Here is a 144,179-nt window from a genome sequence, read left to right as displayed (position 1 = left end):
CACAGGTAACACCATCAACAACAACAACAACAACAACAACAACAACAACAACAACAACAACAACAACAACAACAACGACAACAACAACAATAGCAATAACAACAACAACAACAACAACAACAACAACAACAACAACAACAACAACAACAACAACAACCGAAATTAACCTCTCTTCTGGCCTTTCGTTCTGTTTTCTTAATTTTCTTTTGCAAGTCGGAGCAGCGTGTTGCCGGCTTTTTTGTTGCTGTTTCTTTTTTTCTTTTTCTTTTTTACCCTTGACCTCCTTCCCTTGGTGTAAAAACAACAACAACAACAACAACAACAACAACAACAACAACAACAACAACAACAACAACAGCAACAACAACAACAACAACAGCAACAACAGCAGCAGCAACAACAACAACAGCAACAACAACAACAACAACAACAGCAACAACAGCAGCAGCAACAACAACCGAGCCAAACAAAACAAAACACACACTGCCGTCACCCGCACCTCCCAGAGTGTTGCCGCCGGAACTCGCCTCATCGCTCGCCCCGTCCACAACTCGGCAAGCACGTAACTCAGCTTTCCAGGATCGGGAGAAAAGTCTGCCGCTTGATCAAAACTTTTCACGAAAGCCTCTCTCGAGACGGAAGTCGCAGGTATTAATTCATGGTGAGAATATAAGTTTTCATATGTTGGAATTCCTCGGTCCTGCACTTCTTTTTGTTTAGTGAGAGACACGACATGAGCGACTGTCGCCAAGTCGTCAGCAGCATTGCCAACTCTAGCAACAACATTTTTCAGGTTAGTGCGCAGGACAGTTTAAGCAAAGAGTTTCAGTATTTTTTCTTTGTATGTAAAGATAATGACTTATATTCGAGCTAGCTGCTGATGATAATGAGGAGGAGGAGGAAGAGGAAGACAACTGTACATTCTAATCACAGTGCGCCCCAGAGTTACAGTTATCTTACATGTATACGATGACGCTGAATGGACTGGGAAATATATCTTATGCACCGCAGCCCGCATAGTTTTGGCTAGCTTAGTGTAGCGTGCAGTACACAGCCGTGAAGTGAATAACATTTAATGACTTTAAGGACGAGATGACTCAACATTTATTTCTCGGCGCTGTACTGCACGACACATCTCCCTATCCACTCATCATCTCAGTATAGACTTACAGCGCCTTTAACGCAACGGATGCGCAGTAGATGTTTTGGTAATAACTTCTGGTCGTGGGTAACCTGTGATCCGCGTCACAGACTGAGAAAATTACGATGCTCTTTTAACGTCCCTGTTAATTCCAGTTGGCAGCAGCTGTTTTCATATTTCTTGGTAGTCACTGGTTTGCTGTTGTTAGATGTGGGGACGCAAGAAGGTCAGCACGCCAGGCCGAGGCCTTGTCACTTACAGGACGTTGAAGGCGTGTGGCCGCTGCCATGGCGTGGAGGTGCGGGTGACGGCCGTGTTTGTTTTGTTTTGTTTGGCTCAGTTGTTGTTGTTGTTTTTACACAAAGTGAGGCAGCTCAAGGGCAAAAAACAAATAAGGCATCAAGAAAGCGCGCTAGGCTGCTCCGACTAAAGAAACAAGATTGTGCACGGTTTCTCGGGCCTTGCCGAGATGCGTTGCGGTCGAGCGAATGTGCCGGAGCAAATGTGTAATGAATACAGCATAAAATTTTATCTTTACTCTTTCCCATTTTATATCCAATCATCAGCACTGTGATGTGAAGCTCAAATGAAATGTTTTATTGCTACTATCGGATTTCGTTGCCTTGCAGCTTTCCCAATAACACGTCATTATATTTTTCCATTAATGCAAAGCATAAACGTCAACGTAAATGCGAGGTACTTTGATGTATCAAAAAATAAAATGGATTTCCTTTAATCTCAATGTCACCGTGAACTACTTGTCAAAGGAAAAATCGTAAAACAAAAAATAGTTGGGATATTTATGACTGCTTTCAAATACTGTACTGGCCCAGTAGTTCCGTATCGCAGCTCACCTCACAGGCCACCTCTTGTGCAGGCAGTCTGTAACTACGCGGGGCTGGTAGCCGTGTGGGGCCCTCCGTAGCAGAGCAAGGCAGCCTGTTGTTTGTAAGCTTATCGGGTATTTTTGCTGGGCTTGCTGCAGCACATATCCAGCTTACCGATTCTATCTATCCATCTGTCTATCTCCATATCTTACTTTCCCCACCAATGTGTGTGTGTGTGCATATATATATATATATATATATATATATATATATATATATATATATATATATATATATATATATATATATATATATATATATATATATCCGACATTAGTATCGAGCTGCAGTAATGAATAAATGTATTTGCACCTCGCTGCTCCACAGTGATTCATGCATAATATTTGCGTTGGCGAAGATAAGCCTGGAAAGCAGCATGAACAAGCCTCAAATTACAGCCTTTCATCACTGAGGGCTTCGGAAGCGTCATTACCTAATTCGTTGCGGCCAGTGTTTGTGCTGCTGGTGTGGAGAGCCGCCAAGCCTCGAGTTTCAGTAGCAATAAAGTTAAATTAGGTCACACAGGAACATTTCGTTTTCATTTTTAAGGCCTTTAAAGTTTGGGCGTGGGGATGGGCAGCGTAATAACCTTTAATGGGCTGCGTGGAGGCGACACAAGCCGGCCACTCCGTCACGGGGCACGAGCGGCGATCCTCTGGAAAGCCGCGAGGAAACTATATAGACCGAGGAGACCATGTCCATATATCACAACGATTTCCTTGGTGCCGAGGGTGAGCGACGCCCTGACAGATCTGTCTGTAGATGGCTACACCAACAGGGAAGGGTTTTGAATTAACGACTCCAATATGTCAGGGTCAGATGTAATAGGCGCCTCTTTGTTAAGACTAGGATACCAAAGTATGTCAGAATTAGTAAATGACAAGGCAATAGGAAATGATTAATGGCTCTGATCAAAACCCATATGTAAGAGGGAGGACAACTGATTGACAAAAAGTAACAGAACTAACTTGTTTTCATGACCTGAGGGATGCCGCTCACCGGATAAAATTTAGAATCACAATTAACGTGTCCAGTAGAATAATACAGGCTAATATTGATTTTTTTTAGGTAGATATATAGATAGATAGATAGATAGATAAACCTATAAGCATTTTCATAAGTCATCCACTTTCATCTATAGGGCAAGGGGCACACAGGAAGCATCATTTCTCCTGCCTCCGGCTTGAACTTTTTCATTAGGAGAGTATCAAGACACCTCTGTTTCCGAAACTGACCTCTCTTTTGGCCACTCATTTTCTTTTCTTTTATCGGAGCCGCGTCTGGAGGACTTTTTTTGTTGTTGGGTTTTTTTTTTTTTTTTTACCCTTGAGCTGCCTTCCTTGCTGTAAAAAAAATCCTTTAGGTGTCCCGAGGTGGCTGTGTCCTTCGGGCTGAGTGTAAACACGTGCGCCGGAGTGCAGCTTTGTGCGGCTAAAGAACAGAAAGCTACAGTCCAATTGGAAACTCTAAGCCGCCTAAAAGTGAAAAGACAATATTAAGCTGTCAGCGGCTCCCCGTCGTGCGCAACTCAAAAGCGAGCCCCAGCGCTGCCTTTGATAGCCCCGCAAATATGGAAAGTTTTTCCTCGACCCGCCTGAGCGCACGCCGCGCGGCCATCATCAGTCGCCCGCCGCTGGTCCGACTCGTGCGCCTTAATTAAGTTAGAGTTTGTTCAGTCACTCGTCGCGTCCAACACTGTGTGGGAGAGCGCTGTTTGTACACTAAAACAATATGCTGCCGTCACCATGCACCGCCCCCTTAGTCACAGCTCAGCCTCAACCACCTCTCTTCATTTTTAGTCGTCATGGCCATTTTAATTACATTCATCGGTACCAGTAATGAACTAAAGCCAGCGAAGCAGCACTATCATCGCCATCACCGCCACTACCACAACCTCCCTCTCCCTCACCATATTATTCGTCATAACCATTTTTATTACGTTCATCAGTCAGTACTAGTAATGAAACAAAGCCAGCGAAGTAGCACCATTATCGTCACCACCGCCACTACCACGCGCATCATCACGGTCAATATCATAACAGTACCACCACCACAACCATCACCATCACCAACATTAGAGTCACATTTACCACAATCGCCACCACTACCACTGTTACTACCACTACCGCAACCACTACCTCGGAACGTCATCACCAGCAATAGCACCAATATCATCAACACTTTGAGATGTGTATACCAGCCGCAACCCATCACCAAAGGCCCCATCAACTCCACTGTAAACGTCACCACCGACACCCCCAGCAATCCCACTATCACCACCACTACAAGCACCACCACCACCGCCACCATCACCATCAGGGTTTTAACAGAATAGTATAATAACATCATCAGCCTTCACTATCATAATCATTCATGTTCATACCACCAGTTTCAGTATTTCCACCTTCATTATCATCACCAATACCACCATCACAGAAGCAACCTCACCACTCTCGCCACCTCCTGCATATCACCACCAACAACATCATTACTTTAGACTGCCCCACATCACCACAGCCGGCGCTTCTATAACATCCTCCTCCAACATCATCAAGAAAATTAGGTCACTATTCTCAGCCGCATCCGCCTCTCCCATCAACTATATTTCCAAGGCCAAAATGGAGACTAATCGGGTTCTCATGGTTGTGTTTTTACGTTCACGGTGCAGAGCCTTTGTCAAACCACCACCAGGGTCAGAAAACTACCCACGACGGAAATGCCCACAACTCCAATGAAGGCCTTATCAAATGTGTGTGTTTGGACGCCGAAGTGTTTAAGAATATGACCCCTAGTTTCTACATCAAATTTACCGTCACCACATTGTCAATACCGCCATTCCTCATTACCACTCGGACATTACTCTCATCACCCTCATAATCACCTCGAAGTCCATCACTACGACAACCACCATCAGAACTGACACCCCAACTAACCAACACATCAAGACACCCTCCGCTGTAACAGACCTATTGACAACACCATTCATCACCATCGCCGTCATCACCACGACGAAGACGACAAACACCATCACCGACCAACAGACAGACAGACAGACATCATACGTACAAATAAGTAGTTATAGGTTATAGATAAAGAAATTAGAGGCAAACAGAAAACACAGGTCGATATTGAGAGAGAGAGAGAGAGAGAGAGAGAGAGAGAGAGAGAGAGAGAGAGAGAGAGAGAGAGAGAGAGGAATAAATTGATAAACTTAGTTGTGGCGGTATTTGAGTGAATGGCAGTACAGTGTCACAAATGCTGAACGGCTTGCGAAAAAGTTATTGATAAATGCAACCGCAGTAGCCGTCGGTAATTCTGTTTGCGCGCGTTACATGTTTGGCGCCACGTATGCCCGGTGATCGAGTTTAGTTTGCTCTTGTTTTCCACCTGTTTCACCTGATGGACGCTACTGTTGTGTGAGTCTTTATGATTCTTAAAGGAAAGTAAGATATAAAAAAAAATGACTTTGCGGGTTATGCATTCCTTAATGGCTGTACCTTTTTAACAAGCTTACACCAGTCTTTGTTCATTTTCACGAACATATAATATTTTTGGCTATATATCACGTGTTTCCCGTCAGTGCAAAATTCATTATTCCGTAGCGATGCTTTTGGCGGCGGGGACGAAGGTAAACATGATGGCAATGCGGCGGCCCTGTGTCAGTGTGGCGTATTATTGCAAAACAGTGTTATCAGGACTGAATATTAATATATGCAACACTAATGATGCTGCAGGGATGGGTGGCATTTTTTTTTCATCGGGAGTGGACGCGTGAAAGGCTGACGCATCAAAAAAATGAAATAATGTAGTAGCCGTAGTAGTAGTGTGCATAAATAAGTAATCAGTATATCAGGGGCTGTGAATCCCTGTGCCCATGTAGGATTTATAGGAGAACATTTTTGTGTGTGGATTTGGATTTGTAATAGACCGCTCGTTCTTTATGTCCGGTATCATAAGACACATTCGCTTCTCACATCAACTCTTTCTAAAGGTCAAAGAGGGGGTCAGTCGGGTTCTAATGAAGGTTTCTTTAGGTTCATGGTACAGAAGAAGGATCAAACTACCACCAGGGTCATAAAACTACTCCTGGAAATGCCCACAACTCCTACGAAAGTCTGGTCAAATTTGTGTTCTTGGGCGACGAAATGTTTTATAATACGACCTTATGTCACTGAATTTTTAGGATGATGTTCTTTACACGGTGACTCGGGTTTGATTCAGCTATCAGGAAGTGCTTCACCGGAGAGTATGTGTGCGTTGGCGTTCATATACGAGAATGTAAAGTACCCATTTGGCACAAAGCGACTGCGGCTGCTGAAGGCCTACATTTCACCTTCCATCAGTTTTCCATGCAAAGTTGGTTCATATTAATATACCAGCCAGCAAAGGATAACCTATTGTTCGCATCTCCGCCACATGTCGACGTATATCTCACCAATTTAACAGTATGATCCTACAATGTCATAGGTTCACCCCAGCCATGTACCGAATGACATACAGAGGCCCTGAACAACGCACGGATTAACTATCTCTCAGACAAAACACTTTAAGGTATAAACATTTGAATATCTGCCCCAGGACCCTCGCCGGGACCTCCCTCTCCTATTGTGTTATTTCTTCACTCTGCTCACACTCTTTGAACCCTCCCTCTTTCTCTCCACCTTCCCCCAACCATGGCCCGTTGACCTCCCCTCCGCCCACCGCTGCTCCCTCCATGCACTTCAATAGTTGGAAAAGGTAAAACTGAAAATATGAACGTGGGGGTGGTATTTTAAGAGAGAGAGAGAGAGAGAGAGAGAGAGAGAGAGAGAGAGAGAGAGAGAGAGAGAGAGAGAGAGAGAGAGAGAGAGAGAGAGAGAGAGAGAGAGAGAGAGAGAAAGAGAAATATGTTACAGGAATATAAAAGTTTCCGTTCGGTCTCTTTTGAAATCATAGTTTTGTTTTACGAGGCTCGCGGGCCAAGAAATAATTTTAATGCCTTTAGATGATATTCTTTTAACAATTTCGGAAGGACACAAAGAGCGGACAAGTAATACAGAGGAGTAGTGCGCCTGGCTCACGAGAAACACTAAAGTAAGGGAGGAGGAGATGAGAGTGCGTTGTAAAGTTGTACCTAAAGTGTGTTCGCGGTCCATACATCACCGTTACGAGGGAGCGGCGTCGGGAGAAGTTTTCCTGGGGGACGATATTTCGGAAGATGAGTATTGATAATCTTTTTACGAAGTTTACAGGAGATGCTGAGAAGATAAAGGGAAGGAAGAATGAATAAGAAGTAACGTAGAAGGAAAGAAAGAAAGAAAGGAAAGAGAGGAAGAAAGAAAGAGATAATACATAAGAGTTAGCAAATAAAGAAAATAAGTAAGGAAAAGGAAGAGAAGTAGAAAATAAAGAAAATATAGAGTGAAGTAAAATAAGAAGATAACATTAATAAGAAGGAATGTAGGAGCGAAGGAGGGAAGGAAGGAAGGAAGGAGGAGTTGAAGGACAAGTTACTAAGGGTTCTGAATGAGGAGTAGGTTGGCTACATCTCCCATCGACGGCAGGAAGTCTCGTTTCCCGGATATTTCAGTAACTAAGGGTGGTATTCTCAGACGCTCCCTCCTCCCACAACAAAGGTTATCAGAAAGGTTCCATGAGTGTTTTTTTCACGTTCATGGTACAGGAGCATTGTCATATTACCACCAGGGTCATAAATCTACCCATGGAAATACCCATAACTCCTACGAAAGCCTTAACAAATATTTCCAATTGCCACAAAGGTTATCAGATAGGTTCCCATGAGTGTTTTTTTCACGTTCATGGTACAGGAGCATTGTCATATTACCACCAGGGTCATAAATCTGCCCATAGAAATACCCACAACTCCTACGAAAGCCTTGTCAAGTGAGTATTTCTTATGTTCATGGTACAAGAGCATTGTCATATATTACCACCAGGGTCATAAATCTACCCATGGAAATACCCACAACTCCTACGAAAGCCTTGTCATGTGGGTATTTCTTATGTTAGTGGTACAGGAGCATTGTCATATTACCACCAGGGTCATAAATCTGCCCATGGAAATACCCACAACTCCAACGAAAGCCTTGTCAAATGTGGGTGTGTGAGCCCTGAAGCGTTTAAGAATATGGCCCTTAATCATATAGCGACTTCCCCCTCCCCGAAGGAAAAAAATGGTGGTTTGTAAAATTCATGTCAGTTCTGGAAAAAAAAGTTTCCAGTTTATTGAATTCGTGTGACTTAAAAAAAATATTGCATCAAAATTTTTTGCATCAAAATAGCTACTGTAATTTCTGTTGGATCCTAGTGACAGAGATGACATCATAAAGTAACCATGACAATAACCTTTGCTAATGAAAAAGCCATAATTTGAGTTATTTTTCGATACCATAAAAAGTATTACGCCAAAAGTTATGGAGAACGAAGACCTAGTTTGGTAGGTAGGCCAAAGAACAAGATTTTTTTTTTTTTTTTTTTTTTTTTTTTTACGTCTACGCCTGTAGCGCCGGTAGGCTTGCTTGAGGGGCCTGGATGGTGTTCGGCCCCAGCCCGTCATGGCGCAGGCAAGTGTTTATAGTGGCGCCATCTTCTCTTGGCTCATGCTGCCCCCCGGAACTCGTTCTTGATTTACTTTGACGGTTTCCTCTAGAGTCCGGGTTCATGGGTGGTCTTCAGGACAGCATGTGGGTAGTTTTAAGCCACTCGGCGGTGACTGAAAAATCTGAGGTGGTAGCGTGGGGATTCGAACTCGCGTCGTCCATCACGCAGTGAATGTGGGCCCAGCACGCTACCACTCATCCACCGCCTACCCAGATTGATCCGGAAAACAATGCAGACTAGATTGGAAACTGCAAGTGATGTATATATAACATGTTCCTATAGTTCTTATATTGTTTTCTTGCGTGTCACCTCAACGAAGCACCTTTCCTTCTAAATTAAAGGAAAACAAAACGTGGTGGGGTCGGGAGTAGCCTACCTCTGTGACCCTGGGGACAGCGGCTCAAACACATCGATATCACACCGGTACAGTGATCGTGCGTGCGTCTTGCAGCCCCATGAAGGCAATTGGTTTAAAGGCGACCTGTACAAACATTTACTATGACCACGAAAGCTAGATAGAGAGAGAAAGAGAGAGATCAAACGAACAAACACAGAAACACACACACACACACACACACACACACACACACACACACACACACACACACACACACACAGAAACACAGGGATCACTTGAGCAACAAACAACCGCCAAGTCAGGTCTCTCGAGAATAGTTGTCGACAGAGACGAGGGGAAAAAAATATGACGAAAAATGTAGCCCTTTTGAAGAACTTGAGAGAGAGAGAGAGAGAGAGAAAACATCATGAGGGCTAAAAAAAAAAAAAAATGGGTGGTGGAAAAACTTCAGGTTCAGGACAAGAAGGAATGCGTTCGTGGGGGCCTTGAGGGGAGACGTGGAAAGCGTGGAATGAGGAGAGCTTGCACGTCTTCGCCAAGGGAGGTGAAGGCGGTGGTGTGTTCGTGTGTGTGTGTGTGTGTGTGTGTTCGGGTGCTGGACAGACCTGAGAGTAAAGGAATCAGTCGTCTCACCCTGTTGCGTCCTGTGACCTTCGGAAGAGTAAGCGCAAACAAAGGATCAGTACTGTGTGTGTGTGTGTAGAGATAGTTGTAGTATATCTTCAGTTTGTAATAAAAGAAAGTGCACCAGAGACTGTGAGATTCAGCTTGGCCTAACGTATGGAATGGGTCGCGAAAATAAACACGTTTTCTTAAGGGGGGGACGTGGCGAGCCGGGGAATAGCCGTTATATACTCATGGGGCAGGTGTGTGTCGGTGGAGGTGTAGGCGAGTGGGTGGGGGCGAGGGTGGGAGGATGGGGAGTGGGAGATTTGGGGTGAAGTGGGGTATGAGGATGAGGATGAGGATGAGGATGAGGACACGAATGAAAATAAGAATGAAGATAAGGATAAGGATGAGGATCAGAGAGAGAGAGAGAGAGAGAGAGAGAGAGAGAGAGAGAGAGTCATAGTCATTCACTAAACCTTTGTTAGAAAAATAAATATGCCCACATTAAGTGTTGGTAAGTGGTCAAATTAGTTTATTAAGGTAAGTGGTGAATGTACTTAATGTATTTAATGTAAGTGGGGAAATTTATTGTATTATGCGATGGTAAAATAGTTCTACATAAATGCCAAGGATCAGCTTAATAAGATATAGGGAAAAGAATCGGAGGAAACACTAACACCAACGGATGGCGGTAGTTTTGCCGAAATTATTGTCCATTTCCCGATGAAACGGTCGCCAAGTGTTGCCTAAAGTTCTGAGTTGTGTGGCTTGAGGAATTTTTCTTTCCCCGTTAAGACAAAACTTAGCGCCGTGGGGTGAGGCTTCCTTTACGCCAAGCCTTTATACGCATAACTGATGATAGGATACGAAAGGAATATTGTTGAAAATCTCACCTTATTATGGCGAAGTGTGTTAATTCTTATAAACAAGGATACGAAAGGAATATTGTTGAAAATCTCACCTTATTGTGGGAAAATATGTTAATTCTCATAAACAAAGATACGAAAGGAATCTTGTTGAAAATTTCACCTTATTATGGGGAAGTGTGTTAATTCTTATAAACAAGGATACGAAAGGAATATTGTTGAAAATCTCACCTTATTGTGGGAAAATATGTTAATTCTCATAAACATTAGCTAATTTCATATAATCCAATTGGTGACATTTTGTTTTTGCGCAACAGTGGATATAGTGCAACTTTATATTTATTTCACACTTAGTTAATTACACTGATGAGAAAACTAATGTGCATAGCCCCTGGCACTCATGACGGCAGTAATTAGTAAAAGAGTTGCGAAATTATGTTGAAATCGAGTTGCGTGATAGAATGACACAGCGGCCAGGCCAATCTGCATAGCGAATGAAGGCGGAGCAGTCCCGTGATACGCCTGCCAAACAGACTACAATCCACAAATTGATAAAATGTGGCAGTACGCTGATGGGAGCCGAGATTGCTGAGGCGACTGTCGGTACTGGAGGGAGAGGCGGACAGGAAAGTACCGGTGTTGATGCTGCTGGAGGACAGACACACACAAATAAACAGTCAGGCAGGCGAAGTGACGGGAGGCAAAGCGGTAAAAGAAAGGAAGCAGAGGTTGACACTTTGAGAGGAGCGGTGTTCATGTTGCAGGACAGACAGACAGACAGGCAGATGAATTGACGTGAAGGAAACCGCTTAAACGAACACCAAATAATATAAAAAAAAAAAAGTAAACGGTAGGAGAGAAAGTTAGGACCAGCGAGTACCAGATGGAAAGTCGGCTAAGTTAAAAGCTGCCTCAAGTTTCACGGGATCATTAAGAAAACCGGAAAACTTAGCTGGTCACAGAATAAGAGAACGGGAGGAACGGTTAGTGGTCGGTCTCCTCAAATGGCGGAGAGATGGACGAGATGTGAGTCAAAAGAGCAGCTCGCGGGGAGGAAATAAGAGATAATGATGCAGGGAGAATGTGTGGAAGCAGCGATGGAAGATTTTTGAGACCAGTATGGATGCTGCGCCTTTAGTGTGTGTGTGTGTGTGTGTGTGTGTGTGTGTGTGTGTGTGTGTGTGTGTGTGTGTGTGTGTGTGTGTTTCGCTGTGTACAATTTACCGTATACTCCCATGTTTTGTGCACTTTAGGTCTTTGTTATTTCTACGCCAATTACCGGTCTTAAACAACAAGCTAAATGACGCCACATAAACTCCTGGGATGGTTAACAGAATGCACCGTTTTGGCTAATGAACAGGTAACCGCTGCCCAAAACAGTGCCCGTAAACAGACCTCTATAATATCACTTTCCCTTTCCCTTTCCCTCCTTTCACTTTCTTCCTCCTGTTTTCCTCCCTTTTCCTTCCTCCTTTCACTCTCTTCCTGTTACAGCTTTCCATATTTTCACGGCTTTCCTCCTCCCTTTTCCTCCTTACTCCCTCTCTCTGTAACGACTTTCTATATTTTCACTACTTTTTTTTTCCCTGTCTTCTATTCACCTTCCTGTAACAGCTCTATATTTTCACTCCTTTCCTCTCCTTTCCCTTTCTTTCACCCTCTTTCTGTAACAGCCGTCTATACCCTCACCACTTTCCTCCCTTTTCCTCCTTTCACCCTGCATATTTTCACCACTCTCCTCCTCCCTTTCCTTCCTTTCACCTTCTCTTCCTGTAACAGCTTTTCATATTTTCACTCCTTTCCTCTTCTTTTCCCTCCTTTCTCCCCTTTCCTCCCGTTTTCCTCCCTTTCCCTCCTTTCTCCCTTTTCCTCCCGTTTTCCTCCAATTCACGTAATTAACCTACTTCTCTGCGGCGGGGGTCAGGTGCATGGAGATAGGAAGCTGATTTTCGCGCAGTCCAAGCTTTCATGTCCACGCATCCGATAATTAGATCCGCCCCGAAATAAACGAGTTGTCTGGGTGATGCAAGCCGGGGAAAGTTCCTCCTCTCTTTTTTCGCCTCTTAAAACTGCTTGGTTCTTTCTGCAGTCCAATTGCCTTGCCCACTAACGGAATTAAGTCGAGTTAGACCTCTCATCTATTTGTTCTTTTTTTGTTGTTTTTTTATCCTTCCCCATCCCTCGCGTCGCAAAATATTCTTACATAGCATTTTTTCTCATTTACGTGCCTCGGGTGAACTAATCTTGTGTTGTTGTTTTTTAATTGCATGGCCATTTCTCATCTATTTGTTCTTTTTTCGTTGTTCGAAGGTTCTTTTATCCTCTCCCATCCCTCGCGTCGCAAAACATTCTTACATAGCTTTTTTTCTCATTTATGTGCCTTGGGTGAACTAATTTTGTGGGGGGTTTTAATTGCATGGCCATTTCTCATCTATTTATTTTTTTGTTTTTTGGTTCTTTTATCCTCTCCCATTCCTCGCGTCGCTAAATATTCTTACATAGCTTTTTTTTCTCATTTACTTGCTTCGGGTGAACTAATTTTGTGTTTTTTAATTGCATGGCCATTTCGAAGTTTTTACCAACCATGCACTGTACCTCCTCCTCTCACGCCGCTCTCTCTCTCTCTCTCTCTCTCTCTCTCTCTCTCTCTCTCTCTCTCTCTCTCTCTCTCTCTCTCGCCGGGATAATTTTAACACTTAATGATACCCGAAGTTTCAGCGCCGATTCTTGATTGTCTAATAATTGCCCCCCGCGCTGAATAATCCTGTCATAATTAAACCGCAAGATATGAACTCGTTTTGGGTGTTAGGTTTTCGGAGCCTGGCTGTTGATTACGATGGTGTGTGTGTGTGTGTGTGTGTGTGTGTGTGTGTTTAGGGGGGCGGTGTGTGTGGAGGGGTGTATTCGTAGTGGCAAAAAATCCAAGAAAAATATGCTTGTTGTGTGCACGGGATGTGAGTTTAAGCTTATGGAGACATGTGGGTATAGGGCCTGCATGGAGTGCCTAAGTGTTATTACTGGTGCGAATACGTTTTGATTCCGGCGGTTTAGCAGCGGCGGTGGTGGGCAGGGCGAGGCGAGGCGAAGCGAGGCGTTTTCAGTGTTGCGGGCTCATCCACCCACCCACCATAGTGTTTGCGAGGCCATAATGAACTTTGGTTTGGTGCATCAACTCTTGTATAAATGTGTTGGCGTTAAACATTGCTCGCCACACAGTGTACCTGATGTCATACCTGTTTGATGGGAGTGTTTGTTATTATTCCTCACATGATAGTTTGTCGGTTGGATGGTTAAGTTGTGTATCATAGTGTGTTTATGCAGTCTTTCGTTCAACTGACCATCATTTTGTGGATTTTGTGCACCTCATTTACATACTAAACGGGTTTAATGAGTATAATTCCTTCCATTTTACGTGTGTGTGTCGGTGATGCATAGTTAAAACACAATTACGTTTCCAAATAGATCGTTCATGTGTTTTGATTTCACTATTCAAGGTAGTGTTGACGCGCCCATCCACACACGTACAAGACAAGCGTTCTGTTAATCACTCTGTATATTCATTAATCCATCAGTCTATGAATACTCAAGGTAACGTATTTACACCCTAACAACTTGCATCTCCATCTCCACTCTTCATCTTCCTTCCAATTTTGTCTCTTCCTTTGTCCTTTCTATCTCTGTCTATCTTTCTTTTCTCTATATCTTTCCTTCTTTCCTTTCTCTCTCTCTCTTACTTACTTACATCTCTTACATCTCTTACATCAACTTACATCTCCATCTCCACTCTTCATCTTCCTTCCAACTTTGTCTCTTCCTTTGTCCTTTCTATCTCTGTCTATCTTTCTATTTTCTTTCCTTTTTCTCTCTCTTTCTTTCTTTCTTTCACGTTGCATCATTATCTCCTTTCATCCTCCATTTCCTCCACATTTTCTCTCTTCTACCTACTCGCAACCCTTCTTCTTTCTCCACCTAAACCCTCCTTTGCCCTTCTTCTTCCACGGACTTCTTCATGCTTGTTTTTTTTTCTTTTCCCTCTTTCCACCTTCTCTTCTTTTCCCTTCCTTCACTTATCTATTTTTATTGCGGGGCCGTATTCAGATGCTTCTCCCGCCCCGTCGTACTTGGTTGCTTGATCTAATCGCCCCCAAAGTAGCCTCAACTATTGGCCAACCGTTAGGAGAGTAGTTCTTGACTTTATTGGGATCCGGCGGAAGTTTCCAGGATATCTAAAAAGTTTTCCGTCCGACAGCGATGGTGAAGAACCGCGGATGGAAGGCGATTTATTGGGGGCAGTAAGGAGGAAATACGAAGGCGGAGGTGGTGGTGGTGGTGGAGTTACGCGTTCTGTGTAGGGAATAAAGGCGCGGTGTGGTGAGAGAATGCAGGGTGGGGTGTGTGAGGAGGGCGCAGGGGAAAAGAAAGAAAGCGGGAAGGAAATGGCACAGGGAATAATAGAGAAAGAGGCGACCAGGGAAGAGAGCAGGAAAGAAAAACGAAACGAGAGGGATCTGATAGGGGAAAGAATGGGAACGGAGCAGGGTGTGAGGGAAGGAGGTCTGGGACTAGCGGTGAGGAGCCCTGAAAGGACTACGCATGGAAGATAACGATGAGGGGAGGTGTGGGAATGAGGAGGGGGAGGCGGAGGGCGGGAGCAGGGGATGGTGTTGAGAGGCGCCCCGGAGTAAGGGAAGAGGAACGGTAAGGTGGTGTTGGACGCCGTCTGAGCAGATGTGTGTCCATCAGTTCCCACACATTTGTTTGTATCCATATAACGCATTTGTTAGTTTGTTTGTTAGTGTGTGTATGTGCATGTTTTTTTTTTATTTGTTGTTTGTTTTATTTGTTACTGTGTTTACTTCGAAGCTTGTTTAGGTAAGGAAAAGTTACACAATGAAAAGTCAGCCACTGAAACATGCCATATCTTTTTTTTTATTATTACCATAAGTTTGAATCATTTGGCACCAGAACTCATATTCATTCCCGCTGCCACCAACCCACGCCGCCACTCGCTCACGCCGCGGCTCCTCCACGAGTTGTCATCATACTCATCTCCAGCTGCATCCAGTCATCTCACTCTCACTCCGGCGCCGCCGACACAGATCCTCCGCCACTAATCAGACACAGGTGCATGGTGTTAAGGTAGACTCAGACGCTTGCCCGTGGACCACTTTTTGGGTTTGTGAAGTCGCCGTGCTCCTCCTACATATCCAAACATGATCCCATCTCGACGTCGCCACCGATATCTTCGAGGTTTGCTTATTAAACCCACGCCTGAGCATTCGAGGGACCATGACTTAACATGACGATGATATGGGGAGGCCCTTGTAAAGGCTCCTAAAACCTGAGGTTGAATTAGGTTCATCGCGGCGTATGTACGTCACTGGTGATCGAAATGCGCGCATTGCATTCTTCGGTACACTCCGCAGTCTTCAAATACTTGTTGATGACCTGTTTTTAGTTGATTTTGCTTCTGCCACAATGTGTGGTGTTTGTATCTATGGTGTTTTTTTTCATCAGTTCCTTTGCAACCCCCTGCCCGTCATCAGGAATGCAGTACAGCATTGTAGCTGATTCTCCTTTCACTGCACCGCTACAGGAACACCTAACCCTGTTACCTCTACCCTTGCCAGTGCCCCCACCTCCTCCTTTGTTTCGACGCCTTCCCTATTGTCTTGGAGGAGGGTCTTCCCCTCAGCATCTAATCCAATAACCACTCTCATCGGTGCTAATCCATTCTACACAAATTGCTTTCACGTCACAGGAGAGCCGTACACGAGGCGTAAGAGCCCTTGATCCCTGTTTACTCACCTTGGGACTGTAACTTATTTTTTTCAGAAAATCGCGTAGAAACAGACTAAACTATAGATCTTACACACACACACACACACACACACACACACACACACACACACACACACACACACACACACACTGTCTCTCTCATTCTATCCATCTGTCTATCTATCTCTATCTATTCATCTGTCTCTATCTCCAGTAATTAGTAATGCGGGCGTCTTCGTGACAGATGGCCCGTGCGCCGTGAGCGTACTAAACAAATTTCCGCTTAGTATTCAGCTCCATGCGTTGCAAATGATGTCCACATTACCGATGCTCGTTGCAATATTGTGGTGCGGAAGGGGAATATAATCAACTTGATCATGTAGAGTTCAATAATGATAATGACGGCACCTTTGTCAGCGTTACCGAAAACAGATGCATTAACGAGGTGCGTAAGGGTGTGACTCGGAAATTAAGGAATTGTCTTAAGACGTCTTGCTGAAACTGCCCAAGACATATTGAATACACTTAATGGTAAAGGCATTGATGATTATAATAACAATAACAATAATGATAATAGTAATGATAACAATGTAATTTGTGATAATCATAATTGTAGTTGACCCATTGGGCCATATGCGCCTCCGCAGTCGGCACGTGTAGCTACGAATCCGCAGGCCCGGGTTCGATCCCGTCTTGGGCAGTCGGCGCCAACTTACCCAGCTGTTCATCCAACTTTTGGAGATGGTCGATAACTGAGAACCTGGGAAACCTGAGAAAGGTGAACTGTGGTAACCTGGATGTCACACTGTCCCTTTGTCCTGTGAGATGCTCTAGGAGATGAACACCGAGGTCACACGCAGCTTAGCGAATGCCCACATTCTTACTTTACCTTTGGCGTATACAATGCATAATGTGAGCAACAGCCAGTATAGGGGTGTGCGTTATAAACAATATAAGAGGTGTTAAACTGCTTGGGCTAGTCCATCCGTATCACAGCCAGACGGTTTAGGTGAGGGATGTGGTAGACCTTCTAAGTAATCCAAGAAATCTTTCCATTATTCTACCGTGGCACGCCCTATACAGATTCAGTGTGGACACCCGGTGCTGCAGCCACAGTGGGTTTCAGTAGAGGTCGTGGCTTCTGAATATTTTCAACTTCACCTTCCGGCTACAGAAGGAGAATTTCCTCGGGAGGTTTTCCATCACTGCTTTTATATATATATATATATATATATATATATATATATATATATATATATATATATATATATATATATATATATATATATATATATATATATATATATATATATATAAAAGAGGGTTTTTCAGAGTTACAGCTCCTGACACAATAAACAAAGTGTAATTGCCCCGCGTGCCGCGTGTGATGTCCGCCACTGGCCTGAATGCTGGCTAAGCAGCAGAAAATATATTGCCGCCATTACTTGATCTGCCTCTTTATGAGCACCGATCAGTAGTTCGCTCTTAATGAAACGCTGATAACAGTAATTAACAGTAATGGTGTTAGCGAAGGTTTGACTAAATGATTATACTTATCAAGAATGTTATAATGGGAAAGACAGTCCTTGCAAATCAAGATAAGCAGTTATCGCCCAAACATACGTAAAATATCAGTGGTCATGATTTTTTTTTACAACAAAAGAGTCGGCACAAGGGCAACAAAAAGTATAGAAAAAAAGCCCGCTATTTGCCGCTCCCATAACAGAAGAGAGCGTAGAGTAGCCAAAAGAGAGTTCAGTTTCGGGTGGAGAGGTATCTTGATACACTACTTGAAAGAGGTCAAGTTATAGGCAGGAGAAAATACAGACGAAGGAAGGCTGTCCCAGAGTTTACCAGTGTAAGGGATGAAAGAGTGAAGATGCTGGTTAACTTTTGCATCAGGGGTTTGGACAGTATAGGGATGAGCAAGAGCGGACAGTCGAGTGCAGCGGGGCCGCGGGAGGGGGGAAGGCATGCAGTTAGCAAGTTCAGAAGAGCAGTCAGCGTGAAAATATCGATAGAAGATAGAAAGAGAGGCAACATGGCGGCGGAATTTAAGAGGTAGAAGACTATCAGTAAGAGGAGGAAAGCTGATGAGACGAAGAGCCTTAGACTCCACTCTGTCCAGGAGAGCTGTGTGAGTGGATTACTATAATTAATTTGAATTAACAAATAAATTGATGAGTTATATGTATATTCCTGATTAATGTATTGAGCCTCGAAGAGCTTACGACCCCCTCCCTCTCTCTCTCTCTCTCTCTCTCTCTCTCTCTCTCTCTCTCTCTCTCTCTCTCTCTCTCTCTCTCTCTCTCTCTCTCTCTCTCATCTCTCTTGTTCGTCGATTGCCGGATGAAAGAAAGGCCTTGTTTTGTCCTTCGTCTGGCAAATGCCCTGATCGCGTGTGCTTTGTCCTTGTTAAGAAAGTCGTGCAGACAAACCCGTCTATTACGTACCTGCTCACTAGCCATTACCTCCATTCTCTCTTCCTCTCCCTCTGTCTATATCTATCTGTCTCCCTACTTATATCTCTATCTATCGCTTCCGGCCTTTTAATCTATCTATATATCTAAATCTCCCCTTACATCTCTATCTATCTCTCCTCCAGCCTCTCTCTCTCTCTCTCTCAGTCTATCTATCTGTATCTCCCCTTATATCTTTATCTATCTCTTCCGGCCACGTGTTCGTTTATTAATGAAGTACATCGTATCGACTCAATAGCTAAACATTTTCTTGCAGTAAATGTCGGGGAAGCAATTTTATGGAGGACGTCCCAAGGCAGCGTCCGCGTACTCACACCCTCAACGAAGACTAAAGATCAGGCGAGCCGAACCAGGCGGTGGCTTTTCCCTCCCGAAGGACTAACGGGAGAGATTCCGCGAGATTGCTGAGGCGACCTTTCCCCCACGAGGCGACCATTAGGTGATGAGCGCCGCTGCCACCATTTGATGCTTCCCTCAAAAATACACCAGCTGTAGTCCATCGTTATAACATTCACGTCACTGGGAGATTCTGTGTACTGGAAACTTTTAAGCAATGAATTTAGGACAGTCATTTGAAAGGGAAACTAAAAGGATTGTATCGAGGAAACTTTAGTTACAATGTCAGACGTTACTAGTTATTAATATTACGTTTCTGCTTCATAATACTGTCTATAAATTGTTCAGGTGAGGTGGAAAAGTCATATATGTTCTTTTTTTTGTCTTGTTTCCCTACTATCCACGTTTATATGGATGGAAGTCGGTTTTCTCTCTCTCTCTCTCTCTCTCTCTCTCTCTCTCTCTCTCTCTCTCTCTCTCTCTCTCTCTCTCTCTCTCTCTCTCTCTCTCTCTCTCTCTCTCTCTCTCTCTCTCTCTCTCTCTCTCTCTCTCAATATTAATATCTACAGAACCTTTCTATTTACAATTATCTCTCGATCGTTATTCATTATACCAAATAAATTTCCGATAAGTGATTCCTGATTTCATGGTACGGTTACCCGGAATTCGAATCAGCTTATGGCGATATTGCATACAATTTTCCCCGTCCCTGATACTCGGCGCTCGGATTCTTAGTGATATCTGTAATCCTTTATATCAGAGTGTAATGATAGATTATCGGCGCAGCGTTCATTCAAACATTGGGAATCGATGCTACTCCTTTTTATTTGAAAGTTTTGCTGTTCTCTATTGCTCGTCACTGAGACCGATGGATTGATAGATAAACAGATGCATTGATACATACATACATACATACACACATCTATATATATAATGTCAGTCAGCAGGACATTGTGGTTAGTAGGATAGAGTGATAGAGAGATTGTTAAGTAGGTACCATAGACACACACGCACACAAACAGACAGAGAGACAGACAGACAGACAGGCAACACACACACACACACACACACACACACACACACACACACACACACACACACACACACACACACACACACACACACAGGACAAACACGGACACACATTTAATTCAAGGCAACATGTAAACACTGGCCGGCAATGACGTGCAGGCATTAGGAAGAAATCCCCATTCATCAGGAAGCAGATTATTTCCCATGATGTTGAACCAATATGAAACATGCATACAGCTCCGCTCACTGATGCGTAATATCTGTTAGGAGAGTATGCCGTTCACTGTATATGTGTATGAATTCACGAGGCGTTCTTTGTCTCCGTATTATCTGATGTAATGAATTTTCCAGTATTACATGTGAATAGAATACTGGAAAAGGCCATTAGGACTTCACATGACAGCCACTGGTAACGAATCCTTCACCCTTCACATGACGGCCACTGGTAACGAATCCTTCACCCTTTACATGACGGCCACTGGTAACGAATCCTTCACCCTTTACATGACGGCCACTGGTAACGAATCCTTCACCCTTTACATGACGGCCACTGGTAACGAATCCTTCACCCTTTACATGACGGCCACTGGTAACGAATCCTTCACCCTTTACATGACGGCCACTGGTAACGAATCCTTCACCCCCCGTCTACTAAGTCCATAAACGTATCAAACCTCTGACTGGAACATTTAATCGTGTCTTCACCTGCTTCATGACTGTTTAACTTGGCCTTATACATCCATTCTCCTTCTTATTTCGTAGAATCGTGTTTACCTAACTTGTATCCATTGCTGGGGGCCCAAACTTCTTTTTTTCTTCGTTATTTTATCATTTTTTTTCTTTATTGACTCCTTTCTCCCTTTAAATGTTTCAGTCATGTCACCCATACCCTTCTCCTCTCCAACGAATGATAACTAAGTTGCTTTACTCTCGCCCCGTGTGGTAAGATTCTGAGGCTGTGGATGATCTTTTGTTCCTTTCCTGCACAATTTCTGTAAACTGTATAATCATTCTGGAGCAAGAGAGCTGAATAAATGTAGTTATAAAGTAAATAAACTGGAGAAACAGAGGAAAGAAGTTGACAGAAAACTGCACACGACGTCCAGAACAATATGATCAATTATCTTTTGTCCGCCGAACATTCTCGCATTCTAAATCATCGTTTGGTCCTAAAAGGAAAAAAAAAAAAGCCGTGCTCCAATGTCCGGGTCGAGGCCAGAATTGAATGTGCACCATCATATTAAGAGACGTGAACGCCATCATTAGCTGACTTTGTTTTCCTGCAGTAAAAAAAAAAAAGAAAAAAAAACTTCAGTCAGTCGCGCATTGTAATCGCACGGGAAAGCCACTCGATGCTAACGTTCTCGTGGAGGAGAACATCACAGGCCACAGCACACCAACCAGATCACTATCGTGGATAACGCAACTCAGATTTTTTAAAACTTTTCTTATACCGTCCCCACCCGCCATACAAGGGGCGCGGCACCCCCCTCCTCTCACCCTTGATGTGGCAAGTCAATTTATCCTGGGGGTTTCGTGGTGCAGTGGTTAGCACACTCGGCTCTCAATCGAGAGAGCCCGGGTTCGATTCTCGGGCGGAGTGGAAAAATTTGGGCGGCTTTTCCGATACCCTACGCCCCTGTCCACCCAGCAGTGAATGGGTACCAGGTATTAATCGGGGGTTGTATCCCGTCTCCTGGGGTCTGTTCCCTTCTCCTATAATACCTTCCCCCTCCTGTCTCTCTCCGGCATATGACCACAGATGTTGCGCCGACTTAGCGAAACTTTCCAACTTTTCAATTTATCCTTCTTGCCAGCATAAGAGAAATAAACCCTCGTCGTATTCATCCTTACCTTGCCACAGAAAGGCCAAGGCACCGAATATGTCATCAACAGTCAAACCTTAAGGCAGGGATCTCGCATATGCCCTGTTGCCATTTCACCGATACAGTCACCATATCACCGAAAACACATTCCTGTTATGGAGTGGAGCCACTTATTTATTGACGAATCTTTTGCGTTAAACATTCTTATATCATGTTATAGGATGCCAACCTATATACACTCATACGGACCAGAGTTCAGTGTCAAGGGATCGATGGGGGGGTGAGGATGGTGTGTGTGTGTGTGTGTGTGTGTGTGTGTGTGTGTGTGTGTGTGTGTGTGTGTGGTGTTGTCTGTTGATGGACGGAACAATTATCAAGAACTGGCAGCCTTATTAGCCGGCAAGGACCTCGTTGCCTCCAGCGAGCTCGTGAACTCTTCAAGCGCATGCATTTAGTCCCGTGGCGCCGTTTAAAATTCCCCGCCAGCGGCCGTGTTTGGGCGCTAATGCTTTGTGCAGTGTTTATGCATATGGGTTTTGAAAAAAAAAAAATTCTCTCTCTCTCTCTCTCTCTCTCTCTCTCTCTCTCTCTCTCTCTCTCTCTCTCTCTCTCTCTCTCTCTCTCTCTCTCTCTCTCTCTCTCTCTCTCTCTCTCTCTCTCTCTCAACACACACACACACACACACACACACACACACACACACACACACACACACACACACACGTGCATGGATGCATACAGCAAACAAACTGACAAACATAGACACTTTCAAGGCGACAGAGCTAAGCAAACACAGGCATGCATGATGCATGAGAGTGAGCGACAGTGTGTGTGTGTGTGTGTGTGTGTGTGTGTCTGTCTGCCTGTCTGTCTGTGTGCCTGCCAATCTGCGTGCATGTGTGTGACCGTTGCTCTTTGAAGCCGCGAGGAGGAAATAATAAACCTTTAGCAATGCGCGTCACTTCCGACGAGGTGATTCACACTTCGATTATTGGCTGTGTCAGGTGTCAAGAACGAGGGGGTTGTTTTCACAATGTTCATTCAAGTTAAATATTACTCGAAAATATAACGTTTGTTGGTATTTTTACCGTGACTACAGAAGTGATTGCAGCGAATACGACTCATGGCAGGCAAAATGCGCAGCATGCCTCAGTGTGACGGGCCAGCCTGCGTCTCCACGACAGTGTGATTTAACGCTGGATCTCTGTGACCTACAAACGCTCGCATTGCCATGGCAGTTTCTGATTGTTTGAGATCAATGAACTGTCACAGGTGGGAAGCTTGGAAGACGCTGCCAAAAGCGGTGCGTCGTCACCTCCGTACGCGAACGACCATCATACTATCGCTAAGACTCGCGTGGCAGGCATATTAGACAATGAGTACAAGATATATATGAGGCAATTGTTTGTGACGAATATGCCAGTGAAGAACAGAACACAACGACAAAGACTGCCTGGACTGTAAGGAGTGTTCATTTTTACTGGATAATATATCATAAAAACGAAGCAAAAATTCATCTATTAAACATAAAACTCCGAACGAATCAAAAATTACCTTCAGGCAGTAAAAACATTGGAACCTGACACTGTTACACTCATATCCTCACAAATTGATATTTCACAAATTCAATCAGAAATACTTGTCAGCAAATTTTAAAACATGTTACTCTAGTCTTTGAAATATATTACTTACACACATGAATTTTATCCATGCAATAGTGTGTGAGATATATTGGTTTAGGAAAACAAATACACGCTGTCCCTCAAAAACTGTTTAGAGAGCAAAGTTTGTTTAAACTGTCTAAGGTTTACGTGTTCAGCTGAGAGAGAGAGAGAGAGAGAGAGAGAGAGAGAGAGAGAGGAGTATAGACGGACAGTTCCTTAATGGGGTTTTCTTTTTTTCCTCTCGGTATATCGTTTAACCCTCCAATTGTTTTTTCCTGGCTGGCTGAAGAGCTTGTTAAGGGCCGCGGCTCACCCCTTGAAAAAAGTCTGCTGGTCCCATATTTTCAAACCTCGTATAGCATACACACCCACATTGAATAAAGCCTTCGTAGAGGTTGTGGGTATTTCCATGGGTAGTTTTGTGAGTCCATTGATAGTTTGACAAGGCTTCTACACCATGAACGTTAAAAACACTCAAGAGAACTCGACTCATCTCCTTTATGTCCTTTGAAAACAGTCGTTGTGAGAACCGAAAGCATTTGAGAATATCGTTCTTGACTTGTGGTGACGTGAAGCAGGGAACGACAAGCCCGGAAACGGTGCTGCTTCGATCCTTGTGAACCCGACTCGTACATATGTTTCATCTATCCATGGTTGCGTTTTTAGTGTAATGTCTCATCCTTATTCACATGTGTCCATTACAAGAGAGAGAGAAACAGGGCCATCTCCAAACCTAATGACGGTAATGGGAAATAGAAGGAAACGACGGCACTAGAATGAAGCAGTTTCGAGTCTTGTGAAGCTTGTGACTCGTGCATGTGCTTCATACAGCCGTAATTACTTCCTTTATTGTCTCCTTCATTTAGTGTATGTCTTGTGTAAATTCTGAGAGAGAGAGAGAGAGAGAGAGAGACTGACTGACTGACTACCCGTCCCTCCCATACCACCCGCTCACCCGTCTCCTCTTCCCCCCTCAGCCACGCGTCTGGTGTCGGGCGCGGGCGGGCCTCTGCAGTTCTCTGAGCCTCGTTACTGTGTGCTGCTGGCCGAAGATGCTCCCCCGGCCCTCAAAGTGATCCAGGTGGCAGCCACGCACAAGGAAGGTAAGGACCGGCTCGCTGTGTCTGAATGGGAGGGTAAGAATGGCAAGGGCAACGTCATTGTTTGAGTGGGAGGTGTAAGGGAACAGGAAGAGGTAAGTACAGTAATGAGCGTTGTTTGATATTTGGTTAGTCAGTGTAAAGGAAACAGGAGGTGATCAGGACGGTAATGATCGCTGTTGGGTCTGTTTGAACGGGATGGGTGAGGAGGACAGAATATATTGATCAGTGTTTTGATGAGAGATGACATGCAAGGGAAACGAAGAGATATAGACAGTAATGATCGTTGTTGAGTGTATTAATGGGAAGGTTGAGGAAGACAAAAATAATGGTCATTGTTTTCATGGGAAGTGTGACGGAAACAAGAAGACATAAGGACAGTAATGATCGTGGGAGGATAGACAAAATAATGGCCAATGTTTGGACGGGAAGTGTAAGGGAAACCAGGAAAGATAATGACTAATATTCTCAGTGTTGGGTCTGTCTTGGGTGATAATAAGGAGGCCAAGAGATTAACGGAAGTGCTGAAGGTTGAGTCCGTTTCTGGATGGAGGATGGTGAGAACATGAAGGCCTAGCTACGAGCGTGTATAGTGGGATGTGCAATAAAGACAAGGATGATAAGTGTCAGTACTGAATAGGTGTTTATATGGTAAGGATGATATAAAGAAGACAGAAGCATAAGAACATAAGAACATAAGAACGCAGGAGTCTGCAAGAGGCCGGTAGGCCTGTACGAGGCAGCTCCTTTGACCCTAAGCTCCCATGTATCTAACCCCACCTAATATCGCTGTCCATGATCAGTGAAGAACGCGCAGATGACAAGAATAGGTTCAAGGTTTGGGTGACAGACTGAAGAATGCAAGTGATGGTTAGAAAGTGTACGGAAGACAGGGATTCGATTACTGTTGGGTGGGAAGAGTGCTGAAGACAAGTTAGATATTAGTAATGGGCAGGAAAGTTAAACTGTAGGCACGGAAGGGTGATGAAGATAAGTGTTGGGTGGGAAGGGTGATGAGAAGTGTTGGTGGGAAGGGTGATGAGGAGAAGTGTTGGTTGGGAAGGGTGATTTGGATAAGTGTTGGTTGGAATGGTGATGAGGATAAGTGTTGGTTGGAAGGGTGATGAGGATAAGTGTTGGTTGGAAGGGTGATGAGGATAAGTGTTGGTTGGAAGGGTGATGAGGATAAGTGTCGGTTGGAAAGGGTGATGATTTTAAGTATTGGTTGGAAAGGGTGATGATTATAAGTATTGGTTGGAAGGGTGATGAGGATAAGTGTTGGTTGGTTGTCATTAAAACACTCCGACTCAAGTGGGGATGGACCATTGCTCTATTTTATTTTTTATTTGTCCTAAGAATCCGATATTACGTTCCGTGATGGTGAACAAAACTAAAACAACGTTCCGGTCCGGCCATATAGTCCATTTTAAACCGAGTGACATTGTTTCTGTTGGAGGGCATGTGATGGGTTTTCTTTTCAAGCACTACAAAGGCGAATGTAACTGGAAATATTTCGATGGAAACCTTGAAGTGAAACGATAAATGTTCCTATTGTAAAGACGTCATAGAGAGTAGCTTCGGCATGAACTCCACGCGTGAGGGTACAAACGGATGGAAGCCAAGTTATCTGGGAGTAATTATTTCGTAGGTAGTTATTTCTCGAGGCAACCTCTCCAAGCGGTGGACTTAAGATTGGAGCCAAACTTCGGACTGTAACTCATACACGAACACGCCGGGAAGTTAAGGTTCGAGCCGAGGATGAAAAAACAGTGATGGGCCAGAGTTGGATAACCTCAACACCGGTTAGTTTTAATTGCAGTACCTAGCCAAGCCGTACCATTAAAGTATTTGCATATAAACGAATAGTGCAGTTTCGCTCACTTATGTTATTACAGAAAACCAATAATCAGAGTCCCGGTTTATTGCCGTTTCTGTATGATAGTTTTTGGTGGTTATCGTTACACACACACACACACACACACACACACACACACACACACACACACAAGTGGACGTGTTTTATTATTCACTTAAAAAACAATGAAACTTTAAACATAATGATGATGCGACGCTTTGATGTCCAAAAAGCGTGAGACGACTGACAGTAGTGTCCATTATTTTTAATGTGTATTTTTTATTTCGTCTGTCTTTATGTGATCGCATGATAAAAGGCAGTTGTTTGGTCGCTGCTTCCTTTTGATAACAACGCGGCATCACTAGAAGACTCCACAAGCTCCAAGAATGCTGATTAATGACTTCCGGGAATCGTTATTCAGCGTTACACCACCGTCAGTATTCACAATAAAAATATTCATTCCAGCCTTTTGCGAAATTAATGTTGGAATACGATGTTCACTGTGATGAGCGAGGTGAATGTGATCAAAAGAAAAATCACCAATTGTTACGTCTGTCTCGACATTCATGGCGCTATTGATCGCCTTGAAACGGTAAAACCTAAATGATGATAGTTTTATTTTTCTTTATTTATACATTTATTTATTTATTTATTCTTTTTTCGGTGCTGCCTGTAGCGCGTGTAGGCTCCCTTGAGGGGCCTCTTGGACGGCCCCAGCCCGTTAGTGGCGCAGGCGAATTTTATTTATCGTGGCTGCCGTGATATATGGCTCATGCTTGGCCCATGCTGACCCCCGGTGCTCCTCTTGAACTGAGTCGCTGAAGTTAGGGTTGATTTAAGATCTTGGCAGCAAGTGAGTAATCTTCCGCCACTCGGCAATGGCTTGAAAAATCAGCGTGTTTTGGTGGGACTCTTAAGCTAGGTCCAAGGCCTCGTCCGCATGCTGACCACTCGGCCACCGCCTCAGACATATCCGTTTATTCAGTGTTTACCGATGCCTTTCACATATCAGGTCGTGTTCTTAGGCATGTGGGTTTCGACAGGCACGAGGTACAGAATCAACAGTTATTCAATGCTTTTAGAGTGAAATAAAATCAGAAGCAAAATCTTATCCAACTGAACTTGTTTTCGTAAAGAGGTGTAAGAAGAGTATTTATTCCCTCCCATTAATTAATTACCTATTGGTGCTCACCGTCTAACCCTCAATGGCGCCTAACGTAATCAAATGGTATATACATTAAGAATCTCACTCAAAAACGTACCTCGTGGGAATGTTAGAAGCAAAAGGAAAGAAGAGAGGATACAAGTGATACAAATATGGACGTGAAATAAAAGTAAACACAAAAGGATCGCAGTTATTTTCTGTTCATTTTTCCAATAGCTCGGAAAGGCAATGGAGAGAGAAAAGACGTACATGTGTGTGAGAGAAGAGAAATGGTGAAATAAATCGAGAGAGAGAGAGAGAGAGAGAGAGAGAGAGAGAGAGAGAGAGAGAGAGAGAGAGAGAGAGAGAGAGAGAGAGAGAGAGAGAGAAATTGTCAAATCCATCAACGAAGGGACGCCGGTAAGTTTGTTTGGTTCCTTAAGCTTAACTTCACGACCACTTTGCCGCTGAGGTCTGATTAAGTATTTTCCAAGGTAAGCTTTTTCATTCTGCTTTGGCCTGGTCCGAGTGGCTCCCCCCCCCCCCTCTCTCTCTCTCTCTCTCTCCTTCCCTTCACCATTTTCCTGTGCAGCTTTTTCGTCTATCTCCCTTTCCCCTTGACTTTCAGATTAATCGACTGTTCGAACTTCAGGATATTTTTTGTTCGTGTTTTCTAAAATTTTGTCACCTGTCTTGCTCTTCCTCCTCGTTCTGCTCTTTCTCGTTCTATTCTTCCTCGTTCTCATCTTACTGGTTCTCCTCTTCCTCGTTCTCCTCTTCCTCGTTCTCCTCTTCCTCGTTCTCCTCTTCCTCGTTCTATTCTTCCTCGTTCTCCTCTTCCTCGTTCTCCTCTTTCTTGTTCTCCTCTTCCTCGTTCTCCTCTTTCTTGTTCTCCTCTTTCTTGTTCTCCTCTTCTTCGTTCTCCTCTTTCTTGTTCTCCTCTTTCTTGTTCTCGTCTTCCTCGTTCTCCTCTTCCTCGTTCTCCTCTTTCTTGTTCTCGTCTTCCTCGTTCTCCTCTTCCTCGTTCTCCTCTTTCTTGTTCTCCTCTTTCTTGTTCTCGTCTTCCTCGTTCTCCTCTTCCTCGTTCTCCTCTTTCTTGTTCTCCTCTTTCTTGTTCTCCTCTTTCTCGTTCTCCTCTTCCTCGTTCTCCTCTTCCTCGTTCTCCTCTTTCTCGTTCTCCTCTTCCTCGTTCTCCTCTTCCTCGTTCTATTCTTTCTCGTTCTCATCTTCCTCGTTCTCCTCTTCCTCGTTCTCCACTTTCTTGTTCTCCTCTTTCTTGTTCTCCTCTTTCTTGTTCTCCTCTTCCTCGTTCTCCTCTTTCTTGTTCTCCTCTTCCTCGTTCTCCTCTTCCTCGTTCTCCTCTTTCTTGTTCTCCTCTTTCTTGTTCTCCTCTTCCTCGTTCTCCTCTTTCTTGTTCTCCTCTTTCTTGTTCTCCTCTTTCTCGTTCTCCTCTTCCTCGTTCTCCTCTTTCTCGTTCTCCTCTTCCTCGTTCTCCTCTTTCTCGTTCTCCTCTTTCTCGTTCTCCTCTTTGTTCTCGCCCTGCTTGATCTCCTCCTTTCTCTTCTCTTGTCCTTTCTCCTCCTCCTCCTCCTCCTCCTCCATCTCCTCCTCCTCCATCTCCTCCTCCTCCTCCATCTCCTCCTCCTCCTCCATCTCGCTCTACCTTGCAGCAATCCTCTCAGCCAACGTTGTGGACTTCGAGAGGCAGTGAAAAGCGCCAGTGACTTTCTATTGCTTCTTGGTCCTTCTTGTGCAGTAATCCATTTGTTTCGTCGTCATCTCTCGCGTAGCCTCGCCCTTTGCTCACTCAATAACGGCGGCACGAAATTCTATTCTAATATTTACTTCAGTGTCCTTGGCCTGGCTGTCGTTTTCTTCCCCCTATTCAATTTGGTTAAGCTGTATTTCGTTTCCCGAGTGTGTGAGGCAGCCATCGCCAGGAGTCTTCCCGGCCAATTCCGATATAGCCACTTATAGACATTCTCACTTTGTTATATTTACATTTTCTAAGACCACAAAAAGAGGATATTAATGTATACTTTCTAGGCGCGGTAATGATAGACTGCCATTCGTCAAACCGTAATTTTTGTGTGACACGGAGGCTGGAGATGCATTTTGAAGACTAAAAGTGTCAAGTCTTGCTACCAGATTGTATAAGGATTTTTTTTATTTTTCGTCAAATAGCGTGTTTAGGTTTTAATGCTGATTTTAATGCCCGTAAGACACCATTTATAAGCTTCGTCTTTTTTCATGCCACGTGAATCAGTAAAAAGACGGGAAAGGGTTTTAGAGGACAGGAAGTAAACCAGTAGTGTCCTCTTCCCTGTCCCGTCGGTGTATGGGGATGAGCCTAACGGCGCGGCGTGACGGATGGGCGCCGTATATCCGAGTCTGGTGTAATTCCGTGATGCACGGCGGCGATAACGGCGCAGGGGATTAAATATCGCGCCGCCGGAAAGGTGCAGTATTGCTGTTGTGTATCACGGTGCTGGTCCAATTGAGAAAGCTTGATGATTGAAAAGTAGTGTACAACAATCTGCCTGGAATACATACTGTAGGATTAGAATTTGGAAACAAAACAATTATCCATCTACTCTCATCCAGGTGTTTACGTCTTGCGCCATCACACAAGGAATATCAACACGTACACTTGTAAGTTTTCATCGCTCTCCGCGGAGCACTGACCACCACGCCCAAGGAACACGTGTCGCTTGTGATACGGCTGGGTGATGCACCTCATTATTATAGTGGCGTCCTGCTGGCGGCAGTAACCCAATTGGTTCACTGGAGCGAAAGCGTTCAAAGGGAGAAGCTGCTTCATTATAGGTTGAAATGTTATGAGTATGCAACCACTTCCCTCAATTTGAAATTAATGTGAACCAAAAGTAAGTTAATTTTTTTTCTTTTACTCCATTATTGTAAAAGTTAATTACGTCGTTTTCCCCTTTTCTCCAGAGCCACAACCATGCTTGAAATACACCATGTTTTCCTCTGGTGCGCCATCTTTGTTAGTACGTTTTTAGTTTTGTTTTATTTATTTTTCTTGCATATCTGAACAAGTGTCGTCATTAAACGCCCGGCTTAGAAGGATGAGGAGCCAGGTAAAAACCGTGCCTGTCTTCCGTGTTGCCTTCATCTCCCTCCCGCCACACTTTTAATTCTGCTCGTCTCTCCCTTGATTTTTTTTTCTTTTTTTTTTTTTGCATACCGCTCGCCCTCCTTCCTCTCATTACTTTTTTAGCCTTTTCCTCTTCCTCCCCTCTCTCATCTATTTGCTCAGCTCTGTCTTTTACCATCTCGTTCTTTTCCTCTGACTAAAGTTATTCATAATGTAAAATAGAAAACTGTCTTATAAAATTCCTCCTCTTCCTCCTCTTCCTCCTCCTCCTTCTCCTCCTCCTCCGAGACAATCAACTCCTTCAAGAAACGCATTGATCGCCACTTTGCTGCAACGGGAGTGAACTGAACGTATCCAAGAGTAGGTACACAAGTGCTTTAATCCTTCTCTGCAAGCCACTCCTAGTCCTTGCCCATGTTTCCTCCTCCTCCTCCTCCTCCTCCTCCTCTTCAACATCATCATCGCTCGTGCATGGTGGTAGACTTTTCCTTTCTTTTGTAAGCATGGAGTGTCATTCTAAAGTGAAGTACCTCGTCTTAATGTCAGAGAATTCAGGGGCAGCGGCTATAAGAATATGATTTTTGACCAGATGTTTTCTCTAGATTAATTTAATATATTTTTGTTTTAGGGTCAAAATGTAATCGTATAAATATTCTTTTGTATTAGTAGAAATGTGAAAAAATAAACTAACATCCATTTTATCACAGTTTAATGTAAATATTTCTTTCGGAGTTGTAGGCAGCGTACTACACACGGGCTATACCAGTTGTTGCGGGATTAGGTATAAAACCCCGTGCTGCACCATTTATCTCCATTTCATTGCCCGGGTGTATAATAGCCAGGTTCACTCACAGTACCGTAATTTATCTTGCACCAGTTCCTCGGAGGTCCATTAGTCAACCAACGCTTAATAAACGTTTGTTAATCTCATAAAGGAAGACTCGCGCTGTTACTAAGCTGTCATCGTTTGTATGCCACGGCGAGAACTCGTGAGAGCGCGAATATTCTGCGATTCTGCGATAGATAAAAAACACACAATAGACAAATAAATATCCTGGTTTGGTGTTGATGGCTTGGGTGGACACTAAACACTCTGACAATGAAGGTTATGTAAAAGAACCGAGACCTCTAGTTTTCTCCTTTCCTGTTTTTTCGTGAAGCTGAGTGATTTCATCTTCCACTTCGAGGTCGGTAATCTTCGGCGTTTCCACCTCTCAGATCAACTATTTTCAGAGGCCAAAAAGGAGAGCAATCGGATTTTAATGAGTGTTTCCTTGGGTTCATGGTACAGAAGAAAGGACAAATTATCACCAGGGTCATAAAACTACCCAAGGAAATGACCGAAACTCGTATGAAAACCTTGTCAAATGTGTGTGTGTGTGTGTGTGTTTGTGTGTGTGTGTGTGTGTGTGTGTGTGTGTGTGTGTGTGTGTGTGTGTGTGTGTGTGTGTGTGTGTGTGTGTGTGTGTGTGTGTGTGTGTGTGCTTGGTCACGGAAATGTTTTAAAATATGGCCCTACATAACAACAGACAAATTGACATGTTTTGGTTTTGACGGTTGAGGTGGACACAAGAAACTCTAACTAGGAAGGTTAATTAAGCAAGTGAACCCAGACCTCATTTTTTTCACGTTTTTACTTAAGCAGAGTAATTTAACCTTGCACTAATTAGTATACACGCCAAGGACTGCAGCCTTACCTTTACCACCCACAACAAATGTTAACTTTTAGGCTCAACAAACTTTATCTTTGAGACATTGTAAAAAAAAACCTCTTATGACTCGCTTCATCAACTACAAGAATCCACTGGGTCCTGAATATATTAAATCGAAAATAGGGTCTTCCAGCTAATAAAAAACACATTCGTAGGCGGTTTCCTTAATTTCCACATGTACGTATAAAGATTAAGACCTGCTCTTATTATTTTAGCAAGAGCCATTTACCTATCATTAATTTAACACTTGTCTTTTTATCTTCTTTTTTTTTTTTTTTACAGTAAAGGAAACAGCTCAAAGGCAAAACAAAAAGAAAACAATAATGAAAAAAAGCCCGCAAATTACTGCTCCTATAATCATGTGTCAATATCTATTATAATTTCACCACTTGACTTTTATCTATTATTACTTTAACGCGTATCTTTCATCTATCATCACCTGTATCTTATCTATTATTTTATCACATGTCCTTTATCTGTTATCATTTTTGCACGTATATGATCAATCTTTGTTTATGCGCGGATCTTTTTATCTATTGTTATTCTCGCGCGCCTCTTATCTATTGTTGTTTTGGTACGTAAGAGTAAACAGCAATCCAGTACCTCGCGGTCGTTCTGCTTCCCCGGGGGGCGAGACGTATGCGAGGCGCCGCGGTGATGGGTCTTGTGACGGCCTACGAAGTGTCACCAACGTTGCCAGATTGTCGTACTCTGGCGCTTATGTTTGATGATTTCCGACCCAAAAACTGCTTTCATCACCCAAATAACTTCATTCATATTTGGTTATCCTTAAAATGGTTAATTATTGGCGCTTCTTGGCAATAGTTACGGGGCAGAAACCGGTAAATATGCAGCTCTTGCGTACGATAATCTGGCAACGATGTGCGTCACGGGGGCACACCTTAAATATTGCCCCCTCTCTGTCTCCAGCAAGTCTCTTTCCGCATGACTGTCTATCGCTGTGTGTGTGTGTGTGTGTGTGTGTGTGTGTGTGTGTGTGTGTGTCGGTCCGTTTTTCTGTCTATCGGTCTGTTTGTCTCTTTCTGTCTGTCTGTCTGTCTCAAAAAAAAAAAATAACGGCGTGCGATATACAATTGGTTTCAGTGAATGCATTAAAAAATAAAGCTAGGGTTTGATTAATAGGGGATTAGCGTTGCTTTATTAAACAGCTTTTCCCGGCTGGTATTGGTGTGTCGCGTAATGGATGGCTGTAGGCGGAACAATACATATGCCGATAACACCAATTTCATGCTCAGCACTATAAAATCATTCACCGCCTGTGCCATCTCGCTCCGTTCCCGGCACCATTGGCCTCCGAAACAGTAATTTAGGCCATTAATTAGTAAAATGCTAAATACACTCTAAATGATTCACTGGAGCTTCAAAGTCTGCTCTTCACCGGATGATGAGGTTCATTTCGCATTCACAGGTCTAGAGTTTTGTGCTAATGTATTTTTGTCATTGTAAATATTGATTCCACTTTCATTTTTTGTTTAACTGTTGCTCCCATTATCGACCCCTTCAGCTGCTTCAGGTTGTACTTATAGCATTTACTAGAATGCTCCACCGTGATTTCCTGGTTATATCTGAGACCGCTAGTATAGTAGGTGTTTGTGCACAATAATTGCGGTTTCAAACCAGGGTTGGTTCTGTTCATGCCAACCACTGAATCGGTTAGCAAATTCATTTCAGTAGTGTCGTAGTTTCTCGGTAACTTAACTGTTCCTTGTACCGTGTAGAAACTAACGAGGCTTTCACGGGATCCTCAGAATTGGTTTCAACAACGAATTTATGCATTATATCTGCACTGCGGGCGGTGGGAGTTTGCTATTGATTATTTTAATATATAATGTTCACAAAAAAATATAAATCAATTCCTCAAACTCGACGCCTTCACCGCATGTTAATTATAGGAAACTGAACCTGTCTCCCATCTATTTCCACTGTATAGAGAATCCATAGCCGGTAAATAAATATAGTTATAAGAAAGTTCTAAAAACATTTAAACAATATTCTTATTTTAAAAGGTAATGCAAGTTTTCAATTGTACATGTCACGGGCAAAAAATATGGGGCTCTGGAGCGCTCGGGATGTCCAAACACAATGATAAACTTGGTGACAAAAGAGAAAACTTTAAATTTACTGAGCAGAGAGCAAGCAGAGTAAGAATGACAGCGGCAGTAAAGCTGGGATATATTTTATAAGGAATTAAAGTGTCTACCTCTAATCTATCCACTCTTCCCTTTCTCTCAAACACCGTCTTGTGTCCTCCCCAGATGCTCCCATCCGCTTCAGCATCACGGGGGGGAATCGGGACGGCCTGTTCACCATCGACCAGCGCTCCGGCCTCATCACCCTCGCCGCCCAGCTGGACTACGAGCGCCAGCCCAAGGTGAGGGACCGACAGAGGCGTGCTTTGCTGGGACTGACGCATTTCATTTCAATATTTACTTTTAGATTTTTTCTTCTTTGTCAAAGTGATCGTCTTTTTGTCAAGAACACCTTTCTCTTCGTTCATGATTATGGAAACAACATAATTTCGAGGGTCTTATGTCTTCGCATATTTCCTGTTGCCATAGAGTGACCTTTTTTTTATATAATTCATTCTCTTTAACATTGCTTTTCGGTTTCTTTCAAGTACTTTTTTCTTAAATATTGATTTTAACGATAATCATTGTATGAGAGAGAGAGAGAGAGAGAGAGATATGGGGATAGGAAGCAGTAAACAAGTACAGGCGGCGGCCCAAAGAGTCTATGAGGACCTTAGCCTTTCCGTCAGTTAGAACCGAAGAGGACACAAACAACATAACGAAGAGGCATTTCGAAGACACCCTCAAGAAGAACAACACAAGAGACCTAAAATTTATCTGGCAAATGTTTCCTTACAGCTCAGATGAAAAGACAACTCGTGTTTATCCATGGTATCATTTCTAATCCTCTACTAACTTTCGTAAGATTACAAAAAAAAAATCAGCGTCAAATTTATTCGCTATGGCTTGTCTTTTCCTTCGTTTCATTATCACAACTGTCCCTATCTCCGCCATTCTCGTTTTCTGCTTATTCCCTTCGCCATCACTGCCGCGGATTCTTTTCTTCTCTCTTCGCCTCATTTTCTCAACGTGGCAATAGCATATCAGCACAGTTTTCCCCTCTGCGCATGTGGGAACTTGGATTCTTCCTTTTTCTCTACCTCTTGTTCTTTCGTTGTATCTCTTTCGGTTCCTGTCTGTGTCTCGGCTTCTATCTATCTCGGCTTCTGCATTTTTCGGCTTCTGTGTCTCAGTTTTTTTTCTCTCTCTCTCTCTCTCTCTCTCTCTCTCTCTCTCTCTCTCTCTCTCTCTCTCTCTCTCTCTCTCTCTCTCTCTCTCTCTCTCTCTCTCTCTCTCTCTCTCTCTCTCTCTCTCTCTCTCTCTCTCTCTCTCTCTCTCTCTCTCTCAACCCCCACCCTCCACCCCCACCCTCGCATTCAAGATCTCCTTGGAGACACGCCAAGTAACCTTCAAGGGTCAGAATGTGTTGCGAGGCGTGGATGCTAAGGGGGGGCTGTCCTGCTTCACTCCGGCGACGCCTTAGACGCTCCATCATTAGTGCTCGCCATCCGCTTGGGTTGGGCAGGAAGAGGCCGCTGGCTATTTGGACAGTACACAGCTCCGAGGCAAGAATAGCGTCATGTTCTGGGCTCCGTATGATGGGAGTAACGATCAGGCCAGGGGCGGTATGCTCAGACGCTTTCGCCTCACACATCAACTATTTCCAAAGGCGAGAAAGGAGATCAATCGGGTTATGATGAGTGTGTCTTTAGGTTCAAGGTGCAGAAGAAGCGTCAAAGTACTAGTTGGGTCATAAAACTAACCGTGGAAAGGCCTAAAACTCCTACGAAAGCCCTGTCAAATGTGTGTGGTATCAGGACACCTCTCCTCCCGAAACTGACCTCTCTCTTTGGCCACTCCTTTGACTTCTATTCAGGAGCAGTAAGTAGCGGGCTATTTTTTTAATATTTTTCATTACGCCCTTGAACTATCTCCTTTTCTGTAATAAAAAAGAAACGTTCAAGAATATGGCCCTGCTGATGCCGCTCCCCGTCCTTACCACCTCACACAAGATGGCTCAGCTCAGAGGAACTTTAGCGTCTCCAGCCTCAACGAAGCTTATACTCTCCCACTTGGACTCTAGCTGGGCAGTATGGCAGTGCTACACATCTTCACATTATCATTATTGTCCTCCCCGTCGTGGCACTAACGTTTCATCCATAACAACGGTTTAACGGTCGCGCTGTGTAGGCTAATGTTCCGTGCAGTCCTCCTCCTCCTCACTCCTAAAGCCATTCTCCTCCCATACTTATGAACTGTTATCCCCGAGAGCTCTTCCTCCGTACCTCCACGCCGCACGCTCTTCAACTCTTCTTCCATCCGGCCCGACGCAGACAGTTTTATCCTTACAAAAGAATCTCTCATTTTGTCTGGACCAGGAGCTTTGCTTACTTTAATCTTTTCAATTGTGCGTAAAATGTCACTTTCTACGATGGGCACGCCACTTAACATCTTTTCGGTCCTTCTAACCTCCGGCGGTTGAGGTGATAAACAATCTTCGTCGGTAAATACGGGTGCGAAAAAGTTATTTAGGATTGTAGCCATTTCATTTTCATTAACAAGCGGTCCGATATTACAAGTGAGTGACTTTTTATTATTTACATAGCTAAAAATTGTTTAGGATTAGATTTACTTCTTTCCGCTATATATTCTTCAAGATTTTTCTTGCTTCGTTTTATTAATGTATTGGTTTCGCGGCGAATTCTGTCCAATTCTAGTTGGTCAGCCTCACTCTGGGTTGACATGTATCTACTGTATACGCGTTTTTAAGAGAGCGGCTGTTATTAATTTCGTTATTCCACCATTTGGATTTCTTCTTAAAAGTTGAACGTCTGTTACGATACAATGCTTATAACATTGTTCAATTTTGTGGTGAAGGCCTCCCAAGACTAATCAATATCAGTTTCCATAGAAATTACAGTCCAGTCAGAATTATTTAGAATTGATCGGAGGAGGAGGAGGAGGGGGAGGAGGAATTGTTGAATAGCCAGCATAGGTTTATGCCTATTAAAAATATAAATACATATAGAAACCTTTATTACAAATTCTGCTGCAATAAAATAACAATTTAATGGCTGTCTTTGTGTGTGTGTGTGTGTGTGTGTGTGTGTGTGTGTGTGTGTGTGTGTGTGTGTGTGTGTGTGTGTGTGTGTGTGTGTTTGGTTGGTTAGTTGTTTGTTTGTGAGCGTTTGTTTCTGTGTTTCTGGTGTGTGTGCATGTGTCCGTGTGTGTGTGTGCGCGTGTGTGGGTGCGTGCGTGGGTGTGCATACACGTGCGTGTGTTTGTGTGTGTGTGTGTGTGTGTGTGTGTGTGTGTGTGTGTGTGTGTGTGTGTGTGTGTGTGACATCGTGTGACATTATTGTGTGTGTGTGCGTCCAGCCTTGCCCGGATCGGAGGCTGGAGTGGGGCCTCAAGGGGAACTGGAACGGAAATGAAATTTGAAAAATGTCACAATCGTATTATCCTTCAGAACTCTCTGCAGCTGAGCGGTGTTCTTGTTTGTTTCAGTGAAAACCCCGGTCTCGGATTTACACGTTCTCGACTGTTCGTCCCTCACGTGGGGTTTGATAAGTTTATCATACATGTATTTCCATTCTTATATATATTTTTTCTACAAAATTCCAGAGTCTAGAATCAGCTCGTGTGTGCAGCCAACTCTTCTGGCCATGAAAGACACGTTCACAAAGCCTGAAATGGGTCGCTCAGTGGCAAAATGTGCACGTTTTGCTGCCGGTATCAGCGCACCGACCGAGTGGCGTGTGTGAGGCGCCTCTCCTAGGAAATGTTGACGACCTAACGGTAGTGTTGATATTCCCGTTACTGAGTGTGCAGTGACAATTTCCGATCTGTGTTTGAAATTGCCCTTATGAAACCTGCATTATAACCCTTGGTGAGGGGCTCAGAGCGCACCACCATCAGAGTCCCCTTAGCATGCTTTGAAGGGTATCGGATTGCATACTGCCTATACGTAAAGATCTTGACATGACCACCGCCGCGTATGGTGCAGGAATGAGGTCGTGATGCCAGAGACTTCTCACTACCGTGCAAACATCAGGAGTCCCTTCACCTCACCTCACTGCAAGTTCAAAACACTATTATAGCCGTCGATGAATCGCTTTCATCATGGCTAAGAGGCTGATTGACAGCACGACTGTGTGCACGAAGATGCGTTTGGCGAGGCGCGAGCCGCTAATTAGTGTGGCCGCCGAGTAGTGATGAAAGGCACTCGAGCGTGACCCCCACGCGCCGCCCGGCACCCCGGCTCGGCTGGCTGAGGCATGGAGGCTGAGGCGACTTGCGGGATTAATGGTCGTCGTGCCTGGAAGACGATAGATTTTATTCAGCTCATCAGAATCTTTTCTATGCAATAAAGCGCTACCCATTCTTGGATCAGTGCAGCATCCGTGTCTTTTTCAGCCGTGTGTATTAATTCAGTAATGCAACGAAGGAAGATGAAATAAATCGCTGAATACGGAAACAGTGACCAGCAAGGGATTAACATTAATAAACAACAGTAACTAAGACTTCAAATCCTGTGACCATTGTTAACTGAAAAAATAAAAATAAAAGCTTAAACCTGTGACAAAGCTTTTGTATAATGTGTCCCTTCTTTGGGTATAGGCTACAGGTTGAATACTCACGAGAAGACTCATGTGAGCGTATACAAGCATACATACATTCTTTTCTGCGCCCCACTTTTCTCCTCATTACCAGCTCACTTCAATTCCAAACTTTCCCACAGTTTACCCCGGCCTTCATTTTCCAGTGACTGCTTTGCACACCACATCTCTTTCGCACCATTTTTGGTTCCTACTTTTCCTGCGGCTGCCGGACTGCTCTGATTTTCCCCTTCCTCACAAATATAAAGTGAGTTCTGGCTGTCTCTCTCGAGGGTATCTCAAACCTTTCCAGAGGGTTCACAATGGGCTGACTGACAGGGTAGCGTTCTATATTCTCCAACCCCTGTATAAATTTTCAGATCTGATATATATATATATATATATATATATATATATATATATATATATATATATATATATATATATATATATATATATATATATCGTGCGTGCTTGATTTTGTGTGTGTGAAGTGAATGGGGGTGTGGGTGGGTTCGGTCCCCAGTATCGTTTCTTTTTTTTGTATGTGTGTGTGTGTGTGTGTGAGAGAGAGAGAGAGAGAGAGAGAGAGAGAGATGCGATTTTATACTATTCAAAGAAGATTTTCAAAGCACATATTTCTCTCATCAGCTGTTTTATTCAATCAAACTAATCTTAGCTAAATAACCACGCCAACTCTAAGCTGGAAACAACAACAACAACAAAAAGCATTATTGTTTAGGAGGAACACAGTCAGTCTGCAAGTTTTAGTTCGTAGATCCGGGTTTAAGCGGCTATAAAAGGCTTCAATCCCTCCTTTGCCCTGCTTCACGTTGCCTGCTCTCGCCCGTCCTCCACCAGTTACAACAGACGAGCGTAAAACGTATGGATTCCAGTAAATCTTGTTATATATATCTGACTCGCACGACGGCCGGCAGCATTTTCAAATAACAAGGCTATTGGCACAGTGATGCACTTTTTGTACACGTAACTCATCGCTGGTGGACGGAGAGGGTATTATGACAGTTTTTCAATATTTTAGGATAGTCTACGTATTAATGAGAGAAGTTAAGACCACATATTCAAACTATGATGTCTTGCCTTATGCCTACAGTAAAGAAGATCGGTAAATAAGTAGATAGATAGATTGATAGATAGACTGCTAGGTAGGTAGATAGGTATAATCGGAGCAGTGGGTGGGTGGATAGATAGATAGATAGAAGAAGGAATGGAAGAAAGGAAAGTCAAGCAGATGAAAGACTGTCAAGGAAAATACAAAAACAGAAGTTGCATCTTATTTTCCTTTTTACCGAACATCATCCGTCATTCCTCCTTCCATCAATCAGTCAGTCCTTCGCTCCCGCCCGCCCCCTCCCGCCCCTTCCCGCCCCTCCGACCCCTCCCTCGTCTGCGTGAATCCAGCGTATCCTGACGACTCGCAGCTTCCACATCTTTTATCCTTTTTCCTTCCTCGCCTTCTCCTCCTCACTGGCCCTTTACTTCTCAGAGTGGAGGAAGCAACATCTCCCTCATGCGTCATTACTCTTCCCCAACTTCCCCAGGACGCCAAGCACAACCACCACCAACACCGCCGCCGCCGCTTCCTCCTACTGCGTTCACGGAATTCTGGGATGGTTGCCCCCTAAATTCCGTTGCGCCCTCTGCCATGTCGATTTCTTTTTTTTATGCGTCTGTTTTCCCGACACTCGATCTTTACGTGAAGCCTCCGAGCTCACCTTCCACTCTGTGATGAAGCTCACCTGTCAGTCTTTATTCTTTTTCGCATAAGACGTCGACTGTTTTGAAAGCTTCTTACTCGTTTTCCAATCTCCATAATCTGCATACCAATACACCGCCGCCGTGAGGAAGGGCGTGTGCTAGGTCTTCCCCTGCCCCTCGCGGTGCCGGAGCCAGTTTTGTTTCCCCTACCACACGGTATGGGCGGACATTGAATCATCTTAGGAACAGAAAATGTATACAGTAGTGCGTTTCTTGAATGTCGCCAGACGTATTACTCAAATCTCACAGCGTGTGTCCATCTTCGTGACTGAAATGGCTAATATGACGGACTTCAACTACTCTTTCTGTGACAGCAAATTTCTGGGATCATGGATACTTTGCAGGAAACTTTTTTTTCTGAAAATTATGAAATGCAAGAGTTATTTGCATATATAAACTCATTTTGATATTTTAGTTTCCGAGAATTAGCTACTGTACTAAAGCCTTTGGAGATTTCCATTAAATAATTTTATATTTGTTGTCAAAAAATAAACATTAATGTTTTATCTTGTATAACATTTTGTCCTAAATACTGCAGAGGATATTCGGTCCCGCTATCAGCCACGAAGGTGTTAAATGTAGCATGGCAAACTTAGTCACGTGGGCCGCGGTGGCTTACGTTGCCTTTGCAATTTCCTTGACCAAAATTGCACTTCCTCGCCAGGCTTGTGACCTCTTGTTAGGCTGTGCGGCTATCGTTCAGGAGCACACCTGTTAGCTACCAAATGTGTGTGTCGCAGGGCCGTGCAGAGACCATTGGAGGGGCAGGGGCTCAAAAGTTTAAAAGGGGCACATGGAGCATGAATTTGAGAAAGGATACAAAAGCATACCTGACTATAACAGGCTGAATTGTAGCAACCCATATTCATAAAGATAACATCGAATCACAACATACCACATCATTGTTCATACTCAAATTACTCGATGTATAAATTAGTAGAGAGTGGCCAGTAATAATAAAGTTCATATTTCTGAAATCTTAAAAATCCAAAATAGGTCAAAACTTAACATACATGAGGGGAATTCCACCATGCTTACCTATACCATAGGCAAAACAGTAAACACAAGCTTTCCCTCGCCCGCCTTCCTAACGGGACAGGGCGGGTTTTCCGAACATCATTTTCAAGGTAGCAACAATAGATTAAAGGGGGAAACTATTACATATTTCTGCACTTTACTGACTGATAGGTTCGTAATAAAAATTATGATTACGGTGATAACATAAAAATTATTATTATAATAAATGCTGGTATTAAACAACCAGTCAACCATTAAGTATATATAAAACACATACACAAAAAAAGAAAAAAAAACTAAGATTTGAAGTTACGGGTTAGTTATTTCATGACTTTCAGCTTCAATTTGGCGCCCCTTAAATGCTGCAAAAGGGCACTTCGGGCATCAAGGTTCAAAGGGGCAGGGGCTCGAGCCCCCTCCGCCCCCCCCTCTGCACGGCCCTGTGTGTGTGTGTGTGTGTGTGTGTGTGTGTGTGTGTGTGTGTGTGCGTGTGTGTGTGTGTGTGTGTGTAAACTTTCTTTGTTATGGGGATGAAATAATAGCAGATTTTGAGTGCATTTCTTCAGGTGTTTCTAGTTTTCATCGGTATCAGTGTCGTAGTCGATGTTGATCATTTTTCTTCTTAACTACCTGGCGCCATTACCTGTGCCGCTGCCCCAACACACTCTCCTCTCCCCTCCAGCACGAGTTGGTGGTGCGGGCGGAGGGCGGCGGCGTGGCGGTGATGTCACTGGTGCAGGTGAAGGTCGTGGACGTGAACGACAACCCGCCACACTTCCTGGAGGAGGAGATGACGGTGACGGTGGTGGAGGAGGACGACAAGCACCTCCCCGCCACCATCTTCAAGGTCAGTGAGAACGAGTGTGCGGTTAAGCAGCGTGGAAACACTCCCTCTAGGGCGGTGTAGAGGGGGGGGAGCGTTCTTGGTTACCCATTTGTCGTCTATGTGTTAATGGGTGACGAGTGATCAATTGTGATTAATGGGAAGGGTGAGCAGGTTACATTTGAGTTCGTTAGCACAATTCTAGGAGTTCCCACATTATTACGCGATGCCAGCAGATGGTGCAGCGTGAGACGGTGCGACTCGTAATATTGTTGGAAGGTGGAGCGTTCCAGTTGAGTGTTGCAAGCACTGCTCTCCGGTAACACCATTGTTGTGTTGCAGCGGCACCAGTTAGGCGAGTGTAAAGCTCACGTGGCTCTTTGACTTTTGTTATTTATCACTTCGTAAATTTGTCTCTTTGCCATGCCAGAAGATAAACGAATCCAAAACACTGCACTGTAAAACGGTGAAAACTTTGTCTGTTCAGAAAGTAGTAAAAAGCTTCGAAATATTTTTATTTCACACAATAATTGTAAACGTTTAAATGCCGCCATGGGACAGGAAAGAAACAAATAGAAACGCTCAGGAGAACCCTTTATCCTGCAAGGGAAGTATACAGGTTGTTGCTGCTGCTGTGCGTGCGTGCGTGCGTGCGTGCTGTCAACGACATCACCTTCACAAACAGCCCATTGGCAGACGGCAGCGTGCATTACCGTACCCTGCAGCACTGCTCGTCGTGTTAGATATCGGAGAAAACAGTACAATCGGAGCTAAAAGGTCATTCTTATACATTAACAAACATCAAGATTATTCCAGTCGTTTCAATGACAATATGTTGGATGAAGATTAATAAATTCAGATGTGAGTTTCAGGATTCGAATCAAAATGGATTTACTTAGAGAAAGTGTTCCTTTGGCGACCAGAATATTTCCAATCAATTAATCTCTACTGTGAGTGGTTGATCTAGCATGTGACGTGCCGTGGGGACAGAGCCTCCTCATGCGGCGGGTTAGTCTGGTCAGTACAGACAGACAGTACAGTACAGTACAGACACTCAGTACAGTCTGGTACATCAGACCTCAGAGAGAAGCACGGACTGGTGAATCGTGAATTGTGTTTCTGGTGAACCTATCAACAAACGAATTACCTCACCGTGCTCTGGTGAAGCCTCAAAATATATATAGGTTTATGATACACGGCGAATGCGACGCCTTAATTCCATTGAAGAACGGGTTGCTGCACGGAGAACACTGTGTGTAACTCTTGGAAATGGAGTCCGGGGTGGCTGTGCTACTAATTTTAAAAAAAAACGTCTTTTTGACGATGAGTTTGTTTCATAGCCCCTGTGGATATTTATTTTGACGATATACTATTTGAGTTTCACTAATACGTTTATCATACTACATAAATTATCCTGGAAAGTGGTTCGCACGAGGGAATCACGACTGAGAAAAGAAGCAGCCGAGGAGGAAGATTTATTATTCTTCCGGAATTGGTTGAATTTTCTCCTGACACTCACTCACGTCTTAGTGGCGGCAGTAAGCTGTTGGATTTCTTCATGGAAATAAAATCCTCTAAAATGTGATATATCTCTAGCATTTTCCACGATCTTTTTTATTGTCTGCATTACATAATGCAATAGTAATACGATTGCTCTCCCCCTAACCTAAACCTGTCTTTTTCTTATTCGGCAAGGCAGCTATTTTTCCTCCTCCTCCAGTTTACGCAGGAAGCTCGGCTCGTTTGGGTTGCTGCGCGGCGTGTCGCGGCAGACGAATTGCTTGTCCATCAGATGTCGCGTCACCTTCTCCTTCTCCTTGGCCCTTTCGGGCTCTCAGACTTATCGACATTTTGGCGTCCGCTGTAGACGACACGTGTTGCCCAGAGAGCACGCCCCTTGGCACACAACTTCTCCCGTTAACAATACGGCAGTCACTTGCTGTTTACGTGAAAGTCGATGAGTGTGTGCGGGACGGACAGCTTCGCGGCGGCCTTCATGAGGCTATACTGAAACTACGTAATGCTCTCGTTCTGAAAAAAGAGGTGCAATTTTTCAGCAACGCTGTCCTTTACTTCCGCATGACTTATGTCTACAGCTAAAGCTGCGCGTTCATCATTTCATCTTCTAGGAATTAACATTTACATGATTATTCCTTGCTCCACTGTTTTATGATTATCTGGCGTAAACTGAAGGCGCCATATTTCGTGGACTCGGTTTTTCACATGCGTCGCCATTCAAGATATGTTCATGGCATTTATCAAATCCCTCCTGATGGCCCAGACTTTGAGTATTATATTTTTCTTTCAAACTTTACTTTTACAAATTTTGCACCGGCACCGTCGACCCTCTGTCAGGTGTTCGCGATACTTGCGTGTTAAATATGATCACTAAAAAAATAAATTAACGCACTGTGCGTGCAAAAATGCTTAATAGATTTTAGTGGAAAGAGAAATCCCTTCCCCTCCACGAGATGAGCAAGTCAAAGGTCATTTTGTCACCTGCTTGCAAGTCACGGTGGAAACTCTTGCCGCCCTTCTGCTGCCAGCTGATGGCCGCTATTTATACCGTGAATGAAGGTTCAGGGACCCGCTGGACCCTTGCATTGGACGTTCCTGAAGAATACCTTCTCAGACACCACAAACTTCCACGCCCCGAATTGTTCTGTTTTTGTGAAGAGCAGCAACCACTCATTGGAAGACCAACACGTCGTTTCCATACAATCGACCTATCTTTCTCTGTTGAGTGTTGTTGACTTAATGTTCACCAACACCGTGGAGTCAACATCTTTCTTCCTAACAACTTCCCTCACTGAGTTGGCAGCAGCACTTATGCTTTCCCGCGTATTTTTCTTTGTCTCGACAGTAGCCGGCTTTCAAGGTTCCTGAAGATTAATATATTCTCTGACTCACTTCCTTCACCATGACATAGTTCTTCAATAGAGAAGCTTGGCAGTCTCTTCCGTAAAGTTTTGCCTCAGTAGAGCGTCGGTTTTGTTTGCTTTAAGCTTGAACAACTTGATAAGTTTAAATATTTCAAAGACAGGTGGATCTCAGCTGACGCTGGAAAAAAAAAAAATAGACCGTGGTGTTCACCTTGCAGCGCCACAACAGCTCCCGTATTGGCGCCACAGCGACTCCCATGATGTAGCCGGTGCGTGAGAGTTTTGTGCGTCTGGCCCAGTTATTGCTATTCATTTGAACCAAACGTCAAATATCACCGCCATGACGCAGGAAGATAAAGCCGAGGTGCGTCGTGTGCCCAGCTTGTCGTCCAACATAAACCAACAAACTCAACAAAGTGGAGAGTGGACAATGGGCGCCAAGGTAGCCCTCAACATGCTAGTGAGGGGTTCGCGTCCCCTCAGACACGAGCCCACTGAGACGCCTTGAGCCCCGAGACAGCGAGCCGCTCATCATACAGGAACTTCTCTACCTTTCTCTTGGAATTTTTCTCTCGTCCTCGAAATTCGGTTCGGTACCTCTTGTCTCCACCAAAGATCCAGCAGGTGTTATGTGTTATGTAAACAGCCGCTTTTACGCGCCCATTTCATGCTTCCACTGTGCTCCAAAGGGGCTCGTGCATGGCTCGCTTTGTACGTAGACGTGTTAGCATTCCAAGAGATTTGCATACAAGTCTTTCTGCCGTGTGTGTGTGTGTGTGTGTGTGTGTGTGTGTGTGTGTGTGTGTGTGTGTGTGTGTGTGTGTGTGTGTGTGTGTGTGTGAGAGAGAGAGAGAGAGAGAGAGAGAGAGAGAGAGAGAGAGAGAGAGAGAGAGAGAGAGAGAGAGAGAGAGAGAGAGAGAGAGAGAGAGAGAGAGTATAAAAATGACATATAAAGTTTCCCCAGCAATGAAAATATTCATATCAGAGATTTATTACGTATTTCCAAACACACACACACACACACACACACACACACACACACACACACACACACCAGTACAAGTTAACGTATACACTTCACTTCACACAAGGCCTCAAATCATCGTCAGCAGCAGCAAGACCACCACCACCACCACCACCTCCACCACCACCACCTCCCTTACCTAATACCGCGTGATGAACGACGGTGCCCAAGTCGTTAATTATTTTCTCACATAATTACCTGGTCATTAGGAGGAACAGTAAGTTAATAAATTGTCTTCCGCTAATTGTTCCAAAATTTGTCGAGATCTGTTGAAGGAGCGGAATTAAGCACATCACCATTAATCTTAAGAAGCAATTAGCAAGAACGAACGTCTACGCGGCCGTGTCTGCAGGCAGTGGAGGCGCCAGTTTGGACTCAGCGTTGGCGTGGGATTTAGTTCGTAGGAAAGTTTGCATGGAAAGGAGGTGATGGATTGAGAGAGAGTGAGAGTGAGTGTGATTGTGAGTGTGAGTGAGTATGAGTTTGAGTGTGAGTATGAGTTTTAGTGTGCGTGTAAGTATGAGTGTGTGTATGTTTGAGTGGGCATGAGTGTGAGTGTCTGAATGAGAGTCCCATTTTGCATGCACACAAGTATCACCTGACCTCGGATTTATGAACCTCTCTTGCAGCAACCAAAGCGGATGTAATAAAATACTTTCCACCTGAGTTAATTAATTACAACATACCTATTTTACTCACAGTTGATCACCTTCTCACCAACGAGGCATCCGTCGAAACTCATCAATATGAATCCTTAAACATCCTCTAAGATTCACACCCTTCACTGCTGACCTCTCCAACCAGCAGGCGGAAACTATATCGACATTTTTTTTTTCAGAGGTAAAATGAATGTAAACCATCTTTTGACCGTGTTTTTTTTCCCCTTCTCATCGGCAGGTGGAGGCGAAGGACGCAGACGAGGTGGACGCTAACGGACTTGTGTATAGCGTGGGCGGGGAAGGTCTGGAGGGCCCCAACGCTGTCTTCACCATCAACCCCCACACTGGACATCTGCTGCAGCTCAAGGTGAGGGGGTTTTGCTACACGGCCGGGCTTGTGTGTGCGCGGGGATCCTGTAGACGTCATTTGATTTTTCTATTATTTTTTGCTTACGGAGCTTGTGTATGTAGATGTTTTTATTTCATCTTTTTTTTTCTTCTCTCTCTCTCTCTCTCTCTCTCTCTCTCTCTCTCTCTCTCTCTCTCTCTCTCTCTCTCTCTCTCTCTCTCTCTCTCTCTCTCTCTCTCTCTCTCTCTCTCTCTCTCTCTCTCTCTCTCTCTCTCTCTCTCTCTCTCTCTCTCTCTCTCTCTCTCTCTCTCTCTCTCTCTCTCACGCACGCAGTTTCAGACTATCACGCGTCGTTTATCTTTGCAAGCAATAAACAGGTCATCTTCCAAGAGGCAGAGCGTGTAAACTAGATATTTGTGTTTGTCACCTGTATTTTATTCGGATAATAATGACTGGTGCAAGTTGAGACACTGGGAAGGGAACGAAATGAATATAAGCAACAATGAAGGTTATGTCTTACAATCCTTCTCAGCCGTTACCAGTCCACTGCAGCACAAAGGCCTTCCCCAAAGTTATCCACCTCTCTGACGCTAGTGCACTTCAGCCTGCTCCGGGAAATGCTCTAACTTCATCCCTCCGCCTGGTCCTCTGTCTGCCCTCACTTCTACAATTTAGGGTTGTCGCTTTGTTACTTCGGTTGTCCTTTTAATGTGTCGATGCTTGATATGGCCTACCTGAGCTCACCTTTATTCTTAACCCGTCCGCTGCGATTGGCACGGATTCGGCTTTCACTGGTAGCCTGGTAACATATAGTCCCAGGTCCTTCTCTGCCTCTGTGGTGGATAGTGGAGTGTTTTCCATGTGGTATTGGTATGCTGGATATCCTCTCCTCTCCTCATTAAATTGTAGCAGCTACTTTTTGTTCCATTCCTGTAGCTTGGTGATGTCTTCTTGTAGGAAATCCGCGGTCAAGGGGTTAATCGTCATTAGAATATCACTCTTTGGCTGATCCTAATCCATGATGATCGCTTCCTGTCTCTCCATGTTCTCCCCAGCATTTTTCTCCCTATTCTTCTTTGTGCGCTCCTTCACTTTCTCGCTAAAGTTTTAAGGCGCCAGTTTTTAACCGTCTGTTAAGAGTGGCAGGATGCATTGATTTTAAACCTTTCTCTTCAGGGAGAGTGGCAGGCTGCTCTTCATAACATTAATTTATTTATCCCTCTCCGTCCCATTCAGATTCTTTGTTTTTATTTTGGTCTGGGTCTGCACTAAATGTTTTTCCTCTGCTCGATCGTGTTTTATTTCTGATCATTATTTTTCTCCTTATAATTGAGTATCAAACACAATATTCTTCTTCATATTCATCTTCGGACCTACTTTCAGACTCAGTGCAGTCCCTCAGTTATTCTTTGTAAGATTTCCGTAGACTCGCGCAGTAAGAGTATGACATCTGCTTTAGCATTGTTGAGGTATTTACCGTCCATCTTGATTCCTATTGAGAACTAAACACTATATCACTGTGTGTGTGTGTGTGTGTGTGTGTGTGTGTGTGTGTGTGTGTGTGTGTGTGTGTGTGTGTGTGTGTGTGTGTGTGTGTGTGTGTGTGTGTGTGTGTGTGTGTGTGTGTGTGTGTGTGTGTGTGTCCCCCCATTCTTAAAAGGTGAATCCTCCAACCAAGCGATCCTGACGTCTGTGTTGAAAAACTTGTTCTCAAGGAAAGATTTTCTGGCCGTGGGGTCTCGCGCGTCCCAGAATTCGAGGGTTATGAGGAGATTCATCAGTTATGTGTGTGTCCGGCGCCTGACAGCACCCACATGACGCGGCTGATTGGTGGGGCCACAACTACCCTGACAACAGACTCGTGAGTGGCGTCTTGGCAGACATGACTTCCTTTCGTGTTCCTGAAAAGGTTTTGACGGGTATAGGAGCGCGCGCGCCATCACACACACACACACACACACACACACACACACACACACACACACACGAGAGAGAGAGAGAGAGAGAGAGAGAGAGAGAGAGAGAGAGAGAACGACGACGACGACGATGAATAAGATTAGTAATTAAAACACTGACTCAAACTATCGTCCTCTGCAAATTTTGTTCCGCTGGAGTATTCATAGAGCCGAGGATGATCTGTTGGAGCCTCTGCTCTGCAGCAATAAATGTATTCGTGATAAAAATATGCAAATATTTTTAGCTTTCAATGCTTTAATATCCTCTACGCCCAGATTTCTTGACAAGTTTTCTCATTCCCAGCCTTTTCAAACGAAATTCAGCGACTTTTTATCACTGCACACAGAAGCATATTTTCAGAGTAGGATAATATATTGCAGCGGTGCCTTGTTATTTGTATCTCAAACGTTTTTTACCCATTCATTCACTACGATTTTCAATTAGTAACTCTTAATGTTCTATTTTCATTATTTCAAGCTCCGAATTACATATGCCGTGCTTTTAAATGACGCGAGTCCTTTTGATTTTGTATTTAATTATGCATTGTAAAGTAGCCGGTGAGTGCTCGCAAATGACACAAACTCTGACGCGTGGAGTGAAAAGGCTGATGCTGACCGATGATGAGGCGATGAAAGAAGCGTAGCGGGGCAGGACTTTGTGATGAAGCGCATTGTCGTAACACTATTGACCCTGCTCTCCGACAGGGGCGGTGATCGTGGGTCCCTGCCAGACCAGACAAAGGGCGGCAGACAAGCAGCACGTGACTACTCTCCTCTGCGTGTGTGTGTGTGTGTGTGTGTGTGTGTGTGTGTGTGTGTGTGTGTGTGTGTTTGAGTTCATCCAGTTGCGTTCATTGTCATCGTCGTCGTCACAGCATATTTAGAGTTTTCATGAGCATTCGTCTCTTTCGCCTCCCTCATTCGCCTTCTGGCAACACTGGGTTTATGGAAGACGTTGTGAAAATGCGTCACATATACTGTTTAGTGGGTGATATCTTTGCGAGGAAATTTGAAAATAATGAATTTTTATTATAACATTTATTTTCTCCACCCCCAAAAAATGTAAGCATAAAATATTTGATAGAACTGAAGTGTCACTATAAAGTATAATCACGTCTACAGATTCTGGAAACTGTAAGACTTTTAGGAACAGCACGTATACAGATCGGATTGATATTTAGGCTCGTATTATCAGACAATTCGCCGCCCAAGAACACATATTTGACAAGGCTTTCGTAGGAGTTGTGGGCATATCCAGGAGTAGTTTTATGACCCTGGTGGTAGTCTGACCCTTCCTCTGTACCGTGAACCTGAAGAAACACTCATTAGAACCCGACTGACCCCCTCTTTGACCTTTAAAATAGCTGATGTGAGAAGCGAAAGTATCTTATAATACCAACCAAGTTCACATATTTGACAAGGCTTTCGTAGGAGTTGTGGGCATATCCAGGAGTAGTTTTATGACCCTGGTGGTAGTCTGACCCTTCCTCTGTACCGTGAACCTGAAGAAACACTCATTAGAACCCGACTGACCCCCTCTTTGACCTTTAGAAACAGCTGATGTGAGAAAGGAAAGTGTTTTAAAATACCAACCTTAATTTGAAGATGACTCAATTTTATCGGCAATACCCTCCGTTGTTCCCCCTCTCCCCCATCCCCCCCCCCCATCCGTGACATGCCCCTCCGAGTACCTGCCGTGACTGTAGCTGGCTCGACCACCATTAGCAACGACAGTTTCCCATTCCCTGGAATTAATGGTCAACCTCACTATTTAACATTGGTGGACTGTCTACCTTCGGGTGGAGGTGATTCTGAGAGGAGAGGAGGGCTGCCTTGTGGTGGATGTATTGGTGGACAATACTGATGCTTTAAAAAAAAATGCCACATAGTTATGGATGCTGAATCTTTGTTCTGTCCCAAGTTGTTCTTACGGAAATGTGGTTCAAGTGGAGACGCATGTGGGAGGCTAAGTTTATTAATGAAGAAAAATTTATCTACTTTGGTAGGCCAAGTTTATTAATGAAGAAAAATTTATCTACTTTGGTAGGCCAAGTTTATTAATGAAGAAAAATTTATCTACTTTGGTAGGCCAAGTTTATTAATGAAGAAAAATTTATCTACTTTGGGAGGCTAAGTTTATTAATGAAGAAAATGTATCTACTTTATTTTTTTTTTTCTATAGAGCACGTGTATAATTTTTGACTGAAGATGAGAAAAAAAATGGTGGCAATCTAGAGTGGACAGCTTTTTCAGTAGCCCTCACCTGGCTGAACATATAAAAAGGTTGGAGAGCACTCATGTAGTTGGTTAGGCGAGATAACTTCGACAACGCAAAGGAATATATTTTCTCAAACAACATTTCATCAACTTTCCTACCGACCGTCAGTCAAAACTTTTAAGAAAAAAATAGTTTTCCATTGATTTTGAATTTTCTGAAATTTTCTTTCATGATCTTTTAGTGGTGTTTGGCAGGCAGGCATTTTTTCCCCGTTGTTGACCTTTACTCCGCGGCTGATTTTCTTGCTTAAAAGTGTTGAATTTTCTTTCCCCTCCATTACGTGCGTTGGAGCTACGGGGCTGCAAATTTGATACTTTTTTTTTGTGAGGCGGGGATGATTAACATAATGCCTCAATGGAAGGTTTGCAGAGTCAAATTATCATCCGAATTTAAGATTTATGAGACCTTGGAACTCACCGAAAATTGTTTAAAGATCAAAATTATCTTGCATTACAGGATTATCTGAATTATGATTATGCGCTATTAATTAACCTGTATATTTTTTCAACTCGATGTGATTGATATGTCCATGAAAATAACGTGCACGACATTATATATATTACACACACACACACACACACACACACACACACACACACACACACACACACACACACACACACACACACACACACACACACACACACACACAGAGTAAAGGAATATAGGCTAGAGAGGTGCCATGATAAACTTATTGAAAGTATTAAAGTTGTAAGAAGGAAGAAATACAGATAAGAGTATGCCTGTGAAGAGGATGAAAGAATAAAGATATTGGTCAACTCTTGCATTAGAAAGTAGGACAGCTTGCGGGAAAGGTTAAGCATTGCAGTTTGGTGATTCAGCAGAACAGTTAGCGTGAAATTGCTATAAAAAAGGGAGGAAAACAAGCTTACGGCAAAATTCAATGGGTAGAAAAGTCAAAAGATATGAATTGAGAGGGATTAGGGTTTGAAGGCATGGAGTACAGCTCATGTGATGGCTCTGTCAGTCTGGTGTTCTCTACAACCCCACTTGATATATGAGAAACAGATTTCTTTTTCATAATCTATTTCAATAAATAAAAGAGTGTATCTAACATACACACCAGATAAATTTACAATAAAATATGGCCGCCAGCACCACCACCAACGCCGCCACCAACACCACATTCTGCAGTCCAGTAGCTTCGCACGCTACACTAAGAGAGGAAGTATCAACCTTTTCGACCTCCTCTCATGCGCCTCTTATGAGAATCCGGAAAATATGTGGAGCGGAGGAGGAGCCAGGCCAGCAAATACCATTACCTTATGCCAAGAAGATATTAAACACCTCCTTCGGACCGTCTGTTTTATCTTGGCTAGCAGAATTTCATTATCCTTAAATCTTAGACTTCGCCATGGAAGAGTGGAAAAAATATATGATTTTTAAAAACCCAGAAAAAGATGCAATCGAGTTTCCACGCTAAAATAATTATCCGGCTTCCTCCTCCTTCCTGCTTATATCGTTTTTGCGTTGCTATTGGATAAAGTATCAAAATTTTGGGAGCTCGTGATTATATACCCTGCGGCGGGAGTCTGATCGTGGCTGCGTCCGCTTGATTGGGTCACTCCGGAATCTGTGATCATGAATAAGCAATCAGGTCAGTTTATAGTCTTATTACCCAGGCCACAAGGGAGGTCCCGAAGCAGGCATGTTTTGAGAGAGAGAGAGAGAGAGAGAGAGAGAGAGAGAGAGAGAGAGAGAGAGAGAGAGAGAGAGAGAGAGAGAGAGAGAGAGAGAGAGAGAGAGAGAATCATCGAAATTTGCTATGGGAGGGGGGGGTGCATGCCTGGCTGAGGGGAGGTGCTGCCGGCCTGCTGCAGGTTGGCCTCCTCCCCCAGAAAGCTGCCGCAGCCCCCAGACACCCACCATTTGTAGCCTTGCTTGCGGCACCTGCCACAATCCAGTCCCCTGAGTGCAGCATGTCTCCACTCCCTTTCTCTGGCTCGGTGAGTTTCGCCCTCCTGGTGTGGGCAAGGCGAGGACAAATGCGACATGACTTGACCAGTGGGAAAATATATTAGACAGTGCATGTTGAAGATGGAATGCAATAAACGTAAATCAGCTGCATTTTCCACAAGGTTGTTTTTCTGGGATCATTTTGGGGTAACAGTTAAAACGAAAAGCTATAGACAGTATGTTGAGGGTGTTCAATGAATGTTTCTGCGAACAAAATAAATTTGAGTTACTGTGAATAAACATTTATTTTTATTTATACGGAGAACCTACCTGGTGAAGAAAATGATTTCCCTAAGACGAAGACGTTAAGCAACCTCAAACTCTTCCATTAGACCAGAAACAGACAGACATACACATAGAAACAAAAACTGGTTCCTATCTTCGTACAAAAGGTAAAAGTTAGTCTCGCTAACGGAATCGATTGGTTTCTTCTACTCCCCAAAAATTGTTTTACATATAAGGAGACACATCCAGGGCAAAAAAAAAAAAAAAAAAAGCTTTCCAAACCTTGCTCCTACTATCCTGCATCAGTGGAAGAAGAAAAGTTCCAAAAAATAATCAATTTACGGTGGAGAAGTTACCCCTTGAAACCCTGGCAGCGCGCTGTGGTCCTAGCTCGGGGCATTATTTGATCACCTTTTTTCCATCTCTTCATGAAAGCTTTCAAATCTTAGGAAGGAGGGAATACAAACAAATGTCTTTCCAGCGTTTACCAGGGAAAAGGATGAAAGAATAAGGATACTGGTAAACTCTTGCATAATGAGTTTGGACAATAAAAAGACATGTGCAGCGAGTAAAGTACTTTGGCGTTGTAACAAGAGTGGTTTAACTTTAGAAATGCATCATAAGTTGAATAAATTCACTTAAAATACCCGTGAGTATTGTGGCCCGGGGACGGCTTCCCGCGGCCGGCCAGCAGTCTCATGCTGTCGTTGTCTGGTTGTTGTGAATATACTGTAAGGGAGGAGGACAGTGCATCCCCTAGCAGCATCCCTTTGCACATCATTCATCGTAAAGGAGCCTAGTTTGAGTCAGGGCTAACGGGAGCACAACCAATCCCACCAACATTTGCACCAAGAGTCGCAATCTGCTGACCCTACGACTAGCTACCAGCTCAAGAATCTATACGTGGACCTCCCCCACCCACCCACCCCACACACCTTTTAGTGTCCCCTGCGTGTTCTTCAGAAGACCAAGCCACATTACTGCTGGTTTGTTCTGTGCTGCAGCATAACAAAATCAACTTGGATATTTTTTTCTTTTTATCTGAGGTGCCAAAAGAATCGGACGCAGTGTTGACTGCGTGTCATGAGATTCTGATGTCAGAGTACTCACTTTCACTTGTCCATACACCAAGTCTTTGCACATACCTGACTTACACTCTCTCATCTTCTCTCACGTACTACAACTTTACATCCTCTCACTTTAGAGGGGATCGTCCTCTCGCACTAACAGTACCAGCTACACTCTTGTACCACAGCCTTTACCTGCCTTGCCATCACTCGGCCGTTCCTTCCAGGCGCCCAGACATCTGGGAGCGCTGCGGCACCACCGCCTCCTTTACCACAACTCGTTCCTTCCTCTTTATGAACCCTTAAATATTCTATAAACACTCTTAATTTCTTTCACCATTTATTCTGCTCTGCAGATAGACTTGAAATGTCTTAAGTAAATTATTTCCACTGCATGAGTCTCTGGGTAGACTTTTACTCCATGTCCAGGTTTTATTTGTGTATTTGAACCGGTATGATCTAATGAGTTTCTTTATCGCGTGAGGCTTAGCATTTATAGCGACCTCAGGAGGTGAGGCACCGCGGTGCCGGGGCGTCGTCTGCAGTTGATGACAAAGCAAGAGTCTCAATATTGCGAACCTTTTTATGTGTGCACGAGGGATTTTTTTGTCATTTCAAGCTGTCTAAATCATCGAAACCGCTACTCAGAATTGAAGGTGCACTTGAATTTTATTAAATTTTGAAGTTCAAGGACTATATTTCTTACTTTAAGCACAAGAAACCAGTCCATTGCTGTCTTATAATTCTACGATTCATCTAAGATATTAGTGTCTGAGGCTGCGAAAAATACCGCTTTTTTATTTGCTGTATTTGCTCGTGTTTATATTATGTCGTCCATGCTTATTTGAAAAGTCCTGATTATAATACAAAACTTTTTTCCCCTCATCAGGCCGTGGACCGAGACCCGCCGAAAGGCCGCGAGCTGTGGCGCGTCAAGGTGCAGGTGCGGGACGGCCAGCGCGTGTCGCCCTCACTGGCCGCCGCCGCCACCCGCGCCTCCAGACGCCCCCGCCTCTCGCCGCCCGTCCCCCAGGGCCGCCCAGAGGACGCCGGTGTGGCTTGGTATATTCCCGTCCAGGGCTCCTCCGTATTTTCGAAATCAAGACACATACCAGGCAACAGCAGAGCCCCACTAAAGAAACAGTATCATTTCTCCCAGGCTCATGAAAATTCCCTGGAGAGGAAACATGACTTGTATGACTCTGGTCATCCATCGCAAATTGGGCATTTCCAGCAGACTGGCCAAAAGTTATCCGACCATCGATTCGTTCCACGAATTCCGATTTTGTTGTCCAGTGCTAGTCTGAAGGAGGAGGCAGAGGACGGAAACGGAGGAGAGGAAAGGGAAGAAAAGGAAGCTAAAGAAAAGTTGAATAAAGAACAGAGAGCCGAGGGAGAGGAAGCAGCCAGCCGTAAGCCCTCAAGGATGAAAGACTTGAGTGGAGGGAGAGACGCGAACAGGCTAACTTTTCTGCCGAATAGGAAAACCGGATTGACTGACATGGGAAACATGACGCCCGCCGACAATGAAGACAGACCAACAAACCAGGAGCGGAGGCGCGCGATGAAGAAAGAGCAGTATGCCTCCAAAAGTAAATGGATCACGGAGCAAAAGATTCAAGGCATGATGGGCAGAATTTCTAAAGACTACGCCCCACCGGAAAGGAAAAGCAAAGCGCTGATCAATAAGCAGGTGGCCGCTGGGAGGATGAAGAGGAGAGAGGTGGGCGGCCCGGAGGAAAGATATAGGCCATTTATATCGTGTGGCAACGCTGAGAGGGAATCCATGACGAAAAATAAGTGGCTACGAGAAACTATGTGTCGCTCTGAGCACCACAGAAAAGGTCTCAATAGAAGCGAAGAGCGGGTCAAGCTGAGGAGAGCAAAGTACTCCAACCTCAGAAAACATCAGCAGAATGGCTTTCAACGTAAATTGCTTTCCCTCAGAGGAAGACAGACCGCAGCCAACGAAAAAGACATGAGGGAAAGAACCGAAGGCAAAGAAAACCTATTTGCTCTTGTGAAAGGGAAAACATATCACGGCCCCAAGGTATCCCGTAGTGGCAATGGAACATCAGCAGTGAGTTTTATTTCTCATTCACCAATTGACCTTTACGGCCATGGCGTTATACAATCTTCCGAGACACCAGACTTTATTTCAAGTGAAGAAGCTGACCCGACCTCGAGAAACCAGCTGAAATATGTACCTTTCCAGTCTCCTGACGTCCCCTCCAGTTGGTTTGACATGAAGCACACTGAAGAGCAAGGTGCACTATTCTCTAATGAGTCAATCAGCATCACAAAGCGTAACCCTGATCAGATGTATCTTGATCACTTGCGCGGCTTCCAGGAAAAGCGTCGCAAAAGACATAAAAGGGAGAGCCTCATGAACCACTTGGCATCGAGCGAAATCCAAACACAGCAGCTGCATGCGAGCCGCCGTAAGCGCGACCCAAATACAAGTGATAAGCTCGGCAAACGCGGCGAAAACGTGGAGATGGATCGTATCATTCTGACCCAGTTGGGGGAAGACCTTGTATATGTGAGAAGGTACAAGGCGGTCGGGGGCAGGTGCGAGGTCTCTTCCAGTTTCCCCATGACCAGCAAGGAGGAAGAAAAGGAACAAGATAAGCAGGAGCCAGAAGGAGGCGAAAAAGTGAACGACGAGGAGAAATGGTGGCAAATGGTGCAGGAAATGGTGGAGGAAATGAGAAGAGAGCAGGTGCATGTGGCGGAGACGGTGGTGACGGTGGTGGTGAAGGACATCAACGACAACGCGCCCGTATTCCCCAACACGACCATGTTTGGGGAAGTGCAGGAGAACGGCCCGATAGGTGAGTCACGTGGTATAATCTTTCAGGCTAAAAATATTACATCAAGAAGCTAGGGCCAGGCGACGGGCAGGGATATATTTGAGGCGAGGAGTCTGCACAAAAATTAAAGGTGAAGGTGAAATGCATGGAAAAAGAGAGAAAGAGAAAGAGAGAGAGAGAGAGAGAGAGAGAGAGAGAGAGAGAGAGAGAGAGAGAGAGAGAGAGAGAGAGAGAGAGAGAGAGAGAGAGAGAGAGAGAGAGAGAGACGTACATAGCAAAATTTGTATATAAATGGATTAAATTTAGATAGAGACGATATTGGGGGCAAGATCATTCATAGTGCATGGCGTGTTGGATAACTTTGTAAACAGAAATGTCTATTCAGCCATTATCGTCTCCATAAAGCTGTCTCGTTTAATACTTTTTCTTTCTTTCGGTGTTGCACGCTTACTCATAGTGACTTTCCCTCTCCGTTACGGCCCACCGGCTATCTCACAGACCCAGCTTTCCTCATCTCTTCTTACTTTTACACATTACTCTCTCCCGGTCGTTGAAATGTCTTGAGTGAGAAGAGGAAGGAACTACGTTATGGCCATCCTGCTCACCCTCGTCTTTTATTTATGTATTTTTCCGTATATCTCCATCACCGCCGTCCCCTTTATAGCTGTCACACTCGGAAAGTATTCATGCCATTGTTTCGGATCGTATTCAGCCGCTTTGAATGCTTCAATTACTGTCACTACACCACCACTTCCTTCCTCTCCAACTCCATCACATCGGCTTTCATGTAGCCACCACTCGCGCCATTAATCCTCACGGTAATGCTGCGCGAGGTGCTACATTAACGCCGTACTGCTGAGGAGGACTTGATATTCCAGTCGTCACCGATAATCTGTGTTAGATGTGACAATAATATTCTAGCATCAGGCATCAAGTCCCATATGGTGCTCCAACCATGTATATGAAACAACAAAGTTATGTGATGAGAAGCAATGTTGTGTTCATATTCAGAAGAGATTAGGGAGAGTTGGAAGTAAAGAAAGGAGAAGCAAGAGGTTTAGGACTATGCAAAATAATTGTTTGAATCGAGAGCTTGAGCTTAGAGCAAGAGGCTGAAGTAAGGCTTCTTAAAAGTACACCCCATGCATTGGACTCCGGTTTCATATCCTAAGCCCTCACCTTCCCCAGGGGCTTCAATGGCTTAGTAAGAGAGTCGTCATCGGTACAGGTTACACTAGTCCATTGCAGGAAAAGATGTTAAACTCTGCCCCGTCGCACTGTCCTTCCTCTGGTGGAGTGTCCCTCTTTCCTCTCTTACTAAGTTATGGGTCGTCTCTCCAATTTTATCTGTTGTATATATCTTGTTTCAAAGCAACAGACTCTTCCCTTCATCCGTTCTTGTATGGTGACGCATTATCTCAAGCAACAAATTTCCAGGATATTAATTTGTCATGATGCGTACTGTACCTCTTCCTTCTGTTTCTCCCACACTCTTCACCCATTTACGCTCCCCTCACACACGTAGTCATCCCATGTTCACGCTCCTTGTCCCTCAAAATACGCCTAAAGGGTCTATTACACTGGGCAAATTTTCCGTGGATCTTCTCAGTCAAACCACGATTTCCGCTGGCGTGGTTCTCATTTGTTTCTTATTATTGCTGATGATGATGATGGTGAGTAATACCGTCCTCCTTCGATGAAATCTACCGTAGCTTTGTAAGATCGTGGACTTGTCAGAAAACCACGGAAATATGAGAACCACGCCAGCGGAAATCGTGGTTTGACTGAAGATCCACGGAAAATTTGCCCGGTGTAATAGCCCATTAACGTTTACATGTGTCGGTCCGTCTCCCTCCCTAAAGGCTTTCAAATCCTCAATCTCTCTTCATCGACTATCTTACAGACCTGTCGGCGGGTGTGGTGTGGGCGTGGGATGCCGACGACGAGGAGGAGGGCACCAACGCGATCCTCACCTACTCCATTGACAAGAATGTAGTAGACGAGAGATCAGGAGAAGCGATCTTCGACATCGACCCAAAGACTGGCCTGGTGCGCACGGCTATTTGCTGCCTCGACCGAGAGACCACACCCGAATACCATATCCAGGTGGTGGCGGCTGACGGCGGAGGGCTGAAAGGTGAGGCGGGGAGAGCGGGAAGGACGGAGGGCGAGAACTAAGAGAGGAAAATTAAAGGGAGACTGCAGGTGAATGTTACGCACGAGGAAAGGGGAGAGGAAGGGTTGAGCAGAACGTGAAACAATAGAAAGAGTACAGGTCTGAGGCACGAGGGAGCAGTTGTACTCTGGCTGCGTCCTGTGTGTGTGTGTGTGTGTTATTCACCCCACGGTCTGATTACATGTTGGACTCGTGATCGCCAGCCGCTACCCTCCCGGAAAGAGCCCTTTTGAGCTTGGAGGACCGATGAAAGGTTCTGCCGGGACCTCACACACACACACACACACACACACACACATGAACACCTCTATAGCTCCCACACTCCCCTCTCCTGCCCTTCCCCTTGTAAACTGGGACAATGATGGCTTTTGTCCAGTCCGCTGCACCCCCCCCCCCCCTCCCATGCTACTTCACATATCTTGACCATCCATTTAATAACTACATCTCCTCCACACTTCAACATTTCTGAAAAACGGAACAATGGTGAATATTTTGCTCGTGGTTGTTGATAAGTAGTGTATGCAAGAGTTGGCATGAAAATTGGCCACATGTTTTGTGCTTCAAATGTTCAAGGATGAAAACTCGTGAGAATGATTTTTTTTTTTTCCATTTTCCGTTTTGACTTTTTGTTGGTCTAATTTTTTTCTTTTGGTGATTTTGACCCCTAACTTTTCTCTTGTCTTGGTGCTGTCTTACTGAACATTATGCCATTTTCATTTCTGCTGTTCATTGACTTTCTGCTCCCTGCTACTAAAGTACATAGACTCTGAAAATTACAAGAACCTTTGTCTTTTCGAGGGGAGCTCCCTTTTGTTATTTCAGGAGCAGCATTCAGTTGAGTTTTCCTCACTTTAGTCTGACTCCCTTTTCTGCGAAAAATGGGAGATATATTGCCCTTATTATGTGATAGGCTACACCTCATTATGATTCCCAGAGCTCCGAGAATCCTGCTCAGGAATGATTGTCTTCAGAATAATGATTTCAACAAATTACATGAGTATCTCCCATATCAGTTAGCCATAGAGCATGAAGTCAAAGTTTATACAAGTACATTTGGTATTTGGATATGCAGCTTACAAACAAACCAGTCTTGGCTAAATTGTCTCACTACACACAGAGCACTAGTCACACTATACACAAACTCACACCTGCTTCTCTCACTTGATGTGTGCCAAACATGGTTTACTCATCACATATTCTTTCTGCTTTTAATTGCCATTCACTCCCATCAGGAAGTTATTGAGATAATTATTGATTTGACTTAAGTAGTAGGAATTCATATTGCTAATAGTACAATCAGCATTGATCAATATAACTGGAGAATAGTTTTATAAGCTATTAATTACCATAGTACTGCCAATGTTATACTCGTTTTGTGTCATTTGCTAGTGGTGATACACTATATTATATATGATTTTTTTTATCACTAGTGTTTCAATGGATGTGATACATCATAGAAATTGATGTTTAATTTGTAGGAAATACTGGATGTTAATAATTATATATAATCAAACTAGATCATTATATGTACTTACTGTTTTCTTATTATGGAAAACTTGGAACTGAAACTAGAGAAGAAACTTAAGATGTTTATGACAAGACTCCATTGCAAAGAGTAGGGTGTCATACTCAGCAAAAGGTCATCTTCTCACACTGGTCTGACAGGGACAGGGACAGTGGTGGTGCGCCTGGTGGACGTCAATGACAATTCTCCACGCCTCACCAGAGACCTGTGGGAAGCTGATGTTAGAGAGACTTGGGGTGACGGACCGGCCAGCAATCAAACTCTTCTCCAGTTCACTACCACTGATCAAGACACTTCCAACTATTTTTATTACCGGGTATGTTATGGCTTCTACCAGCAATACCTGTATCCTTAATCATATCTCTGAGTTCATTATATCACTGAGTTTTTTATATCACTAGTTCATAATATCTAGTTCATTATACCACTGAGTTCATTACCACAGTAAGTTCATAGTCAGCTGAGTGCATTTTCACCAGGTGCTGGAAGAAAGTGGATGGGGCTGGCAGTTTTTCTCTGTAAGGACCGAGGGAGCCGTGGGGGAACTCTTTGCACACAAGACTCTAGATTTTGAGGACCCTGCTCAGCGAAGAGGCTTTCGCTTCATGATCCAGGTGACAGATAGGGTGAGTCTCCATGTCGGTGAGTGAATGAAAATATCCACTAATTCACTTTTACATAACCATATCTTTAGGCTCCCCCTTTCTCAATGATATAATATGCCACTGGCCACCCTACAAATATTACTTGGGAAGAACCATTATTGCAAACCCAATATTTTTTCTAGGTTTTCCTCCTACCAATATCCATAGGTGGACAGTACCAAGGTACAAAAATGCCGAGTATCTGTACCTAGTTGCAATTCAAGTAATAGCAGTAGTGACTGCTTTTTTCATCCTGTACCAAAATTGGTACCAACAGTACATTTTTAAGCATATTTTGTCAGTACTTTGCACCAGTACATAATAAAACGTTTTGAAGACCAGGTATGGTCTGTACGGTAGTACAATTTTGAACTTGGTTCGCATTGTCTCTACGCCTGGAAATTCACTTCCTACAAATTGCTCATCAGTCCCTGCTTGGCTGTTCAGGAAAGTCCAACTAAATATGATAGAAAAGTGGTAAAAAGAATTTCAATACCAAGCAAGTTTAGTATGTATTTGTATTCCTGTACCAACTACTGAGTTAGTACTCAGTACTTTTTTTTGTATTGGTACCAGTAGTGACTACAGTTTTTGGCAAGGACTAATAAAGTTACCATTGGTACTTTTTGAGTACAGGGCATCCACCTCTGCCAATATCCCTTGCCCTCTCCAGGGTCGGGGAGGCTGGACAGACGCCCGCCACACCGACACAGCCTGGGTGGAGGTCCGCCTCACCGATGTGAATGACAACCCTCCCATGTTTCGTCGTCCTCATGTCCATGTCACTGTCAGCGAGGACACTGCTCCAGGCGCCCTCCTCGCCTCTCTCCCTGCCACGGACCCTGATGAGGTGATGTGCTGGGTTGTTTTGAGTTTTCTTTGTAGAAAATGAAAAATGACATTTTTCAATGTGAAACAGGTTTCATGACTTATTTAGACATAAAGCAAACACACACATGCACACACACTGATTTTGTTTTAACACATTTTTCATTATCAACAGATGGGTCATCAAAGAGTTAACTTTCATGTGGTTGGAGGCTGGGGCGCCTTGCGTGTAGACCCAGGAGGGGGAGTGAGGCTGTGGCGAGCATTGGACAGAGAAAGTGCAGGAGGTGAGGTGGGCGTGGCGAGGGTCATCTGCATGGATGAAGGGCGTCCTCCCTTGTCCTCTACTGCCACTCTCACAGTCTCTGTCAGCGATGTGAACGACTCGGCACCGCGTCTAAATCCACCCTCCAGCTTGCACGTGACAGAGGGTGAACCGCCCTCCCTCCTTGGTGTCCTCACAGCAACTGATGATGACCTGTGGCACCTGGGTCATGGCCCACCCTTCACCTTCAGCTTGGCACCTTCAAACCCACCTCTTATCACCCGCTCCCTGACCCTCAAATACAGTAAGAGTAAGTATCGCTTGGTCTGGCCAAGACTATGTATCTTTTTATTGAGTATGTTAGCACTTAACAAACCCTGAATGTAAGCCAAGTTTGTTAATTAATGATGTTAATAATGGAGGAATGAAGACATTGTTAATAGTAATGATATACACTTTATAGTGTAGATGATGCAAATAAAAGGCATTTGTAATGGATTAAGAACAGTATCTCTTTTGGAAAACATTACAGTCATACTATAAGTTTCATTAGTAATATATTGTTATTTTTGCAATGCTTCAACATAAAATGTAAAATCAATATTTGTGACAACTAAGAAAATTGTCATTTTTCTTTCCACCTTGTTTCTTTGTACATAACTGTGTATACGAATACTGACAGTCTGGCATGCCACAGGTTTAGACAGTGGGCGAGGTGGGGCAGAGCTGTGGTCCGTGGCGGCACTTGACAGAGAGGAGCACCGACAAATGACAGCTGAGGTCACAGTGAAGGATGCTGGAGGCCTGGCAGCCACTCACCCAGTCACTGTGGTCGTTGATGACGTAAATGATAATCCAATGAGTCCAGGAGCAAAGGTCGTTCATCTCTGGAAGATTCAGGTTTGTTTGCATATTGTGTGTATTTCTTAAAATGATCTAGTTATGTTTTCAAATAGTAGTAAATGCTTGTGTTGTTAGGGTGTCGTGGCTTTAGCCTCCCAGAAACAGATTTTTTCAGCCACCATATCTAAGTCTTAATGCTTGTGTTGTCTAAACTTGTGTGCACCAAATCTTTTGTTGACAATAATGCATCTTGGATGAAGCACCTTTTAGAATGCCTTGACTAACAAGTCATAAATACCTATCAGCTGAGTTAATTCTGCAGTCATGTGATGAATGGCTCATGCTGTATACCTTGTAATTTTTCCTCTTTGTCACCTAAAACACATTCGTTGTGATTTAATTTTCACAGAACGTGCAACTGAAGTTTAGTTAATGCATGCCCAACAGCAATATAGCTGAGTTAACCACAAGTCGTTGTTATGGTAATTTTATTTGTCATGTACATAAGCGTGGAGAGGCAGTCGTGGGGTAAGGATAGCTGTGTTTACTTCTGCTTGATTGCACAGAAAAGACGATCAGATTTTCTTGTGATAGGTTTATTGGACATACAAGTATTTTTCTTCTACGGGATTTAGGCAATACATTTTTCCCTGTTGATTCTTGGTGTAAAGTTTATTTATATTCCATTTTGTTGAGTCACAGTCTATAGCCAACCATCACAACAATGCTATCACCTATGAATAATTTCTGCGTTGATTCCATCAGTGCCCTTCCGGTGAACCTTATATATGTACATCTCCATCTTCAAACCATTCTTTGTATTATTAGACAGTTTGCTTGGTCTTGGCTTGAATCATTCAGCTTTCAAATCAGAAGCAGAATAATATATGTACAATAATGAATATAGAAATGGAGCTACAACCACTTGTCTTTTGGGAGTTCTGGGTATCATTTTAATTGTTGGCTACCATATTAGCTATTTTTTTCTGCTGGAACCAGTAGATTTTTACTTCTGATTATCAAGATCAGCATCAACAGCCTTGATTAAAACCCAATTTTAACCCCCTGTCAGTTCAGATATTGGTAAACTTTTTTTTAACATTAACTGCACCCAACAGGTCAGGTTCACTGCAAAAACTTTATAGGTTTTTCCTTAATACTGAAGCATTTTGTGGAATTGTGTATAAAAAGAATGTACTTTCCTGTTTTATTCTTTCTGCCAACCACTTTGCCTCTTTAATGTTTTCCAGGTCACCTCGTTGGCCATCAGTTCTCTTGATTCCTTTATATTCTTTCCCAGCTTACACATACAGTCTCTCACTATTCTAGTAAATGTCATGCTTTCTGCAAACTTCCCTTCTAGGGCAGATGCTTGTCTGCAAGCAAAGTAATCATCCTTTGAAATCAGGTATTTACTTACGACCACCAAAAAGTAAAAATGCTAAAAATATTTTCCTGTTAAGTCTAAAATTTTATTACCTAAATATTAACAAAAATGCACTTATATTTTTTTTAATTCTTTAGTAAATCTATGACTTCAGAGACTGATAATTGCTTACGTAGTAGCCTCTGCACAAATAATTAAAAGTCACTGAAAAAAACTAATAAGTGCAAAATCAAGTTTCGGTACTCTGCAGGGTGCAGGATCTGACGTGGCTCTTGGCAGAGTGTACGTGGACGACCCCGACGACTGGGACCTGGAAGACAAGAGCTTTAGGTGGGCAGGACCCCCCCACCCTCTGTTCACCCTGAATCCCAGCAGTGGAGAAGTGTTTGGCTCCAATCAGCTCAGAGAGAGGAAGTAAGGAATAAAGAAGTACAATTTATTATAAGAATGTAAAGGGTCCAGTTTTCATTTTAAGGTTAATGTCATGCACATTAAACTCTTATACTACATATGTGGCAAAGCCTTTACCAACTTTTTTTATACTACCACAGATTTCATCACACTGGTACCCCCCGAAATGTTTGTCTTCTCAAACTTTCAAGTTAACTAATTATTTTCTCATCATCCATTCCTCATTCACTTTCATACCTTCCACATTCTTGTTATCTGACCTCCTTCCACCTCTAAAAAATCTGTGCCATTTGCACCCACTTTTTAAACCAGTGCTTCCCAAATTTTTCCGGTCTGGCACCCCCTTGGCTCCCAGTTGAGTTCCTAGCCCCCCCCAAACACATGCGAAGACACATCTCTTCCTTGATATTTAGTATGCTGCAAATTGAAAACTATATTAAACACTTAACCTTTGGTAGTTTTTGTCATTCAGATTTTGTAAAAAAAAAAAATGTTATTAATTACTCTTAATGACACCCTGCTGCCCCCTTCCCACCCCCTTTCTCTTCTCTGTCCCCCCAGATCTTTCCATTGCCCCCAGGTGGGTGCTACCACCCACTTTGGGAACCACTGTGCTAAACCTTTCTGTCTGAGGGACTGGATTACATTTCTTTCACATATCACTCTTTCACCTAGGCTATATGCCTCCTCCCAGTTTCTCTTGTTTATTCTGGTAAAATTGGGTTTTGCATATTTGAATTTCACCACTACAATCTATGGTCAGTACAGTGGAACCACAGGGGTAAGGAGTGACTCTGCAAGTATTTGCAATAAACAAATATGCTTATTCACTCAATATAGGTATGAGCTGCGCTTCTTGGTGTCCGACACACACTGGGGGCAGACAGACGTGGCAGCCAACATGACTGTGGAAGTGCGGCACCTGAGTCCTGAGAGTCTGGCCCATGCCGTGCCCATCACTCTCATGCCCACCTCTCCTACTGCCCTTGCTGCTGCCTGGAGCCCACAGGTTAGATGCGAGATGCCTTTTTTCATTCATATTATCTTAGAGAGTAAAGTTCCAAGTTGCCTCATGTCACTCTTTGCTGTAGTGGCTTAGCTCAGTACAAATTCGGTCATCTTTCTTATGTACCTATTATTTTTTCCTTCTGTTTACATTTTTGTACTTCTTGCTTGTTTTAAAGTTTACTTGTCTTACTTATTGCCTCTGAGTCACCTCATTAAGATTTTTCTATGGTCTACACGTTTTCAGCGTCCAGTATCATGTATCAGTTACTACTACTCTGATTTCTCACAAAAATCATTTCCGTGTGGAAATGGTATCTTTAACACAGTGATGAAAATGATAAGTTTTCACAAGTTCAGTGGAGGGTGCACCAAGTCTAAAAAATCTATGATGGTCAGCCCTCACTACTTTATTTGATCTGTTGTAAGCTGTGACTCCTTCATATAGTAATGAAAATATTGTATAATTATCACTTGTGACTTGATGAAGGACATAGTGAGTAATTAAAATATTTAGTCTCCTGAGCCACAATGGCTCCTTAGCAGAAATACTTTCATCACTAAAATTACAAACAATCACATGCATAACAGTTTGTACACTACATAACATTATACATATACCAGAAGCAAACTACTTACATTTTACATATATTGGAGCCTAATAAGCAAATTTATTGTATATGATAGTTTCAGTTGCCCACATTCTCTCATATTAGGTGACACTATTGAGTAGGATATTCCCCAACTGTGCACACTACTGATCATATGAGTGAACAACTGGATGAGTGAGAGAGAGAGCACAAACCTACTGAAATGCATTCTTACAGCAAGGAGGTGGGGGCTTGGGTACACTTACGGAGGCAGTGAAGCAGGTGGTTGGAGCAGCAACTAAAGTGATGATTGTTAGTGTCTACGGAATGCCTACAGCACCAGAAAGTGTGCCTGTTCTCACCTACCAGAACCTCCCATTAGCCGGGACCCAACTGTCACCTCCACCCGCAGGAACAATATCACCATATGCCTGTGTGTGGCTGAGTGTCCGTCAGGCAATGGGAAGCTACATGGATCCAGTGAAGCTGAATGGACTGCTCTCTCTCCACCAGAACCTGGTCAGTAATTTCATAGTCCAAGCAATATGAGCATGGAAGTGCTATCAACTATTTTTTTTTCTCTTGTCCCTCATACTAAAATGTTACCTTACAATATAGCTAGAGCATTCAATATTAAAAATTCAGAGCACAACTAGTTTGAAAGTTATTTGTTTCCCTGATACTATATATTGGGGTGAACATAAGACTGAAGGGAGTTTCTTTTTCTGTTTGCAGACAAATTTCTTTGCATAATTTCATCATTTATTGTGACTGACTTATAAGTAATAAGAAAGAGGAAAATAATAAAGGAGGCTGAGAAAAGGACAGTGGAGAGACAAGCACATCATTTAACACATTTATTAGACATACGGAAAATGACAGTACAGTGTTTGTTAATTTGTAGGAAAGGTACAAGCAAGAAAGTTAAGAAGGCACAGATATGGCACACACAAAACAGATGAATAGTAAGTAAGCTGTTAATTAGGCCAAGGTCATGGTTTTATCACCTGAGCGTGCAGTTCTGGAGAGGTCATGTGAGAAATAATCGGTGGTTACAGGATCTAACGTTCTTTTCATGTTGTTGGGCTGATTTTGGTGCGGGAGTCAGCAGGTAACTCGAACAATAACTTTACAATCTTGCACGTTTACTACAGGGTGGAAGTTCATGTAGAAAGGGGAGGCCTCACAGGAAGGAGACCCTACTCTTTGTTATTTTTGGGGACAAAGGAGAAGCGTCAGTTGTTATGTGTATTATGTGTATGATTGCCCATTAAAAAATAGCACTATCCAGGAAAAATAAAGGTGAATTCAGTAACATCACTACCAGCTGGAAATTTTTGAGTTAAACTGGATTTCAGAAACTTGCAATTCAGTATCATGGTTCAACATCAGAACAGTGCACCCACTTAAGTGGAGGGCCAACTGTACAAATGAAACAGAAGTAGCGGAGCTGACCATCAGAAGTAGGACCATAATTATGTCATTAAAATTTTGTTGTTTCACACAGCTGGAAAAGAGAATGAAGCTGAAGGTTGTGGTGGGAGACACAGCTTCTGCTCCTGCCACACCACTCCAACATCCCCCCTCCATGGCTTCACTTGCCTCTGTAGCCCTCCCACTACAGGTGAGGGTGAATTCTGCCCATATATATGATTAAGACTGAGTAATGAAGAAAAGTATAATAGTCATCACTTTTAGCTCTTGAGAGAAATATGAGCAGTACATGGATTCTTTTCAGCTATAGCCACCTTTCTGCATGAAGGCAGAAAAGTACTGAATAATTCAGTCACACCACATTATTGCACATGAATGCTGCTGTCTTGGGAGGCTGTTATATGTTTTTGCTATGGTAATTATTTTCATTTTCCTCAGTCTTGTACAGTTTTTTGTAATGAAAAAAAGGACATAAAAGTGTCAGATCATTCAAAATTGCTTAAAATGGACCTTTGTTTTTCATGTTAATTTTAAGTGATAGAAGGACTGACTTTCCAGCTCACAGTCTTTAAAACTCATTCCTTTAAGAACACTGTGCTGTCCACCATCAAGGTATCCATGAACTCAGAGTAAGCTATTTCTCTTCTTTTCTGCAGTTATTCTAATTATCAAAAGATAAATAGCCTCCTTTTCCAAGTGTGAGTGTAGCATGCTCTCTCCATGTGGATGCTTGGATGTGTTTTGCAGGTGGTAGACACAAACTTGACTTCCCTGGTGACCCCGCGCCTCACCCGTCCCCATGACTGTCACCGCCGCAGCATCCACCTGGAAGAGGAGTCCTGCACTCAGTCAACTTGCCTCAATGGTGGTCACTGTGTCAGAACAGACTTGGGCAACAAGTGAGACTGTGGTTTGTGTTTGCCATTGAATATATATACAAATTACAGCACAAGCAACAATATTGCTAAAATAGTATTGTCACTTGGAAATTTTCTGATTTCCCGTTGAAATTGCCACAAAAAGTGAAGGATAACTATTTTTCAGATGCCTGTGTCCTGGCCGGTCATGGGGTCCTCGATGCAAAGTGTTGGCTCGCACCTTCTCAGGTTCTGGCTGGGCCTGGGTTCGCCCATTGCCCCCCTGCCTGCCGACAACTGTCTCATTGCGTCTCTTGCCACGCTTTGCCACTGGACTCATTCTGTACTCGGGTCCCCTTTCTTCAACCTCCAACTATCCACACTGGAGCCCTACACCCATGTTGGCCTTACAGCTTGTTGAAGGTCGACCAGAAGTAATTTTGGAGGGTTCCCGGGGATCATTAAAGCTACAGGTTGACACAACACTGCAGTCTGGGACTTGGCACACACTGCATCTCCATCTTGATGCTCAGGTATGCCTGGCTGCACTGCCATCATGATCAGTGTATTGTATAATGAAACACATGCATATATAGCCAATTAAGTCAGCTTAATTATTGCTGTATGAGTTTGTCACAAATATTTAATACCCAATATTCCTCCAGCTTCTTTTCCAACTAACTTAACAATTTAGAGAAAGTTTAGTGGTTGGTGATCACTCTAAACTATTGTGGCAAGCATTTAGGTTTCAGGCCTTTAATGTTAGGCTCTAATCCACCACAGGCTCAAGGGTCAGTGAGATGGAGATTACCACTAACTTCACACACTCAGAGCCTAGCTAGTGCATGCCCTAACCTTTACCTTTACCTTACCTTTTACTTTAAGGTAATAAAAAAATGGATATTTATATATTTACTTGATAAAAAGACATATAACAGAAATACATAGATTACTTTTTCAACATTACATGCCTTGTGCTGACAGGTGACTGTGGAGAGTAATGCTATTTTTACATACAAAATCTTAAACAAACATTTAAAAAAACTATGGCTTGTAGAAATATAATGTTGAAATGTATTGAAAGGCATTAAGAGATAGCTTTCCCATGAATTACACTGGTAGTCAGTGATACCACAACAATACATATTACCAGATAATTTTATAACTTCATTGATTTTTTATCAAATTTATCTGCTGCTAGAAACTATCTTATTATCCATCACCAGGGTGTGGTGCTAATGGTTGACCTGTGTGGACAAGGCTGGGAGCACAGCCACAACAGTGAGCTTCATTGCATTGCCCGAGCTGCCTGGGGCAAGGAGGAGGAGACAGACAGCTGGAGCAGCGGCATGCCCCTGCAGCTGGGGGGTCTTGCACATCAACACCCTCAGCCCTCTGAATTTGGATGGACAGCTGGACCCCATACTAATGCTTTTACAGGCTGCATCTCTCACCTCACCATAAATGGAGAAGTGAGTATAGCTTTTCTACCTCACTACCTTTGCCAATTTTCGCTACTATAACAATAGCAGTAACAGCCTTAGCAGCAGCAACATATTCCATTTTGCCATAATTATGATGAGACAATCATATTGAATGTTCCTCCTACATCTATATGCCTTGTAACTGTTGCTGCTCCTCAGGCCAGCTTTTAAAGAGTGTATGTGCATGTGTGTGTGTGTGTGTGTGTGTGTGGAAACATTAGCAAATTTTTCCCAGCTGCAACCTCCTGTACTGTTTGAGCTATGTCCCCCCTATTCCCTTCTTTAGACACAGCAGTGACTGTGGGGAAGTATTCTTAGTACTCTTATCTCAAGGGTGGGGGCTGGTTTATCTGGATGAGAAGTGCAGTATACTCAACCTCACCAAGCTGCTTCTCTTTTTTCCCTCTTCCTGAGTTTTTTCTAATCTTTGAGATTCAGAGGGATTTATCCTCCCAGGGGTTCTGTGTCCCTGTCCACTGCTAGCAGTCAGTCCAACCCCTGACCTCCCACTTATGACGGGTGCAGAACAAAGCCCATGGGACCCCATGCGTCTCAAAGGGGGAAGATCCCCCTAGCCCCCCTTTTTTGTTTTGGGGGTGGTCAGGGTGGTGCAGATGAATTGCCCACCCACAGTTTCAGGCCTGAGATTAACCTTCAGAAGGCTCCTCCTCCTCCTCCAAAACTCCTGCCTGCCTACCATGCACTGAAAAATCTCTGCTCAGAGCCTCCCTTTATGGTTAGCACTATCTGAACACCAGATGGTTACCTCTTGTCATATATGGCTTGGGCTTGTTGGGCTGAGTAATCTGAGCAGTTGTACATGGCAGACCCTCTGGGCAGGCAGCTCCCAACTGCTGGTTTTCAAGTAGTGGATGCTAAGCCACCCATTGACCAAAGCCTGCCATCTCATGATGAGGTCAGAGAGGCTATAGCAAGGTTGAGGAGTAGAAATGCATCAGTGTGGAGCTGCTCAAAGATGGTGCAACCATGATCTGTGGCTTGCACGCAGTCTTACCTGCCATATGGTAGTCTGACACCATTCTCATGACTGAAAGAGGAGGATAGTCGTCTCTGGAAAAACAAACGGGGTCATCAAGACTGCAATAACTATTATGGTATTACACTGCTCAATGTGCCTGGTGACATCTACTGCTCATGCAGATTCACAGCCAGCTGCTGAAGCTACACACCTGAACAGTCTGGGTTACTGCTTGGTAAGTCGACAATGGATCGTATCCTGAAAATGAAACACAGCTGCAGCTTTACCTGTAACAAAACTATAAACTGCAGGAATAACAGAGTCTCCAGCCATCCAACCCCAGCACTACAAGTCATACTGCACTTCCACCTGAGGCATCAGTTGCAACAACTGTTGTACAAGTCTCTCCATCTGCATAAATTCCCCACATAGTCTGTACATTACACTCATTTTGAGATAGTTTTGCATATTGTTTTCTCCACTTCACCAAAAGGTATTATGCATATATTGTGATCATTTTTGCGCATCTCAGTCTTAATGGGGATATGTTCCTCAAGTTAATTAAATGCATCATAAGAGGATACTGTGATAGGTTTACAGACCATAGTCCTCAATACATATACTGTGGAGTTTTATGTTTAAGTTTAGGTTCTTTTTTTTTTTTCATGTTTTTATGATACTATAGACATTTGAAGGTTCATTTTGATACTATTATTGTTATCTAGCAGCAAATTAACTTTAAAAAGATACCTAATCATCCTAATGCACCATGTTTTTCCATAGCTCGTAGACCTAGGAGAGCCAGCCTTCAGCAGCAAAAGTAAAGGAGGTTGCCTGCCACAGGACGAAGCCTGTGAAAAAAGTGTTGCATCATGTGGGCTGCGAGGGGAATGTGTGGGTGGCCTGCAAGAACCAAAGTGTGAATGCACGCCAGGCTGGATGGGACCAAAGTGCATCACTCCCACTACTCCAGTTGCACTCCAACATTCGTCTTTCATGAAGTTGTCTTTATCCCGGTTGCCAGATCCATACCATGTTACCCTACAGCTGCGATTAAGGCTGAGGGGAAGGCATGATGGTCTCCTCATGAAGCTGGCTGCCAAACCAGACTCTGTCTCCTTGAAATTAAGGGTAATTCTCACTTGAATAGAAGTAAAAGGAATAGTCAAATTATCTGTATGCAGTCTGTTGGCATTGAATATATATTTAATTTATGCAACTTCACAATAGTGTAAATCATCCTTGACAATATCTCATCATGTTAAAGAACACATGGCTTCATATTATCCTTGGCTATTCATTGGTTTGCCTTAGTGAATGCAGTACTTACTCATAGAATAGCACAATAAAAAAAATCACGTTTTAAGTAGACAATGCAGGAGAGGACAAAACAGTAATAGGCTGCTAATAGTGCATTCTTTGTACAACCACTGAATCCAACTGCACCAACTATCATTATTTCTCATGAAAATATTAAAAAAAATAATAATATTTATTTACACTGCCTCTCGATGAACCCGTGTTTACAAAAAATGCAAACAGACTGTAGTTTGGCTTCTTTAAATATAGATAAATAGATGGATATATATGATAATACAAAGTCAACAGTGAAATCTGAGAGTATGAAGTCTATTAATCATAAAACTGACCACTTACCACTGTAATGATGCAGCTACGCAGTGGTGTGGCATGCATGGCTCTGACAGCAGATGAGGCAACCAGAGAAGTGTGTCTGGAAAGCTTCCCACTGGGTGATGGACAGTGGCACACCCTGCGCATGGCTCGCTATGGTCACAACCTCATCATTGCAGTGGACGATGGTGATGGGTGGAAACAGAATGCCACATTGGCCTCCTTGCACACTGACTCTGATGACATGGAGCTGCAAGACATCTTCACACAGCCCCCAACACCACTTCAAGTTGACAAGAAGGATGGAGTGCTCCTGGGTGGGATTCCAGAATTTGTCAGTCTGAGTTTGGTGGCTGTCCATGATGACCTCACCAACAGTAAGAAACTTTTATGGTGTATACATAATACATTAGAGGGTTATAAGTTTGAAACCTACGCATAAACACACACACATAAGAAAATAAGTTTCATACACAAACCATGGTATAAGCTTGAGAGTATTGGATTAGAGGCTGAGGGAGTAGTATGTGTGGAGAGAGGGAGTGAAAAGGACGTAATAGTCAACATCATAGAAGGTTTGAAAGTTCATATGCTAGTACAGATGGTCTAATCTGTGGAAACATAATTGAGCCAGATTGTCAATATACAAGTTGGTGGTAGTAAATATAGCCTGGAAAAGATAAAGAAAGGAAAAACTGGGAGGAGGAATGATGATCGCAGTAAAGAACGCTACTAATGTGGAATTGGGAAAGGGCATGGCTGAGGCAAAGGCATTATGGTCCCTGCATTATGGGGCTTTTTAATGTATTCTAGAACCAAAGGAATGACTCATTGATTTTATTAATAATTTCTCTAAAAGTTAGTCACTCCAAACACTGTACATTTTAAGGTTTTGTAAAGTTAAATCATTACATATTCATACAAGTTGTCATTCATGGTTACAAAATGAAAGTCATTATTTATAGGAAAAGCTAAAGTAATATTTTTTAACTACAGGCTGCTTAGATGACATTCGCATATCTGGTGAGGCTCTGCCACTTCCTCCTGCCTTCAACCACACCTCTTGGGGCAGAGTCACCAACTTGCAGGGCCTGGAAACTGGCTGCCCTGCACAGGATGCTTGCTTCAATACCACTTGCCTTCCCCCTCTTACCTGCCACAATACCTGGAGACAAGCCACATGCAGGTACACATTATTACTTTGTCTAGCTTATATATGTCTCATCATAGTTTACAGTTATATATTCATTGGTCCTTCATTTTCTCCACCACTCGAATGGTTGCATATCAACCCATCTGGTCATCACTAGAGACCTTAATCTTCTGTCCTACACATTTAACAAACAATATTTTTCTTAACCATCACTTTTTCACTGGAATATTGAATACTATTAGCAGCACAACTTGGCTGCCACTTGGTCATCTTCTGAACGTACAGTCAGTCTAATCTTTCCCTAGTTATATATACATTTCTTTAGATGTCTGCATGCTTTCATATCTGAATTTCATGTATCTCAGCAAAGATATCTTCATACTATCTTGAAGGATTAAACAAAATGCAGAATGCACACATGTACTACAATTTTCATTATATAGTATTTTTCTGATTATCTGGTTGTCTTATAAGCTTTCATGTATTCACTTAGTTGTATTTACCTAGTTGTGATGTACAGAAAGTGAGCTACGCTCATGGAATCCCGTTTCCAAATCTCATTTCAAGTTTAGAAGTAAATTAATTTATGTTTCTAGTTTGAACTATTCCCTTTTCTAGATCAATGTGTAGATCAACATATCTATGGGGAAAGCTATGTTTCTTGAAGTCTCCCAGCACCTTGTTTTTCTCAAAATCTTGTCGTGGCCTCTTGTGTTATGACCCTATTTCCCGCCATACAAGATGCATTTTTATTTTTCAAAAAAAGAGTAGAAAAATCAGCCTGCACCTCATATGCCGATGGTTAGGCCAGGGGTTATTGTTACTGGCACGAAACCAACACTAAAACACCTCCGTGTCCCAAAATGAAATATACCGTATTTTCTGGCATATGACGCACACTTTTTTCACTCGGAAAATGACCCTGCACAGTAAGTGTGGAGTTTTTTTTTTTTTTTTTTTTTTAATATATCTTGCCAAATTATAGCTGTGTCTCATAGTCCGGTGCATCTTATAGGGTGAGAAATTCGGTATGTAAATTTTATTTGGTAGTACAATAATATGAAAAGAAGTGCATGTAGAACTGTCTATAATCCTTCTCTCTACAGCTGTGGGCCCGGGCAACACCTTGTGGGCCATGAATGCCAAGATGTTGATGAGTGTTTGTTCAAACCATGCCTAAACGGGGGTACATGCTATAACCTGCAATCAAGTTACCAGTGTACTTGTGGACCTGGCCACACTGGGGACAACTGCCAATGGGCAATGCTTCCTTCAGACACACACCCACTGAAGGCCCCTTTAGCCATTGCTGCTCTCACACTCTCCATACTTGTTGTTGGTAAGTGGAAAGGCTGTTTATGTTGTGATGTGTTTTTATTGTTTGTGTACCTCAAGGGAATTGCATGTAATGTACAGGAGAACCTTGCTTTACAAATTGGTTATGTTGCTGAGAAACAGTTTGCCCAGTGAAGTTTTGATCAGTATGATTCAATATGTATTTTATGACTAACCCTAAATTTACAACTACATCTATGATTTGATACAATAATAGTACACCTCTCAGTGGAGTTGTCTGTATAGTCATGAGACAAAGAGTGTGTGTTGTGTGCTTAAGCCCTCACAGCTCTCCAACAAGAACACCATATCACTAAAACTGTATACTTGTCATTTGCCAGCCCACAATTACAATGAAACACACAGAATGTGCTATGTATTGAGAAAAAAATCATATATGAGGCTATCTACAGGAAATTATTTTAACCATTTAGCGATGCACGGGTATTAGTTTTTAAGTGCATGCAGATTTGTTACAAACTGGCTGTTAGGAAAATTGTGACATCCAATATCTTCCTTTCACTCAGTGGTCATTGGAGTGGTGTTAACTTTGCGCCACCACCGCTCTCGCACCGCCCGGGGAACACCTTTGTGCCCAGAAAGCATGCCCAAGGGGACTCAGGCACTGGAGACTCCTGTTACTATAGAGGCTGTAACAGACCTCTCCCACACACAGGCAGGTGAGTGATACTGGAGGAGTTGAACAAACTTAGTAGCCATGTGGTAAGTGCTGGCACAAAGAAATGTTAGATGGACTTTGGTGGTGATGACACATGCCACAGTAAAATTTCTTTGATTGAAATTCCACATCAAAAAATACCAAGTCTGAATTTTTAGAAGGAAATAATCCAATGATATCCAAGTCCAAATTAGCAGCTAATTATGATCAGAGGATATTCATGAAGAGTAGGCAGTCCCCATGCATTGCTCCTTTCTCCTGTGTTGCTGTGGCTTGGTGTTTTGTAGCTGTTTGTTTGTTAGACTTAACCCGGTAGCAGCGGGATCATGTTTCTTAATGTTCCCTCCAAGCGAGAAAAATGAGAAAAAATCACCCCTCACACAAACCATTTCATAATATATATCAAAGCATTTGTGATCAGATTATGTATCATCTATTTTGGGGGGTTTATATCATGGCACAAATTTGGCCCGTCGCTGCTACCGGGTTAAAATGACTAAAAATAATTAACAGCATTAATTATACATATGCATTGCAACTAAAGCTTTGAACCGCTTTTATTTGTCTTTAAGTCTAATAAGCCAAAAGTTACAGTACACTACTCCAAAACAACAGCTAAAGATAAAAATAAATGAAAATTACATATGTATGCATTTTATGATGTTCATTTATTTTTGTTTAGCTTTTTTTTCTGTAAAGGAAGAATAATGAAGTAGCAGAACACTAGAGTAGCTTTAATGCTAATTTATATTTTATGACTTACCAGTACCATTAATATGTGCCTCCATGGTGTTGTAGTCAGCATGCCTAGCTGAGACTCTGGACATTCTGTGCCAAGCTCTCCCAGTTGTTCATCATCCCATTTGAGCTGATCGCTAAATAGGTACCTGAGGAAGGTAAACTTTGGTAATACTTGCTCTGTGTCATGGGGTAGTGAGTCCTTGTGCATTACAGACTACAAGGGCCAAAAAGATAGAGATGACCACTGAGGACACACTTTTACCCCTACCAACACACATAAAATATGTTCATACGCACACATATACATAGATCTGCTTCCCCCTCCTTACTCTATCAACACCTGCAGGGTTACCGTTGTATGATTTTGGTACTGGGTGCTGAGGTTAGAAAGGGTCTGCAAACATTACAAGCGCATGAATTATTGTGAACAGAACCACACTTGCAAATGAAAGATGTATATTTACCAGATTATCAGACAGCTTATGTGGTAAGAAGCACTTCTTCTTACCACTAAAGATGGTGGCAGTGTCAACCAAAACTGTGTAGAATATATACATCTTTTGTCTGTTAAGTGTGGGTTTTATTCACACCAACAAGATCATGTGAGTGTAATTATCCCATCTAAGAAATTATTTGCTAATGTTTCCTCACCTCACTGCACCTAATGTGCAAGATTACATAAGCAGCCTCCTTCATAATATCCAGTTCCTCCCCATGACTATTGTTAGACATGGAACAGATCACATTGTGCCTATATATGGGTCAGTAATGTGTAGGCTACCAAGTAGCTTATGAATCAAATCACTGAAAATTCTTGTGCAATTACCAATATAAGCTATTCTCATGGAGCAGATTCAGACTTAGGTAATCAACAAGGCTCTCCTTTAACATTATAGCTTCTGCTCAGTGAGAAATATTGGATACCTTACTGATATAATTTAGGTCACTTTAACGCAGTTTTTCACATGTAGTAATAAGGTCAAGAGTGGAACTTAGTATCAGCTTTTCATAGATGTGGCAAACTGTCAGCATATGTATGAAGGCAGACAAATGGATTAAGTCGACAGAGTCTTTCTGGCTCCAGACAGACCCAGTGAGATGCTGTGTGTACACGAGGAGCTTTGGTGGCAGATTTGCTATGACAGAGCCATGTGAAGGAATACGTATGAATTAATCTTCAGTCTACTGTAGGTCATAACACTATGCCATAGTCATCCATGATGGCAAACCAGATAGTGTGGAAGTGGGTTTGTGGGCCTGACCAAATGAATACAGGTGCTGTTCCCAATGTCATGATGAAAGATCCAGAAACAGGGACAAAAAAAGAAAGTCTTGGGTAGGTTTCCCCACAGAGTGGTCTGTCTTGCAGGGCTCTTTAGTATTGGAATATTTGTATCAGTGGAAATTAGATTAGATCTTAGATTATTCCAGTGCTACACCATTTTGTCTACTCTATTTTGGTTTTGCCATTGGAAAACCCATTGCATGTAATGAAACTATTCATAGTATATACATACTATCACGATGAGGAAAACTTTGAATAAAAATATGTATCTGGTCTAGTAAATGTTAGGCAAATTTAATATACAAATTGCAAATATACAAATTGCAAATATCTATTGTTAGTTTATGATAAGCAGAGCAGCAGCCACAAGGACAGTCTGTAGAGATAGTCTCAATCACCTCCTTAATGGCCAGTATTCCTAGTTTATCTTGGAGTTTTTACTATAATGTTAGTTGTATGAATTTTAGGTAATTAGATTAGTACAATATATATAAATAATTAATATAAAAATTTATTAGTTTGTTTACTCTCTTTCAGGCACTAGACATATCTTCACCCCGTTGGCCATCTCTCGGGCAGTGGATGTGAATCAAGGTATGATTGACATGAGCCTCACCTTACCACCACACACACTCAAGCACCAGCGAAGCACCATTTCAGAATCTGCCAGTACCAGAAGCTTAACCAGATGTTCCATCATAACAGTGTGTGACACTACAGAAGATCTTTCTCTGCACCAAAGGCTTGATAGGAAGCAAACTGCATTTTCTACAGAGACGTGTAGCACAGCTGCAGCATCACCATCATGCACAGTTGCTGATTGCTCTATTCCTAGTGACCAAGTAGATGGTGATGAGGGAGGCATATCCAAGCAACAGGCAGTCCTTCTCAGGAAGAGTGCCACCTCCACCCCGCCACTACTTGCCCAAGATGACCTCCGGGCCTATGCCTACGAGGGAGACGGGTCACCATCAGGCTCCCTCTCCTCTACAGTCTTGGGTATGAATTTCTAATGACATGGTTAAAATGTCAAATTTTTTCAATAGTATATATTTTACTTGGTGCTGAATTAGCCATATACACTTGTTCCTGTATTTCTGGGTTCATCTTCCACTGATTCTCGCATTGACAGATTTCCCCCAAAATGCACAAAGGTGGCCCCAAAGGAATTTTAGTAACACCACTCCAAACATTCATGGTCCACCTGTAGATGATTCAGTCATTTGTGAGGAAAGGATGATGTATACATGCATCAAGCAGCATAAATATCAAAAGTAGCATTATTCATCAACTATACATACCGTACTGTCAACTGAAATGTTTGTAAACCGAAGCTATTTTCCCCATAGGAATCAATGCAAAATGGATTAATCCATTCCTGGACTCCAGATGATTGCTTATATAAACTTTTATGACTACCACAAAACCAATGGAAATCAATAATTCTAAGACAAAAAGAAGAGGAATTCTATACTACTATGGATTTCAGAGATGAGATGAGATGAGTGAGTGAGTGAGTGAGTGAGTGAGTGAGTGAGTGAGTGTATGTGGGGATTGATGTTATAATGACGTCATGCTGGCCTTGTCCGATTACTGTCATTTCATTTCACTATTTCCCTTCAAGTGTCAAAAGTATGTGCCGTACTCACACCCCTCTTATAATACACTATGCTGACAAATATTAGCGGAGGGTGTGAAACAAACTGTGGCAAAGTATCATAGTGATTCAACTGATACTTACTAAGATATTCCAGAAAAATGATATAACACAGCCTCTGAAATCCATAGTAAACAGAAAATATACACAAAAACTTAATTTAAATTTACTGTACCTACAAGATGTGTCCATTCCTTAGTGATTGTGCATGTTTACAGGATTGGAGTCGTGATTGTACTGTCCTGCCTCCATATCTATAAAATATAGAAAGAAAAGCAATATTGCAGGGAAATTTGAGGCAGTCAGTAAGAAGAGTGGAAGGATGAGACAAAAAGCCTAGGACTGCTCTGTTCAAATGGTGTGTGGGGGTGGAACACCCAACATATGAGTTGTATACTCCATGCTAGGGCAGACAAGGCCCTTGTATAGATTTGCATAGTTGGCATGTGGTAGGGGGGAAGAGATTTGGAGACTTCTGACCCTTTCAGAAATAATAGCAAAGTTAGAGGTTAAGCATTCTGTACCATTCACCTCCCAGCAAACACCACCATCAGTGGCAGATCCAGGACCTAAATTGCGCCCTTTCAAAGATTCACCGAGATCTGGGGGTATGGTATGGCGCCCATCTTGTATATCAGCCCCCCCTTCACCTGGAGCTGGATCTGCCACTGACCATCATTGTCTTATTTTTGCTTTGCATCCTCAGGCCTACACATGGAAGCACTGGAGGAAGAGGAAAGAGAGGAGCCCGTGAAACCATTAGTGCCAGAGTATGGAGCTGTGCTCGATCTCCTTAAAAACCTTCCAGACGCAGTACCTGTATCAGCCCAGGTCTCCATGAGCACCAGACACAAAGAACAAAAGTCTATTACACAAGAGAAACCAACTAGACCTGCACACTCAGTTTCCATGAAAAGCAGCACAACGAGTTTAGGGCATGAAGTGGAAGAAGTCATGTTTGAAGAGGATCAAAGATTTTCTACTAGGAGCAGAGGCAGGAAAAACTCATTAGAGTATTCCACAGTTTGCTAATACCACTAATGGGTTTATGTCGTGTCCAATCTCATTTTAAGGTTCCATAAAATCTTGCCAACATTTTCTTTTTGATGGCAGATACACTTGCAATTTAAAATAATTTCAACAGTACCTTCTCCATGCCTTGATTTTATCTATCAATTTTATCCCAACAATTTTGGTTTACTGTCTTAGTGAAAAGTGTGCAATGTTCATAATTATAATGAAAAAAATATTTTATACATTTATATGATATTGGCAATAAAGTGTATAAGAAAATGTAAATGATTTACCTTCCTAAAAATCAACATAACTATCATGATGAAGCTTTGGGTATCAAACATTCTATTTCACCAACATTTGCAGGACACTCTAAACAAGTTTTATTTGATCATTCTTCTGCAATTACTGATTATCAAGCTGCCAATTTTGAATGGCTTTGACATCATGAAATGTCTTGTGAATCATTCCATGGATAGTTTTCTGAGGAATATGTCAAGGGTTCGTAGAAATAATCTATTCATCAGTTTCCTCTTCATCTTATTGTCTATATTTTAAGACTCCTAAAATTTTAAAGAGGTAAACTCTAACATAAATCTATGATGAAGAGGGGAATGATGGTTTGATCCTACCAACCTTGACTTATTCTTCTGAAAACTGCCATGGAATGTGTCACTAGGGATGCAGGCTAACCATACAAGTTAGTTATGAGAACTGGTATTGAATGGTGAGTGCAGGAATGGGTAAAACATGGTGTTAGCAAAATATATTAGAAGGTATGGATGAGCAAAAAAGTTTCAAGTGCAGTGGAGGAATGGATGAAACTTAATATAAATCTTAAGATGGATCTTTCTCAGCAGTGAAGCCTTACACACCAGGATAACCCATTCATTTAAGCTGAACCCTTCCCAGCAGCAGTTGGATCTCTTGCCAAGTATGCAAGGACACTGCTGATTAGCAGTTGGTGGGTGGGGTGTCTGATATCTCTTGTCACCCAACACAATCAACTAGTTTCAGAAAATATTTTTCTTTACTTAGCTCGTCTATTACACAAGACAGGCAAATATTGTTGACGCCATTGGATTTAGCATTGATTCTACTATTCTAACAGTTTTCAGAATTCAATAGGGTAACATATTTATGGTGAGTAGTCAGAGAATACCATTTGATGTTTATACAACTGATTATAAATTCTTCCTTGACTACTCCTATATCTCACTATCTAAAATCTGAAAGTACCATCATATTCAGAAGTTCATTCACAAAAACTGACATTTTATTCTAAAACTGGTTCCATATTGGGTACTTATATCAATAATAAGAAAAATAATGTATAAACATTTAATGATATTGTCTGACTTCTACTAACCATAATTACTATATTTATTTATTTTGAGAAACGAGTTATAGTTATACAATTACTGCGTAATCCAATAATGCTAACAATATTTGCATTTCTTATATAGCCGATGAGCTAAGTAGAGAAATATGAATATTTTTTAAGCTAGGCTAGTGTGTTGGGCAAAGGAGACATCAGCAGACCCCTTGCCTGCCAACAGCCAATCAGCAGCATCCTTACTCATCTCGGAGCTAGGGATGAGTGGACTATTGTAGCATGACATTGAGAATATTAATGGAAACTTCACTAAAAAAATTTGAGCAGCATCTAAAGTGGAAAAAACAGGAAAACAAAAGTCATTACTGTATAAACTATCTACAGAAACTAAACTATGATACAGATGTGCAAGAACATGAAAATGCAATCACCAATAGATAAAGTAGAAAGAGAAGGATGTGAGAAAATTCAATGTGAAAACAATCAATTGAGCTCTAAATTCAGGTTCTAACAGTTAAGAGGAAACTTTGTATAGGGAACTTGCCAACTTACAAAAAAATATTAATATGAAAAAGCAAGATATGAAAAAATTGAACATTATAAGAACCAACAAAATTCTAATTTCAGGTTCTAGTGTAGAATCAGGAGCGAACTTGGTATAAGGAAAAAAACAGATGTAAGCCATAAAAAATGACAGCAAACTCACATAGAACAGGAATTAAGTAATAAAGGTTTTTAAAGAGTTTAAATTATATTATTGATAATATTTAACAATGAACTACATCACTCAATCATCCCCAGTATGAATTAAAAGTAGCTGGATATCACAAAAATCCCAGCAGTGAAGAAAGATGAAATCAAAAAGGCACTAACAAGTATAAAAAGAGGGAAAGCTCAAGAGGAAGATATTAGTGTATATGATATAAAGCAGGTCGGAGATTGATTAATTGGAGTATCAAGTCATAGCGTCACAAGAATGCCACTGAAAAACTATCAAAGCTTTTCATTAGGTCTTGAGAAAGTAAAGATACTGAAAGTCTGGAAGAAAGCAGCTATATCTTACTGGTCTTCAAAGTGGGTTTTCGACCATGAGTCATATCTACAGTGCACCAGATAACAGTGAACATAAATGAGTACAGAAAACCATTTTGTTTGAAATTCATTGACTATGAGAAGGCTTTTGACTCAGTGGAAACCAAAGTGGTGCTAGATGCAAATGAACAACTAGGCATAGATGGAATTATTGTATAATTTTCGAAGACATGTACAAAGATCGAACAGCACCTATTGAACTTCATATATACCAGAAAAGTCCAAATAAAAGAAAGGGTGTTAAACAGAGGGAGACCACATCACAAACTGATTACAGAATGCCTAAAAGACATTTTTCAAAGGTTAATTTGTAGAATAAAGAGTTGTAATAGGAATTAAATACCTACACAAGTAATTTTTCATTTGCAGATGTCGTCTTTCTGTTTAGCAAGGTTAGTGGTGAACTGTAGAATATGATATAAAAATTAAACAAGTGGAGTCAACTAGTCAGGTCGTAGATGAATAAGGAAACTTGCGTTCAACAACTATGATGATGTCGAACAAACAGTTATCCAAAACAAAGCTCTATATAGATACTGTAAATGAATACATATTTATAATTTAGAACTAGATACATATATTTGCAAATGTCTCCTCGTATATTTTTTTAATGTCTACGTACATATGCGATATACATAGATATGCGCATATCTACATATATGTGAATGTCTACGTATATATGCAGATATTTACGTATATATATGGATATATATCTTTATATATGTATTGGCATGAGGTTAGAATGAGAGGCCCACTGCTATGCGATAAAAAAAATTCAATTGATTTACAGCTAAGTTTGACCAATTGAGTCTGAATGAGTGTTGTTTACTTCCTGTATATCAACTTGATTTTTTGCTCGAGCTGCTTCCCTTACTGTGAAAAAAGAACAATAATAATAATAATAATAAAATAAAACGGCTCACACCCGGGTTCGAATCTCGGGCTAAGTGGATACGGACCGGCAGTCTTCTATCCTTCATGCCCCTGTCCACCTAACAGCTAGTGAATCGAGTCGGTGGAAAGCTGTCCCCGGTTTTCCTTGTTGGCGACTATTCCAAGGGCGAAAACAGAAGGCCTGAATTCAGACTCGGGACTTGCGAGATTTACTTACTTTTATAAGACAGATGTAGATGAACACACCCGGCCGCCTACTTCGTCACGATGCTCCTGTACTGACGTGTCGATCAGCACCCGTCACGCCGCGTCGATCCGCGTGCCCCGCAGTCTGCGAATGATGAAGCAAAGAGATATTAACACTGTTCCGTCTGCTCCGGAACAATCAACTACTCACCAACTAATCTCTCTCTCTCTCTCTCTCTCTCTCTCTCTGACATAGATCATCGAGTGCCAGATACTTCCTGCTGAATATTAAATAAAATAGGAAATTCGAATATGAAAAGTTGTGAAACTCATCATGTCAAACCCCTAATTCACCCAGCAGTGCACTGAAGCAGTGAATAGTGCGAACAGAATTCATCAATACAAACTCCTCATCAAGGATAAAAATGTATATAGGCTATTAGCCTACTGTCAGTTCAGGAGTCTGACCTCCCCTGGTTTAATTGCTGTTTTTTTTTGTTTGTTTTTTCTAGGGGACCCGCAGAGGGCCACTTTCGGGTGGCATGATATGCGGGGGTTGTGCGGGGGATTCTAGGGATGAGGAAAGGTATTGGGATAAGGATTAGGATGAGGAAAGGTATTGAGATATGGTAAAGGGCCAGGATTAGGGAGATAATGATTGGTGATCCGATTCCTAAATGTGTCAAGAGTGGGACTATTAACTACATGAGATGGGAGATGATTTCACTCTTGGATGCTGCAGAGAAAGAATGAATATTTGAATATACTAGTGTTAGTCTGGTAAGTGTGGTATTTAAGGCTGTGGCTGCCTCTAGTGGATCGTGTAGTTGTCGGGTGTAAGTGTATTTGTTTATGTCTACTAAATTGTTTGTGATTTTATATAGCATTTGTTGTCTGTGTATTTGTCTTCGTGTTGCTAATGAGTTTTGTTTTATGTCTTGTTTAAGCAAAGTGACTGATGTAGTGTGGCTGTAATCACGTCTGGCCCATCTTGCAGCTTTGTTTTGTATGACTTCTAGTTTATTTATGTTATTGTTAGTGTGTGGGTCCCAGACGGTGTCACAGTATTCTATGTGTGGCCGAACAAGTGTTTTGTATGCAAGAATTTTGATGTTTGTGTTACACCTTCTAAGGTTCCTACGCAGGAACCCCAGGGCTCTGTGAGCTTTGGCCCTGATGCTGCTCACGTGTGTGTTCCATCGCATGTCTGCTGAGATGTGTGCGCCCAAGTATTTGTGTGAAGAGAAAGTGTTTAGGTTTCTGTCATGGAGTTTGTAAATAAAGGGAATAGGTTTGTTAGTACGGGTGAAACGGATGTGATGGCATTTGTCTGGTCTAAACGTCATCTGCCACTTGGCTTCCCAGTCTTCAATACAGCTAAATCGTCCTGTTGTCGAAGATCGACATGCAGTCATCCCTATCTAAAATGCAAATCTGCAAAAAGTCTAGTAGTAGAGCCTAGAGGTAAGTGATAGTGGGAGATCATTTATGTAAGAAAGGAAAAGAAGGGGGGCCCAAGACGGTGCCTTGGGTACCCCAGAAGTTACAGGAATAAATGAGGATTGACTACCATCAAGAACAACTCTGCCTGCGGGTTGCAAAAGTACACAACAAAGAAGGGAAGAACGTGCCATTTCAACTCCCAGGCAATAGATACATAGCCTACCTAGTGATTTGCAATACTACGAGAAACATGTGTACGTGGATACACGGCACAGGTGTAGTGTTACCAGTATACGAACGAACGTGAATAACTATGTTTTGTGATGGATGGATGACACGTCACGAACGAGAAATAAAGGCAGAAAACTGGACAGTAAACAAATTAATTTAGACTGCACCAAATTCCCCCAGATGTGTTGACCGAAAACAGAGTGAGCTCCCACATTGTATTTCAGTGTAACACAATCGATACATTTAAAAACACGAAATCCAAGTGCGCCACGACGAGTTCCGCAACACAGCGGGCAACTTGATGCCTCTATTTCTTTTATACTGTGAAAGGAACTTGAAGGCAAAAATGACACGTCTTGGTGCTCGTAAATTCTCTCTCTCTCTCTCTCTCTCTCTCTCTCTCTCTCTCTCTCTCTCTCTCTCTCTCTCTCTCTCTCTCTCATGTTTGGAGCTATACTGAACCAGGAAATGCAACGTAAGCAGCACACCGGCTTGAATAATCACCAGTTTTTCACCATCACCTTCGCCAGCGGGCCAATGCATTGCACCAGAACGCCACAGGTGATTCTTGCGATCGTAAAAGCCTCACAGATAATAATAAAAAAAATTCACGTTACGACCCTGTGTCACGCAAGTGGAGAAAAAGGATCAGGTGACTAAAGTAAATGTGTGAGTGTATTTTTAGCACGGAATAAGAGCGAAATTAACATATGTTGAATCAGGGTCACACACACACGTCAGCGCGTGGTTAGACCATGGTGAATTACAGAATAATAAAATTTTCAAAAGAAGGAACGCTTCTACGCGCCTGACTCAATTCTGTAAAAATACAATTGGGTGAGAACACACACACACACACACACACACACACACACACACACAGTACATTGATAGTATATTTTATCTATTTCGATGACTTCCGGTGTAGTACGTGTGTTGCGAAATAGGCATTCTCTTGCCGAGGAATGTTTTGCATTATTCCTCGGCAAATGTCTATATTTTGCAGTGTGTACATTTCGCACAAGACGCACCGTCCTACGGTGTGTGTAAATATATGAATATACACAGAATAATTTCAAGCTGGCAATAACAGATAATTAAGAGTTGGAAATTTTCAAGTATTATGTTTTGGATGTTATTTTCATATTCTGTTCGGCTTGATAGCATGCATGTGTGTGTGTTTACCGTTGAGCCATTTCATACACGCAGTGTGTGAGGTGGCAGGTGCAGGGAGCCTGGGGCTTGGGAGGAGATGCGAGTGAAGCTGGATGGAGCCACACCGGACAGCACCCGTCACTGTGCCGCAAGGAAGCAACCAGACAACTTGCACCACGTATCGCAACACTACAGGCGGCAACAACGCAACTTATGGACGTCGACACACGTGGCTGTGAAAATACTGTATGTACTGATTAACATGGTGCAGTAGGCAATTAGGCCTCATCATCCCAGTGATGCCCTAAGCACTTATTTTGCGCAATCCTCTTTTTATACACCAAAGATCCTTCTTATGAGATAATATATTTTTAGCTATATACCCTCGCGATGCATAATACCCACTTCCTCGGATAAGAGGGAGCGACTGCTGTCCGTCGATGCTTGGAGGCGACACAGTCATTTTTTCATATCAGTGAGACAAGGAAAACTGAAAATTCTTCCCCATATCAGTAATAATGCGGGTAACATAAGTACTAAACTATCAATTTATCATCTTAGGTATTTTGTGAAGTTTCTTTGACAAAAAATACCCGCATATGTACATATAAGGTGCAAATAATTAGGTTGGACGAAGAGGTTGTAAAGGAGCGCCTCGATGGTGTGGGTGAAAAGAGACAGCGCGCGACACACCGTCATTTCTGTCCTCTGTCTAGCGACGTGGCTTTCCTAAGGAAGGCTGACGCGGAGTCAATTAATTTACTGTATCCCAACTTCCCAAGGCAGGGCTTTGACAGGACCTCAGAAAATAGACTTGTTCGGTCGTACTTGTCACCATCACCGACGATACTATTTGCCTCCAAGTCACTATGCCTGCCTATGTTGCCTGACTCTTCTTGTTTTCTCCAAAGTTGTTCACGCCATTTTCTTTTATTTACGCTACCTGTTCAAAGTCCAGGAACAATCACCAAATATCCAAACCACATGCCTTCTTCTCAACCATTGTAATTGATGTTGATGATGTGCAGCATATGACTACATTAAAATCCTTGTTTGATTACCGTGAACTGACCAACGGTGATCTGATTGAAAATTTTGTTACGGCTGTCACTGATATTAGCCTCTTCCATTTAGCGTAACCCGTTTCTGGGTCGTGATCTGTAGAGTCCCTCATAGAGTCCCGACAACCTAAGATTTGGACGCCATTATTGGCCCTGTGTTTTCGCAGCGCTTTTCAAACACTAGCACACGCTCTCGCGGCGAAAACAGGGCCAATAATGGCGTCCAAACTATCTATCAAGGACTCTGATCACGACCATGCCACAAAGTCGCATGCTACATGATGTTGCCTAGTGATGAAGTGATTGAAACATCCTTGGCCTAGGTGACACTGTTGACATGGCATGCAATATGTTCCTAAATTGTTGCCTTTCGCCTTCACACTGCTAATATATATTTCGAGGTGTAATTTTCTGTATTCTTTTTTTATAACTACGTATTATGTTACAGATTTCATCCTTTTATTACAGATTCCCAGAAGGAATGGATTACAACACACAGCCGGGTGTTGCAAACACAAACCCTGGCATCATTTTCCTTATATTTTGGGTATATCATTACACGATTTAATTAAGGATGATATTTTTTGTGTGTGATTAGAGATTAAAAATACTCTGTTACTCTTACACTACAATTTTATCTTTATTTACTCTATTTTGGCTAGTAACAGACGATTTTACAATGTCCGCTAGAATAAATAACTGTATAATTGTAGTTGAGAAGTAACCAAGTAACAAATTTTTCAACCCCTAGATTGCAAAAACATAGCAAACTTAATAAAATCCTTCGATGACATCCAGAATAAAAGGAAACCAATGCCTTAAGTTAGTTTGCATTTGCAGTGCCCTGCTACTACACTTACAACTATACTATGCTCATTCCCTTAGTGGTATGTTCCAGAAGTTCCGGCCTTTCTCACAGGTGCACAGGTCCGAAGCAATGTCAGTGGTACGTTATGAGAGGTAAAACTTCTGGCCGCCTCAAGAAAAGGTTGCTCACTACAATACAGCAAGGACAAGCAGGTCAAATGAGCAACCAGAACACCAAAAAAAAGAGAAGTGCCCCAAGTTCTCTCTCTCTCTCTCTCTCTCTCTCTCTCTCTCTCTCTCTCTCTCTCTCTCTCTCTCTCTCTCTCTCTCTCTCTCTCCAAATGACACACACACACACACACACACACACACACACACACACACACACACACACACACACACACCAGTTTTCAATTTATATATAAAAAAAATAGGAGTTAACACCATTTCTGACATGTATTTGGGTTTGTACAGTCTAGCTCGCTCTGGGCCAGACACAATTTGGCCGGTGTTGTTTTTGGTTCAGTAGAGTGCTAGGGGGTACAAAGCCATGCCACCGAAAAGGAAAAAATAAAATAAAAAAACACGATATTTAGGGAAAGTAAAATTGAACAGTTTGTCTTCTCTCTAACTGACTGTTACTGCTCTCTGCTTTCAGGTCCGGGAACATCCTCCACGTCAACACCATCAGATACAACAACAAATACAACACCTTCAGACACGACACCCTCAGGTACAACATCCTCTAACACAACACCTTCATTAACAACATCCTCTAACACAACACCTCCATTAATAACATCCTCTAGCACAACACCTTCAGGGACAACATCCTCTGACACAACACCTTCAGGAATAACATCCTCTGACACAACACCTTCAGGAACAACATCCTATAACACAACACCTTCAGGAACAACATCCTCTAACACAACACCTTCAAGAACAACACCCTCTAACACAACGCCTTCAGGAACAACACCCTCTAACACAACACCTTCAAGAACAACACCCTTTAACACAACACTTTCAAGAACATCATTTCACACAACACCTTCAGGAACAACATCCTCTAACACAACACCTTCAGGAACAACATACTCTAACACAACACCTTCAGGAACAACACCCTCTAACACAACACTTACAAGAACACCATCATCTCACACAACACCCTCTAACACAACACCTTCAAGAACAACACCCTCTACCACAATGCCTTCAAGAACAACATCCTCTAACACAACACCTTCAAGAACAACACCTTCAGGAGCAACACCCTCTAACACAACACCTTCAAGAACAACACCCTCTAACACAACACCTTCAGGAACAACACCCTCTAACACAACACCTTCAAGAACAACACCCTCTAACACAACACCTTCAGGAGTAACACCCTCTAACACAACACCTTCAAGAACAACACCCTCAGAAGCAACATTCTCTAACACAACACCTTCAAGAACAACACCCTCTAACACAACACCCTCAGAAGCAACATTCTCTAACACAACACCTTCAAGAACAACATCCTCTAACACAACACCTTCTGAAACAATATCCTTTGAAATGACACTTTCAAGAACACCATCGTACCACACAACACCTTTCAGCACAACACACAAAATGCAAAGTTCAAAAGCCCCTGACTCATCACCCTTAATGACAACATCCATACATATATCTCCTCCAGGCATGACACCTTCACATATACACACAGTGACAACATCCTCGGAGACAACACCTTCTGTTTTGACATCTTTAGGTGCAATCTCTTCGACGACAACTTCACATAAGCCCACAGGTATGAAAAGACATTAATCTATCAATGTCAGATGTTAATAACAACCTTAGCTGCATATTAACTAGAAACAACTAACTTATTTTCCAACTGCAGGAACAACACCTGTCACTACAGCTCAAACTGGAGGACGTCCTATCCCGAACACTCCATGCAAAGATCTGGTGTTGTATCCAGATGGTATGTACATGTAATTTCTGAGTTAAATAAAAGTCAAATATATAAATAAACAAACAAAGAAGAAAATTTGAAATATGTATTTACATAGCTACAACAATATAGCACTGACAGTGTTGTCTATGAGATATGTGTCAGCTCCCATGGATCTTGCACCAAAACTCCAACACTCCTATATAGAAAACTGTATGTACTTCTTTATGTCTTTCAAACAATTCCCCTTTCTCAATTTCTTATTTGTCTTACGACTTTGTGTCCTCTTCGTTGTCTCCTTCCTTTCTATTTTCCACAGCAATCTCTTATGTGGAACTTTAGTGCCTTTTTTAGGTCCAACAATATGCAGTCCACCCACCCGTCTCTCTCCTGCACTAAATCTATTACTCTTGAGTAAAAACATATTAGATTTGTGACACAAGATTTACCTTGTCTGGATCCAAATTGACTTTCATTTATCATTTTCTCTCTTTCTAGATGGTTTACCCACTGTCTTTTAATTATCTCCTCACACAGCTTGCACATGACGCTTGTTAGGGAAATTGGTCCATAGTTCAGAGGCTCTAGTTTATTTCTGCTCTTATATAATGGGACCACATGTGCCCTCTTCCACTGTACTGGGACTTCCCCAGTCTTGACTGAACAACTTATAATGTCCTGAATTGGTTTTATCAACTGTTCACTGCACTCTTAGTACTTGACCTGATATTTCATCTGGACCCAATGCCTTCTTACCATCTAGTGATTTTAACAGCCCCAGTATCTCTTCTCTATCCACTTTTATGTTTTCCATTCTCTTGATACTTCTCTCCTCATCCCTCTCTTCAAATTCTGTCTCCTGGGTAAATGCTTTCTGCAAATTTTCATTTAATATTTCACAGATTTCCTTTACATCCTCAGAGACTTGGTCACCCACTTTGACAGTATTTATAGATTCTTTTTTTCTTAATTTCTTATTTATATGTCTATAAAAAAGTTCTGGATCCTCCTTACATTTTTCTAGAATATTCTTTTCATGCTTTTTTTCTTCTTCTCTCCTTATTTTGGTCTCACTTTGGCTTGTCTATTGTCTTCCCTATTTATGGCATTCTTTCTCCGTTTTAAGTTTCTCCATGCTTTACCTTTCTTTTTCTTTGCTGCCAGACATCGTGTGTGTTTGTGTGTGTGTGTATTTACCTACGTATTTGTATTTACCTATTTGTAGTCTACCAGGCTCAAGCTAAGCTCTAATAGTCCCGTCTCCAGATCTAAATTCATCCAGCCTTTCCCTCTATTTCATCTTGTTGTGGCCACATGATAAGACTTGTGATCTTCAGCCAGTACCCTCCCCAAATAAACATAAGAGCTCACAAGTAATGGATCTCTGGGTATGGCTGAAACCCCACACCCACACATATCTGGGAGGTGGGACACAACCTCCGCCTGACACCCGGTACCCATTCACTACTGGGTAGACAGGGGGCATGAATGAGTGGAGACTGCCCAGCCATCTTTATTCCAACTGGGAATCGAAGCTGATACAGTCAAAACATGTGCTTAATTAATGCACTGGAATGTTCACATATCACTCTGGCAGCCTGGCTTCACTCCCCTTTGAATCATATTAAAAAATAGACAGGGGGCAGAGATTGGAGGTGACAGGTTTGCAGTAGAGTGGCTTTGTTTTGCAAGAAATTAAGCAAATGAAAACATGCAAAAGTTATAAATGCAGTGCTGTGGTATGTCAATTATAATGATAAATTTCATTATAAGATTTATATTTACGATTCTTCCTTGGTGTATTGCAGGCCATAACAACTACCTCAGCCATGGGTTACAATATATCGATCACTTCTATGAAATACCTCCGGGAAGGAATGGTTTACTCTTCAATGTTGAGTCAGTGGATATAACAAATCTTGCTGAAAGGAACAAGAGAATATATACCGTTCAGTTCAAGGTAAGCCCTTCCTTGGAATATTTCTGTATTCACATCTCATCCCATTTTTATCATTTGTTTTACTTGACTTTCTACTTTTACTTACTATCTACAATAGTTCCCTCATATATACATTTTTTTTACATTATTATGCACTATGTATGTGTATGTCTATCAGCCTATCCATAGATGTTGTGCCCTGTCTTCTGGGAGCTCCCTTGGAGGAGTGGCAAGACCCAAATCTCTAGTTCTCTGTTCATACACTATTTTCACGACATGCACACCCCGTCTTCCACATCTGTCCTTCATGTATACCTCAGTTCTATACAGAAACCACCCTGCCACCCTCTGCCTCTTATTTGATCCTCAATGATGTCCTTTACAAAGTCACCTTTCTGTACTGTCATGTCAAAATCGCCTCAATGAATTGCACTTTGCCCATCACACCACCCTGCAACCTAAAGTTTTGGCTTTCAAAAACAGAGCGCATTCCTTACAGTACACTTCTTTTTTGCTCACATTATCCTATCTTGTCAATCCACATGTTCTTATTAGTAACTTATATCTACTGCCTCTAAACCTGCCCAGAAGGCTCACCAATGCTTCCCCCTCACTTACCTTTGGAACTCAAGCTGTAAAAACTACTCACGCTCATGTCGCTAGTCACTATTCGACCAGTTTATAGGTTTACACTCTACAAGCTTTTCCACTAGATCTAGCTAGTTGGCTAGCAAAATGCCATCCCATAACAACAGCCCCCTAACAATATTTCTGAAGCAGCTTCCAAAGGTGAGTGTTTACTGGAAACATTCACAGAAGGTAAGAAGATGCAGCAGAGTGACACTGACCACTCATGCAACTACGACGTGTCCTTTGTTTACAGTCACTGCCCCCCCCTTCCCTGGACAACACATTCCCCTCAGATTCATAACACCCTTTATCACCACTCACAGCCAGAAGTATGATGCGTGATGCCAACCAATAAAGTGAGGAGTGGAGGCGGTCACGTGATGCGCAGAACTGCATTTATTTCCTAGATCTGAGTAGCTTGAGTAGACCAGTCTGCCTGCCCCAAACCCAGGATGGATCTTAACTGATTTTTATTGTACTTTTTAAGGTATTTTTCAGAAATCCTCTGTTTGTTCAATGAAAATTTTTGTCCAACATGACAGGATCTCTGACCAAATTCCCTCATTGAAGGTGAGGCCTCTGTAATATGTTAAATACCACTGTCACACCTGCCACTGTGAGAACTACCTTAGCTGAATGTACTTCCAGATGAGATTGTTTCTCTTGTTGACTTTGATAAGTTTAAAGTAAAAGTCAAAACACGCCTGTTAACTCATAAGGTTTGTCACCCCTTCTTTTTTATTCCTCTTACTTTACTGTCACTGTCTCCTTTATTTTTCATATCCATGTCTGCTCATGTCTTATTTCCTTTCATGGATCTCAACAATAATAATGCTACTACTACTACTAATGCTACTACTACTACTACTACTAATAATAATAATAATAATAATAATAATAGTGTTCAAATTCAATAATTTCATCTAAAACTGTCATCTCCACATACAGGCTTCATCGTCTGCACACATCAGCACAAATTACAACTCTCTGCTGACCCGAGGCAGCAGCCATGATCGGTCACTTCCCTTGGATGCAAGCCATGTAAAATGTGTACAGACGATGATGTAAGTTTATGGCCACTCTAGAACATTTATAGATGTCTGTCATGAGTCTTTACTAACTTGATCACTATACAATCAACATTACTGTCTTGCATTTGGATATTACAGCAGTTTTTATAAACTATGAATCTTCCTAAGTACATTTGATTTTAGGTATGTATATATTTTATTGGGTGACCTGGAAAACATTGGGAGACAAATTACAAAGCCAGTTAATGGATTCAGCAAAAGAAAACTTTGTATATTCTCAAAACTGAATGACATATCAACGTAACTTGTTTTTAGTTAAAGTGTGTGTTCCTCATTTATGTGTCAAGGGGCTTGCAGGCAAGGATTGGTATTATTTTGTATGTTTAATTTTGTTGTATGAGTCAAGTGTTGTTGTATTTGTCAACACACTCATTCTCTTCTCCTCTCTATCAGAACATGAGCAAAGATGAAGTATTCTTAAAATTCATGTCATGACAGTTGAGTGTAGATGTGGTTTGACTTTTATTTATAAATACAGTATGTCTATTCTCCCTGCAGAGTTACTATCATGGAAGTATCATTTAGCCACAAGTCCACAGGTCAACAGTATCCAGGTTGCAATGAAAATGAGCAAATTCATGCTGTACCTCCCTACTTTGAATATATCGACACTCACAATGTGTCCAAAAGGTATGATGTTATGTACTACACCTTCATCCTTTTCTAATAAGAATACTGGAGATTGCTGACACAATAGGTGAGACAACCTATAATTATCTATACCTGATCCAGCATACAACCTTCTTAATACACCCTTAAGCAAGAGTGGAAAACTTATATTTAAGTTAAGGTAACCATTATGGTGTAAGGGTGGGCAACCTAATACTGGCAATGTCATACGGTACACAATTAAAAAGTTACACAATAAACTTGGGGTTCTGACCCAATACACACCGTTTTCCTCCCACACCATATATCTTTAAAACGTCCCACAATGCCAGCCAATCAACTCTGTCATAAGCTTTTTCTAGATCCATGAATTGCTGTGGAATATTCACAAAATTTATTACTAGAGCAGCTGATCATTCCCACAATAAGTCAGGAGGTGCATGCTATTTGAGGCTTTTGGTTTTATAAAGGTCTGTTGGCCAAGTGATGAAATCAAGTTACATGAACCAGCTTGTGGAGAAGGGCCTATATTACACATTCAAAGTCTTTGTTTGGCATTTAGGCCTCAACTTTAAGGTTGAAAATTCTGTCATTGTAGGTGAATTTCACCTGACTCATAGACCCGATGCCTAGTTTCTTGGGTGACGTCAAGCAAGTATGAGAAGAATCTAGCATCAGCCAATCCCAGCTCACACTGCCTGCCCTTCCTGCAAACCAGCCTCGCTCTCTCAGTCCTGTTTCTGTCTTTACTGCATCCATGTGTGCCTTTTTAATTCCCCACATTATAGTCCATTGCTCAAAACAAACAATCTAGTCAATAGGCCCTTATCAAACCAAAGGCCTCATTTAGCCTTAGAGAATCTTTTAGGGGAAACACTTGTTAATGAAGCCTGTTTTGATTTCCATTTTTCTCCCAACAGACTGTGCTTCACCAGGACTAATATCACCTTCGTCACATATACAAATGAGGCGTATGGGAAATTTGTCTGGAATGGAGATTTGAATGTTGTTCCTCATATACGGTCAGTAAACAAAATATACTGATATTGTCCTGGAATGTATCCCCATTGCAGGCATAATACCTTAACTCTAGTTGACAAAACTGGGTATGTCAAGGTAACCATTATGGTGTAAGGGTGGGTAACCTAATACTGGCAATGTCATACGGTACACAATTAAAAAGTTACACAATAAACTTGGGGTTCTGACCCAATACACACTGTTTTCCTCCCACACCATATATCTTTAAAACGTCCTACAATGACTTCTGGCATCTAGCCAAAAACATCTCCTCCAACTTCACTTCTTCATCTTTCCCTCCACTCCTCAGTCCTGACGGCAACACTGCCGTCTCATCTATCTCTAAGGCTGAACTCTTCTCTCAAACTTTTTCTAAAAACTCCACTCTGGACGATGCTGGGCATATTCCTCCTACTCATCCCCCCTCTGACTCCTTTATGCCTGTTATAAAGATTCTTCAAAATGATGTTTTCTATGCCCTCTCTGGCCTCAATCCTCAGAAGGCTTATGGACCTGATGGAGTGCCTCCTATTGTCCTTAAAAACTGTGCCTCCGTGCTGTCACCCTGCCTGGTCAAACTCTTTCGCCTCTGCCTGTCAACATCTACCTTTCCTTCTTGCTGGAAAAATGCCTTCACACAGCCTGTACCTAAGAAGGGTGACCGCTCCAATCCCTCAAACTACCGTCCTATTGCTTTACTTTCTTGTCTATCTAAAGCTTTTGAATCAATCCTTAACCGTAAGATTCAAAAGCACCTTTCCACTTCTGACCTTCTATCTGATCGCCAGTATGGGTTCCGCAAGTGGAGTTCTACTGGTGATCTCCTAGCCTTCTTAACTGACTCTTGGTCATCCTCTCTTAGCCGTTTCGGTGAAACTTTTGCTATTGCGCTGGACATATCAAAAGCTTTTGATAGGGTCTGGCACAAATCTTTGCTTTCTAAACTACCCTCCTACAGTTTCTATCCTTCTCTCTGTACCTTTCTCTCCAGTTTCCTTTCTGACCGTTCTATTTCTGCCGTGGTAGACGGTCACTGTTCTTCCCCTAAATCTATTAACAGTGGTGTCCCACAGGGTTCTGTCCTATCTCCCACTCTTTTTCTGTTGTTCATTGATGATCTTCTTTCCAAAACGAACTGTCCTATCCATTCCTACGCCGATGATTCCACTCTGCATTATTCAACTTCTTTTAATAGAAGACCCACCCTTCAGGAACTTAACGACTCAAGGCTGGAGGCTGCAGCAACTTAGCCTCAGACCTTACTATTATTTCCGATTGGGGCAAGAAGAACCTGGTGTCCTTCAACGCCTCAAAACACAGTTTCTCCACCTATCCACTCGACACAATCTTCCAAACAACTATCCCTATTCTTTGACAACACCCAGCTATCACCTTCCTCAACACTAAACATCCTCGGTCTATCCTTAACTCAAAATCTCAACTGGAAACTTCATATCTCATCTCTTACTAAATCAGCTTCCTCGAGGCTGGGCGTTCTGTACCGCCTCCGCCAGTTCTTCTCCCTGCACAGTTGCTGTCCATATACAGGGCCTTGTCCGCCCTCGTATGGAGTATGCATCTCATGTGTGGGGGCTCCACTCACACAGCTCTTCTGGACAGAGTGGAGGCAAAGGCTCTTCGTCTCATCAGCTCTCCTCCTCATACTGATAGTCTTCTACCTCTTAAATTCAATGTTGCCTCTCTTTCTATCTTCTATCGATATTTCCACGCTGACTGCTCTTCTGAACTTGCTGACTGCATGCCTCCCCACCTCCCCCGCTGCACTCGACTTTCTACTCATGCTCATCCCTATACTGTCCAAACCCCTTATGCAAGAGTTAACCAGCATCTTCACTCTTTCATCCCTCACGCTGGTAAACTCTGGAACAATCTTCCTTCATCTGTATTTCCTCCTGCCTACGACTTGAACTCTTTCAAGAGGAGGGTATCAGGACACCTCTCCTCCCGAAACTGACTTATCTTTCGGCCACCTCTTTGGATTCTTTTTAGGAGCAGCGAGTAGCGGGCTTTTTTTTTTATTAATGTTTACTTTTTTGTGCCCTTGAGCTGTCTCCTTTGCTGTAAAAAAAAAAAAAAAAAAAAAAAATGTATTATATGAAATATGCCTAAATAAGCAAGTTATATAATTTTCAATTTAAGATATATATCAGATTACTTGTTTATAGGATACAGAATTTTCTTATAATACAGGTCAGAAAATAATAATTTCTTATATGGCTTATTTCAATTACATACATAAATGAAAATCAACATCTTTTTCAACAGAATTGAAGTTAAAAAGACTCCCTACTGCTGCGGAGGAATTTTCTACGCTAAATATGGTGCAGGGCAGCCTCTACGCAACACTCTAGTCACTTCTCCTGATTATCCTTTGAACTACGAGGCAGGAATGGAGTGTCCCTACATATTCAGGGTAGGTTGATAACTAAAATTTTCACAGATATCAAACTTCAAATGTACACATTACTTGTGACTTCACACTAAGAACATCTTGTACCATGAACTCATATACACCTTCAAATTTATATACAAAATACACAATTCGTTGTTCTGGAATTGTTAAAACACAGTGAAGCCAGCTGACACTATAAATTTTCCCAACAGTGCATTCCAGAACACAATGAAGAGAACTGTGCATTAAGACTCGACTTCATAGATTTCCAACTCAAGCCACAAAGTCCATACAGTGGTCATTCACCACATATGGTGACTGCATGTGATGGGGAAGACAGAATACAAGTGTCTCCTAGCAACAGTATCAGTGATGGCACTACGTAAGCATAGTGGGTCATATTTGCTTATTTCATTCCCCAGTGTACCTATTGTTTCAGGGTAGTTTTAACTTCATACAATCTTACGTACTCTTCCAGACAAAAAAAAATTTCTTTGAGATTTGTGTGTATTGACCTGACTAAAATGGACAGATTTTGAACTATGCCTTGATTATCTTGTCTTGGCATCTGTTCCTACCCAATTCATTCTGTAAGGTGTGGATATTTTTTTTAGTTACAGCTGCCTTTGTATTCACATTGATATATCCCTTTAGGAAGTTGTTTCATATTCTAGAAGTATACTGTTATATTAGTTTCCAGTCATGTATGTTTGTGTTCTTTGTTGTCCAATATCCAGTGGTCTGTTCTGTCCATTTACTATTGATATAAACAATGATAAAAACTCGATTAGAATTATAAAATCAGTAACTACGAATACCAAATCGCAAGTTTATCTCCACCCACCAGGTACTGCTATGCCAATCCACCAAAGAGCTCCATTTGTGCCTACAACCAAATTCTTGTCCATTTCTCTGCCAATGAGGTGGGAGAGGACAGGGGTTTTGTCATCTCTCTTAAGGCACTCGAAACTAAAGACTGTGAGTACTGCCTACCTAACATAGACTATTTAGGAACAAAGACTACTAGAATCCTGCTTTTTACTCTGTTTTTCCTTTACATTTTCTCCACAATGGTAGTTCCATTCACATATTTCACTTCCTTCAATAGTCATTCATTTTTGTATGGGATATTTCCACTTCTCAAAGCACTATTTGACAATAAATCCCGACATTCTGCCCAAGATTCAAACCTGTGCCCCTAAGATGGGAGGTGGACACTAGCACCAAGCCAAAGGATACCCCATGGTTTAAGGCCTTTGGAAATATTTATCCATGTCTTAGGGCATCACATTTTTACATGATTTAAATACCTTTATTACATTGAAAATTACCTAATTAAATAAATGTGCATACACATATAGTAGCCTTGGGTCCAATGCATGTTTGTCCATGGAGTTTCATGTCCAATGCGGTACACTCACAGAGAGATGGAATTAGATTGCTGTGAAAATTTTTATTACTTTTTATTCAAGCTAAAACTTGCTGTTGGGGGCACAGCACTAAGAAAGTAACTCTCATTGATATTATTAAAGGTTTACGGTATTACTCTAAGATAGTTAGGAAAGTGACTAATAAATAGACCAAACCAGTGACAAAGCAAGCTTGGGAAATTCCTTACGAGTGACTGGATGAGTGCACTATGAGGCATGTAAGGACCCAGTGCCCTAATTTCCTCTTTTAAAGTACATTATTTTTTTTTACAGTGAATGACCTTACATCTATTTATCAAACTCTTTTATACCTCTTATATCTATTCCCACAGTCCAGTATGTAGTACATTATCTTTCAGAAGCCAATCACCATTCAAATTTGTCATTTAAACTCTTACTTTTTGTACATTATATATTAACATTCACTAATTATATTTTTCTTTGTTTTCCTCGTTTTAGTAATGAAGAGATTAAATAAACATGAAATATAAACTATTATATCAGTTGCCTCAACAAAGAATTTCCCCTCTCTTTTAGGTACCTTCTCGGATGAGGACAAACACCCAAAGAATGGTAAGTAAAATGATGCTCAGCCTTCCTCTGTCCCTAGTGAAGCAACTTTGTGTGCCAAATACATACGTTCAAATGAGTTGGGGACATATTTCTAAGCAAATTCTTGTTACTAATTCCTATGGGCTATGTGAAATAGTCATAAAGAAACATATCATGTGTTGGATATATTGGCCAGGCAAGCATAATGGTACAACAGATTCAAATATTTCATCTTGCTTTTTGAATTGGTCTTAAAAATTCTTATGTTCTAAAAGACCATGTTCATTTCTTAATGGGTAACTATACTCGTAGATTCTTCCCTACTGCTGAAGAGTCAGTCTTTCCTTATTGCTCATCATACTGTCTGTTACTTAAATCACTCCAATGAAAAGTTTGCTCACTTACTTCTGTCAGCAAGTTTTTATCCCCCAACAAATACACTCTCAGGCATGTATATTTTTGTACTAGTTTTCTTATCATCCTCCCATATGCTGAAATATTCTTCCATACATCTTGCTTGCTCATGCACTCTCCTCTCCTCTTACTTATACTCTCTCCTCCATGCCTAAAAACTGCTAATTACCTTTCAACTGAAGTAATATCTATATTCTATCTTCACTTCAGTGTGTGGTTTATTTGTACCGAATGAAATTATTGCTCATCATCAAACCTTGCAAGATAAAAATCAGAGGGAGAAATACATTATAAGAAGAAAGAGAAAAGTGAAGAAGACACTACAGATAAAAGAGGGAAGAAACAGAGGGGAAAAACAACAGAACAAAGCATTAGGCAACAACAGTGCAAGGGTGCAACAAAACACAAGAAAGAGTGGAGTGAGGAGAAGAAAGAGCAAACCAGGGAAGAGGGCAAAGGATAATGCTCAAGATGGTAAAGAAAAGATAAATAAGACAAAGAAAAAGAAGAGAGTTAACAAAGGAAATAGACGTGCAAGAAAGAAAAGAAAGATTCATAAAGACTCTATGAAGAAAACATTGAAGAAAGACAAATTACAAAACCAGAGTAAGAGAAAGTGGAAAAAGAAGAAGGGCAAAGATAAAGAGGTGGTTGCAACAACAGAAAATGGAGAGGCTCATGAAAGAGGAGGATCATCAAACAAGTTCCCTAACCTGGTAAGACCTGCATATACTCAGTGGTATTTTTTTTATAATTTTCAACAAAAGCTTCTAGACCAAGGATTATAAAATAGAGAAAATGCCAAAAAAAAAAAAGATCATTTTAGCTCCATGTACATATTGATACTCCCTCTTTGCAGAGTAAAAGTCATAAGGAAATAAGAGTCCTTTTGTTCCCATGTTTCAATAGCAGCTTGATGCTCTTTCTGGAGGCAATGGACATTCTTTTTTACAATGCATTTTTAACCACCTCAAGTGTAGCTAACAACGGGTTATAAAGTGCATGTTCTTATATTTAAGATTCTCCGATGCACTCATACCCTTTCTAATTCTCACTTTTTGTGAATTATTACCATTCATCAATGTATCTACTGTTAAGCTCCATTCTGCTGAGGAACCATTAAAATACTTTGCAATTGATTTATTTCAAAGTAGGCTTTCTCCAGTCAGATAAAAATGCTAATGGAGTAATCTTGGTTTGTCTGCAGGTCACCATAGTACAACTTGACCTTAAGAAGTCAACAAAAAGGAAACCTAAAGACAAAAAGAAGCGCAGGCCAAAGGTAGCCAGACTGTGCGGTGGTTACATCATCAATGAAAACTTTATCATCACCATTACTTCCTGCTGCACCTACTGTCTGTGAGTTCCTTTAGCATGTTCTTACTTGGAGGAAAGTATTTGGCAGTAAATAAAGTAAGCGCATACTGAACTGGAATTCCTAAGTACGTACTAGAGGGTAAGATGAGAGGGAGAGGACAAGAGAATGTAAATACAGTGTAAGGAGGACAAGCAAGCTTAGACTGTGTGCTGTGTGGGTATTCCTTGAAAACTCAAAAGAGTGAATATGAGAACACACAGAATATTGACTGGCATTTATTCTGTCATATTCAGAATATATGTAATCTGCTTTGTATGTAATTTTAACTCTTGACTGACTGACTCAAAAAGGCATAAAGATTAGGGTCATGCAGTCACATTTAACATTTTTGATAAACAGTAACAATTAATCATAAAAAGTATTCTTATCTAGCTAGCCTACTAAAAACAATCCTTTCTTTTTCCAGTGACATTTGGAATAAAGAATTCAGAAAGAATCAGCAGACAACACACTCTCACATCTACTCAAGTAAAGACAAGGAAAATGGGAAAGGAAAGAATAAAGGAAAGCATAAAAAGCACAGGATAGTTAATAACAAAAGAATAGATGACTCGAGGGGTGATGAGAACTTCACGTCAAGAACAACAAGAAGGAATGAAGTTAGAATAAAGAGAAACACTGCTAGTGAAGACAGGAAGATGGTTTGGGGCAAAGACAAAATCACTCACAGCAATCCTTTGAAGAAAGTCAGAACTAAGAGTAAGAATACTAAGGAGAAAGACAAAAAAGTAAGAAGAAAGAAGGGCAAGTCTCGCAAGCCAAAGCTATCTGATATAAAGGTGGGGACTGGAATCCATACCCGAAAAGGAAAAGGGGGGAAAAGGTACAAATTTGAACAGGTGGAAAGCATTTGGATACCTGAGGAATGTGCACAGAAAATGAGGAAGAAAACACGAAGTAAGATTTCCTCCTTATAAAAAAGCAATTGACCATGATTAGATTTATAGCAAAACTATTTTTTTTACTATAAATACTTTTTGATCATATTGGATATTAATTCTAGTGAAAGTTATTAAGAAAGCTGTAATCTTAAGACATTATTTTCCAAGAAGTGAGTCACCAACAAACAACCAGGATCACTTCACTGAACAGAATGGATACTGCTAAAGTACTTTTATAAAGCCCAACTCCAATGATGAAAGATTTCTAATAATATCTCTCTCTCTCTCTCTCACCAGATGGCAAGAAACTGTTCCCAGTGGAGTGTCCTGTTCTGCTGAGGCTGCAAAACAGTCTACATATGCCTCATTCCTCTGCCTTTCCTGTGTGCCTGCCAATCTTCCAAACCTATGATCCCTTCTTCCTGGCTGGAAGCAGTATTGGCTATGGCTACACACATACAATCCATAGTCTGTATCTTTACACGAAAAGAAATGGATATGCATGACCCTAGAATGAATTAAATCCATAAATTAATTAAGCTGTAAAACAATAATATAAGCCTGTAAATGCATATCAATATATATGTATATAGTGCAGTATACCGTTTTGGGGGGATGGATGCAATGCAGTGTAAGAAATTTGTTCATCCGCAATTTTTTATGTGCCATTCCTCACATTTTTTTCTGTGCCTCCCATTTACACTCTTCTAACCCTTGTATATATCCTCCCTTCTCCAAGCTTCAAGTTGTCTGGTCTTTCTTTAACTCTCAACCTTTCATAATCTTGTCCAACTTTTCATTTTGTTACCTTCTCCAACCATTTATATGTCAATTTTGCAGATCATGCAGTGGGAGAAATCATAAAAGGTATAGTCAGACTACCTACAAGTCTATGTGAAGAAAGGCTTAAAGGACAAGTTTTGGATGAAACAATGATGTGTACTTCAGCTGAAGCAGATCGATCTATGTGCCTTGTAAGTCTGCTCACATATTTGAATTATTTCAGGGCTGAGTCAAGCTACTCAGAGAGGGGGAAAGAGTGAAGTAGTAATTGATTTTGCAGCCTTTATAGAACAAAGCCAGTGTAAAAAGCAGTGTAAATAAATTGAAAAAACAAATAATGGGAGTGGCGATTGGGAATGAAACACATGACCTTGTCAGAATGTGGGCGTTTGTCAATGGGTGGATTAGAATAATTTATTTGTGACTAAGCAGTTAGGAGTTGCCTTCACAGAGGGCCCATCATGTACATCTGCCCAAAGTACTCACCCCAAAGAACCCTCTGCCCAATGAGCCTTCTGCCCATCCTTGTCTGACACAAGGCAACCATCTGCTGTTTGCATACCATTAACCTGAGAGGGAAGCTCAGAGTGTAATGCCCTGAATTTTTCTCTTTACTATACCCCCACATGACCTCTGCATGTAACGAAACACACGAGAAATTAATCCAGACAAGGAAAGATTTTACCAGCACCAGGGATCGAACCCGTGACCAACGAGACGGGAGAGCCACCCCTTAACCAGTTGGTCAAAGAGGTACCATTCGCTGAGTGAGTTTTGGGAGGCTCGCCCATCAGGCAGGTCTGGCACCACAAGAATGGAGCTTCTCCAGGGCTTGGTAGGCAGGTCAGAGGGCATTAGAGTTTAAATGGCCCAAGACATCCTCAGTGAAACTCCTGATGTACCTCTCCTTGTATCTCTTCTGGAGAGATCTAGGGCCGTATTACAAGTCAAACCCAAGAAGTTTCGGGTCCCTACAAAGGTTGGTTTAGGGGCCGTACTACAAGTCCAATCTGAGAAGTTTTTGGTCCCTACAGAGTTTGGGATGAATAACTCTGTAGGGACCCGAAACTTCTTGGATTGGACCTGTAATACGGTCCCTAAACCGACCTTTGTAGGGACCCGAAACTTCTCAGGTTTGACTTGTAATACGGCCCAAAGTCTTACATAACAGAGCCAGATATTGATCCCAACTCAGAAAGGTAGCAGTAAGACTCTTCTTGATATTCTTCGGTGTCTCCCCCAAGACAAAAACGCTCTTTGATCTTGAGCATTCTCCAGTGTGCTCCTTTGCAACCTGAAGAGTTTCACCATTGAATGTATCCCATAAATCTATGGGGTCCTCAAGGGTGGTGAGCACATTATGTTGCCTCATGAATCTTCCTTTTCTCCTGTGTCCTACTCCTCCCAGCACACCCCTTTACAATTTAAGTCATCCACTAGGATCGTTGTCACCTTTTTCAACCATGTTTTGCAAATGCCTGGCCATGGCTGTCAGCATTGCACTCCCCAATTTTCAGTCTCATTCCAAGCCCCTTTCTTAGGGAGAGTGTATGCCATTGTAATGTCTCTTGCATCTCTCCTTAGTTGCTGTTCTCATGTTTCTTGCCTCTGTCATACCCTCATACATTTCCGCATCATCCATATTCCTTTGTCGCCATCACCACTCCTCCCACTTTACTCATTCTGCTTTTCTCCAGAGTCTATTTTTACCATTTCCCACGTGCATATGAACGTTCCCACTCAAATTGGTCTCTATAATGCATATGATGTAAGGCTCATATTATATTGATATTATATTGATATTTAAGATGTTTTCTAAACTAGTGAGCATTTTAAGATTTTGATTGGCACTAGAATACCCTTTGAAATTCATTATCTCAAATGTAAGCAAACTATTGAGCTTGCCCTCAGCCATCCTCATCTGCAAGTCCAAGCCACCACCACTGCAAACACATTCCTTCACCAATTTTTTCAACCCCCTTTCACTATTTCTTTTGTGTGTGTGTGTGTGTGTGTGTGTGTGTGTGTGTGTGTGTGTGTGTGTGTGTGTGTGTGTGTGTGTGTGTGTGTGTTGTTGTTGTTGTTGTTGTTGATACCCTGCTTCCTCTCATCAATTAAGGGTGCATTGCGATCTGATGACAGTGTTGATGAATGCTAATACTATATACTAATAAATTCAAGTATCAGTAATGACATCTTTCCTATCTCCTCAGGGGGATGAGGGCACCCCATTCCTGGTATATACAGAGCCTGAATACGGATTCAGTGGATACCTTTCTGCATACGCAGCCCTGGTAAGACAAGACTAAACATAGGCAAAGTTCTATCTCTCATTTGTGATACTAATAAACTGTTGAAATATTCACATTATGAATTTCAACTTGTCTTAGCCATCTGAACCTGGCAGCTGCGGGGATCATGTTTCTTAAAGGCCCCTCTAAGCGAATTTATGAGAAAAAATCATCACTCACGCAAACCATTATTTTTTTATGTATCAATGCATATGTGATCAGTTTATGTATCCTCTATTTTGGGGGATTCATGTCAAGGCAAGAATTTGGCCCGTCGCTGGTACGCAGTAATGCCACAAATTTTGCCTGTCGCTGCTACCGGGTTAACATGAGATTCCTTGCATTCATTCTCTTTTCCATCTATTAAATTGTGTGAGGTTGAAAAATGATTGTGAATACATTGTAGTTGTTTTTTGGTAAACCAAAATGTAAATAGTACATTGGAAATTGCCTGAAAGTTTTAAAATTATCTACTCTTGCCAATGAGGCACTATTGTACTTGCTGTGTTGTTGCATATGCTGTTGTAATAAACAAATGCATATACTTTTTTTTTTCAGGCTGTTCCAGGATGTCCTAAAAGTTCAATCATAAAGAAAAAGCCAAAACCAAAGAGATCAGTTGATGAAGATCAGCTGGAAGGCAATGAAGAATCCATTCGAAAGAAACACAAAGTGATCAAGAGCACGAAGCAAAAACTATCAAGTAAACAGAAACTTAAATTATCCAGGGGAAATGACACAAACCAGTCCAATAAAACCATCAAGAAAGATGATAACAAAAATCCTGGAAAGTCAAAGGATAAGGAAGATAAAAACAAACAACCTGGAAAGTCAAAGGATAAGGAAGATAAAAACAAACAACCTGGAAAGTCAAAGGATAAAGAAGACAAAAAGAAAAAACAGAAGGGAAAGAAGAAAAAGTCAAACAAATATAACAAAAAAAAGACGACCAATGTAGGAATTGATGTCTGGGTGAAGGTAACAGCTTATGTCAACTGGATTATCAAAGTCGTGTTCCATGGAAACGATGATTTGGTATACCAACGGCTCGTAGATCACTTTCATTTGAACTAATAATAGATAAAGACCAGTAGAAGCAGTGTATTTATAGAACTGTCTAATGGTAAAAAGGTATGGACAAAATAAGCTTTCTTCAGCAAGTGTTTGATGCAGTACAGTGCAATGCTGCAGGCTTCACTAGCACCAGACAATATGAAATATAGGAGCATTGGGGAAAGCAGTCTGTCTAAATTTTTTTATGAATATCCAATAGTTTTGTTTTGAGAGGTTTAGTGGGTATGGTTGGGATGCATAAGAGAAAAAATAAAGAGATGAAGCAGCCCCTATATGATTTATATATATTTGATGTATTTCTGTCTGGTAGGAGTTGTCGTTCATGCCATTTGGAACAAGAATGGAATAGTTCCCACCTTAAGTACTTCAGTGTAACACTGTTGACACATTAAAAGCAATCCTGGCCACTACTTCTTCGTCTTAAACATTTGCTAAGGCAGAAATACAAAGCCTTGATGGCTGTTTGATGTTTCACTTAGGTTTTCAGGACAACTTAGTCTGGCCCATAGGGTGTGTGTTTTTCTGAACTCCTATTTAAACTCTCTCTCTCTCTCTCTCTCTCTCTCTCTCTCTCTCTACCATACACTCTGCCGCTCTCCTCCCTAGTCTCCACCGCATGGATGCTGAGCGCGCTCAGTGTATCCTTCCAACATGATGACCACTTCCGTTTCCTTCACCTGAGGTATCGCCGACACGGACTCATGGTCCGCAGACATAATATTGTGACAGACTGGCTTCGACTGGGATACATACCGCTGTGGCAGCTCTCCAAGGCGGGGGACGTACCCCACCACTCACCCTGTAAGCTGTGTGAACGTCCCAACGCCAACAGCCTCCACCACTACTGCCTCGAGTGTCCTTCAGTGAGAGACTTGTTGCCCCGGGACCAGGACTTGTTACATGTCTGTCAGTTCCTCTTAGCTGACAATAATTTAGACACTGTCTTAGTGCAACACCCACACTTTGATGGGTGCTGAAATTTGCCTTAGAATGTTAATGTTTCATTCCAATCTAAAAGTACAGCTTCACTGGACATGAGCGTGTCCTGCGTGTCACGAGTATTTTGTATACTGTACGGAGAATAATATCTGTACTAGGCTTGTCGCTTTATAAGCGTAATAAATTTATAAAAAACAATCTCTCTCTCTCTCTCTCTCCTGAGACACGCCAGTCCTCGTCGACAGACCGACTCGGTCGGCTAGATTTCGATAGAGTCGGTCTGTCGGTACCCTGCTACGGGCCCGTGCTCCCCCGCGCAGGGAGAGACAAGGGCCCGTTCCCCTAGTGATACTAGGAGTAAATCTTTAACATCATCTCTCTCTCCAGGGTTGCCAGACGTGTGAGCTAAAAAATGGACAGACTCATCCCGAAAAAAGGACAGAAAAGGACAAACATATATATTAATTTCCTTTTGCCTATTTTTTTTGTGCTTTATTGTTTTCTCATGTAGTTCAAATGTAGATTTCCGCATGTTTGACAGAGTGCACTTGCACCACTTACAGTAACAAGCATTGTCCATCCAAGTAAGCCATTTATATTCTTCTTCCCACTCCTTTTTATAATGTCTCCCTTCATTGTAAGTGTTTTTCCACTTCCCCATTGTGGTAATTTACGATAGTAATATTCTGTAACAATCAAGAACGAACATTAATGATCTGAAGAACCGCAAGTTTAAGAAAAAGTAATAAAATAGAAAAAAAATCGTAATTAGAAAAATAATCATTCACTGATATCAAAATTGTAACAAATATTTCACAAAAACTGATTTCACAATTAGTATGGTATCCTGGTCGGCGGTTACTACACTTACAATGATAATTTTAGCCCTTCTACTTTGAGTGTGAGACAGAGACTGAAGTGTTGGCACGGCCCAGGCGGGACAGAGACTGACCGTCACTGACGTATTGGTGGCGCGGCCCAGGCCCCAGGCCGCCAGGCGGGTGTGAAAGTGACGCGTCCTGGACGTGTACTGACCGGTGATACACCCGTCAGTACACGTACCTGCAACATTATTATGTGATTTGTTTCTGAATAATCCTTATTGGAATTTATATTTATGAACCCAGCATGGATTTTAGAAATAGGACAGAAAAGGACAGTTTTAAGGTTGTCCTTTTTTCATGAAAACTTGCGGACAGTTGGATCTCAAATAGGACAGACTGTCCTTAAAAGGACAGACCTAGCAACCCTGTCTCTCTCTCTCTCTCTCTCTCTCTCATTGCGAATTTATGATTTCGCAACATACAGGTATGGCCAAAATCTCAGACACCGACTCACCTGCGACGTGCAAGGCCTATTCTCGCAAGAAATACTTTAAATAACTCTTCCCATAAGCCTAAAGGTACAATATTTTAAGGTATACAGACTATACGTACTTATGTTTGGAGGGGTTTCAGTTAAGGTCGACTGAGGGGTCAGCGTCTTGTAAGCCAGCCAGTAGTAAAATAGTGTTAATGTTGACGGCCACGTCGTTTGCTCGCGTTCGACAGCAGACTGTTTTAGGCTGAGGTGTTGCCGTACGGAGGCGTCTCACAGCTGACTGACCGTAGGCAGCTCAGTGCCCTTATTTTACTGGACATTCCAGAATATTCTTCACATGGTTCGATGCATGTTCCAATAACAAATGCTAATTTCATTAAGTTATTTTACTTAATGGCGTTCCCCCTACTACAACTACTACTACTACTACTACTACTACTACTACTACTACTACTACTTTTAATATATATATATATATATATATATATATATATATATATATATATATATATATATATATATATATATATATATATATATAATCAGTTTCCATGGTGGAGGCTGGATAAGGGCAGATCACAAAAGTCTACATCACGCTGCCCCAGCAGAGAATGACTCATGGAAATCCGTTTCAATTAATTGAAGGAAGCTATGACGCAGGGGAGTGGTCCCCATAAGACTGACTCATAGAGTGAATGATTGACTGACTGACTGAATGCGTGATTAAGTAGTTTTTGTATGGCAGTGAAACAACTCATGTCATACAGCGCCGGACGATCTTAAAAAAAATATATAAAAATAAGATTGTCCGGCGCCATATGACCAGAGCGTTTCAGCGCCACGCAATCACTCACTCACTCAGATGGGGAGGGGATGGCTCCAAGAGTCCTCTTCACCACATCCTCTCCGATTACACACGGGAGAGTCGGCGCCGTAATCACTTCGTTTCCTTGTCATTCCTTTAATTTAGCATCGTACCCACAGGGCCAACCGGACCCCCTCGGCGCCAATAAAAATAATACTAATTAATATGATCGATACAACTCAACCTATGCGTGAAGAGCGCCATGTGATATCATAACATAGCACATAAAATTTCAAACATGCTTTTTCAAGGCCATTTATATTAAATTAACACTTTATAAATATTAAACGAGACATCTGTAAAAATAAAATATATTAAACCAAAATCGAAACAAGGCCCAGGAACTAACGTCACAGATAAACTAATTGTGAATATCATCACTCTACAGGTTCCTTGTTTCCTCCATTACTTTTTTTTTTTCGTTTTCTGTGTGAGAGTGGCAGGCCCTTCCACGGCCGCAAATGGCTCAGTTGCCGGCCCGCCGCGCCCCGCCTTTACCGGTAATGGCGCTCGCTGTTCTTTCCAATATTACCTTTTCGCCAAAACTGCCTCTTGAATATTCATAAAATCGACACCAATTAGACGCCTTGCCGAATAAAAGCTGCGCCAAGCCTAGCCATGTTGAGCTGAGGGTGAGCCGGGCAGCGGGCGTGCTGGCTGACTCGGTGGTGTTGTGTCTCTTGGTTGGTCGTGTATAGGTGTCGTGTTTTTTTGCCGCAGACACCGAATCAAACTTTTCTCATAAATTTACAAGGGTTTATATTTTGACCTGTTATTTTACTTTCTTTCCGTAACACCGTCATTCAAAACACTGAATAAAGGGTATAAAAATAGAATATTCGTAGAGGTTCCTCAATAAAAACCTGTCTCTGAACGTGAGGGTAATGTGCGTGCTTCATACACCACTGCATTGCTTAGCCTCCGTGTGTTCATGTCTGTCTGTCACCCTTACGACTGATGTGTGTGTGTGTGTGTGTGTGTGTGTGTGTGTGTGTGTGTGTGTGTGTGTGTGTGTATTATTATTATTATTATTATTATTATTATTATTAGTAGTAGTAGTAGTAGTAGTAGTAGTAGTAGTTTAACTCAAATATCAATATCATTTATTGCGTATCATTATTATTACCGATGCCAATACTAACAGTATCCCTACTTCAATGATAATATATATATATATATATATATATATATATATATATATATATATATATATATATATATATATATATATATATATATATATATAACGCTTGACAATAAAGTCCACAGTCAATTCGAATATAACTGGAGAAGGAATGTTGTCGACGGCAGCTGGAGAGCCCTTCTCGTTATTCTTCCTCTCGGCTTAAACTTACAACTCAAATACTGAATACATAATGGGAAAGTTTAGGAACCTTGTAAGGGAATTTAGATATATTACGTATCACCATATATTACACCCGGAGCTGAGTTTAGGACTGTTGTAAGTGCGTGTCACTCTTGTCTGGTGCCGAGTGAAATGGTAGCTGATTTACATCGCTGTCTCTGAAGCAGCAGTAGAATTTATTTTGTTGTCATGTCATTAGTCTTATTATCCCTCTCGGCGCGACGCTCCCCACGTAACGTCTATTCATTTTGTCAGGTTCTTGGGTGCAATATTTCTATGCTTCCCCATTCCCCCCCCCCCCCCCACACACAGAGCGTCGTCCTATTCCCTGTCGCTCCCTCAAGAACACTTCATATGATGTATTTCACCCCAGTAGCTGCCGGGAGAAAGATGCGTAATGTAATGAATTGTACAACTAGCGTCACCGAGGAGCTACACGTCAAATAACACTACACAGCTGCTGCCTCTGTCCCCTCGCCAGGCTCTCACTTACACCCAAGTGCTCCCACACCAAGAATCGTTATTGCGTCAGAATAAATAAATAAATATATATATATATATCTATATATATATATATATATATATATATATATATATATATATATATATATATATATATATATATATATATGACTTAAAATATTTTTTGTCATAAAAATCGTTATTTCATTGTTACTATTTTCCTTTAACTTGTGACACGAGACATTACCATGGGAAAAAATAAATATTTTTGCATGTATTTTCCACTTGAAATGAGCAGTTTATACCCCTCCCTCATCTCAATACACATATCAGCATTTTGAATAACAAATTAGCAAAATTACCCCTGGAAAACATTTGTCTAGTGTGCAGCGAGTGCTTCCGCCCAGAAAGTGGCGAATTCACGCCTCCGCTTTTGACACGCATCAGCGACTAACCCTGTCGAGGGCCATTGGATTACCGAGAATCACCTGAACATCACCAGCAATGCAGCATGTTGTCCGTCAGCCCAAGCTTCCCTTGCAAGTACGAACAAGGGACAGGGACAGGACGTCAAAGTGTTCCCCCGCCCAGACACCCGGGGAAGGAAAACTGGCACGGGGCGGGCTTCAACAAGGCAGCCTAACAGCACTGCGGGTCTCACGGGGAAATAAAGGAATGAGATTTTTTCTAAATTTGTTTTTACGTCTTGACTGTTTACCTTGTCTCTGGAAAATATCACTTCGTTTTTCCAATGGAATTTGTTTGCACACCTGCAAAGCCAGGACGTGTGTGTGTGTGTGTGTGTGTGTGTGTGTGTGTGTGTGTGTGTGTGTGTGTGTGTGTGTGTGTGTGTGTGTGTGTGTGTGTGTGTGTGTGTGTGTGCGCTTCGGTGTACATGGCTGGGTGGGTGAGTGCGTTTAAAAGATTGTTTTATGTATTTGAATAATGAATCTTTCTCCTTTCATTGTGATATATCCTCCGTCCTTACCGCTCTAAACGTTCTGTTACTCTCCAGCCAACGTTTCCGTGAATGTCTTTCCCCTTTCCCTTCTACCCTCTCGCTTCCCTAATGCTTCCACATTTCACTTCCCTCCCTGCCTGGCTGCCAGCCTCCAATGTATTTGCTTTTCTTCTTCCCTCCAGCTCCCTTCCTTCAGGAACACGTAATCCAGAGGGTTGAGCACAAGTATATAAATGACTCAGGACAACTCGGGAAATATCTAAATGATAATGAGTTTAGGGGACACAGTCAAACACCAAACAAATTAACTAAAGGTGATTGCAAAGAAGGTCTGTGTATGGAATTCCAGTACCAAATTCTCTCTCTCTCTCTCTCTCTCTCTCTCTATATATATATATATATATATATATATATATATGTATGTATGTATGTATATATGTATATATGTATATATGTATGTGTGTATGTGTGTGTGTGTGTGTGTGTGTGTGTGTGTGTGTGTGTGTGTGTGAGAGAGAGAGAGAGAGAGAGAGAGAGAGAGAGAGAGAGAGAGAGAGAGAGAGAGAGAGAGAGAGAGAGAGAGAGAGAGAGATTTTTTCAGACCACACAGACTATAGTGTTAAATGCGTATTCAACAGATTTACTTTATATCTCTGTTGCAGCTTTCCTCCGAGACGATGCCGTTTATGACTAACGCGACAAGTGACACAACGTAAATGTATGGCAACGCGTGTAATGGACATGCGTGGGTGAAAATGGTGAGGAAGAGGAAAAAGACAAGGGGCCAGTTTTACAGTCCAATACAGCAAGTTCGTGAGCTTCAACCAAACACAAAATACCACGAAAATTCCTTGTAGCTTTGGTGTTTGGCGTTGATATAAAAAAGGAGGAGGGATTTTAAGATACCAGACAGGAAATTTCTTTATCTATCTAGTATTGAGCAGAAATAACGGATCATTGTGGTGAATCTACCTTGGTTTGGGCGCTTACAATGACTCTGTGCTGGACTGTCGAATTGGCAAGAGGTCACGGATGGTGAAGATATCGAGCGGGGACCTGAAAGCCGAACGGTGCTCCTGATGCACCCAAACTTTCGGGCGATCCTTAAATTGTTTTTCATGGGAGCCCGGCCCATTCTGAACCACACGCGGAAAACTTTATGGACTTCCCGAAACTTAATCAAAGTGAGAAGATGAATCCTCACGGCGGGGCTGGTGGAATGCAGGTTCGGGAGAAAGGAACTCAGAATCAAGGAGTGACTGACGCCCCGCTTTTTGGCCCTCAAAGGTTCGAGAAATCCAGTCTGAGAGGATAAAGGTTTGTTATCTCTCTCTCCGCGTGATTCCAGCTCTATCTGCAAAGCTCCTATTGTTTCCTTGTATAAAAAGCGGCGGCAATGGCAGCGTTGTGGGAGAGGCATGGATATACGCTGTCATGGGCTACAAAACACTTCCACCCGCTTAAATTATAATAGACATTAAGTTCTGCATCCTCGCTGTTGCTGTTGCTGTTGCTGCGTTGGACGGTGATAGTGATGACGATGTCGTGACGATATATACGATGACAACTAGAACGATGACGATGATGACGATGATAATAAACTCTTAAAAGCCGTCATGTTCCAGTGATGACTGAGCTGCTCTCTCTCTCTCTCTCTCTCTCTCTCTCTCTCTCTCTCTCTCTTGTTCACGATGCATTAAAAAAATATATCACACATGGTGAATACATAGTGAAAATTACTTGAATGTTACCTCGATGATAATATTATATATTCCATTCAGCATGTCCATGATTTTGTTCGAGTTATCTCTAAATTAACCTTTTCTTTCTTAATCTGTCTTAAGTGATGAAATACCTGCGTGGAAACACTTAACGTGTGAAAAGGAGGTAACAAACATGATCGGACGTTCAGGAACAAAAGGCTACGAGCTTTTTACTTTATATTCCGAAGCACAACGGAGACCTGTCAGTCCTACGTATATACAAATTGTGTGAGTTTTATTGTCACAGCAACGGAACTTCACCTTTAACAACACCCCCGTCGATTACTTTTTACCTGTCCCTCTTCTCCCTTTCTCTCTGCTAAATAATGCTGTCAAGGACTGTTTGCATTCCATCACTCTTCCTGGTCTCCCTCGCGCCGAGAGTGAGCGGCTGCCAGTACCGGCGGGCCAATCACTGCACGCTATTAAGCCTTCCCGCGGGCTGGCTCATCCCTTCGATAGATAAGCAAATGAAGGGGTTAAGTCTGCCCTTCACGCTCCTATAATGACACTGCAGATCAATGCGTGTTTTTGGCCTTTTCGGTTCTCCGTCCAATGTTTATTTATCCTTTTTTGCCCCTTGATTTGGCTGCTACTATTTTTTCACATATATCCGAGTTTCTCTTTTATATTCTGCACTCTTGATTTTAAAATTGTTGTATTTTTCTTTTATTTGTAGTTTCTATTCCTCTATTTTGGCTTCAAACTGCCTTTTTCCATGTTTATATAATGTTTCATTTATCTGTGGATGAATGCTGTTAAAACTACTGACATTCATATTGCCAAGTAAAATAAGAACACAAATGTTATGTGTTGGTTTCATTTAAGACTAAAAATTATATGACGCCTAATTTAAAACGATAATTTTTGGCTCCTTCTGGTGGCAATGCAAAGTGCTGAGGTGCCCGAGGCTGTGTGTGTGTGTGTGTGTGTGTGTGTGTGTGTGTGTGTGTGTGTGTGTGTAAGGGGTATAAGAAACGGCTACATTAAAAAGTCCTACGAAATCTTCCGAGTCTTTTTTCCCGAACATTACACTGCAAGCCATCGCAAAATACTTTAAGGCCTCGTAGCGGCACCCTTAAGGCCGTAAAACTCCCGCTAAGTGTACCCAATAACCCGGCTTACGATCAGAATAAAATAAATCCTCCGCCAATTTTTCCGGCGCCCTTCGCTCTCCTCTCATAAAGATATAAACAGCCGCTCGGTTTGTATGCCGGCGCTTCGCTGCCCCATTCACATTAATCTTCCTGGGTAGCGGCGGTAAGACGGCGGCTCGGAGCGCTGCGGCCCTCCCGGAACACCGACGGGAAATAACACTGCGGCCGGAGCGTCATCCTCCCTCAGACTTTCCGTGCGGCACCCAGCGAGCCATCACCAGGAGTTAGGGGATCGGTCCTCTAGATTCCAAGGGCCATATTCCACATAGTCAAGAGTGGTGCTCGTAACTGCTGTTGTTTGTGTTGATATTTTCGCACCGCCTGCTAAAGATCTAAATCGTATATAATGTACGTGAATATATATCTGGAACGGGAAAGATGAGAACCGCCAGAATCTAAGAACTATCATGGTATCAATCTCTTCATTGTGGCGGTTAGTCAAGATACTTACCCTTCCCCGTACCTAAGCCGCACAAGTGTCCGATCCATACAGTTTTGAGGGTGGTGAGAACTGGGGTTGTGTTTCCTTTCGTGGACAAGGCTACATGGTAAACTTCCACGCACTCTTTGTTATCATGTTCCATCACCTCAAATCCCCACTGATCATCTGAGCGGATCTTTTAAACCGTCAAGAATAGTGACATGGCTTTCTCCGGGCGATTTTCCCAGGCAGTATTGATTTTATTTTAGGCGATTGATTTAGAGAGCTTTGAGGCACACTGGGGTATTGTTACGCTGCGAGATCCCGACAATAATTTGCACATGACTAAAAACTGATCCCTAATCCTAAGGTGATGGTGCGGCGAATTGTAGGGGTGGTGTGTACAGCTCCTCTCCTTGTATATGTGTTTCGATTCAGTTCCAAAATTTTCATGGAATGGGTGTTGAATAAAAGCATTAACCATGACCACTGAAAAGTACAGGACCACTTGCTTTACAATGCTGTTGATATTAATTCATGCGAAGCTGCTGCGGCCCTCTTATTGTCTGGGAGGTCGTAGTTACCTCAGGATGAACTAAACCTACAAGAAAATAAACACATTACAGCATTGACATCTGCTGTCTTTTATGACTCGCCAAACAAAAGAGAAGATGGCGCCACTATAAACACTTGCCTGCGCCATGACGGGCTGGGGCCGAACACCATCCAGGCTCCTCAAGCAAGCCTACCGGCGCTATAGGCGTAGACGTAAAAAAAAAAAAAAAAAAAAAAAATGCAAGTTGAAGGTGTTTTTTCATTATAATGTTCTGTTTAAAAGACAAAGTCATATTAATGATTTAGTTTCAGGGCATCATGCTTTTCTCATGTATACAGGAATATTATGCGGTCTCCTTTGCATATATATATATATATATATATATATATATATATATATATATATATATATATATATATATATATATATATATATATATATATATATATATATATATATATATATATATATATATATATATATATATATATATATATATATATATATATATATATATATATATATATATATATATATATATATATATATATATATATATATATATATAATAAAAATATTACTTTCCAATATATAAGAATATGAAAAAAATGAAAAGTCTCTCTCTCTCTCTCTCTCTCTCTCAAAGAACACCAAGGAACCTCTCAGTAAAGTCATGACAAGGCTTTCCACTTCGCCCGTATAATTTAATAACAATACTTTCCTCTGGTCTTCCCTGTAGTGCACCATTTCCCTCCCTTTATCGCTTCGCTTTTTACGCTCGTTCCTCTCCCTTCGCCCTCTTCCTCTTCTCCGCTCCAGTCCTGCCAGTGTTAGGCTTTGTCACAAACTTATGCAAATCCAGAGGCAAAACAAAGGTGTGGAGATGATCAATTCAGTCTTAGCTTGGCTCCATAGCGTCCGCCTGCCTAAGATTATAAACCAACCCTGCCCGCCCCACTCAGAGCCTCTATCGCCTCCCACCAGAGGGATGGATATTCTGACTTGCTGAATGGCCGCATTGTCAAGCAGGACTACCTTCACATTTCAATAACATTTTGTGATTGGGAATTCATTGTGTTTAATCAAGATAACAGTGATTATACAATGTTATGGTTTTCACAGGATTATCTTTTCTTGACTCACGACTTGGACGATGCCATTCTCCAAGACGTCGCCTCTCCCACGCGGACACTAATCAGTTTCCAGGACCTTTTCATGCACTCAAGAGTTCAAAGCACAGCAACAAAATGTGTGTGTGTGTGTGTGTGTGTGTGTGTACGCGCGTGCATGTCTTATATATTATCAATAGCCTATAATGAGCTTTTTTCAGAGGTAGTTCGAAATCAAATCTGCTGATCAAACTAATGACAAATGGTGCACTTATGTCAGTCATTCGTAATCTACACTCCTTCCACAATGCATGGAGGGTCAGGCATGGAGCACAGGATAAATACTTTGGCGTCCCATTTGTCTCTCACTTCCCGTGGTCATTCCTCATCAACAGCCTCTCCCTCACTCCACAATCAATACCGTGGGCGAGACGCGTCCCTTCCCCTCACAGGCCAGCACAGGTGTATCCCTAGCGGTGAAGGGCGCCGAGCAGAACAGGAGGAGCTTTAATACGAGAGGAAGGAGATCAGGCGCTTCAGTGTATGCAGCGGAACCGACTGAAGATGCAATGAAACAAGTATAATGAAAGATTCCATGTGCTGGCGTTCATCACCTTTAAGATTTATACGGTTTTCTTGGTGCCATGTACACGAAATTAGTGGAATGTTGCCGCTTGTTTAGGACGTCTGAGGGCCGGGAAATAGTGTCACGAGCGATGCAACGTAAGTGTGGCTCCGTGACAGTTTCTCGCACCCGCCTCCACGTAACGAATAGGGCGATGTTTTCTTCGTTGTCCTGTTATTTGTATATTAAATTATCTGGCAGCCTGTTATCACAAAAAACGGATAAACACACACACACACACACACACACACACACACACACACACACACACACACACTTCTTTTTCTTTCTCTTCGGAGTTTGCTCATTCACCGCCTTGGATCAATGACTCGCTGCTTCCTCCGCGTGCTGAAAATGGTTTTCCCTTAATAGGTGCCTGAATGGATGTCTTTTATTTACTCGACAAGAGTGAGTGAGTGTGTGTGTGTGTGTGTGTGTGTGTGTGTGTGTGTGTGTGTGTGTGTGTGTGTGTGTGTGTGTGTGTGTGTTAGCTGTGTGACTTCGTTCCTTCCTCACCGTCACTGGCACCATGCACCTAATCATAAAAGTCACACTTGTATCACACAGCTGGATGTACACACAAAATATATTTCAGCAATTTCACCAATGTTCAGTTTTCAATATTTAAATAAAACTTCGAGGCTTTGGCTAAATTAATGTTTTCGCTTCACCAGCAGTAATTTATTACATTCAGTTCAATTTATTTTTCGTAACTTTGTACTCACTGATTTTCGCTCCTCTATTTTACTATTTCATAATCATTAACTTAAAGGTAAGATAGAGGTGGGTTTATACGCTATAGCTGAGCGTGGCTGCGGTGCTCACCTCCGAACCGCTGGCCCTTGGTAGGTAAGATCCATAAGAACCAGTTACCCCGGGGCACGGGTCAATGAGAAATCCGTGATTGCCACAATTTGCCTTCCCCAGGTACCATTTATCGACCAGCCCGAAATGGAGGATGGACAGCTGGGTGAGCTGCACAACTACTGCCTGAGCCGAGACTCGAACCCGGGCCCCCGAAGTCGTAGCCAGGCACGCTGACCACTGGTCCACGAAGGAGCATTATTTCACATTAGCGTCCATATCATATGAAAAAAAAAAAACGAATATACTCGGCACCATAATAAAAAGTTAAGCGCAGTTCGAGCATCCTTCTCAATTTAACCCCGAGCTTTTCTACAAGAAGCTGCGTCACAGCCATCGTCTCGGCAAACCTTTGTGGCTCCACGATCGTGAAATTACTTGCCAACTCAATTGTTATTCAGTTTGTTGTACTGTTGGTTCCCTTTTCTTTCTACGCCTTCCACAAAAGAGTCTGTACACAGTAACATGAAGTCCAGGGAAGTGGTGTACGGCGAGAGACATCTTAACAGGTCCATCTAAAGTTGATAATGTTTACGCACGATGTTTGTAGACGCCACGAAAGGAGCGCGGGGATGCACTTCTGCGTAGGGAAGAGGGCGATAATGTTTCCGTCATTTTTCAACTGTATGCCTTTTTTTTTTGTTCGTTTGTCTGTCCATTACCAAAAAAACTAAAAAACGGTTTGACATAGTAATCAAACACATATGAGAACATCTTAAGAGTGAATATTTCAAATTAATAAACTTTTGCAAGGATTCCTAAAACGGATGCTACAGAACGCTTAACTTCTGGCCTTGCCATTATTTATGAAGGAGGTAAGAGGAACTTCATGTCCTCAGTGTCTCGAAAAATCAGTTTCTCCACCTGATAATTTGACACAACCTTCCAGACATCTGTCCCCAATTCTTCGATCAAACTCTGCTGTACAGATTCTTTTGCAATAAACATTTTCGGTCCATCCTCAACTTAAAATCTGAATTGGAAACTTTATTACTCTTTTCTTGCTAAATCAGCTTCCTCGAGATTAGGCATTCAGTATGGTCTCCACCGGTTCTTTTCTCCTTGCTAGTTGCCAATTATATACGAGCGCCTTGTCCGCCCTCGTATGGAGTATGAATCTCATGTGTGTGTGTTGAGGGGGGGGAGGGGGGGGGGGGGCTTCACACGCACACGGCCCTTTTAGACAGAGAAAAAGCTCTTCGCCTCATCAGCTCCCCTCCTCGCTCTCCATCTTCTATAGATATTTCCTTTATAACTGCTTTCATAAACTTGCTGACCCTCACACTGCTTTGCTGCACACGACTCTCTATTCTAGTTCATCCCTCTGCTGTCCAAATTCCTAATACAATAGTTAACCAATATATCAATTTCATTATCTCTTTGACTGGCAAATTCTGAACAGCTTTCCGTTCTCTGTATTCCCTCCTCTTTACGATTTTAACGCGGGCAAGGAGGCACTATATCAAAACACCTCTACAACTTTTTTTTCTGCCTATTCTTTTCGCAGATGTGCATAATTTATTTTTAATCTTTTTATCAAACCCTTGAAATGTTTCCTTTGGTATAAAAATATATATGATAAGTTCTGCCTCCTCTTTACGACTTAAACGCGGGCAAGGAGGGACTATATCAAAACACCTCGACAACTTTTTTTTCTGCCTATCCTTTTCGCAAATGTGCATAAATTTTTTTTTTTAATCTTTTCATCAAACCCTTGAAATGTCTCCTTTAGTATAAAAATATATATGATAAGTTCTGCCTCCTCTTTACGACTTAAACGCGGGCAAGGAGGCACTATATCAAAACACCTCTACAACTTTTTTTTTCTGCCTATCCTTTTCGCAAATGTGCATAAATTTTTTTTTAATCTTTTCATCAGACCCTTGAAATGTCTCCTTTAGTATAAAAATATATATGATAAGTTCTCCCGACTGATAAAAGGAAGCAAAGTAATCGCCAAGTTTCTCCAGTGGGTTCATCCCTGAGCACGGTAACAGCTATCATACGCGAGGTGTTTTGATGGCCAAGTATAAAAAAGACAAGTAGCACTCTCTGTATCCAAATTATCAATGCGAAGATACAAAGATATACTAAGATATATATTGAAATCAGAGACACAGTGGGTGAGACACTGCATGTGATCCCTCGTTAAGGAAAAAGGTGAGGGGCGAGTGACGAAGGAGGTGATGGTGGAAACTTGGGTGTTGGCAGAGGGCGTCGCGAGGCATTACGGTGATCAATGGGAGGGTGATCGCCGAGGCTTATGGGGCGTCCTGGAAGGTTATGGTGATGGCCGAGAGGGTGCCGGGAAATATTGGGATGTTACTGTTACTTTTGGCGAGCCTTGGAAGGATGTGTGTATGATTGAGCGCCTCACGAGGACACACTAATGCAATTGATCTTTTTTTTTAGATCCCTGACAAAAAAAATCATCATCATCATCATCTTTATTACCATTAACTACAGCAGCAGCCTGTATCCTTCCACTGCAGGATACCTTTACATGAATCTCAGTAGTAGTAGTAGTAGTAGTAGTAGTAGTAGTAGTAGTAGTAGTAGTAGTAGTAGTAGTAGTGGTGGTGGTGGTGGTGGTGGTGGTAGTAGTAGTAGTAGTAGTAGTAGTAGTAGTAGTAGTAGTGGTGGTGGTGGTGGTAGTAGTAGTAGTAGTAGTAGTAGTAGTAGTAGTAGTAGTAGTAGTAGTAGTGGTGGTGGTGGTGGTGGTGGTGGTAGTAGTAGTAGTAGTAGTAGTAGTAGTAGTAGTAGTAGTAGTAGTAATGGTAGTGGTAGTAGTAATGGTAGTGGTAGTAGTAATGGTAGTGGTAGTAGTAGTAGTAGTAGTAGAAGTAGTAGTAGTAATGATAATAATAATGATTATAATAATGATAATCATCATCATCATCATCATCATCATCATCATCATCATCATCATCATAATAATAATAATAATAATAATAATAATAATAGGTCTTTCCAAAACATTTCCATTCGATTCTGTCCTCTGCCTCTAATTTTCGGTCTCCGTGTAGGAGTCCAATATACTTTTGAGCACACCATCTGTAAAAGGTCTTCCCTTAAGTCTCTTTTCATCAGTCATTTATCACTCACGTTTTGCTCATCTAACGTTCTCTATTTTACATATATGACCTGACACCTGATATTGATTGATTTTGATTGTATTCAATAATATGTCGTCTACTCTGGTTTGCTCTCTTGCCTGTTTTTAAAAAAATTCCCTCAATTATTGTGATCCCAAGCATTGATTCCTCCTCCCCTCGTTAGTAACTTCTCCATTTCCATTCCAGAAGTTTGGTCTGGTCCATATTTCATGACAGGAGAGCGAACTCACTGAATTTCATCAGCTTTAAATAAAACGGCAGAGAGCTTCGTATTATGTAACCTTGCTTTCCGAAAACACTCCAGCCTCGTTTCATACGTCATTCTATTTATGTGTCTAGTGAGGGACTTGTCTATATCAGTTTTCTTAAGCGTGAGCGCGAGCACGAGGGCACACACACACACACACACACACACACACACACACACACACACACACACACACACACACACACACACACATACACACACATGAACTGGATATGAATTAAGTCTCCTCAAAATACCTCAACTTGCTTCTCAACATACACTCTAGAAAACAATACAGATTCATTGACATGCCAGTAAATGCTTGTCAGACTTGTGACCCCTCGCGTCCTGCCGCTGCTCACCGGTGGGCGTGGCTACAGGCGCCTGGGACCACGGGCGGCCTGGGCTGCCTCCAGTGCACTCAGTAGCGTGTGGAGGTTCGGGTCGTGTGTGAGCGGCGCCCTGCAGTGCTTCCGTGATCCAGCCTCAGGTGGTGTGTGCTCCGGCGGACACGTGAATATATTAATGCAAACGGAGGTGAACTTAATTGCCAAATGCACTGAAGTGTGGTGTTAACTTCACAAATACTTATACATATTTTTTTTTATAAATCTAACGACGCACACCCACGCCCTTTAAATATGATCAAGTTACTTCGAATCATTCTCCTGATAGCAATTAATACAGCAGGTAAGAAAACTGAGTATGATAAAAGGTTTCCAGTGTGTGTGTGTGTGTGTGTGTGTGTGTGTGTGTGTGTGTGTGTGTGTGTGTGTGTGTGTGTGTGTGTGTGTGTGTGTGTGTGTGTGTGTGTGTGTGTGTGTGTGTGTGTGTGTGTGTGTGTGTGTGCATGTCCGCGTGCGTGCGTCGGATGGTAGGAATGGGAGGTGGGCGGTTAGGCCACGAGTTAGGCCGTTATCACTGAGGCACCACTGAAGGTCAGGCAAGGGCAGGTAACGCAGGGCTACTCCCCTCAGTAGGACGGCAAAAGGTAAAGGTGGGTGGGTGCATACGCTATGGCTGTGCGTGTATGCAGTGCTCATCTTCGAACCGCCGGCCCTTTGAGGCTGTGGTAGGTAAGAACCGATTACCCCGGGACACGGGCCAATGTGAATTTCGGAATTGCCACATTTACCTTCCCCAGGTTTCCCTAGGTGTATTTATCGACCAACCCGAAAGGGAGAATGAAAAGCTGGGTGAACTGCACGCCGACTGCCCTGGAATGCGAACCCGGGCCTGCGAAGTCGTAGCCAGGCACTCTAACTAATGCTCCACGGAGGCGTTAAGAGATGAATATTGACAAATTCTAACTCATTTGAATGAACTTCGCTGAACGTCCTAACATGAAAACAAAGAAAAACTTCGTTTGTTACGCAAATACGAAATATTTGATTGCAGTTGAAGGCATCACCGCGTTCAGGAACTGCAGACACAAGGAACTCAGCTTTGATTTGTATGATAAAGATGTGCTCGATGTGCTCCATGATGCTTAGCGCGCTACTGGTTGTGCAGCTACAACTACCGACTTTAAGGAAACAAGTATACATATACAAATAGTTCAATGTATCATATGCAAATGCATTTGTATATTTTTATAAGTGTCAACTGAAAAAAAAGAACTAAGAAAGTCTGTGATTACTCATGATTTTGTAAAAAGACCAAAACCGTGGTCCTTTAACAAAATGCCTAGACATTCAATAATTTGCATCTTTTTTAATCATTTTGCACAGCGTATTTTATGATGGATGAGGCAGCGTTAGAATTTGTTTTTAATTGAATAATTTGTGTTCCACTGGACCACTGAATGGGGAGCTTATTCCATCCTCGTATAACAACTTTGGTGAAAAAGAATCTGGTGGTTCGAATATATTTGTGTATGTGTGTATGTATGTAGGAATGTATGTATGTATGTATGTATGTATGTATGTATGTATATATATATGTATGTATGCATGTATATATGAGTGTATGTATGTATGTATGCATGTATATATGAGTGTATGTATGTATGTATGCATGTATATATGAGTGTATGTATGTATGTATGCATGCATGTATATATGAGTGTATGTATATATGTATGCATGCATATATGTGTGTGTGTGTGTGTGTGTGTGTGTGTGTGTTTGTGTGTGTGTTCAATTGATTGCCGTGGTCTTGCCGCCGGCGTCATGTGCGGGCCCCTGAAACACAAGGTCTGCGGAATGGGGGACTCTCTGGTCACATCACCTTTGAAGAAATCATTCCCGGGGACACATCCATCGTGGTCGGGCCGCGCCTCGCGGCAAGGTAACAAATGAAATTCGAATCCCATTTCGCCGCACGTTACTCCCGTTCGCTTGAAGCCTGAGCGGTGGTGCGGCCACTTGAGCACGACGTGACTGACTGACTTTGTATTTGGAGTGTTGGTATGTTTTGTATTATACTAAAAATCCATTAAGTCTCATATATTCAGCAAATTTATTACACAAAGATAAGTAATTATTTGAGATTGCGTAATACAATAAATCATTATTAGCCTATTGTTTGAACCGGATCGGAAAAAAATTGGGAAAAGATATTTTCCAATTCAGTGTCTGCCTCGTTTAAGCATCGTGTTTGCAAACATTAGAAAGTTTCTCTTTTGTAACGAGTCCCCGATGACACTACGAGAGTCAATATTCCTGAAATAAAAGTCATTCCCAGTGCGTATCTGTCTCGGCGCCAAAAATATGTTCTGCAATAAGACAAAAGCGGCTTCACATTAAATAATCTTTAGAATAACAAACACGACGTTTAAAACTACAACATCCTCTCATTCCAGGATAGAGAGCGTTCTGTTTTCATGTGCCTTGTCTTACTTCATATCCTCTCAACCCATATCGACTAAGGGAGCTTGCATCAGTGCCTTCACCTGAGATCACCCATCTTTCAAAAACTGAAAAGAATAATGATGCAATCACCTCCATGGGCAATTCTAAATGTTCAGATCAGCGCCCATTTTCGTATCTCTAAATTAAACGAACCCTCCATCATACCGTCATTTCTCAGGCAGCCGGATTGCAGGTACTGCACTAAAAGCCATTCACAATCGATATTAGAGTTTTACTTTTACCGTATGAAGAAGTAAAGCAATCAACCAATCAATCAGCACACACACACACACACACACACACTGGGGGGCCGGTGATTGAGTGGTTAACGTGCGAGCGCGGCGTCCAGGAGGACGCGGGTTCGCATCCCGCCCGCCGCCACAAGCTGGGAGTTTTCAGTTATCGCCGAGTGGCTTAAGACGACCCACATGTTGTCCTGAAGACCACCTATCAACCCGGACTCTAGATTCCCTCTCTAAAAAGAGGATCAAATAACAGCTCCGGGGTACAGAATGAGCCAAACAAGATGGGGCTACAATACACACTTGCCTGCGCCATAACACCCCTACACAATATTTTGGAGTATGAGGGGAGGCAGACGCCGCGTGGTCAGCGTGCGGGCGTGGTGAGGCCGTGGACCTAGATTCCAGTACCATCAAAACTCGTTAACTGTTCCAACCATCGCCGAGTGGCGGAAGGTTACCCACATGCTGCCCAGATCTTCAACAAACCCTAACTTAAACGACTTTAGTCAAAAGGACCACCGGGGGAAAGCATGGGCCCAGCAAGGGTCATATATCACGGCAGCCACTATAAATAACATTCACCTGCGCCACTAACGGACTGGGGTCGTCGAAGAGACCCCTGAAGAAAGCCTGCCGGCAGCACCTAGGAGAAGAAAATCCAACTCCGTCTTTGATTATATAATTAAACAAATTTGACACTGATTTCGACAAGAGTAAAAACATTTTTTTTCTTTATACCATTGCTCATAACTTGATATACAGCGTGACCGATTTGCTGTTTTCTGTAAGCGCTCACACAGGTTAAATTCACACACACACACACACACACACACACACACACAGGAGAGAGAGAGAGAGAGAGAGAGAGAGAGAGAGAGAGAGAGAGAGAGAGAGAGAGAGAGAGAGAGAGAGAGAGAGAGAGAGAGAGAGAGAGAGAGAGAGAGAGAGAGAGAGAGAGAGAGAGAGAGATTGCATATGTGTGTGTGTGTGTGTGTGTGTGTGTGTGTGTGTGTGTGTGTGTGTGTGTGTGTGTGTGTGTGTGATTTATGGCCCTGGTGCCAGTTTCAGTTGTTTGGCTTAAAATATGCAAATGACAACGTCACGAATATCGAGGAGGCAGTTTGGGTTGCTGAAAAATTCTACAACGAATGACGCAGTGATCGAGATGGGAGGGAGGAGGAGGATGGCTAAGTGTGCTGATTCGCTGATCTTCGAAGTAACAATGCAAGCATGGATGACGTAAATATGGTTTTGAATTGAATGTGAAGGGCAAAGGAGATGGCCAAGTTGTTGACCTAAAAAATTCAGACGATTTCACAATAAAAAATGTTGGGAAAAAATTAAAAGAATATGGTCAGTAATGATGCTCACGTGTATTTTTACGACTTAATTTACTTGCACCCATCGCCAGGCACGGTGCGCTCCATGCACGACGACGTCGACTTTTACGTGTACGACCAACATTCGACTGGAGAGCGAGGACAACACGAGGACGTGTATGTGGCCCCGGACGCCGCGCCCTCCTTCACGACTAATGGCCAGCACTTCTCCGTGGAGGTGGGCGGGGCCATCACCTTCCCCTGCCAGGTGGAGAACCCGGGTCAGTATATGTAGACAGACAAAAATGTGTGTGCGCGTGTGTGTGTGTGTGTGTGTGTGTGTGTGTGTATATATATATATATATATATATATATATATATATATATATATATATATATATATATATATATATATATATATATATATATATATATATATATATATATATATATATATATATATATATACTATAATAATGCAATTTATGCTGCTTCCAGGGAGCCACATGCTGATGTTCAAAGTTGTCTTCCCGCACAATGAACAACGCTTGCTCTTTATCGGGAACATTTCTGTAAGCATTTATTGAAATCAGTGGTTTAAATGTATGAAAACATGGCATTATTTTTTACAGTCAGATTGGTAGGCTTGATTATAGAAGTCATAAACATACTTTTATTCACACGTGCAGCTGAGTCGGTTTAAACGCCTGTCCAAGAGCGGGAACTCCTTCACCCTGCGAGGCGTGCGGAGGAGCGACGCGGGCCAGTACGTGTGTCGCATCGAGGCCTCGCCGGCCATCGAGGTGACCCACACGCTGGACGTCCAGTACCCTCCCACGGTAAGCAAGGCCGCTCCGGCTGGCCTTCATGTAAACAACATCCGGCACGCAGAGCTTTGTTATACTGGTATGGAAGGGGATGAATTAGCCAAATCCTGCAGGTAAAAAGATTAAACTCTCCCGCGATATGGGAAATGTCTCAATTTTGTTCTTGTCAATTTATTCGTCTTTCTCTCAATTTCAACGGAGTATCTTTCACTCCTTTTTTTACGTTCCGCCTGTGGCGCCGGTAGACTCTTTGGTGGGTCCTGGTGGTCGGCCCCAGCCTGCTACAGCACTGACAAGTGCTTACTGTGGCGCCATCTTGCTCGCCTCATGCTGTACCCCGGAGTTAATCTTTGATCCTCTTTTAGAGAGAGAATATAGAGTCCGGTTGTTCAGAACAGCATGTGGGTAGTTTTAAATTACTCGGCGTTGACTTTAGATTGTTAGCTTGTGGCGGTGGGTGGGATGCATACCCGGGTCCTCCTGGACGCCGGGCTCGCAGGCTAAGCACTCTGCCATTGCCTCCCTTTTGCACTATAGTACAAGAAATTTGTTCAGATAATGGACCGTGTTGGCTAGACAGGCAGCGGCACATGTAGCCACTCAACTCCAAGTTGAATTTTCCATAGAGTTAAAGTTATAGACTAGAGTGCGTCTGAAGCTGTCTCAGGGGTACACGGCCATGATGCCGCCGTCGCCCCAAGCCAATGATTGCACACACTTCACTCCTACCCGATTCCAATTTTCCTCCATGTCAAATAGTAGAGTCAGGAAATCGGGTAGGAGTAAAGTGTGAGCAGTCGTTGGCTTGGAGCGGTGGCGGCATCAAGGCCTTGTATCCTGGAGGCAGCTTCGGATCGACGCACTCTAGTACATAACTTGAGTTCTATGGAAAGTACTGCTTTGACAGTTCAATGAGTGGCCACATGTGGCGCTATCTGTATAGCCAATACGGTCCATTGTATCAACTTATTTTCCCATGACATATTTCTCCCTTGAATGGTAAATAATTCTTGTATCATTCAGATAGGAATTGTTGCTTATCATTATTTCCACGTGTCTGACCTAGCTCTGAACGCACAGGTGAAAAGGGTCACTCCGGTTCAGCAGCAAGTAGTTCAGGGGTCAAGTGTGACCCTCGAGTGTCATGCCGACGGCAACCCCCCTGCAGCCATCAGCTGGAGCCGCCAAAGAGGTCACCTACCCTCCGGGGCCCGCGCTGTCGAGGTAAATATATTCGTACACGTCTGTCTGTTCCGGTGACCGCCGCAGTGCGTGGCGCGTTCCCTCTACCAACAAGTATTTTTCGTCTTGTGTTATACTGTAATTATTCACATCATTACACAATTCCACTGCCGCGGGGAACACTTACTCTATATTTGCTTTTATACTTTTCTGTCTTAAATTTATTTGTATAAATTGCTATTTCATCGATATTGAAAGGAGAAATGAATTCCCGCTGACCACGAAGGGGAACAAATCAGTAATGGCTAATTACCGGCCAATCAGTGTGACGTCAGCTGTAGGGGAAAGGTTGGAGTTCATCATGGCTGGAGGAAGTCCTGGCCATTTAGAAACATAATTTAACTAATGGCTCCCAGCATGACTGTTAATGATAAGTCGTTTCTTATTAATACGTCGTCATTTTAATATAAAGTGTACGAAGTAGATGAGATTTGAATATTATATATGGATATATTTATAATATATATATATATATATATATATATATATATATATATATATATATATATATATAAAATGAGAACTTATAAAATGTTATTTTAATCCAAGCTCGCCGTCACTCGTAAAATTAATAGAGCATAAGAGGTAAAACTGATCGGGGGATAAGCATTATATTCTTTTACTGACATAACTCTGCATAGCGGAGTCACGAGGGATAAAAGGATATACCCAGAAGGGTAGTAATTGCATTAACCAAGAGAACAAAAGGAAAGTCACATAATTCTATCTAATGTTATCGGCTCCCTCAGAGCACAAGGAAAAACAGGAGTCCTTGAGGCCGGTGATGTACAGAGATGAGTGACACGCGCTTACCAGCACACAGCCGACCGCACGAGGACAGCCACACAGGACCACGCAGGCCCAGCACTGTTAGACATCATATTGACGAGTGACAGAACCGGTGACGTCAGTAACTTGCCCGACGATGATAATGAATAATAATGAATAATGAGTAATGAATAATAATAATAATAATAATAATAATAATAATTATTATTATTATTATTATTATTATTATTATTATTATTATTATTATTATTATTATAGTTACTTATCTCTTAAAACCACAAGGAGATAACTCATCTAACTGTAAATACATGTTATACGTATGAATCAAATATTAATGAGGTCAGCAACAGTATCGTAAACTAAGCCTTAAATCATCCACCACAACACTCCCCCAAGGTGACAGCTTTTCTCGAAAAGAAAGGTCCTAAGTAGTTTTTAGGCCTTTTTTTAGAATTTGACTGCCTCATGAACAGCGTCAGTCTGTTATAAAGCCTTCAACATGGACCTTGGACACACAGACCACTATAATAACGATCTTGGCAAGTGACTTTAACATGATTACAGAGGTGCGATGAGGAGAGCGGAACGCTGGAAAAATGGGGATTCGTGGGGAATATGTGATCATATATGAATTTAAGACAACAAACTATCCTTGTCTCCAACTGGACATTTCTATCATACGTGGCCATGGCCCACAATGATGATGAAAATGACTCGTTGAGTATCTTTTGATGATTCATGAACATCACCTCGGCAGGGAGTGAGCCTCACTCTAGAGGACGTTGACCGACACGTGGAAGGCATCTACTTGTGCACAGCTTCAAATGGCATTGGGCAACCCTCCACCACCAGCATGGCTGTCGAGGTGCTGTACCCGCCTGAGATCATCACGGAGGAGGTAAGAAGCATTGTAGTTCGACACAAATATGACGTCAGTTTGGGTGGGGCCCGAATCTCTTCACATCGCTGCTGCATCACCCCTAATACACCATTCTCTCCCTCATATGTCATCTACGTAGTATTTGAAATTGTGTATTAGATATTCTGTATACAATGATTAAGATTTGGCAGCGCTATGGCCAGGGCCTCGCGGGCCTCGCCCAAACTGACTTCACAGTTGAGTCAGATTACAGATACAAATTCAATTACTAAAGGTTCCATTGATAGTTACGAGGTATGCCAAATTAATAGCACGTCTGTGATTTCAATTTTCATATCTAATGAAGTAGAAAATTTCACTTAGTAAAACAATTTGTAAACTTGTAAAATACATGTGTCTTGAGAGCTGTTGCATTAATTTCCCTCCCGTTTGAAGTCAGGTGACATGCATAACACCGTTTCAGGCGATTATCCACACCGGCGAGGGTGACGAGGCTGCCCTCACCTGCATTGTTCACGGTCGGCCGAGCCCCACCATCTCCTGGAGCAGCGGCGGCCAGCCTGTCGCCCTGGACTCCCACGTGTCCTCCCGCCACACTCTCCACCGACACACCCTTACCATCTCCACCGTCACGGAAAATGACTTTGGGGATTACAGCTGTACAGCTACAAACTCCCTAGGAGTGATCATGAAAACTCTCAGACTGACTGGTGAGAACAAATTTGTTTAAGGTGTTGTATTAGCAAAGGCTGACATAGGCTATAGGTAAGATGAATGTTTCTCCATTCCTCTAAGAAGTAAATGAAAGTAGTAGCACCGAGCGTGCGACTCCGTAGTGCCTTCATGCTTTGGTAACTCAACACTGCAAATACAATTATTAATAATCTTTGCTTAGCACATGTCTTGAAACGTGCAGATAAAAATACCAAAATAAGTTTCTCAACACTGGGTGATTCATATGAAAATATTACTCCATTAAGATTTATATCCGTGTTGATAGCAAACCATTTAGCATTTAAAATCATGTACGGCATTAGATATCAGTTTACAATCATTACCAACAGACTGCGAGCAAAAATGGCTATAATAGGATTTTTTTGCATGTTAGTATCATCATGAATACGCTTGACATTGACTCGAGGTTAACTTATTGTATATTTGTGCCGGTGATGGCCTCGCCGCCGCCAGGGGTGCCCAAGGTTCCCAAGGTGACGAGCAGCCCGGCAGGTGCATGGCCGTCCTCGTACACTCTCATGTGGCACGCTGAGAGCCGCACACCCATCGTAATGTACAGCCTCCAGTACCGTAAATATGCAGTTAGTGGATTTTCTATCCCTGTATTTTCTTTTCTTTGTATAAACGCACTGTCTGTCTTGATGCTAACGTACTGTTAAATAGTAAATGAATTCCGATCCCTAAAGATTGCAGCACAGCCTGTATTCTGTCTTTCCCTCGGTATCGGAAATCCTTTAAGATTCGCAATCCTGGGTGGCTGTGACTTATATCCAGTCCTTCAGGGTTCTACGAAGAGTGAGTCCACGGACAGCTGGAGTGTCAGCCTCTACTCAGCGCTGACGGCCATTAGAGATCCGACTAGTTCCAAGTGGTACACGAACCACACCTTGCAAGATCTGCAGCCTGCCACAGACTACGAGGTGACTGTGGCCGTGGAGAACAAATTCGGGTGGTCAGCGAGATCAGAAGTGTTTAGATTCTACACGAGTAAAGGTAAATGAGTCTGGTATCATAATTCAATCATCTCTAGCAGTGACATATAATATATATATATATATATATATATATATATATATATATATATATATATATATATATATATATATATATATATATATATATATATATATATATATATTTTAGCCTTCCCTCTTTTCATTCTTTCCAGTGCTTCCTTTACAGCCAGGATTTTTCATACCGTCATTCGTCCTCAAAATATTCATTGGAGTTTGACACAAAATTTTCAACGGCTTTTTCTAGCTTACACAACAAATATTTTACACACAAAATATTAGCACTTAGCTCAACATCGTAAAGTCTTGGGAAATCTCCTAAAACATTTAGCGCCAGCAGACTGATCTGCAGGTTTTTTCCAGCAAAAGTTTCACCAGACTGCCATCGATTTTCTCGTACCTACAAGACCAAGTGTTAGGGGCGGAGCGTCACCTGGGACGTGACACGAAAAACTTTACGGACACAGCCAGCCACGTTCACGTTACTTTATTCCTCCAGTGCTACAGGCCAGCATTTCTCAACCTGGGGAAAATTTACCCTGGGGGAAAATTTAACCTGAGGGAAATATAAATTACTAGCAATTAGTTGACTGAAATAATGAGGAAACATGGCGTCAGAGATATTGATTGATTGATTAGTGTTTTTAAACAAGTAAATTTTGTGTTTGGCTACTATTTGTTTATTATGTTATTTGTGTTGTCAAGCAAGTAAATTTCGTGTTTGGCTAGTCCTTGTCCACATGAAGGGGAAATCCGGATGGTTGAACTGCCTGAAGGGAGGAACAACATAAAAAAGGTTGGGAGCTACTGCTTTAGACAATGTAAACACCACGTGGCGTCAGCACATGCTATAACTTAGCTTTGCAATATTTATATTGCTATTTACATATTATTGACTTTTGCAAGAGTTACTGAAGTATTACTTCACATCTGTGTCACTTCCTCAAGAAACAAAACTATGCGTCCACCACGTGACGACAATAAAGTACCTGTTAATATATGATACTTACCTTTGCTGCAACTACTAAAGATTTATTCTTCATCACTACATTAGTCAAATGACGACAGGGCGATCAATGAGCACGCTACTCGCTTCTTGCATCATAATGATCCCTGCTTCCTTGCCTTACATCTGACTTTGACTTCACCGCATGATTTCCGTTAGTTCATGATTAGTAACAGAATGAGTGGAAATTAAAGAAACGATTTGACCAACGAAGAATGAGGGAGTTGAGGTGAGTGAGTGTTTGTTTCGGAAATCATGAACTCATGATGTACGGTGCAGCACTAACGCCAGCGGCGCCCAGTGCGTCCACGTCCAGGCGTGAGCTGCTCTGAAGCAGGATGCGACAAGCTCATATGAATAATTTGAATTTTCGCTTATATCATTTTATAATAATCTGCTTATACAGTCGTGATCAGGAAACTTATCTTTATAGCAGCGGTTCTTAACCTTTTCTCTGCCCAATACCCCAAGGAAATGTTTGATTAACGTTTTCACTGCCTAGAAAAGTAATATATTCGTTGATGGTCAATATTTAGATTATATATATATATATATATATATATATATATATATATATATATATATATATATATATATATATATATATATATATATATATATATATATATATATATATATATATATATATATATATATATATATATATATATATATATATATATATATATATATATATATATATATATATATATATATATATATATATATATATATATATATATATATATATATATATATATATATAGATATATATGAATATAAGAACACCAAAATATATACATATATCAAAACTTTTTCTACTTTCAGAGACAGCTGTTGGCCTGTCTGCTGAAAAGAGTGGTGCCGCCTCTCCATCATCAGAGTTCTCTTTGTTTGTTTTATCTGTGATTACGTCACTAAGTATCTACTGCCTCTGAAGGCCCAATTAACTGATCGGCAATTGTTAATGTAATCAGTCTCCTTTTTTATTTCGTTCGTCAAATCCATTTTTCTCCAAAATCAACTCGTGTTACTCATCTCTCTCTCTCTCTCTCTCTCTCTCTCTCTCTCTCTCTCTCTCTCTCTCTCTCTCTCTCTCTCTCTCTCTCTCTCTCTCTCTCTCTCTCTTAATTCTGCCTTACAGTGTTTAGACTACAACTCATAAAACAAATTCATGGATAGTGATGTTAGGTGAAGTCAGGTTCACAGGAGCTGCCTTGTATAGGCCTACTGGCCTCTTGCAGACTCCTTCCGTTCTTACGTTCTTATTTTATTATTAAATGGCAACTTTTAAGTTACAGTCTAAACAACTGTATGATGCAAGAAATTTTTTCTCTTGCATCATACAATTCCATTCCATGCACACTTACGTAGTCTTTCGCTGCCTAGTTTGTCACTGATAATGTTTACTACTACAAACACTGACACACAACCTTTTCAATGTCACCTGCATTAGACTACTACGAGTATGTCACCTCTGCACACTACTGTATCTGCCTACTCCACGATTCCAGCATCCTTAACAACAGCTGATACTTTTTTTTTCCATATTCTAACATCGCGGTACTTCCTCCAGTTTTTTTTTTTGTTTTGTTTTTTTTTGTTTTTTTTTACGTTGTTGCCTATTGCGCCGGTAGGCATCTTCCCGGTGGGGCCTGATGGTCGGCCCAAGGCTTCTTCCAGGTGGGGCCTGATGGTCGGCCCAGCCCGTTCTGGCGCAGGCGAGTGTTTATAGTGGCGCCATCTTGCAGTTATGTCCCTCTCCACGTCAATTCTCCCTGCTCTCAAGAATGACCTATTCTCTTCATGTCACCCATTCGTTTCACCCCCCACATCGAATAGACAATACCAAGATTCATTCGTCGACACTACTTTGCCGGGCACCGACCTGCCTTCATTTTAGTGATTAGGACTTTTATAACATCCCTGTGTATACCATCACGATGGTCCTTCTTTGTGTGTGCAGGTAGAACTGTAATGCCCAGGCAGCCGGCGAATACCCTCTCCTGGTTTTGATTAATTTCTCGTGTGTTGTTTCGATACACGCAGAGGTCGTGTTGAAGAAAAGAAAATAGAAAAGAGAAAAAATAAAGCTCCCCGGTGTATGACAGAACCAGTACCTTTCCTCTGTTTACTCGTTTATCACTGTTTAATGTTGTCCATCCAACCATCACCCTTCATTCTTTTAAGTTTATTTACTGGCCTTCAAACTTAGTGGATACGTCCACGACATTCCTCCTCCCATTCATAAAGACAAAGGTAAGGAACAACATTGTTAACCAAAGCTTTTTGTAACAACTTTATTCTTCAGGAGTGTTTTTTTTATATATTTTGCTACTATTGTTATTATTATTACAATTATTATTATTATCTTTATTATTATTATTATTATTATTATTATTATTATTATTATTATTATTATTATTATCATTATTATTATTATAATTATTATTATTATCATTATATTAATTATTATTATTATTAATATACCATCATCATCATCACCATCTTCATTATTATAATCATTGTTATCAGTAGTAATTATGATTTTCATGACAATAATAATAAATTATAAAGAAAAATAAAGATTATGAAGATGATGAAAATGAAAAAAAGAACAAAAAGGACAGAAAGATGGTGACGATGATGGTGATGAAGAAAAAGGCCACGAAGGAGACATTTTTCCTTTACCCTTCCACCAAGAAAACTAAGTCGCATGACAAGATATTGTCCACGACCGTGAGTGGCATTGAAGGTATATTAAAGAAACATCTACACTAAATCTAACCAAACTTTCGTGACATTAAGAATTCATACCCCAAAAGCAAACTAATGTTACATGCACATTCTGGTGACCTGTTTAAAGGAGGAAGTAGAAAGATCAGAGCAAACTTGAATAATTTCAACAGAATGATGTCAGCAGCAAGCCTGTTGCACCTTACCTTGAGCCCACTGAGTTATATTTACATATGCATGTGGTGTTTCTGTGACAGATATTTTGTTGTGTTGGCAAAACAAATGTTTTGTTGTGTTGCCAATATAAATCGCTTTGTGAGAGTACAGCTATTACAACGAAGATTAGACCCCTGATATTAGGGAGACTGTGATTCATGAGGTATTAATGTAAAAACTTGTGAAAACAAATGTTACCTTGCCCTTGTTAATTACGGGCACACTTTTAATTAAGACATGCTAACGGTGGCTGAATACAAATTATTGATTCTTTTTTCTTTTACATGTTATAAAGAGTAAAAGTTGTTTCATGGTAGATTACGTATGTACAATGTGTATGAATGTTTTCTTATCAGCTTTAAGGACTTTTATACATTACTTTAGTTTATATGTGACAGTTCCCTGCCATAGTGTTGCCAAATTATGATGAATAACATTTGTGACATTTTCTTAAGCGAAACAATGATGGTATTTAAGAATACAGATAGCAAAAGAAGTGATATGAATTTCCACCGTCGGTAAACTCACAGCTCTCCTAAACCTCCACAGCCTCGTCCTCGACCTCCACAACCCCCTCCAAAATCTCCATCACCGCTTCCTCAACCCAAAAAATAAGCAAGCAAAGCAAGAACACAAAACCAATGGAAGCTAACAAACGAAAAACCTAATAAAAGTAGTAAATAAAAACCAGAAAATAGATTATCAAATGAAAATAGGAGCAAGTCGTGTAGATAAGAGGCAAACAAAGGAAAACAAAGGCAATATAAGGGAACAATGGATAGGGAAAGACTAACCACAAAACTGTTCCGGAGAAGAGAAAACCACCAGGAGTCGCGTGGGCAAAACGGCAACGACTATAAACGGGCAATTGACCTCTCTTTTTGGACACTCCTTTGACCTCTATTCAGGAGCAGTAAGTAGAGGGCTTTTTTTATATATTTTTCTTTACGCCCTGGAACTGTCTCCTTAGCTGTAAAAAAAAAAAATAATAATCGCGAGGGGTCTATAAGTACATCCATTTTTTCGCTCTTTTCCTTCCTGCACATTTTTCTCATCTTCATATTTTGGTCTATGTTTTGGGAGGATGTAGCTTTTGGCGTGGTGATCCTTATCCTTTTCCTTCTTTCTCTCACCCTCCTTCCCCTTCCCTTCATCGCCCATCCATACTTAACGTTAAAAAGAAAAAAAAGTTACGTGACCGCAATTTCTTCTACTTCATATTTGCTGAGGCTGAGAAATAACGTTCAGGTGACTGTAAGATGTATCACTTTAGGCTTAGGGATTAGGAACAGGCTACTTTGCTTTCTCTCTCTCTCTCTCTCTCTCTCTCTCTCTCTCTCATCTCGCCGAATCACAGCATTATTGAGCACTTCGGCTTTCCCATTGACGATACACTGGGTGCAATATCTTGTCCCTTAAAAATGGCGGGCGATAAATAACCAATGATTTATGTCACGTGTGTGTGTGTGTGTGTGTGTGTGTGTGTGTGTGTGTGTGTGTGTGTCATGTGTTGTGACTGCGTAATTTTCTCATTTGTCATTTTCTCTGCAATCAGGACCATTATGAGAGAGAGAGAGAGAGAGAGAGAGAGAGAGAGAGAGAGAGAGAGAGAGAGAGAGAGAGAGAGAGAGAGAGAGAGAGAGAGAGAGAGAGAGAGAGAGAGAGAAAATACATACATACGTACGTACAGAAATACGAACATCCATACATATACAGCTTATAGCCCCTAATGTCGAATTGCTGACAACGAGAAGAATATCAGTGACATGATGTAAGAAAGCTCGTGTAAGCTAAATGAACATCTGCTTACAACCGAGAGATCATGTCGATTCCCGTTGGAGTGGAGACGTATGGGCAGGTGGGCAGTCTCCAGGGACCTGTGACCTCATCAACCAGGGATGGAGTATTCGTATTCGGTATTCGTATTCGAATACATTCGAATATTGTATGTAGGTGTATTCGTATTCGAATAATTTTTGATAGAAATCAAAGTATTCTCATTCGTATTCGAATACAAGGGAAAAAGTATTCGTATTCTGCGAATAATATGACGAATACTTCAAAATTCATTATCAGAAATACCAGCCGTTGTTCCTTACAAGTGCAACCTCCTGAGCGGACGTGTAATCGTCGTGTATAGTACAGGTTCATGAGCTCATTTTACTGCTACATAACTTTAGAACAGTGCTATGCTCAGTTGTATTTTTCAGTGAAAAGTATTCATCAATGTAATCATGAATACTTTCAAGGAGTATTTGTTTTCGAATTACAACTATTTCAGTGTATTCGAACTCGAATACACAACTCTTGTATTCACTCCATCCGTGCTATCAGCCCAGCAGTAAATGGGAACCTGGTGTCAAAGAGGGATGTACAAACAAACAAAAATATGGAAAGAAAAAACAGGCAGACAAGGACGGCCAGATGAGTTCTTTTCTCGCGATCTTCTCTCATGATCATTACATTATTCATAGGGAATTCTGTTATTATCATTGCAGATTCCTTCAACACGACTTGAGGGAGAATGGTGTACTAGTTTTACAGGATTAGGGTACTGTTGTTGTTGCTGTTGTTGTTGACTACTACTACAACTACTACTACTACTAATAATAATAACAACAATAATAATAATAATTACTATACCACTACTACTACTGCTACTTCTTTTTCATCATCATCTTTTCTTCTTCTTCTTCTTCTTCTTCTTCTTCTTCTTCTTCTTCTTCTTCTTCTTCATCATCTTCTTCCTCTTCCTCATTCTTCGCCTATTTTCTTCTCCCTCTATTACATTTCTCTTCTTCTTGGATATATTTCTTCATTCTCCTCCTCAGTCCCTCTCCTCCTCCACCTGTTCCTGCTCCTCCTCCTCCCGGCAAGGCCTTTCCGGGGATCCATTATGGCGAGGCGTCAGAGGGACAAATTTGGTGTTAGGCGCCGCTGCATCTGATCAGCGCCGGTAATGAGGCCTTGTTGACCCTTGACCCGCCCGGCTGAGGCAGGTGGCTGGGGGTTCAGTGAGGGTCAGCGCTGGCCCGACCTTATCCTCACCTTCCCAAATGCCTGATCCGACTCGCCTCTTATTAATCTTGGTGTTCCGTATACGTTGCAAACTTTCTGTGGCTTCTTTTGATCAGAATTGATGTTCCGAACTTAACATAACTATGCACCTCGGCCATGACTTCAAACCTATTGCTTTGTAACGCATACAGACTTAACTGCCACCAACCCTGAACAGCATTGTCACCGCAGATATTATTGTGGAAGTTACTACTGCTACGCTACTACTATGTATTGGTAGAAGAGGCAACACTACTACTACTACTACTACTACTACTACTGCTGCTTCTATTACTACTATTTCTACTATTAGCTATAATTATATACTACTATTAACAATAATGATAATGTTAAGTGATAATAATAATAATAATAATAATAATAATAATAATAATAATAATAATAATAATAATAATAATAATAATAATAATAATAATAATAATAATAATAATAATAATAATAATAATAATAATAATAATAACTATGAAAATAACGATAACAGCAAATAAAAAACAAAAACAAAATAAACAACTCAATAGTCATAACAATAGGAGAAGGAAGGGGGCGAGGACGGAAGGGGAGGAGGAGCGAGGAGGGAAGAGATGGAAAAAGAGATGCAAAATTTGGACAGGTTAGTTTGAATTTTGATCCGCCCCCACCAACTCACTCTCTCTCTCTCTCTCTCGCGTGATGACAGATGAAGTGTAAACAAGTATGCCTCCAATATGTCTCTCTTCTCACCTTACACCCTCCCCCTTCCCCTGTCTCCCCTCACCCATAGCACCAGTCCTCGCCGCATTAACATAATTTATGGCAGGTGATCACGGCGAGACAAGACTGCCAATAAAGGGGAGGTTTGAGAGGTCCTTCAGTGGTGCGAGTCAGGAGAATTCGTTACAGAGTTGGCTGGCTGGATGTGAACCTTCAATAGATCTCATGACCATTTTTTTTTTTCTTACGTCTTGGCCTATTGCGCCGGTAGGCTTCTTCCCGGTGGATCCTGAGTTCCTGATGGTCGGTCCAAGGCTTCTTCCCGGTGGGGCCTGATGGTCGGCCCAGCCCCTTCTGGCGCAGGCGAGTGTTTATAGTGGCGCCATCTTGCATTGGCTCATGCTGCCCTCCCGGAGCTCATCTTTAATCCTAGAATCTAGAGTCCGGGTTGATAGGTGGTCTTCTGGAGAGCATGTGGGTAGTTTTAAGCCACTCGGCGGCGGCTGAAAAATCCCAGCTTGGTGGCACCGGTCGGGGATTGAGCTCGCGTCCTCCTGAACGCGGGGCCGTCTCGCTATCCGTTCAACCACCGCCTCCCCAATTTCGCTGTACAGTGATAACAACTCCGGGGATAAAATGCAGCCTTCCCGCCATCCTCTATTTATTTGTCCACTCCCTTTGTTTTGCTCTCACACGTACGGTAGGGTACAGGTAAGGCTTGTGGACTGACTAGCCTTCGAACATAACAAACATGATAAAGTGTATGAGAGGTTGATTTCCGCGATGGATTACTGTGAAGCTCGCTGGTCAAATGACGAATACGAATATATTGGTAGCATGACGGAAGTTAGCGAACGACTGGTGGCCAATATGTAAGGTTTGTTTTGGCCACTATTTGGAGTCCGACACTTTGCTCTTTAACACATTAGGTACGAGAAGGTCAACTAAAAAATATAATCAAGTGGTTCGGCCCCCGTGATATCTCAAGCTGTCCGTAACTAAGATGTACAGGGAAAATTTGAGGCCTCACCAACCAATGACGTCAAATTTGAAGTAGGAAGCAGAAACATCCCATGAATAAAAAGCACGGGACTGTTTATATCCTGGCAACAGAGAGGAAATGAGAGCAAGGGGTGGGGGGAGAATCCTGGAACCGTCGAATTTGAAAGAATAATGTTTTTTTTACAGAAGAGAGCCAAGTGTGAAGACTGATAATTATATTCCTAAAAAAACAAGGAAAAATGTAGATACTATCCCACGAAAAAAGAATAACCCAGACCACTACAGAACACCACAAAATAAATGATATAAAAAGAGCAAAAAAAAGAAAAAATGTAAATAAAACACCAAAATTGGATAATATATATAAAAAAATAACAGGATCAACACAACAAAATATGATAAAAACACAAAATACTGAAAACAAGACGGATCCACTAACTATTTAACTAACTATCTAACTAAATATCTAACCAGCTAACTCTAACTAGCTGTTTGACTAGTGGTGGTGGTGGCAGTTAAGAAAATATGTTGGTAGCCTAGAGGAGTGGAGGAAGGACAAATAGGAGGAGGAGGAGGAGGAGGAAGAGGAGGAGAAAAGAAGAAGAGGGGAAGAAGGAAAGGAACAACAACACCGAACAACAACAACAACAAAGAGGTAGATCACGAACAAGAGCGAGAACAAAAAACAATAAAAAAGAAAATAGATAGATAAATAGAAAGAGAGCGAGAGAAAGAGAGATAGAAAAGGTAAAACAAAACAAAACAGATTAACGTAAATGAATGGGAGAGAACGTGAACGAGAAAATAGGAGAAAAAAACACGTACAGAAGACCCGCCGAATGGAGGTGTACCTATAGTTGGCGGGAGGTGAATACGAGGCGCTACAGATGGGAGGTGAAATAGCATCACTTGAAGTCACATTATTTTGAGGGACAATGGCCAGCCCTCCATTGTGCTTCGATCCTACTGATGACCCACTAAGATGTCTCTCCGACCACCACCACCACTCGTCCTCCTCCTCCTCCTCCTCCTCTCTTTCTCTTTCTCCCTTTTCTTTTTTTCTACTTTTTTCTACTTTTTTCTTGTTTTCTTCTTTTTTCTTCTTTTTCTCCTTTTTTCTTCTTTTTCTCCTTTTTTTCTTCCTC

The 144,179-nt window shown here is 42.0% G+C and overlaps 3 protein-coding genes and 2 long non-coding RNA genes across 7 annotated transcripts; 4 read left to right on the top strand and 1 right to left on the bottom strand.

Moving 5' to 3' along the window:
- The first annotated feature begins 24,662 nt into the window (after positions 1 to 24,662).
- Positions 24,663 to 39,122, top strand: LOC127003801 (uncharacterized). The gene is made up of 3 exons (XR_007757406.1): positions 24,663 to 24,683; positions 34,786 to 34,901; positions 38,224 to 39,122. It is a non-coding gene; the product is annotated as an uncharacterized LOC127003801 (long non-coding RNA).
- A 3,412-nt stretch (positions 39,123 to 42,534) lies between these two features.
- On the top strand, positions 42,535 to 82,242 carry LOC127003796 (putative neural-cadherin 2). The gene is made up of 23 exons (XM_050870849.1): positions 42,535 to 42,840; positions 47,620 to 47,748; positions 56,122 to 58,066; positions 59,949 to 60,182; positions 61,887 to 62,062; positions 62,226 to 62,372; positions 63,064 to 63,240; positions 63,394 to 63,793; positions 64,181 to 64,383; positions 65,964 to 66,127; positions 66,965 to 67,133; positions 67,957 to 68,238; positions 69,227 to 69,343; positions 69,901 to 70,052; positions 70,198 to 70,543; positions 71,237 to 71,482; positions 73,257 to 73,604; positions 74,146 to 74,482; positions 75,102 to 75,291; positions 76,365 to 76,597; positions 77,121 to 77,273; positions 79,836 to 80,297; positions 81,662 to 82,242. Exons 1-23 carry the CDS (start codon positions 42,718 to 42,720, stop codon positions 81,985 to 81,987), a joined length of 7,059 nt encoding a protein of 2,352 aa, XP_050726806.1. The 5' UTR covers positions 42,535 to 42,717; the 3' UTR covers positions 81,988 to 82,242.
- On the bottom strand, positions 74,929 to 111,179 carry LOC127003799 (uncharacterized). The gene is made up of 5 exons (XR_007757405.1): positions 111,009 to 111,179; positions 85,509 to 85,622; positions 81,131 to 81,209; positions 78,036 to 78,159; positions 74,929 to 75,270 (listed from the first exon to the last, which is right to left on the bottom strand). It is a non-coding gene; the product is annotated as an uncharacterized LOC127003799 (long non-coding RNA).
- On the top strand, positions 88,325 to 108,900 carry LOC127003797 (triadin-like). Of its 3 annotated transcripts, XM_050870851.1 has the most exons (19): positions 88,325 to 88,552; positions 90,833 to 90,907; positions 91,871 to 91,981; positions 92,075 to 92,158; positions 93,937 to 94,088; positions 95,646 to 95,761; positions 96,287 to 96,418; positions 97,318 to 97,419; positions 99,704 to 99,851; positions 100,043 to 100,212; positions 100,678 to 100,808; positions 101,798 to 101,833; positions 102,437 to 102,942; positions 103,434 to 103,585; positions 104,011 to 104,501; positions 104,783 to 104,953; positions 105,326 to 105,459; positions 107,482 to 107,562; positions 108,118 to 108,900. In XM_050870851.1, exons 3-19 carry the CDS (start codon positions 91,873 to 91,875, stop codon positions 108,631 to 108,633), a joined length of 3,231 nt encoding a protein of 1,076 aa, XP_050726808.1. In that variant the 5' UTR covers positions 88,325 to 88,552; positions 90,833 to 90,907; positions 91,871 to 91,872; the 3' UTR covers positions 108,634 to 108,900. The 3 variants fall into 3 exon arrangements, with proteins under 3 accessions (XP_050726808.1, XP_050726809.1, XP_050726807.1); XM_050870852.1 differs by lacking the exon at positions 88,325 to 88,552 and having other exon boundaries at positions 90,521 to 90,907; positions 91,898 to 91,981; XM_050870850.1 differs by lacking the exon at positions 88,325 to 88,552 and having other exon boundaries at positions 90,521 to 90,907.
- An 18,153-nt stretch (positions 111,180 to 129,332) lies between the features above and the next one.
- Positions 129,333 to 141,596, top strand: LOC127003798 (protein amalgam-like; the record flags this gene model as incomplete). The annotated part of the gene is made up of 8 exons (XM_050870853.1): positions 129,333 to 129,392; positions 129,510 to 129,659; positions 130,728 to 130,871; positions 132,436 to 132,576; positions 133,022 to 133,268; positions 133,747 to 133,874; positions 134,076 to 134,286; positions 141,568 to 141,596. Coding segments are annotated over exons 1-8 (1,110 nt in total), but the record flags the coding sequence as incomplete, so codon positions are not given.
- Between the last annotated feature and the right edge of the window lie 2,583 nt (positions 141,597 to 144,179).

This window comes from Eriocheir sinensis, chromosome 26 (genome assembly GCF_024679095.1).
Source record: "Eriocheir sinensis breed Jianghai 21 chromosome 26, ASM2467909v1, whole genome shotgun sequence".
Lineage (NCBI taxonomy): Eukaryota > Metazoa > Arthropoda > Malacostraca > Decapoda > Varunidae > Eriocheir > Eriocheir sinensis.
The sequence above is the reverse complement of the archived record's forward strand: the minus strand, read 5'-3'. Positions and strand labels throughout refer to the sequence as shown.

What these genes read in the sequence shown, in the direction of transcription:
- LOC127003796 (XM_050870849.1), top strand. Translation starts at nt 42,718, where the DNA reads ATGTCACTGGTGCAGGTGAAGGTCGTGGACGTGAACGACAACCCGCCA. An exon ending in GCAGGAGAACGGCCCGATAG is followed by an intron (nt 58,067 to 59,948) that starts GTGAGTCACGTG and finishes ACTATCTTACAG; the next exon opens with ACCTGTCGGCGGGTGTGGTG. An exon ending in TGATCCAGGTGACAGATAGG is followed by an intron (nt 62,373 to 63,063) that starts GTGAGTCTCCAT and finishes TGCCCTCTCCAG; the next exon opens with GGTCGGGGAGGCTGGACAGA.
- LOC127003797 (XM_050870851.1), top strand. Translation starts at nt 91,873, where the DNA reads ATGACACCTTCACATATACACACAGTGACAACATCCTCGGAGACAACA. An exon ending in AATGAGGAAGAAAACACGAA is followed by an intron (nt 104,502 to 104,782) that starts GTAAGATTTCCT and finishes CTCTCTCACCAG; the next exon opens with ATGGCAAGAAACTGTTCCCA. An exon ending in CAGATCGATCTATGTGCCTT is followed by an intron (nt 105,460 to 107,481) that starts GTAAGTCTGCTC and finishes CTATCTCCTCAG; the next exon opens with GGGGATGAGGGCACCCCATT.